This window comes from Pleurodeles waltl, chromosome 1_2 (assembly GCF_031143425.1).
Source record: "Pleurodeles waltl isolate 20211129_DDA chromosome 1_2, aPleWal1.hap1.20221129, whole genome shotgun sequence".
Taxonomy (NCBI): Eukaryota; Metazoa; Chordata; class Amphibia; order Caudata; family Salamandridae; genus Pleurodeles; species Pleurodeles waltl.
The window spans coordinates 276927041-277071219 of NC_090437.1; the positions used below are offsets into that span (position 1 = coordinate 276927041).

The window sequence follows — 144179 nt, forward strand, 5'->3', positions numbered from 1 at the left end:
GAAGTGAGTGAACAGATAGAAAATGGCAGTCAAGTCCGTGGCGGTTCGTACCGTCACCGCCGGCGTACATCGCCATTGGATCCGGGAACCCATAGGGTTCAATGATAACCAATGTGAAGTTGCACAGCGGTCATCGATAGCCTACCGCAACAATGCACAACGCCAGTGGAATTACCTAATTTCCAATTGTCCCTCCTCACAGGTCAGGAAGCCGCCATTTCAGGGGGGCACAGGCCATGGCACCTAACTGCGTCACAGCAGACATTGGCACAGCAACTGACTCTTGGAATCACATACTGGTTCTGTAAATGTCGAAATACATCATTATTGAAATAGCTGTGTGATTAAGACCCTCTGCTCACTGTTTTCCTCCATAGGCTTTAACCGCTGAGGATGAATATGAGATGGAGACATCCTCCAGTGTACAGACCCCTGGTGGACCTTGCGACAATGGAGGACAGACACATTTTACTAACATAGAGACTTGATCGGGCCACAATTCAAGAACTGTGTGCCCAATTGGAGCCAGACCTGATGTCAGCTATCCGCCAGCCCACAGGTATCCCCCCTCTGGTGCAGGTCCTGTCAGTGCTCCATTTCCTGGCAAGTGGTTCCTTCCAAACAACAGTGGCCATGGCATCAGGGATGTCTCAGCCAATGTTCTCCAATGTGTTCACCAGAGTGTTGTCAGCCCTGCAGAAACACATGCGCAGCTACATTGTATTCCCCCAGGTGGAGGATTTGGCCACAGTGAAAGCTGACTTTTATGCCCTGGGACATATCCCCAACATCATTTGTGCCATTGATGGTACACATGTAGCATTTGTCCCCCCCCCCCCGGATAAATGATCAAGTGTTCAGGAATAGAAAAAGCTATCACTCTATGAATGTGCCGATGGTGTGTTTGGCGGACCAGTACATCCCCCATGTCAATGCCAAGAATCCTGGCTCTGTGCATGACGCCTTTATCTTGAAGAATAGCAGCATCCCATATGTGATGGGCCAACTCCAGAGGCACCCGGTGTGGCTAATAGGTGAGCCCAAGGTCCCCAGTATATGTTGGTGTCTAGGTATGGGGTTGTCCCTAAGGGTTAGTGTGTGTCTAACAGTTGTCCCTCAAGGTTTTCAGGTGACTCTGGCTACCCCAACCTCTCATGGTTACTGACCCCAGTGAGGAATCCCAGGACAAGGGCAGAGGAACGTTACAATGAGGCACAGGGGCGAACAAGGAGGATTATTGAACGGACCTTCAGCCTCCTGAAGGCCAGGTTCTGGTGCCTCCATCTGACAGGTGGATCCCTGTACTACTCATCCAAAAAGGTGTGCCAGATCATCATTGCATGTTGCACAATCTAGCCTTGAGACGCCAGGTGCCTTTTCTGCAGGAGGGTGAGCATGGAGATGGTCTTGTGGCAGCGGTGGAGCCTGTGGACAGTGAGGAAGAGGAGGCAGCGGAAGAAGAAGTGGACAACAGAAGTAATATCATTCAGCAGTACTTCCAGTGACACACAGGTAAGACACTGTAACTTCACTTTACTTTTCAGTTTTCTGTTAGACATTGTACATGGCAGCCTGATTTCCCTATGCCTATGGCCACTTACTGTACCCTTTGGCATCTCTATTTTCAGATCTCTGTGGCCCATTCTGGCTTCTAGTATGTTTACAGCTGCCCCTAATGGTCATACCAATGTATATAGCTGAACATATGACTTGCAATGTTTTCGGAATGTTGTACTAATACATATTTCAATCATTTGACAGACTCCAGATTTGTATTTGTTCCAAGGGTGTTTATTTAAGTCCTAATATGTGCAGTGGGTTGGGGTAATGGTGGAGGAATGTCCAGTTAGAGTCCACTCTCTTGGTATCACAGGTGCATTGTGCAATGGGGCATAGGAAGTGGAGCAATGGCAGTTCAAGGTGGACAGGGTAACAGAGTGGGACTGAAGGGTGACAATCAGGAGAGTCTTATTTCCTGACGGGGTCTTGGCAATGTTCTCTGGCTTCTGTCTGGATCGCAGGGACCGTTTGCTTGGTGGTTCTCCTTCTACAGGGGGTGGGATGCTGGTGGCCTGTTGTTCCTGTGGTGGGACCTCATGTCCACTAGCGCCGGCGGAGGTGGAGGGCTGTTCTTCAGTGTGGCTAGTGTCAGGGGCCCATTGGTGTGCCACTGTCTCCCTCATGGTGTTGGCCATGTCAGCCAGCACCCCTTCAATGGTGACCAGGATGGCGTAGATGTGTTTGAGGTCCTCCCTGATCCCCAGGTACTGTCCCTCCTGCAGCCACCTGTTCTCCTGCATGTTGGCCAGGATCTGGCCCAGCATATCCTGGGAATGTTGGTATGTTCCCAGGATCTCGGAGAGTGCCTCCTGGAGAGTTGGTTCCCTGGGCCTGTCCCCCCTCGGTGCACAGCACTCCTCCCAGTTTCTCTGTTGTCCTGTGCCTCTGCCCCCTGAACCGTGTGCCAACTGCCCCTGACCCCAGGTCCCTGTTCGTCCTTTGTTTGTGGGGTTGCCTGGGGTCCCTATAGTGGTGGACACACTGCTGATTGACGTGTCCTGGGGACAGTTGCATGGGCACTTTGGGTGGGTGCTGTGGTGGTGTTTCCTGAGGGAGGAGGCTCTGTGGTGGTATGGGACTGTGGTAGGGTAACCGACTGTCCAGAGGTCCCTGATGGGCCAGGTTGGTCATCATGATCCAGGGGTGCAGAGCTGCTATCATCACTGTGGGGCTCCTCTGGGTGGGGACTGGATGTTGCTGACACCTCCTCTCCGGTGACATTGAGTAGGGGTCCTGTGGGGATGCAAATGCAGTGGTATTGTATCTTCGTGTGCCATCTGGTGCATGGTGTGTGTTTCCCTGTATGGTTGTGATTGCCCTGTCAGTTTTGCCTTGTGTGCATGTTGATTTTGTGGGCTAGGTGATTCTCTCTAATGGGCATGCTGTGGTGATAGGTGGCCATGCAGGTCTGTTATGGGGGTCCATGGATTGGTGTGGCATGCAGAGCTTGGTATTGGGATAGGTGGGTTGTGACAGTGGGGTATATGTGAGGTGGTAGAGTGATGGGGGTGAGGGTAGGGGTAGGAGTTGCTGATGACATGCAGGTAGGGTGGGGGATATAGTAGTGAAGAGCAACTTACCAGTGTCCAGTCCTCTTGCTACTCCTGCGAGGCCCTCACGATGCACGATCGCCAAGACTTGCTCCTCCCATGTAATTAGTTGTGGGGGAGGAGATGAGGGTCCACCACCAGTCCTCTGTACAGCGAGTTGGTGTCTTGCTGCAATGGAATGTACCTTCCCCCGTAGGTCATTCCACCTCTTCGTGAGGTCATCCCTGGTTCTTGGGTGCTGTCCCACAGCGTTGACTCTGACCACGATTCTCCCCCATTGATAGAGCTGTCGCTCTACCCTGGTGATTTCCTCCACCATGACCCTTAGCTCCTCCTCTGAGAATCGGGGTGTCTTTGTGGTGCAATGGGTGTTGTGTAAGTAGTGTGGGTGAGGGTGTGTAGGGTGATGTGTTGGGGTGTGTGATGTGGGGTGCGTGGGTGATGTAAAGGTGATGGTGGTGTGTGGCTCTGGTTTTGTCTATGGTTGTGGTGTCTGTCTCGTGCTAATGGTTTGTAGTCGTAAACAGTTGTGGGTAATGTGGGTGTGTGTTTTATAGTGGTGTGGGTGTGGTGTGTGTATGGGTGTCAGGTGTGTGTAGTTTGAATTGTCCAATGTGGTATTGTTTTGTATGTGTGTGTGTATTTTGAGCATGGCGGTGTGTACCACCAATGGTTTTACCGTCATTGAATGACCGCCGTGGTGATTCGTGGGTCATAATGTGGTGGGCGTAGTTCTGTTGGCATAACGGTGTGGGTTTTGCTACCGCCAGTTTGTCACTGACCTTTGGTGTGGCAGACTTGTGTCTGTGGCTGAATAGTGACAGATTGGTGTTTATGTGTCATAATATGGTGAGCGGATGTCTGCTGCGGTAAATTGGCGGCAGTCAGCTTGGCGGTAAGCTGGATTTTCCGCCAATGTCATAATGAGGGCCCTAATCTTGCTTCATGTTCTGTACAAGAAACGTGACCCAGAGATGCCCAGTGTTTTATTATGGCACATATTCTTACAAGTGATGACACTATGAGCAACATTGGAACAAAGCTTGCAGCTTCAATGCTGAACCTGTGAAGTTTCTAAATGGATTTGCTGAGACAGAAGAAGAATGTGACTTTAAAGACGTAGAAATATACCTTGTGAGTGTATGGAAAGCAAGTTCTGACTGTCACACATTTGATGATCTTCGGTACAGTGAGTTCAAGAGATCAGTCCTGCTATGTGACCTTCTACTGACGTCATATTCTGTGTGTGGACACATTAAAAAAGCGTTCTACTTGATCAATAGATGTGTAAATGTTTTGGATCATGCATATGTAGAGAAAGGTCCATGTGAGTATGGTTGGGAAGATATTGATGAGGTCCAAAAACCTCCAAAATTTCTAAACCATCTACCCACAGAATTTACACGTACATGTACTTGCAAAACCTGTGCTACAAAGAGATGTCCCTGTCAATATGCTCTTCTCAAATGCTCAACATTCTGCAAATGTACCACAAGCGATTGAGGAAACAAATAAAGAAAGTAAACTATGAAAAAGTGGCTCAAATAGGCGTGATAGACATAACTTTTTTCATATTCAGATCATAAACATTGTTTGGTGTATACATAAAGGACTAAACACCCTTATTCTTTGTTTCATTTCTATATATGTCTCTTCTTCCTCTATTATAGCTGCCATTTTGGAAAATGGCAGATGGGTTGCTCTAAGGAGATATTTTCTGTCTCTATTAGACTGCATCACATCCAAAACCTATGTTTTGACATCAAAATGAAGTATATTATAAGTTTCATGGTTCCTGAAATATTACATCATCACTGCAACACATTTGCCATTTTTAGAAATGTTGTCCAGGAAAAGTTGGCCCAGATCAGCAATGTCTACCCAAGATATATTCCTTCTCTAATGATCCAAAGATACAAATCAAAAATTAAAATCTCTAGACAACATTTTTTTTTTATGGAGGTATATTAGAGGGCTGGGATTAGTAGATGACAGTACCACTCATTGGAGATAATGGATGTTGACGGCCCTGACAGCTGTGAAAATCTCCACATTAAGGCATTGGTGCTTGTGTAATGCACCTACACACCAAGAATGGTTGACTGAACTATTTAGACTGGCCATGATTGAGAGGAGATGTTATATACTTCAGGACAAACTATTTCAGCCCATTTCTAAGATTGGTTGATGCCCGAGAGACTTATCATTGATGCCAATCTATCTTCTAGTGCCTTTATTCCTCTACTCATATGGCTAAATCTCCCTCTCCCAGCGTCCGAGTTTCCTTAGCCATGTGTTCATTTCTCTGTATAGCATTATCCTTGTGCGTAAGCCTTCTTGTTTAAACTTGTGTCTCTTTGTCCCCATGCCACTGACCCAACTTACATGTGCATTTGTCCCAGTGCCCAGGTATCCTTATACCAGTATCCATGTTGCCCTGTTCCAATCTCTGTGGTTCTATATCCAAATTTACTTATAGAGCACTAGACACTGCAAAATTGCTCCACAGAGCATACCTGCAAAAGTAAAAAGATAAAAGCCATATTAGAGGAACATCTCTTATGTATGACTGTTCGACTTTTCATCTTTGGTGTGGTTTCCCCTAACTTTTTGCCTCTGTTTCCCAGGTTGCTGATGTGTGCTCGACTGTTTTTGCTGTTTGTGTTACTCTGGGCACTTTACCACTGCTATCCAGTGCTACAGTGTAATTGCTCCAATACAAAATGTGTATGTAATTGGTTCCTCCATGATTGGCAGATTTGATTTACTGGAAAGTCCCTAGGACAGTGCACTAGAGGTGCCCAGGGCCTGTAAATCAAATACTACTAGTGGGGCTGCAGCACTGATTGTGCCACCCACCTTAGTAGCTCTGTAAACATGGCTCAGACCTGCCACTGCAGTGTCTGTGTGTGCAGTTTAAAACTGCCAATTCGACTTGGCAAGTGTACCCACTTAACAGGCCTAAACCTTCCCTTTTCTTACATGTAAGACACCCCTAAGGCAGGCCCTAGGTAGCCCCATGGGCAGGGTGCAGTGTATGTTTAAGGTAGGACATATACTAATGTGTTTTCTATGTCCTGACAGTGAAATACTGTCAAATTCAGTTTTCACTGTTGCAAGGCTTAACTCTCTCATAGGTTAACATGAGGGCTACCTTTAAAAATGATTAAAGTGTAGATTCCCTTTGGGGGCAGATAGACATGTGGAGTTTGGGGTCACTGAGCTCACAATTTTAAAATACATCTTTTAGTAAAGTTGGTTTTAAGATTTTGTGTTTGAAAATGCCACTTTTAGAAAGTGAACATTTTCTTGCTTTACCCATTTCTGTGACTCTGCCTGTTTGTGGATTCCCTGTCTGGGTCAGTTTGACAGTTGGGCTGTTTGCACCTCTCTCTAGACAGTGACACAAAGGGTGCTGGGGTGTAGTCTGCATTTCCTGATGAGCCATCTGTGCTAGGAGGGGGGAGGAGTGGGCACTTACATCTGAAAGGGATGTGCCTGCCCTCACACAATGCAGTCTCTAACCCCCTGGTGTGTGTCTGGGGCCTGGCCTGGGCAAGGCAGGACTTCACAAACAAGAGAGACTTTCCTTTGAGGTAAATCTACTCCAAAGGGCAAAATGGGTATAAGAAGGGCACCCAAAACCACAGAATTTAGTTAATTTCTGGACATCAAGAGGAACCTCTGCCTGGAGAAGAGCTGAAGAGCTGAGGAGAAGTGCTGCCCTGCCTGAGACTGTGCTTTGTGGAACTATCCTGCAGTTGCTGCTTCTGCCTGTGCAAGAGGACAAAAACTGGACTTTGTGTGCCTTCCTGCTTGGGAAGAAATCTCCAAGGGCTTGTCCTGAGTTTGCCTCCTGTTGTTGAAGTCTCAGGGCTATCAATGACTTCTCCTGCCAGCACCTGGACTCTCTGCTGAGACTGCTGTCCTGCCAAGTGGTGCCCTCTCCAGTTCCTGAGGCCTTGGAAGGTGAAGCTGGCAGACCAAGACAGAAAGTCCACGCACAGACCGCATGCAGGGAAAAATTTGACGCACCTTTAAGGACGCGGCTGAAAAATTAAGCTCCGCCGGCTTTGCAGCAGAAATCGATGCTCCACAAGTATTGCGGCTGGAAAATTGACACAGAGCTGGAAGAACAATGTTCACAACCACTGACGGAGGCTGTTAATGTCGCAACCTATATTTTGCGGTTTTGCTGAGACCGTGCGGCAGGATTTTCAACGCAAACCTTGCTGGGCAGAGAAAAATGACGCAATACCTGCCCGGACCCGAGTGCTGGCCATATTGATGCACCGCTCCCCTGCACAAGCTTGCTTGGGGGTGAGAAATCGATGCTCCACTTACCATTTTCTACTCACACTTGCCCGTGCGTGTTATTTTGATGCGACACAGGTACATTTTCACGCCAACAGCGTTAGTGTTGTGTTTAATAGAACATGAAGACTCTTTTTGCATTTTAAATAATAACTTGACTTGTGTATTGTGGATTTTTGTCGTTTTGTTCTTGTTTAGATAAATATTTTCTATTTTTCTAAACCTTTGTTGTGTCATTTTGTAGTGTTTTCATTGAGTTACCGTGTGTGTTGGTACAAATACTTTACACCTAGCACTCTGAAGTTAAGCCTGTCTGCTCGTGCTAAGCTACTAAGTGGGTGAGAGGGGGTTAGTTGAGGGTGATTCTCCTTTACTCTGACTAGAATGAGGGTCCTTGCTTGGTCTACTGCAAGTGGATTGCTTCATTAAAATGAAAAGTTGGGTGACTAAACCTTTAGATTTACCCCAACGACCAGACAGTGTATGGCAACTGACCGAATAAGGGAATAAGAGGTTTTGATGACTAGTTCAGATTTGTTTGACTGAAAGTTGTGTGGAAAGGATGGGGTATTCTGATTTTTGCAGAATCTTAACAAAAACACTTCATGTCTTGAGATGTAGGTAAGGAGTCCCATAAACTTACACTTTGTACATGGAGGGTTCTCTTACTAAACTGTTTGGTTTTATGTGGGTAAACAGATGAACGGTTTGTGGAGGCACTGGTGAAGTTTGTACGGATGGCAGACGTTCTTTCGGTATAAGTCTGAGACAAACAGCATAATTTGTCTGAAAGGCTATTTTGCATGCTCTGTCAGTTATTCAATTTATATCAAGTATTTCGAGGACAGGTTCTAGAGGGAGTATTGCACAAGGAAGACAATGTGATGGAACACCTTCTTGGGGACACTACTCACTTGGGTTAAAGAGAGATCAGTTTTGAACACCACTCCTAGATTATGGACACTGGCGGAAATATGATCATGTGAGCCCAGTGCTATCTCTAACAGTGTACATTTTGTTTGCACAACACTTTGGAGGGTAGAGGTATGGGTGAGGTGACGTGCTAGTGTTAGCTACTTGCAAATCTGAATATGTTCTACGGAGAGGTTTTTCAGCGTCTATGATTAAAGAATGCATGTTGACTTTCCTAGCTCTCTTGATCACACCCATTTAACATGGAAATGAATGCTCCTGGAGTAGTGACTTAGGGCCAAATGTACAAACACTTTTTCCCATAGACACTGAATGGGTAAAAACCTTTGCTACATCTGGCTCTTAATTTGGTAGCATTCAGAAACTCTTTCAGCCATTTTAAGGCACAAACATCCTCACTGAACCTTTTTGGAGGTTTTGAATGTGATTTTTTTATTCAAAAATATCGAAGTTAGAATAAACATATTTGTGTATTGAATATAATTTTTTAAGAATTATTGTTCTGTATAATATGGTTTAAGTTAACAGAGTTGTATTTAACATTGTTTTGTAGCTAATTTAATGCAGATTAATTGTTATATTAATTTAAGCTGTCAGTATTAATAATATAAATGTTTTACATTAGTTATTGCAACGTGAAATGAATTGTTTGTTACATTTAATTGGTAATTTATTATTTAGTATACGTGTGTTGGGTTTGTAGGGAATTGGATGTGAATTTTTATGTTAATCAAAAATGTAATTGGTGATTAATTATGTCAATTGTTTAAATGAGTCATTGCTATTTTAATTATTTAAGTGTATTTTGTGTTGGTTAATGTTTTTGTAATTACTAATATATATTCAAGTTGTGAGTTGTTGGGTTTATACAGGAATATGGTAATTAGTCTTTTAATTTATGATATTTCTATTTTAACAAATTCAATTTTATCTTAGTTACAAGTCTACTTGGAAAATTACTTATGAGTGTTCTGATTGAAGAATTGGTATGTAAATTATTGGTCATGTAAATTATTTGGTGCATTTTTATTTGTTAATTTTTTGATAAATCTATTTAATATTTAACACCAGAAAGAAGCAGGTGTTTATTTCAACTGTCCTCTTCAGCCAGAATCTGTGGAACAGCACTGCCGTGATCCATCTCCTTCCAGTAGCACCACAACATCTAGTTAAAGTAGTCTCATTCCTCTCTCGAACGGGGACAATTTTAACATAGATTACCTCAGATCTGCACCATCAACAACACTTTTCAATACCTACATAGCCCCACTGACAGACATTGTAGATTCCTATAAAATAGGATAGTACCTGAACATGGATGAAAGGCATTTCCATCTCAAGCTCAAAGACAATCCTGGTAACTTTAAGAATTTAGCTCAGCGTCTTTCTCAGTTTAATTTGTGAATGAACAATAATTGTTTCTCCGTAAATGGCCATAAAGCTGAAAGCATGCCCTCGGTCCTGTTAGTCTTACCTCCACCTTGGTTTTGGGAACTATGTATCCTCTCAGTGCTGGTAGATAAGGCAAGCAATTTTCGAGTGGTGAGCTTTCATTACTCACTAAACGTGGCCACTTAAACTACATTCCACATTCTATGCCTGCCGAAGGGGGTCTGCTGTTGCTCTCCTGCTCTGAAAAAAACTCCATAATCCTCAGTGTGATCGTGTCACACCTGAATTATGATAAGAGTTCATACAATGGTCTCCACAACACATTCCATTTAAACAGCTGAGAATTCAAATCTCTTCGGCCCATCCGCATTTCAGTTGTATCAGCATGACCACATCACATTAGCCCTTTAACCCTTTCATTTATTGCGGCTTTCTGCATTGTCATCCGAGCCTGGGCAATGGGATTGCAACTTTCAGGTCATTACTGCTATGCTACTTCCCTGTTTGTCGACTCTACAAGAAGCCAATCATGCTTGTTTGGAAGTCGGGGTATTTTAAACCCTTTCTTCCTTCACAGACTTAAAGCTGTGCCGGCGGTAGTTACAGTGAGAGGTCCAGAAATCCTTGCACGTGAGGAAAGGAATCACGTGTGAAGAGATACATTGTTCGGTGGGTTCAGGTAAGGCCGCCTGCTATTCAGTTTTTGGGGATCAGCACTTATTTTTCCTCTTCAGACTGTGATCTAGATTAAGCGAGAGAAAAAAGCCCACAAGGAGGAAAGAAAGAGGAAATGAAAGATTGAAAACAGTGACAAGGGGAGAAATCAGGGATGAAAAAGAATCTGGAAGAGTGAAATAAAGGCACAGGGACTGGCTTCGTCAGAACGTCCTTGTATAGCGCTCGCAATGGGTGTCTGAGCAAAACATTAGTCCCCTGAACTCATTTTTTTTCCACAAATTGAGCACTGCATTGCGCTCTGTAAATTGTCACGTTATTAAATCAAAATCAACATAGCCCCGCCTGTGTTTGTACCAAGGCCTGGGCTACTTCAACAGTGTTCTACTCTAGCCCTCCAGAGCCATGCTACTGTTTAATGTAAACACTTGAGGCCAGTCTGTGAGGGATGGAATCACAGGGCGAATTATTATGTTTAAGACCGCCTGGCACAAAGCCATATAAGCGCCTCCTGGGTAAGTGCATCTGAAGAGCAAGTACATGGCGGGGAGCATGTGTGAAATACAGTTTATTCATCCGCTTCCACGCATTCAAACCTTATTCAACCTGTCAACATGTAAAAATAAGCACATAATGTGATTCTGAGCTCTGGAAATGGAAAGAAAGCAAGTGGCCTTTGATAAAAGTAATACCTACTTTCAATGCACTTTTTTTTATAATTTCCTTAAAGCTCTTTTCGTTGTATTAGGTAGTTTTACGCCCTCTCTAATGATAAACATCTACCATAAGGCCTTTAGACAAAAGGTGAACAGCTGTTTATTGAATTCTTAACTTAATGTTTTTCATGGAGCACTAGCATTGCTTGCTGCTAGTGCTGTGTCAGAGGTCCTACATGAAACTGTAGTGGTTTTAGTTTACATTGCAATCGCTTTACTGGCTAATAGAATTTTATATATTTTCAGTCTTTTTAATCCGAATAATGGAGATTAGTTATACCTCATAGCTTCGTTTATTACCTTTGCAGTAGAATGCCTACTCCTGGCTGACTGCCCGATTTGCAAATGTTTCCTGGAATTAGCTGCAAACACTTTCCTTATTCATAAGAGAATTACAGAACTTCAGAAGTTTTCATATTGCTACATCATTTAATGTGCGCAATTTCTATATATAAAAGATTCTTGATAAAACATTTGAGCATTTTTGAGCTGAATATATATTCATTTATTTATTGGTTTGCTTTCTTGAGTGCTGCTTTGTCACATTACAGCCAGTTTACAGGGCTCCAAAGTGTTTGAGTTAAAAAGGCCAATCGCTGCCATCAAGAAGACGTAGGTACTGGAACTTCAGGTAATGTACAAAGCAGACCATGGGTTGCCTTAGTTTTATGGGCAGCATTCCTGTGTACAGCTGGGTGGTGGTAGTCCCCGAAGAGAATGACTTGCTTTAGATGCTCTTTTTAAAAAGCTTTGTTAAAATCGGAATAGGCCGGGTGGGCTGGAGCCTCAGAAGTGACTTCAAAGGCTGAGATCCCTCACCTGTGACAGTGTTTATTCTGTGCGGCTTTTAGCTAAAACTGGCTTGGGGGCCTTAGCGTTTCTCTGCCCAGAAGTGTGGATGCATTATTTGTTGGTTTCCCGTTTCTGCAAGTTTTTATTTTCTGATTTTGATCCTCGCTCAGCAGGGAACCAGTGAAGCTTTTTAAGACCCTGGCTGATGCAACCTGATACCATAGTTTCTACCAGATCCTTGCTGCTTTCTTTGACAACCTCTTCAACTTCGAGATTATTTTGCACATTACCACAGACAAGGTTGCACAAACATAGTCGAGTGGCGAGCACTGCCCTTGGATTTTTTATGCAGTGCCTTATCTGAACGAGTAGGAGTACCCTTTGAGGCATAATTCGCTGATAGTTTGCATTTTTCGTCACAGCTTTGATTTGAAGACTGAAAGGTGATTCTGTGTTAAAGCAGTGCTCAATGTTTGGGGCTTTTGTGGTGGCCATGGGCTTGCATCCAGTTGCTCTGGTCATGGTAAAGGGATCGTATGGAGTAACAGATATTTGATTACCAAATAACAAAAAGGAAACAAGTTAGGACCTCTACCCACGTTATTTGCAACAAGCCCATTCTATTTTCTGCTAACAAGACTTATTTCGTGTGTGACTTTTTGCATTATACATACGCATTATACAGCATATGTGGATATGCTTATTGCCAAACGATGGTGAAATAATTTAACTTTATGGAATTTTGTATATTTTTGGAGCATGGTTTAACCTTCCGTTGATTGTTGCAGTTTGCATATTTTTGAACAAGTAAATTCTTCTACATCAGTCAAACGTTTTCGTTGCTAAATAAGTATTGTGTAACCAACCACTCAAGCTGGCACAATAGTCTCTTGCGCCTTTTTCCACTGGTTTTTAAGCCACTGGGGCACATTTGTGTCACAGAGCGTGCCAGAAGGCTGTTCTTTAATACTGATTGTGCAGGGACACTTGGGGCACCAGTGCGCTGTTCCTCGAGCAGAACTTATTTGAATGAGAATGTGCTACGAAAATTCGAATTATATGGCAAATATCAGTGGGCCTGCACCACCCTAGGAAAGACAGTGTATATGCCACCATGGTACTATTATTAAACCGTGAGTCTGTAAGGCTGGATGAAAGTGCCTTAAAAGAAGGTCTAGAACAGTCATACTGTTAAATAACACCATCCACTTACCCAGTGCTTAATTTGAGCCAATGGTTGCCAGAGAGGGCCACCAGCACTAATTTTTGGGGACAGGCACTTATTTTTCTGCAGCAGATATTCACTAAAGCAAAGAGGGAAAAAAAGAATGCAGAAAGTCAGAGGAAGAGCAAGACTGAAAAGTCGTCATAAACGAGCATTCTGCAGCACACATAGAAAGAGCAAATCACCATTTAATATTGTTTTTGTGCAGGAAGGTGTCCTTCCTGCACAAAAAACAATCTCCCCCTCAACGTAGCCATCCTTGCAATATGGTGCAAGGGTTGCTACGTTGGCACACAGAGAAAATTTAGCACCGGTGCAAGGGGAAACGCAGGGGTGTGCTGTATTCTAGAAAATAAGGCGCATCCCTGAGTTTTGAAAATTTGGCGTAACAACACGCACCCTCATTTTCTGTTAATTCTGGCCCTTTCTCTTTTATAAATTAAGCACTGCACCTATCCACCCAGTGAAGGTGTGCACAGGGCTGTAGCTCCTGCTGACACTGTTAAACTGCATCATCTACCCAAAACAAACAGTGATTTCCCTTTACATACTGCACAGACGAAGCATAGTTTATGAAATTCCTCTTGCACACCAGTTTGGCCATACATGCCCCTGACTCGAGCAGTGCCTTGCAAAAATAAAGCACTAAGGCCCTCAATGTAACTTGAACACTAATGAAAATCAAGAGTATGAGCGATGCACAACTTGTACACTAAGGGCAGAATTATCAAACTTTCATGCAGCGCAGCAAGCCACCTTGCTGCATGAAAGAGAAAAGGGCAGGAATGTGCCATATTTAACATTATGTGGTGCATTCTTGTCCTTTCCTTGCACTGGCACCCTTTTGGCAGCCTAGCGCATATGCAGGTACTCTTGCGCTATTGCGCAAGGGTGCTTGTGTTGCAGCAGGATTGTTTTTGTGCAGGACTGGCGCACACATAAAGGACATAGGGGGTCATTCTAAGTCTGGCGGGCGGCGGAGGCCGCCCGCCAGACTTCCCCCTCCAAAATACCGCTCCGCGGTCGAAAGACCGCAGAGGGTATTTTGGGATTTGCCCTGGGCTGGCGGGCGACCGCCAAAAGGCCGCCCGCCAGCCCAGGGCAAATCATCCTTCCCACGAGGACGCCGGCTCAGAATTGAGCCGGCGGAGTGGGAAGGTGCGACGGGTGCAGTGGCACCCGTCACGTATTTCAGTGTCTGCATAGCAGACACTGAAATACAAATTGGGGCCCTCTTACGGGGGCCCCTGCAGTGCCCATGCCATTGGCATGGGCACTGCAGGGGCCCCCAGGGGCCCCGCGGCACCCCCTACCGCCATCCTGTTCCTGGCGGGAGACCCGCCAGGAACAGGATGGCGGTAGGGGGTGTCAGAATCCCCATGGCGGCGGAGCGCGCTCCGCCGCCAGGGAGGATTCACAAGGGCAGCGGAAAACCGGCGGGAGACCGCCGGTTTTCTGCATCTGACCGCGGCCGAACCGCCGCGGTCAGAATGCCCTGCGGGGCACCGCCTGCCTGTCGGCGGTGCTGCCGCCGACCCTGGCCCCGGCGGTTTCTGACCGCCGGGGTCAGAATGACCCCCATAATGAGGGAAAAAGATATTTCTCCTCACTAAGCCTCAACTGGGGAGGCACACCATTTTGACATATTCCCAGGTCTACCAGTAATGGTAAACCTGGGAATGCGCCTAAATTCATGGGTGGATACATGGGAACACCCACGCTCCACCCATTGAATGCCTCCCTGGGCTGAGTACTGCAACACAGCATTTTGTGACCATGTTGGATTGTGTCCTAAAATATGACCCTCAACGGCCAGTGAAAGATTTGAAAATCAGATGACATTTCATTTTTATTGCCTCCCAGATCTGGTGACTAGGTATGCCAGGACCTTACTCTCTGCTTCTTCCTTCAGAGAAGGTTGTGCTTCCTTCTTAGAAAGTCTAGTACTGCTCTATTAAATTCATAACTCTACTGTTGCAGAGTGAGTAGTCTTGCTTAGGCAGTGTCAGTACTAGATTATTAGCACCACGTAATAAAAGTATTTCTTGAGAGCAGGACCTATACACTTTCTTGAACTTCTTTTTAGAAGGTTCTGAGGTGTTTCAAATAATCGTTTTGTCACTAATCTATGAGTTCTGTTTTAAGTTGTATTTTTTGCACTCTACATGATTTTTAACGTTTACTTGTTCCCGAAACAACATTGACATTATTTAATGTTTTTTCCTTAATTTGTCTCAGCTGAAAAATATTCTTATTTTTGGGTCCGACGCAGTGTGAAATGGGCAAATTGTATGGTTTCTCCCAATCAATGTTTTAGATTTTAATGTAGAGAAATAGGTGTACCACCAGTCAGAGATCGGGGATCGCGTAACCTGAAAAAGTACAGTGCAATATTTTTTTATTTTATTATGCATTATATTTCAGGAGATTCTTCCACACTCCCATGTTATCTGATACTATTTATTAATGTACCTAATCCTTCACGTTTGTTTTCTTGTTAAACCAATTTAAAATCGTGCAGTAGTTCACAGGTATAACACTTAGCTCAGGACATATTTAAAAATATAAATTTTTGATTGGCCGCCTAATATGTCACACAGCATTTGTGTGCAAAGCACAAAATTTCACTCCATGCCAGGTAAATAGCAACCTGATTAGAAGTGCACTTCAGGCACTCATTAGTAAATTTGGAGTATTTTCTATTGATCGTACAAAATTAAGCAATCCGTTTTTTATTACTTAATTAATTAACAAGAGTCCATGTTGTGCCTAGCATGTGTTTGGGAGCAGGACTGTGAGGCCCTTTCTTTTAGATATAATGCAAAGCTTTCCAAAATGTGAATAAATTAATTATAAAATTATAAATACACATATAATTATACATGCATATTTACTGAAAAACAGTGCTTCCGTAAATATCAGGGTTTCAAAAACTGCTGCAGAAAAAAATATCAGTTACCAAAGTAGTGAAATGCAACAGTGTATGTGGGTATTCAAATCAGAAACTCATACTAACCAATGCATCTTGGCTGTTCTGGTGAAAGTTTTCAAGGAAGGTAATGAATGGAAGTGTATCGTTCAAGAAAACCCAGCAGCGAGTAGCTGGATATATCACAAGGGCTACTTTGGCAAAGGTGTGGTCCATGTTGCCTGTTGCTATACGCAAGCCATGCTAGTGCAGATCCAGGCTTTATCAGAAGTAGCCTGGTAGCTATTTCATAGAAGGCGTTTAATCTACAAGAGTCTCATATTTGGGTGAATACCTGGGCAGTGACATGAGCAGAGGAATGTTGATTATTTACTGGATGAGTGCGTCTAAATTTCAAAAGACCCAAAATAATGCATATCATGGGATCCCTGTTGTGAGTTATCACTTCCCTGAGGTGGATTCAGTCTGGCAGCACTCCACAGTGCAGCCACATCACTGGTGTGATCAGACACGTACAGTCACCTAGTATACACTGGTGTCACAAGTATGGGCATGTTCCTTCACTTCAAATCACAGCTTCTCTGCTCTGTACCTCCCTACTTCATTTTCAGCATTTGTTCCGGAGTTCCTCTTGTAAAGTGTGGGATCAAGTTTAACTGTAGATACCAGTGTAAATTATTTATCCTTCTGAAATTGTCAACTGGTTTGTGCACCCTGAATATCAACCCCACAATATCGATCAGACACAATATTGCGAGCAAAGTACTGAAAAAAATATCAACATGTTAGTAAATCTGGATTTTCTATACCTAAATCCATATATGTGTACCTACACGGTACATGTATCTTCAAGTTACGTAGATGGGAAGTTAGGAATGGTACACTTGTACTTCCCTATATGAATTTACCTTTCAATATTTTGCCCCTTGATGTTCTGTCCTTGATGTTCTTGTATTACAGTATTCTGGGGGGGTGATATTCTGTAGTACAATCCCACCTGTATCTTTCCTAGCTCCCTGAGTCTGTTATGTATGTGACAAATGTAGCTTACAAGCCCCACCTGCCAAAGAAGTTTACTCTCTGCTAACTTTGCATGAACTGTTTTATGTATGTGAGTGGCCTAGCACTGATGATGCCTGTACTGTACCAATTCTATATACCCGTTTGTGTGTTCAAGTAGTGGGGATCTTGCACTGCTGCTATCTTTGTTACTCCCATTGTGTGTCTGTGCTAGTGAAGCTTGCACTTCTCCCTTCCATGCTGTGACTATTTTAAAGGTGAGAGGGAAAGTTTAAATGCTGTTGCCCTTGCAGAACCCGTTCTTTGTGTCATGGAGAAACTTCAGAAATAATTTTTACTCTACAAAAGCCATAATGATTTCCATACTTATTGCTTGTTTTAAAAATTACTTTAACTAGGACATTTTCTTGTGCAAATAAGGATGTTTGATCTGTTTACTTCAAATTATTTTATGCAAATGGACTTTTTTTGCTTGTTTCTTTCTTATTTTTTATAGATGTGCATTAGTTGTTGAGAATGTCCTAATTGGGGGGGGGGGAGAACAATAAGGCCAGAGTTCAGGGATGTGGAGAAGGCCTCAGAAGAATTGCAGTACCAGACACCAGATTGACATATTTAAAGACAAACCTCTTTCACAATAGTTTTTTTTTCTGGGGGGCATATTGAAACCTGCAATTTCTACAGCTTAGTACACTACTAGACACAGATCCACATTGTAGAATATGTATCCTCCACCTAAAGCACCCTTTTAACCAACACTTGTGAAATCCTGCTGAAATGGAAAATAGTCCCAGAAACGGCTGACCAAAAGATTGGAACTACAACATTCAAAGCACATATTATAAGTGCACAAGGGGACTGTGAAATCTCCCTGATTCTACTGCATGTTCCAGATAAACATAACAACCAGGGCACAGTTTTCTTCTTTTGCTGAGAATACATTACTCCCTTCCTCAATATGAGGGCATCAATAATGTCTTCCGTTAGGCTCCCTGCATCTCTTTCTACTTGGCAGGACTCTATACCAGGAGGACCTCACCGTTGTAAGTTCTCAACTTCTTCTACATTTATGTCAGCCTCCCCCTCCCAGTACCTGATTTATATCATCTGTAATGTCTTGATGCAGGCTGGAGGCCCCCGGTGCTTGAGACAGACGAAAAGAGTCCTCACCTCTTCTATGGAGTTGCGGCTTGTGCTGCCTCTGCCTACCTCGCTCCCGGCCGCGCCTCTCAAAGCGACCCTGGAAGTGAGGGCGCAAACTCTCCTGACCTCGAGAACGGCATGCTCCCAGTTGCCGCCACTCTACCTCACCGCCATTCCTGCCGTTGGTGTCCCGGCTCGAGCATGGATGCAGTCCCACTGCCTACGAGTCGGCATACCAGGTAAGAAACTTTCCCCCTGTCCGGGCATACAGGGGTTTCCAGTTCCAATTCTTGTCCCCCATCTTCTATGTCGGTAGGATCCAAAAACAGTGCCGCGGCTGTTCTAGCAGCGTAAGAGCTGCTGACCTTCAGCCGCCATGTTCCCCCCTCGCATACGGAGAATAACCCCTTCATTAAAGGCATATTTTAAGGGTAAGAATTCTGAAACTACTATGGCCTCTTCCAACACATCTCTATCCCTCGCTCCTTCAGGTATAACCTCAAGCGAGGCTATACGAAATGAGTATGTGGTGGGAGAGCAAGTAGATTTGTCAAGGTTGAGTCTTTCGCTTTCATCTACATCTCCACTAAGTGGAAAAGAGGGTGGAACATCAGGTTCAGCTAACTTAGCCCAGGAGCAGGACCCTCCTGACATGAGAGAAGACACTCCTTTACAACAACAAAGGGATAGTGCCGTAGAAAAGGCAGCAATAGACTTTCAGGAACCTCAGCAGGAGTCCTCAATGGTGGTGAACTTAGCGTCTGTTCAGCCACCTCTAGAATCTTTGTTCCACTCCCTATCTAATGAAGTCAGGCAGGGCTTTCTAGTATCGCAGACAAATCAGAAGGGGATTCAAGAGGTATGTGAAGCTCTGGCGAACAAGATGGATATATTAACACAACGAACCCAGGTTTTGGAAAAGCAAGTGGTTCAACTTAATGAAGTGGTGGAGAAGCATACCAGTGAAATTGAAATGTTAAAAAGTACAGAGAATCGGAAAGCTGAACGGTTGGAAGTCCGGGAAAACAATGCTATGAGGAATAACATTAAAATAAAGAAAGTTCCGGAAGGGGTTGAAGGAGATAACATTAAACAAGTGGGGCTTGGGAGGAATCAGAGGACCTAATACTCCAAGATATACAGAGGGTTCATAGGGAGCCCTTTCAAAAATCACCAAATGCGGCTAATCCAAGGAGGATTCTGGTGAACTTTCTTACTTATGTAATCAAGGAAAAATCCTCTCCAGAGCTCTGAAAACTGGAACATTAGAAGCAAGGGGCTACTCCTTCGTAATAAGGTCCGAAGTATTTTGAGCGACCTCCGATCGACAATGGGAGCTTGGTAGAAGAATGGAGGAGGTTAGGAAGTTAAGGGCCATGGTCCAACTAAAGTTCCCAGCAACTTTGAGAGTAATGAGAGAAAACCAGATATACAACCTGCGGGAAACCTTCTCAAGAAATTTAAGGGTAGTTAGCTGAACTATTAGTTCAGTCTCTTTTGTCTTGTCCTCCTATACTGGGTTTTTGCTGAATAAAGGTGGTAAGGCTCAATAGCTAAAAAAGATGGGGGGTTCCCCAGGGAAGAGAGAAGAAGATTGGTGGGGTTGGGGTGGAGAGGGTGGGGGGAAGGGCTCGAGTTGGGGGAGATGGGTAGAGGGGGGGTGGAAAGTGTGTTTCTCATTACAAAATGGTTCGACCTGCAATAATGTTTATTAGGAAACCCGTAACTTTTGGAAAATTATATAAAAAAGATGGTTTGAGTTAATTTCCAGATTCTTTCATGGAATATGAACGGGTTGAGAGTAAGATCCAGGAGAAATCTTATTTTCCAATATATCAAGGATTCCCCAGCGCAGATTGTAATGATACAAGAGTCTCATTTGACATACGTGGAAGCACAGAGAATTTTAAACCTTTGACCTGGGGTAACCAAATGATCTGCTCCAATAACACATCACACTCAAAGGGGGTGATAATTTTAGTAAAAAGTGCCATCAATGCATTTATTATGTGTACTAAGTTGGATACAAAAGGTAGATGGGTTATGACAGATGTTAAGATTAATCAGGCTATTATACATTTGTCTCCTATTATGGCCCTCATATAGATGAAATAACCTCCTTACAAGAAATATGCAATGCACACTTGGAGGCTCAGCACCCAATCATCCTAGCGGGAGACTTTAATGTGGTATTAAATTACGTTCTGGACAAATCCACTTGTAGTAAGGCATGTGGATGTCAAAAATCCCTGGCATATATTAAAGTAATAAAGGAGCAGTATGCCTTGGTTGATATCTGGAGAGATTTACATGGTCGTTCTCGCAGTTTTACTTTTCATAATAAAAAATGTAGACATCACTCCAGGATAGATTATTTTTTATTGACTAAGACTCTTAAGGCATGTGTGGTGGATGTCCAGCACATTCCAGCTCATTTATCAGATCACGCAGCACTGATGCTGACTTTGAAGGAAGAAGGGTTATGGCCAAGAGGTGGACATTAGATCGCTCCCTTCTAAGCAATATTGAAGTGGTAGAACGTCTGTATAGGGAAACTAAGTGGTTCTTTAAAGATAACCTGAACTCTGCTTCCCTTCATGTGGTGTGGGATTCTTATAAAGCTTTTATTAGAGGGATCTTAATCACTATTTTAGCTCAGAGTAACAGGGAATACAGGTCGGAGATTCAGAATATTGAGAAAGATCTAGAGGGTTTGGAGAAAAAGCTGGTTGAGGCACAGTTTAGAGGGAGAGATGAAGATATAATCAGGCTAGAATTGGTGTCTAAGCGGGCAGCCCTCTCAGCAGTAATAGAAGCGCGGGTAAGGGAAAAATGGGAAGCAAGCAAATTTGCAAACTTTGAATATGGGGAAAGTGCGGGGAAGTTACTGGCATGGAAAACAAAATCTGATCTTACCAGAAATCAGAATTCAGAGATAATAGACCCTGTTACAGGTGTGATAGTATCAAGCCCTTTAGAGATTCAAAGAGTATTACAGGTTTTTTTTGAAGTTCTGTATAAAGAAGAGTCATCAGTAGTAGTGGAAGATAAGATTTCAAATGTAGAAGAATTAATGCCAGGAAAACTGGAGGATGAAGAGCAGCTTCTTTTGGAGGAGGAGTTTTCAGAGGGGGAAGTAGCACGGGCCATCCCAAGAGCTAAAAAAGGTAAAGCAGCGGGTCCTGATGGCTTACCAGCGGAGTTTTATGTAAAATTATGCAGTACCTTAACCCCATTCTTTAAAGTTCTTTGTAAGTCAATCTGGAAGGGAGAATCCCGATTGTCAAGGTCTTGGGATGAAGCAATAATAACTGTCATATTAAAACCTGGGAAAGATTCCTCGCTTTGTGAATCATACAGGCCAATCTCCTTACTGAATAATGACTATAAAGTACTTACTAGTATTCTTGCTTGTAAATTAGGAAAGGGTATTGCTGATTCACGAAGTTCAGAAGGGATTTTAAAAAAATAGGTCTATGTATCAATTATCTCATGAACTAATGGGGTCAATTGATATGGCAATGGTATCTGGTCTCCCCTTGGCAGTTATTACCCTGGACGCCACTTAGGCATTTGACCGAGTAAATTGGAACTATTTAAATTACATCCTAGTACATCAGAATTTTGGACCAAGGTTTGTGGGGGTTTTAAAAAGTATTTACGCTAATCCATCTGCGAGAGTCCTGATAAATGGGAATTTAACTCTTCCTTTCCCTATCACTAGAGGGACAAGACAGGGATGCCCTCTCTCTACATTGCTCTTCGACCTGTACATAGAACTGCTTGCTAGCATGATTAGAAGTGACATTTTGATAAAATCTTTTGTTTAGATGGGGTGGGCGAAAAAAGTATTTTTGTATGCTGATGACATCATGATTTGTACCGCAGACCTTCCCTCGACATTAGACAGACTTGAGGTGATAACATGAAACTTTGGCCATGTATCGGGATATCTGCTTAATATGTCAAAGATGGAAATCATGACATGGAATATGGACATACATCATAAACTAATAAAAGAGGAGATAAAATACCTCGAAGTTAAGATACTGCACAATTTAGAGAAAACGCCTTCTGTAAATTTGAAGTTTTTGATACACCAGATAGATAAGCTTTTATTAAGTTGGGTACATCTTCCTTTAACTTTATATGGAAGGGCAAATTTGGTAAAGATGTTTATTCTCCCGAAACTCACCTTTCTTTTTAATAGGATTCCGCTGGAATTTGAGGAAAAAAAAATACAAGGTTTACAATCAAAAATAGATAGCTTCATATGGCCCTATAAGGGAATTAGGATTGCCAGGAAGAAACTCCGCAGAAACTATGTTAAGTGAGGGATTGCCCTCCCGGATATTCAGTTATATGTATGGGCATTCCAGTTAAAGAATGTTAAAGAGTTATTAGTAGGAAAAGAGATCTCTGCCCAGAAGAAGGCTATGTTAAATGGTGAAGGGGAAGGGGAACGGAATTTCCTGTACAAGTTTGGTCACCCGAGGTTTTTCAAAAGAGTAAGGCTGAAGTCACTACAAGCGGCGGCTTATTTGTGGGCCAGAATAAGGAAAGTTACGAGTTCATCATATTATAGTTCTCCGGCCCCCATTTGGGATTCCCCCGGAACTCCGGAATGTCTGAAAGACGCTTTAGCTTGCCCTTTGAAGGAAGCAGGTGTTACGGAATGGGGACAAGTATTACAGGATGGAGTACTGAAACCTTGGGGAACACTTGCCTCTGTGGGACAGTGCTCGATGTCCAGATTTAAATATTATCAAATACAAGCATGGGTAAGATCTCTACGAATAACGGACAAGGAGACTAATGAGTTAGAGGAATTATTACACAAGAACCAACCCTGTAAGAAGGAAGTCGCTGCCTATTACTGAATTTTCATGGATAGTTTAGATTGCAAACAGTTTTCCTGGTTCCTTATGGGATGGAGTGGCAAGAAAGGACAAGATTAATACATTGTGGGCAGGCTCTTGGCAACGTCTTTACAGGGTGGTCAAGTCTGCCCCTCTCAGGAATAACCATCTATTTGTTTTACATAGAGCATATTATACCCCAAAAGTATTAAATACATTTAATCAAAATGCGCAGGTAGCTTGTAAAAACTGTGGATTAGAGGGGGCGGATGACATTCACATGTTGATGCTATGTCCCCGGGTTTCAAATTATTAGAAGGAAGTCTTTGAGACCCTATCCTCTGTGTTACAGGTCCCGTTGATGGTTTCCCCTGTTTTAGTCTTATTCGGTTATACGTTAGAACCGCAAAACCTCTCGAGGCCTTATAGGAATTGGTTATGTTACTTAATACATTTGGCCAGGTGGGAGATTTGTAGGTATTGGACTGCTTCTAATCCCCCAACCTGGTGGGAATGGGTGAATGTCACAATGAGAATATGTAAACTAGATCTTTGTAGAACTGGCACTAAAAATGTTAAAGATTTATGGCAACCTTGGGTGAATTGGTTCTCTTTGAACATTAAGGGGGTCATTACAACATTGGCGGGATAAGGTGCTTACCGCCGTGCAAAAGACCGCCAAAACACCGCCGCGGCCGCGGTAGACCGCCACAGCAATTATGACACACATCTTGGAATCCGCCGAAATTCAGACACCCACACAATACCGCCACACCAGAGGTCAGCGATAAACATGTGGAAACAAATCCTCCACCTCCATGCCAACAGAAACACGCCCATGCTATTACGACCCATGAATACACGCAGCGGTCTTTCAACCGCGGTATTCCATTGGCGGTACACACCGCCGCGCTCAAAATACACACACAGCTCCAAAACACCTCCACATTGGACAATTCAAAATACACACACCTGATACACATACAAACAACACTCCCACACACCCAACACAATATAAAACACACACCCACATCACCCAAAAACCCCTACGAACAAAAATTCTGAAAGAAGGCCAGAGAGACAGCACTGATTAGACAATCCCACCACACAGAGGCACACAACACCATCACCCACACAACATCCACGCACAAAACACCACATACCACTACACTCACCACACTCATCAACACATACACCACCCCACACATCACACACAACACCCCATGGCACGCCAAAGACACCCCCGCTTCTCCGAGGAGGAGCTCAGGCTCATGGTGGAGGAAATCATCCGGGTAGAGCCACAGCTATTTGGCTCACAGGTACAGCACACATCAATAGCCAGGAAGATGGAGCTATGGCAAAGAATAGTCAACAGGGTCAACGCTGTGGGACAGCACCCAAGAAATAGGGAGGACATCAGGAAGAGGTGGAACGACCTACGGGGGAAGGTGTGTTCAACGGTATCCAGGCACCACATCGCGGTACAGCGGACTGGCGGCGGACCACCACCTCCTCCCCCTCAACTAACAACATGGGAGGAGCAAGTCTTGTCCATCTTGCATCCTGAGGGCCTCGGAGGAGTTGTTGGGGGAACGGACACTGGTAAGTCAAATCTTAACTATCATAACCCCCACCCTACCTGCATGATATCACACACCCCCACCATCACACCCTCCCCTATCACCCCAAATCCTCACCTATCTACCCATTACACCAACCACCCATCCCAAACCCAAGCCCTGCATGACATAACTAAGCATCGACACCCATCACCAAAGCATGCCCACTGCACAGACCCAGAACACCCCCCAACCATCAGCACACAAGCCCCCACACAGGAATGCCTGCACTGGTGTTCACGCACACCCAACCATTGCACACCATGAAACACACACATGCAATAATCATGTACTTATACCCCCGCAGGAACCTGAAGGAACGTCACCACACCAGAGGGTCCAGACAACACCACTCCACCCCCAGAAGAGGCACACAGTGACGACAGCAGCTCTGCCCCACTGGATCTTGATGACCAGCCCGGACCATCGTGGGCCTCAGGACAGTCGGTTCCCCTTGCCCAGCCGCAGCCCAACACAGAGCTTCCACCCTCTGGTAACACCAGCACAGCACCCACCCAGCGGGCCCAAACCTCCCTACCCAGGACAGGTCAATCAGCGGTGTGTCCACCACTACAGGGCACCCAGGCTAACCCACCACCCCAACAACAACAGGGACCTGGGGGCAGTGGTAGTGGGCACACGGTCCAGGGGACGGAGGCACAGGAACATAGGGGAACTGGGAGGGCTGCTGTGCGACAGAGGGAGGACAGGCCAAGGGAACCCACTCTCCACGAGGCCCTCTCCTCCATCATGGGAGCATACCACCACTCCCAGGAGACGATGGCCACGGTCCTGGACAAGTTGCAGGAGACCCTGCGTCTGCAGGAGGAACAATATTTGGGGTTCAGGGAGGAGCTCAGGACCATCGCCTCCGCCCTGGGCACCATCGTAGGTGTGCTGACGGACATTCAAAAGACCTTGAGGGACACCGTGGCACTCCAAGGGGCCCCTGACACTAGCATGGACGATGAACTGCCCACCACCTCCGCCGGCGCTAGTGGACAGGACGCCCCGCCACAGGACCACCACACCAGCACCCCACCCCCTGCAGACGGACAACCACCATGCAAGCGGGCCCTGAGATCCAGGAACAGGACAGAGCAAGATGGCAAGATCCCCGCCAGGAAATAAGACCACCCTGATAGTCCTCCCACTGTCCCACTTTGTTACCCTGCCCAAATCGGAACTGCCCCAGCACCACTTCCAATGCCCAGATCTGCAATGTACCTGTGAGACTAATAGACAGGACTCTGCCATGGACATTCCTCCACCATCACCCATCACCATTTTACAACCCCCCTTCATTTTTGTGCACTTAAATAAACACCCTTCAAACACAAAAAGATATTGAGTCAGTCAATGATTTGTAAATCTGTATGATCAATTACAGTTGCATAATGGGTTACCCATTGGAAGGCTAACATACCTATGTCACACATCACAAGCCCTTCAAGGATGCAAACAGTTGACACGTAGGTAACCACATTTGTAGAACTGAAATGGAAGGGGACAACTCAGTTAACAAATAGTGAGTGAATTTGAGGTACAGGATAGAGGTAGATGTGTGAAAGTGAATGTAATGGTAAAATAGAAAATGTGCTCACCTGTGTGTCACTGGAAATATTGCTGTATGACTGACTCCCTGTTGTCGTTTTCGTCTTCCTCAGCTTCATCCTCATCACTGTCCACAGGCTCCACGGGCTCCACAGCTGCTACAACACCGTCATCTGGATCATCCTCCTGTAGAAAAGGCACCTGGCGTTGCAAAGCCAAGTTATGGAGCATGGAGCAGGCGATGATGATGTCGCACACCTTCGGTGAGTAGAATAGGGATCCACCTGTCATATGGAGGCACCTGAACTTGGCCTTAAGAAGGCCGAAGGTGCGTTCGATAACCCTCCTAGTCCGCCCATGGGCCTCATTGTACCGTTCCTCTGCCCTGGTCCTGGGATTCCTCACTGGGGTCAATAGCCAGGAAAGGTTGGGGTAACCAGAGTCCCCCAATAGCCATACACGGTGCCTCTGGAGTCCACCCATCATATCAGGGATGCTCCTATTGCGCAGGATGTATGCGTCATGCACTGAGCCAGGGAACATAGCATTTACCTGGGAGATGTACTGGTCTGCCAAACACACCATCTGGACATTCATCGAATGATAACTCTTCCGGTTCCTGTACACCTGTTCACTCCTGCGGGGGGGGACCAGAGCTACATGGGTCCCATCAATAGCACCTATGACGTTGGGGATATGTCCAAGGGCATAGAAGACACCTTTCACTGTAGGCAAATCCTCCACCTCAGGGAAAATGATGTATCTCCTTACGTGTTTCAGCAGGGCAGACAACACTCTGGACAAGACGTTGGAAAACATAGCCTGGGACATCCCTGATGCCATGGCCACTGTTGTTTGAAATGACCCACTTGCAAGGAAATGGAGCACTGACAGCACCTGCACGTCATTGGGGATTCCAGTCGGATGGCGGATTGGTGACATCAGCTCTAGCTCCAACTGGCTACACAGTTCCTGGATTGTGGCACGGTCAAACCGGTAGGTCACGATTAAATGTCGCTCCTCCATTGTCAACAGGTCCACCAGCGGTCGGTACACCAGCGGATTCCGCCATCTTCTCATATGTCCCAGCTGACTGTGCCTACGAAGGACAACAGCGAGGAAAAAGTCACTATTCTTCCAGGTATTTACCCACAGTCACACACAAGACTACCCCAGACAATAAACCATTCCTGTATGTGTGTTGAGTGTAGGCCTCAGTATGTGTGACGCAGTTGCAAATGAATCAATGTGGGCCCCTGAAATGGTGGCTGCCTGACCTCTAAACTGGGACAATGGGATTGTGGGGTAACAGCGCTGGCGTTGCTAACCGTGGCGGTAGTCGGTCGTAGAGCGCGGCACAATGCTGCATTGGTTAACAATGGACCCATGGGTCCCAGGAGCCAATGAACAGGTGCGCCGGCAGTGATGATGCGGCCCGCCGCGGACGTCACCGCCGTGGACGTCACCGCCATTTTCTATCTCTTAATTCACTAGATACCTGACCTTCGACAGGAGAGGACCTACACTGCTAGTGCTGCTGTGACCTCGGTCTGGAAGCGACGATGGCTGCTGCATCTGGGAAAAGGGCCCCTGCCTTCACATCGGAGGAGTTGGAGAAACTTGTGGATGGGGTCCTCCCCCAGTACACGCTACTCTACGGTCCTCCAGACCAACAGGTTAGTAAACAGGGAGCACGTTGTAGGGGCTAGGCCTGGGTGGAGAGGGCTGGGTGGAAGAGGGAAGGGGACAGAAGTCATACTACAGTAAAGCATGGGAATAAATGGGCCACATGGTCAGAGTATGGAGGGGGACATACACATTGATGGTGCAATTGGTAATGACTGTTCCTCTTCCCTTGTGCATGTCATGTAGGTCAGCGCCCACCAGAAGAGGGACATTTGGCATGCCATCGTCAAGGACGTCCGGACCCTGGGGGCCCACCAGAGACGGGGCACCCACTGCCGGAAGAGATGGGAGGACATTCGCCGCTGCAGCAAGAAGACGGCGGAGGCTCAGCTGGGGATGGCCTCCCAACGTGGGAGGGGTGCCTGTCGTAACATGACCCCCCTGATGTTCCAGATCCTGGCGGTGGCCTATCCGGAGTTGGATGGGCGCTTAAGGACATCACAGCAGACACAAGGGGGTGAGTACAAACTCATTCTGTGGACTTTGCGTGCAGTGGAGGGATCTGGGTGGGGGAGGTGGGCTGTGGGTGTCCGTAGGCCAGGGCGAGTTAGTTAGGCCAGGCCCCTCCGTTATGTAGGCCATGTGGCACTCTACCCCACCTCAGCAAACTAGCAAGTTGAGGTATAGTTGCCCCTGTGGCATCCATGTGCGCTGCTTTCCAGCATTGCCATGTAGCCCATATCCATGAAATTGCATGTGCAGAGGGCAGGAGCGCGGCGTTGTGCATGGGGCAGCTGCGTCTGTCTTGTCCACCAACGGTAGCGGTATGCCATGTACTAAAACTCTCTTTCTTCTGTCTCCCCCCCTTTTCCTGCTCTCCCTGTCCGTTTGTACATCAGCATCAATAGGCGGAGGTACAGTGGCACCGGAGCACGAGGGAGCTGCATCCCACATGGCCATGGAGGGCCACACCACAGACTCTGAATGCACCAGTGGGACGGAGGGCGAGGGGAGCTTCACGTCGGCCACAGGATCACCAACCAGCGACACAGACTCGTCTGCCGATGTGAGGTCCCCTGTGGTGGCGGCACCATCTGTGCGCACCACTTCTACAGGTACAGCCGCCACCCCCCTACCAGCACCGCCCTCCAGCAGTCCCTCAGCGTTCGCCCCATGCCAGCTTGCCCAGCAGGGTGGGCATCACCTTCACCTCTGGCACCTCAGGCACTGCCCCAGTCACCCCTGCTGCCCTCAGTGAGGAGGCCATTGACCTCCTCAGGTCACTCACTGTTGGGCAGTCTACCATTGTGAATGCCATCCAGGGTGTAGAAAGGGAGTTCCAACACGGTAATGCATTCCTGGAGGGCATTCATTCTGGTCAGGCTGCCCTTCAGCGAACCCTGCAATCTCTGGCCTCAGCACTGATGGCAGCAATTGTCCCTGTGTCCAGCCTCCCCCCTCCAACTTCCTCCACCCAGACCCAATGCCCTGTATCCCAGCCCATCCCAAGCACACCTACAGACCAGCATGCAGACAGGTCAACACACCCAAGTAGCTCAGGCAAACATAGGCACCACACACACCACAAGCACTCACACAAGCATCACACCCATACAGACACAGCAACATCCACTGTCTCCACTGTGTCCCCCTCCTCCTCTTCTCCCTCCTCCCTCCCAGTCTCGTCTACACACACACCTGCATGCACCACATCTACAGGCACTAGGACTCGCACCAGGACACCCAGCACCACACGCCGCTCACCTGCACTCACCACCCCCATTGCCATTTACACGTCCCCTGTGTCCTCTCCCAGTGTGTCTGTGACGCCCCCTCCCAAAGTACCCAAACGCCGGCAATCACTCACCCAACATCCATCCACCTCACGACAGCCTCTAGTACCTGCACCTGCACCCAAAACAGCTAAAGTGGCACCTCCTACAACCACCTCCTCTTCCTCCACTCCCAGACCCCCTCCAGCTACCCATCCCAGTGTTCGTCAAAAACTGTCCCTCTGTCAAATTGACCTTTTTGCCCCCCCTCCAATTCATCAGTCCCGTCGTAGAGCCTCAGTCAAAAAGCCTCCAGGACCAGTGGTGCCTGTTAAAGGTTTTTGGAGTGCACCGTCCACCAGGGCAGGCAGTAGGACCCGGAGCCAAGGCACAGGCAGCCTACCCCCTGTAAAGGCTCCGAAATTGCAGAGTGGACGACGGGACCCTGTCAAGACTCCTGGTGGGACAACAAGTGAAATGGGATCGAAGGCGATTGGTGAGTCAGCTGTAACTCCTAAAAAGGTTGGGAAGGTCCAGAGGAAGTCTGCCAAGCCTGTTGTGAGTGTCACGGCGGAGAAGTGCGCCATCATTTCCGGCGGTCCAGACACAACCGCCAGCACCGTCGTCACTGGTCCAGAGACCACCGCCAGAGTCACAGCCCAGGAGGGCTCAAGTATCGTCACTGGTCCAGAGATCACCGCCACAGGAGGGCTCAAGTATCGTCACTGGTCCAGAGACCACCGCCAGAGTCACAGCCCAGGAGGGCTCAAGTATCGTCACTGGTCCAGAGACCACCGCCAGAGTCACAGCCCAGGAGGGCTCAAGTATTGTCACTGGTCCAGAGACCACCGCCAGAGTCACAGCCCAGGAGGGCTCAAGTATCGTCACTGGTCCAGAGACCACCGCCGGAGTCACAGCCCAGGCGGGGCCAGGATGCCACAGCACTGCTGGTCAATGATGGAACGTGATGCCACACACCAATGTCCAGTGTGGAAAGCGTCATGCCACACACCAATGTCCAGTGTGGAAATCGTCATGCCACACACCAATGTCCGTATCAGAACCGCCATGTCAAAGCACCGCTGAACAGTCCTGAAACGCCATGTCATGGCACCGCTGAAGAGGGCAAAGACCGCCATGTCATGGCACCGCTGAAGAGGGCAAAGACCGCCATGTCATGGCACCGCTGAAGAGATCAAAGACCTCCATGTCAAAGCACCGCAGAACAGTCCTGAAACGCCATGTCATGGCACCTCTGAAGAGGGCAAAGACCTCCATGTCAAAGCACCGCTGAAGAGGGCAAAGACCGCCATGTCAAAGCACTGCTGAAGAGGGCAAAGACCGCCATGTCATGGCACCGCTGAAGAGGTCAAAGACCGCCATATCATGGCACCGCTGAAGAGGTCAAAGACCGCCATGTCAAAGCACCGCAGAACAGTCCTGAAACGCCATGTCATGGCACCGCTGAAGAGGGCAAAGACCACCATGTCAAAGCACCGCTGAGGAGGGCAAAGACCGCCATGTCATGGCACCGCTGAAGAGGTCAAAGACCGCCATGTAATGGCACCGCTGAAGAGGTCAAAGACCGCCATGTCAAAGCACCGCAGAACAGTCCTGAAACGCCATGTCATGGCACCGCTGAAGAGGGCAAAGACGGCCATGTCAAAGCACCGCTGAAGAGGGCAAATACCGCCATGTCATGGCACCGCTGAAGAGGTCAAAGACCGCCATGTCATGGCACCGCTGAAGAGGTCAAAGACCGCCATGTCAAAGCACCGCAGAACAGTCCTGAAACGCCATGTCATGGCACTGCTGAAGAGGGCAAAGACTGCCATGTCAAAGCACCGCTGAAGAGGGCAAAGACCGCCATGTCATGGCACCGCTGAAGAGGTCAAAGACCACCATGTCATGGCACCGCTGAAGAGGTCAAAGACCGCCATGTCAAAGCACCGCAGAACAGTCCTGAAACGCCATGTCATGGCACCGCTGAAGAGGGCAAAGACGGCCATGTCAAAGCACCGCTGAAGAGGGCAAAGACCGCCATGTCAAAGCACCGCTGAAGAGGGCAAAGACCGCCATGTCATGGCACCGCTGAAGAGGTCAAAGACCGCCATGTCAAAGCACCGCAGAACAGTCCTGAAACGCCATGTCATGGCACCGCTGAAGAGGGCAAAGACCGCTATGTCAAAGCACCGCTGAAGAGGGCAAAGACCGCCATGTCATGGCACCGCTGAAGAGGACAAAGACCACCATGTCATGGCACCGCTGAAGAGGTCAAAGACCGCCATGTCAAAGCACCGCAGAACAGTCCTGAAACGCCGTGTCATGGCACCGCTGAAGAGGGCAAAGACCGCCATGTCAAAGCACCGCTGAAGAGGGCAAAGACCACCATGTCATGGCACCGCTGAAGAGGTCAAAGACCGCCATGTCAAAGCACCGCAGAACAGTCCTGAAACGCCATGTCATGGCACCGCTGAAGAGGGCAAAGACCGCCATGTCAAAGCACCGCTGAAGAGGGCAAAGACCGCCATGTCAAAGCACCGCTGAAGAGGGCAATGCACCGGGTAGGAATGAATGGCACACCACATCAGGCATCCTTATCCCATGTGCAGCTGGGACAGTCACAGGACACTACCATTCACGGGGAGACTCATCCAATCTGGGCACCAGTCACCCCCCAGTATCAGTATGGACCTGTATCAACTTGAGAGACTGTGGCTTTGCACTCTCCAGGATGTAACAGTGGGCAAACCACCCACTGTAGAGACTTGAGAGACTATGGCTTTGCACTCCCCAGGATGTGACAGTGGGCAATCCACCCACTGTATGGACTAGAGAGACTGTGGCTTTGCACTCCCCAGGATGTGACAGTGGGCAATCCACCCACTGTATGGACTAGAGAGACTGTGGCTTTGCATTTCCCAGGATGGTACAGTGGGCAAACCACCCACTGGAGAGACTTGAGAGACTGTGGCTTTGCACTCCCCAGGATGTAACAGTGGGCAAACCACCAACTGTAGAGACTTGAGAGACTGTGGCTTTGCACTCCCCAGGATGTGACAGTGGGCAATCCACCCACTGTATGGACTAGAGAGACTGTGGCTTTGCACTCCCCAGGATGTGACAGTGGGCAATCCACCCACTGTATGGACTAGAGAGACTGTGGCTTTGCATTCCCCAGGATACATCAATGGGCATAGAGCCCCGTCGTGGATCTGGCTTTGCGTTTATGTGGCTGAGTTGCCCCCCCTTCCCTTCCCCCTGAGGTGCATGTAGTGTTTCTATCTGATGCCCCGGCAGTGGTCTCTCCGATTTTGGTCAGGTATCTATTGTGGGCCTTGCCCATGCATTTTTGGACAGTTTGTGCACAGACATTGTTGTGTACATATCTGCACTACTTCTCGGATTGTATATATGTAAATAAGAGTGATTTTAGTATACATATATTTGTTTATTTTTGTATGACATGTATATTGGCACATTACAAAGTTTGACTGAATTTTGCGTTGTCTTTGCATTCTTCCGGGGGAATTGTGGGTTGTTACTGTGATGTTTGTGACTGCATCGGTGTGTATGTTGTAATATGCGAGGGTGGGGGTGTTTGGTGGGTGTCCCCCTAACTTTTGCCTCCCCGTGTCGTAGGTGCTGTACTCACCGGTATCTTCTGCGCCTACGTCGCTGTTGGTCGTGAAGGAGCAGAAAGACAAGGGCAGGTAGTATATGGAGTTCGGGGTCCATGGAGTCGTCGTTCCTCGTGGGATGTGTAGAAGGTGAGCGTTTTCCAATAGAAAAAGCTGTTTCCGCCGTGTTTTTATCCACGGTGAATCCGCCCCGGAAAAGGTGGCGGATTGGCCTGTTGTGATACTGTGGGCGGTACATTGTCTCCCGCCTGTCTGTTGGCGGTGACCGCCGCGCTGCTTGTCTGTACCGCCGTGGCGGGCGAAGTGTTAAAGTGGCTGTCTTTGTTGGCGGTTTCCGCCAGGGTCATAATTCCCTTTTTTTGTCCATCTGGCTGTTTGCGGTATTACCGCATCTTTAACATCGTCCACCAGGGTTGTAATGACCCCCTAACTCTTAAAATTGGTTGTCCAATGGTTACTCTAAACGAAGGATGGTACACAGTAATTTCTACCCTTACGATATGGGTCTTCTGGATGTGGCGTGCCTCGGCCTTGTTCAGCAGGGGGCGGAACATAGACCAGGACGGGGCATAATGGAGGTACTCTAAGAATATGAGGACAAAAAAAAGAAAACAACCAGGGCACAAGTCATAAAAAAAGGAGTGGGGCGATAACCAAGTTAGGCCGTATGCAAGTAACATCAGGGTGAATGACATCATGTGTGACATCACAGGGAGTGGCATTATAGCCCATAAACTCACAGGATGTGACATCACAAGAAGTAACATAAGATCTTAAGAACTGCAATCTATGATTAGCGTGTCTATCGTGAACATATTTGAGCGCATTGAGAAATTTAGCCAATTAAAGGTGATCAGTACTTAAATCTATGACTTGAGTTCCCTGCCTGAAGGAATTACCAGCTTAAATGTGGATGGTGTTTGGGACAAATTAACTACAGTAGTCAAGCCACTAAGGGCCCGATTTAAGAAAAGTGATGTTGCACCTAGTGCAGTGCCACTTTTCTTGCACCCTTTAGTGCCCCCCTAAAGCCACCATGTGTGCCCTGTATCTAAGATACGGCACAGCATGGCGGTAGTTAGGGAACTAGCGTCAACATTTTTGATGTTAGTTCAGTGCTCTGCAGGATTGGAGTCAAAATGTTTGATGCTAATCCTGCAAAGCCCATTGAGGCCCATTGTAAACAATGGAGTGTCTCCTTTTAATTCTTGCTCTGAGCAGGTATTAAAAGTGCCGAAAAAAAATGACACAAATAAATCTCTTAGTTTAATGTAGCACAAAGGGTTACAAAGTGGTGCACTGCATGCATTGCACCACTTTGTAAATTTAGCGCAGGATTTTGGCCTTGTTGGGCCACATTAGAGTATTATAAAAATGACACTAATGTGGTGCAAGGAGGTGCTAGGGGCTTTTAAATCAGCCCCAAAGTGCTACAACCTAAGCATACTAATCTTGGCACTAAGAACAAATCACAGTTGTGCATTGCACTAAAATGCTACAAACTATAGTTGTGCATATAAAAAATATAACATTTATAAACCAACCTAGCATGCCACCATTGTGTACACTGACAATTTTAGCCCACTTTGACCATTAACAAAAAAATGCAAGTTGAACACTGCATTAGCAATTTCAGCCCATTCCACCAGGTATAATATTCCATCAATCAAACCATATATAGGGTGCACACAGCAATTGGAATGCATGTGGCTTCTGCTTGACACCCATGCTCCACTTTCATGCACCAAGAATTCATGATAAAGCATTAACCTTTAAAGTAAAGCAGGAGAAATAAATAGATCCCCACTGTTAAACTTGGCCCTCTTTGTAGGGTCACCCCAAATGTTTTATACTCACACCTCCTGTTTTCTGAAAACGTTTTTGATGGCATGTAAGTCCCTAGCTAAAATGGTACTACATGAACCCTGGGCTTGTAAATTAAATGTTACTGGTAGGCCTGCAGCCCTTATTGTGCCATCATTCACTGAAGTAATCTTTTTAAACATGTCTTAGGCATGCCATAATGGCCTGTGTGCAGTATTAAACTATAATTTCAACCTGGCAAAATAAACATTTCTCCAGACCTAAACCTTCCTTTTTAATACATTTAAGTCACCCCTATGGTAGGCCCTAAACAGCCTATGTCACTATTAGGATAACATTCTGTGACAGTATTGTATTTAAGTGATAACATTTGTTGGAGGACAAGTCGAAATATCATGTTTGGTCTCAAAAGAATTGTAATTTAAAACACTTTTTATTGGTAAAGTCAGAGTTTAAGTCACAATTCTGAAAATGTCACTTCTAGAAAGTTGGCATTTTCTTGACATAAACATTTGGTGCCTGCTGATTTTATCCTGGGTCACATTATTAGGAATAGTTGGCAGTTAGCCTTTCTATATTCCTACCAGACATTATCACAAAAGCGGACTGGGTGTTGGCAAGATGGGCCCCCATGACAGATGGGAGGGTGGAGATATCAACAATTTAGAGTGACCTCTTATATAAAGGCACAGAGGATAGGGTTGAGCCAAACCAATGCAAAAGCCTTTTGCCTGTACTTATTGTTAAAACACAAGATTTTGCTATATGAATACTTAATTATCAAATTAAGAACAACCAATGTAAATTTGATCTCAAACAATAACCAAGTATGCCCCACCCACAATATTTAAAATATCATAAATATTTAACAAAAGGCACACAAAATAGTAGTGATATTTGTTAATATAGATCATCATCCATTGGACCAGACACATCATCAAAACAATTTGGTCTGAAAATAACATGGGAAACAACTATGTACAATCAAAATATTAAAATTTGTATTGCGTTGATGCAGTGTTTCTGTGGCTCCTTGACCTTTATCCCACCTTCTTCAGGACCAATAACTGAATTAAAACTAGGAGAAAACATAAAATATTTATCTCCATAAAGACGTTTGTTAAACAAATAACCAGTCATACGGTTAGGCATACAATGTTGTTCTCACTACAATTCTTTTATACCTATACCTAGAGCATTTACTTCATTTCAAGAAATTCCTGGTGATTCTTTCACAATGGATCATAACATTGCACAAGAGAAAAATGCTTCTGGGAGAGATTCCAGACCAAGAACTTACTGTAGAGGCCCATATCAATTTACAGATTTGTTGCAGCAACCCATATAAAAACATCTGCACTGGTTACCTTTGAGAGAGAGGAACATTTAGGGGGTCATTCCAACTTTGGCGGGCGGCGGAGGCCGCCCGCCAAAGTTCCCCCGTCGAAAGACCGCGGGGGTCATTTCGACTTTCCCGCTGGGCCGGCGGGCGACCGCCAAAAGGGTGCCCGCCGGCCCAGCGGGAAAGACCCTGCAACAATGAAGCCGGCTCCGAATGTAGCCGGCGGAGTTGCAGGGGTGCGACGGGTGCAGTGGCACCCGTCGCGATTTTCACTGTCTGCAAAGCAGACAGTGAAAATCTTCATGGGGCCCTGTTAGGGGGCCCCTGCACTGCCCATGCCAGGACACCCGTTCCCGCCATACTGGTTCTGGCTGTGTAAACCGCCAGAAACAGGCTGGCGGGAAGGGGGTCGGAATCCCCATGGCGGCGCTGCAAGCAGCGCCGCCATGGAGGATTCCCTGGGCCAGGGGAAAACCGCCGGGAAACCACTGGTTCCCCTTTTCTGACCGCGGCTTTACCGCCGCGGTCATAATAGCCCAGTAAGCACCGCCAGCCTGTTGGCGGTGCTTCCGCTGCCCTCCGCCCTGGCGGTCAGAGACCGCCAGGGTTGGAATGAGGGCCTTAATGTTGTCACACCCTCTTGCAAGGAAATACCTAAAAAGACCCTAAAAAAATTTGCAAAATTAATGTCTTCATAAATCACCTAGCGACCTCTCCAGGCCATCTCTAAAAGGATGATGTAGAGACCACCCTTTAAGCCATTTAGTTTCAGAAAATGTATGTCCACTGTGCAATAATTCTGTGAAATATATTTCCTCTGTATCAGTGTGAGATTCACTTATGACCATTCTACAAGAAGATAACAGCTTGGGTCCTCAAAAACGCTTTTGAAAACCATCCTTTCACCATATCTGGTACTCATATTATCACTGGTAATGCCCTGTCACGATCATTGATTTGTGCTTAATTAAGTGTTAACCTGTAACACGCATAACCATTACTTATATGTGTGGAAACATTAGTTTACATTTAGATTTACTGAAATAAGTGTTTTGTATGCTTTCTATTAAGAGTATTACAGTGTGTGCATTGTAAAATTGACATGAGTCTAGATAGGACTTGGTGCCCTAGTGCATGCTGAAAATAAAATGTTGCATTTCTGTATGCTGTGCAGAAATTTCTTTTTGTTTCAGGCACGAGAGTCACCTAATTTTCAATTAAATGCATTATTGTCTGTTAGCTTACTGTGTGAAGGTCATGTTGTTTGCACTTAATGTGTTGGCAACAACAGAAAGGGATAGGAGGCAGAGGAGGTGAATACTCCTTTACAAGATATTAAGACAGTGATGATTGAGGAATCTGACATTGTAATAACTGTAAGAAGGAGGCAAACACCAAGTACAGCGGGAACACTGTTTTTTATTGTCTCTTACTGGTGGGTAACTATGAAGTGCATCACTTTTACTTAATTTCATGTTTAAATTGGGTGCAGATGAGTTACTTGTTCAGAAGACTAGCCCCTGTTGACCTTTGCAACCAGAGGTCCCTTTCCCTCTCTCAAGACCCGATGCTCCTTTTGTTTGAGCTCATAAACTTAGTTCTAGAGCAAGCACCTCCCTTCTTATTCTAATCAGAACCTTCTTGGGTCCTACTTGCAATTTTATATTTGCAGTCACCTGCTGCTTCCAAAGTCCCCTACTTGCCCACAACTGTATCTTAGCATTAAGAAGTTTCAATAGAAAAGCATCTCACTTTGTATATGATGTCTTTAATAACATGTACTTTCATTTGCTGATTTGAATTGCATAAATTATTTTCATACATGGTCTATTCAGATGCCTATTGATTTATGCTTAATTGATTCAATTTGAGATTGTAACTTTACTAATGGTTTGCAAAATTACCCTTCTATGTCATTGCTGTTGGGCAAATTCTGCTTGACTGTCTCTGATATGTTGCAGAACTTATGATTTTGGCCTCAGTTTGAGAGAAAGGTCTATCCCAGTGGACTCAGTGGAGATTTGAGTTTGTGCCAGGTTTGTGTGGTACAAACACCAACCTTTTCGCGCATACCATCATCACTGACTTGCAGTTGTATGCAAAATGAGCACCTTAGAAATGTGCCGGAAATACTTACCATTGTGTACATATGCTGGGCCGAATTTCAACTAGCTAGGGCACATGTACAATAATTATGATTCTTATACGTCAACCAGGGAGTTAACATTGACTGGATATACAAATATTTTTGTACCCCGAAATGCAACTTAGAAACAAAGAAATTTCTCTTTGAACATGGAAATATCAAGAACTGAATCACTGAATGTGGATTGGTACAGTTTCCCATGCTGAACTTGTGAATTCAGAAAGTCTGGTACGATGATGGACTTGAACTTCTAAACTGAGTGGTATGAAGCACACCTGGATGGTTTAAAGTGAAAAAACTGGTGAATATTCATAAAACTTGAATCTGTGTGGCTATTTACTAACCATGTGTAGGTAGTTTAGAGGCATTCACAAATTTACTAGTATCAAGGGCATTAGAAAGGGTGTTCCCAGGATGGGAAAGACCCCAATATTTATTGCAGTTGTATTGAGATTGGTTTTCCCATAGGAAAATACATTAAAGAGAGAAAACATAGGAGATACATTAGGGAAAAAAGTTGAATGTGCTAGTAGGGAGAGAGCAGAACAGCGCCACATTTTAGTAGATATGGCGTTGTCCTGTTCTCCCCCTTTCGCCCCATGTAGCCTCACAACTTTACTTGCAGCACTGTGTTGCATTATTTATTTGTAAATATTGGTCCCATATTCTAAAATATACCCGATACTGAGATTTTTACATTGATTCTTTTCCGAGTCTTTGTTTCTGTGAATTAAAAAGTAATAGGAGTCAATTAACTGAATTTTTTCACCATGAATGAAAAACGATTAAGCAAATATCTCGTGAAATTGATTTTTGGAGATAAAGCACACCATAGAGAAGCACAACCCGAATAGTCAGGTGTGAAAAGTTCTGTATTTTCATTTATGGCTTGATACCAGGTGTGGACTAATGTATCAAGCACGTGTCGTGATAGTTGCGATCTAGGTTTGAATCAGACAAACCCAATTAAAGCACTTGCATAATTGTAAAATAGATTTAATTGAATAAACTATTCAACTATGATTTTATCTTTCAGTTCTTTCTTAAGTGTCCTTGGTAGGTGACCTATTACACTACTAAGAAGATGATGTGTTCTCTGTTACACCAAAACATTATAGCACACTATGGGCATTCTATTTCACTGTCTACTTGCATGCACAAGCGAGGGCCATTTTGCTTGCCATGATTTGTGCTGTATTTTGAAAAACATTCCTGAAAATGTTGACTGCTCTTTGCATATTGTTCCTGGGCATGTTGAGGTAATTTCTTAACTTATTTCACTACGTTTACCACAGGGGGAGAAATTCACATAGGTCTCTTAGGGCCAGATGTAGGAAACTGTTTGCGACTCGCAAACGGCAAAATTTGCCGTTTGCGAGTCGCAAAACGCAGTTTCCTATGCAGAAATGCATTTTGCGAGTCGGAACCGACTCGCAAAATGCATTTCCGACTCGCAAATAGGAAGGGGTGTTCCCTTCCCATTTGCGACTCGCAGTGGGATGCAATACCAAATGGCATCGCAGTTACCATCCACTTCAAGTGGATGGTAACCCACTCGCAAATTGGAAGGGGTCCCCATGGGACCCCTTCCAGTTTGTGACTGGACCCACAAATATTTTTTCAGGGCAGGGAGTGGTCCAAGGGACCACTCCCCGCCCTGAAAAAATACCGAAACTAAAGGTTTCGGTATTTTTTAAGTGCAGCTCGTTTTCCTGTAAGGAAAACGGGCTACACTTTAAAAAAAAAAAAAAACTGCTTTATTTATAAGCAGTCACGAACATGGAGGTCTGCTGACGACAGCAGGCCTCCATGTTTGCGAGTGCCTATACTCGCTATGGGGCCGCAATTTGCGACCCACCTCATGAATATTCATGAGGTGGGTCATTGCGACCCCATAGCGAGTCGCAGTCGGTGTCTGAGACACCGTACTGCATACCAAATTTTGAGTTGCAATTTGCGAGTCGGATGGACTCGCAAATTGCAGCTCGCAATTTGGTTTGTTGCTACATCTGGCCCCAAAAACGATATTGTAGCCAACTAGATAATCTTCATGATGAAAGGCAACGCAATATGTATATTAACCTGTTCTATTTTTTACAGTCTAATTATCACATAATTGTTCACCTCTATTAGGAACATCATGTAGCTACTTCATGATCGCAGTTCAGTTGTGACATCATAATGCTGGGCGACAATGTCAGCCGACAACATGCAATCCTCACCAGCAGAATTACAACTGTTGTTCAAGCAAAGGAATGAACAATGAGCTTCAAACTATGGCACTCTTGAAATTAATTATCTTAGAAGAGAGGATACATATGTGCCAGAAAAAAACATTATTTGTGTTGCGAGAATATGTTACAAGAAACAGGCATTTAACTGCATGATTCCACACATTTCGAAGTACAGACATTGAAAAAATGGACTTGAATGAACTTTCTTACAATATGTTTTGCAATAAATTGCAAAGTGTTTATAATTGCACTACATATTCATTATTTAATATGCATATCAGCAAACACACCATCTTTATAATATGGAAGAGCAACAGACAAAGGCCCATATTTATGGATGGTTAGCATCACCTTAGAGCCATTTATTTTGGCGCTAAAACAGCATTAACCTAACTCCATATTTATATTTTGACTCTAGACCCATCTAGTGTCAAAATATTGGAGTTAGCGCTATGTTTAGGATGTGGGAAACAACCTTGCGTCTCTGAGATGCAAGGTAGGCATTCCTGTCATAAACACAAAGCTAACCCCCTAACGCTACATTTATCTTCAGGTGCAGAAATGACACGTAAGGAGAAGGCAGACCTTAATAATGGTGCTAAGCACGCTTAGCACGATATGTTTAACACCTTCGTCAGACCAGGCGTTAGGGGGCAGGTGTGCCCATTTCCATGGTGGAACACCATGGAATGGGCACAAAGATGACCACCTCAAGACCCAGGAACTCCACCACCCACACAACAAGGACACTACAGGAGGGGGACGCCATCCTAGGTAAGTTTAGGTAAGTATTACATTTTGTTTTTGAGGTACCATTCAGGGCCTCTTACATGGGGCCCCCTGCCTGGCACTGGTCATGTTGGGCTTTCCCAGGGAACACTAGTGCCCTGTAGCAGGTATTGGGGTGGTGGTAATGATTCCTGTCTACAGAAGCATTTTTCTGGCTGTTTGGGCTTCAAAAAATTACGCTAGGCATGTTAGCAGCATATTTTTAGCCGTTAACCAGCCTAACATCATTTCAGACCCACTTGGCCATTTTCTCTAACGCCATCCCTGACTGGCTAGCATCTTTTTTTTAGTCGCTGGCCATTCCTTAGCGCCTTCTTGAGCCATTAAATAAATATGGCGCTAAGATGGCTCTAAGGAATAGCGTTAGCCGGCGTTAAGAAAAATGACGCAAAACTGCATTAGCGCAGTTTTTCCTAATTTTTCATAAATATGGGTCAAAATATTCAAGCTTTTTGGGCGAAGGATAACAAAGAAAGCATTTAATCTCAGGAAGAAAATACTCTACAAGTTATGGCACATACTTTCTAAATTATATGAATACATAGGATATTGCACAGTTTATGACATGCTGCTATTTCATTTGCGTTATAATTTGAAAATCAAAGCAGACTCTACGCATAATCTCATTGCATAGGTCCAAAAAGTGAAGCAGTGATGTTTTAGATGACCTGCAGTATAATCTGTGTCCAGCACAGCCAAAAGATGCAGCTGTACTGTAGCAAAAACATAGAGTTTGACCTTTCATTGTAGTTATAAATGAATGAATCTACATGGTCCAAGTTTCTACAGAAATGACATTTTTTACTTTGCTGATTACTTTGCGCTGTTCTATGAATCTGAACATTACTTGCCAAAAATGTAAATGTGACTTAGTTGAGGTATGTCTAGTATCATAGAGAATCAGATGTGTGGGTAGCAGTACTTGAACATGGATCAAAAAAGATTGTTTTTCATTTAATCTCCCTTAAGAAATGTTGCTATTCGCTGCAGACCAAAAGTGAATTACAACAAACATGCTATGAAACTCTAACTCTGCTCAGAAAGAGTGCAGTCACTTGGCTTGGTGTAAACATTTTCAGTAGTTTTTGAGAAATTGGCCTTCCAAAGTGGTATCATGCAGGCTTCAAAGAGTTACAGTAAAGAGATAGTTTGCCTGTTAATTCTCAGCTCCTCTATGGATTCACATATCCACAGAGGGTCCTCAAATCGATTAAAAAACATAAATGAACACCATTGGCTGAATGAGCTTTTGTTGCAGTAGACAATTGCTGATTTGCGAATGTGTCTGCCTAAGGCTGTGTCAAACAAGAATTAATTGGGCACTGAGCAAGACTGTAAGCCAGGGAGATGGCTGAGCAGTAATTAGACTGCCAATAGTTTATCATCATAGCAATTCACTAACCAAATAGCTGTCAACTGCTCCAACGTGATGGATTTTCATGAAATTGAAAACAAAAGGGTAAGCTAAACATTCTGCGTGTCTGTCAAGTGTTGTACAGAGCCAAGGAACTGCACCAAAGGTATCAGCACATCAATGATATTTTGACCCTCTTTTACAACGTGTTGGGTCTGCATAAAACCTTAAATTCCTACACTGGGCTAACTTGCTAAAAGCCTTCTAATTTGAAGCAAATTCAATAAAAAATCAATAAACCATATGAACATTCTAGCGCACCACCTTTAACATAGGCCCCACTTGATTGAATTGTTCAAAACTTTGGGGCATATTTATACTCCGTTTGCGCCGAATGTGCGTCAAAATTTTTGAAGCACAATCAGCGCAAACGTTGCCCCATATTTAAACCCTGACGCCCGAGCCCGCGGACGATAAAAATCCACAATGTGCACATTTTCTGGATGCGGCAACCCGCCCTGCGTTAATGATATGCAGGGTAGGCGTTCCCGTCCAAAAAACGACGCACACAGCCGTGCGTCGTATTTATGCTTCCGGGCAAAAATGACTCTCGGCCGGGAGGCGGAGCAAAAAAATGACGCAAAGCCCGATGTGCGTCAAAATTTAACGCCTGGGTCAGGGCAGGCGTTAAAATGGGCAAACACACCTGTATTTAATCAGAACACACAGAACAAACAACAGAGCAGCAGAGCAGCAACAGGGAGACATGGAGGTGATTTTTATCCAGCTTGCACGTAGACGCAGAGCCCTGCAGCAACAACAGCAGCTACAACAGCAACAGCAGGGACCCCAAAGGCAGCGCAGAAGGCAGGAGAGGATATTCTGCCCAAGAACAACCCTGCATGGCCTCAGGGAACACGACATCATACAGAGGTACCGGTTGAACTGGCAGGCCATTCAGCAGCTCCTGAGAAATATTGAACAGCAGTTGGCCCCCACTTTGGTGACACCCCACACCATCCCAACAGAAACAAAGCTGCTTGCCGTACTTCACCTGCTGGCAAGTGGCTTGTTTCAAACAACTGGTGCCCTGGTTGGTGGAATATCACAACCATCATTCTCCGCATTTCTGCCAAAAGTACTGGATGCCATCATTCGCCTGACACCCCTCCACATCTGCTTCCCTAACACACTGCAGAAGCAGCAGGAAACAAAACAGGGGTTCTACGCCATCAGTGGCTTCCCACACGTCCTTGGTGCAATCGACTGCACACACGTACGCCTTGTGCCACCTGCTGCAACAGAACACCTCTACCGCAACAGGAAGCACACACCTTCAATCAACGTGCAGGCCATAGTCGATCACCAAGGACTGATCAGCAACATTGTGGCTAAATATCCTGTACATGACGCATTCATCGTCCGTCACTCTACCATCAACCAACACTTCCAGGATGGACGGTATGGCAATGGACTACTTGTTGGTAAGTACAAAAATCCAACTTATATACACACTGCACAGCAACCCTCTAGGACACACAACACATACACCACAATAGCAACACCTAGCCAGGAACACACTGAGGTCCTCACATAACTAGCCATGTTTCTGAAGTCACCATTGAACCTGTCACACATTGGAATTTACTGTACAGCTTAATGTGAAGACATTAATGAGTGTGGTTGCCTAAATGTCACCTTGCAAATTGTAAGTGTCACAATAACCTGTACATTAATACATTGCATAAGTCTTAAGGTATGGGATGTCCAGGGTACTTTCATATGAACGTGTTAACTACACTTTCATTTTTAACTCTGCATGGAACTATCATCTCACCCCCAGTGAAGACACACGGACACCTGTATCACAAGTCACAATGCTAGGTAGGGCACACTGTAGTGAAAATCCCAAAACATACTGCTGACAAACGGTTAGCTAACAAACACTTGCTCAGCCAAGGAAAAAACTCAATGCAAATGTTTTAGCCTACAAGTATAGGTTGTCACATTAGTACACAAAAGAGTCACAGACAACACAAGACAACTACTGCCATCAAAGGTCTGTACAAGAGTGCCTCCAACATCTACATGATCCCATTCTGTGTTTTTATTTCAGCTGATCAGGGGTATGGGATCCAGCCTTGGCTAATGACACCATTTGGGAACCCGACTACTGCTGCAGAGCGGGCACACAACGATGCCCAGAAGAGGACACGCAGCATTGTTGAGCGGACCTTTGGGATCCTCAAGTCAAGGTTCCGCTGCCTTGACAACACTGGCGGTAGCCTACTATATTCCCCAGAGATGGTCTGTAGGATCATACTCACTTGTGCCATATTGCACAATATTTGTGTAAAAAGGAACATTCCCCTCCTCGAACCAGACCCAGACATGCCTGAAGACGACGAACAGGAGGATGCTGGCCTGCAACAGGAGGGGGAACAACCAAACACGGCTGCTGGAGTACGTAGGCGCCAACAGATTGTAAATAATTTCTTTTCATAATTTCTTATATCACCACTTATTGCACAATTGTAAATAAACACAGATAACAAACACCACATCATGGTTTGGCCTATTCATTTCTGCCCACCTTTAGTTTGAAATTGCTGAAGAAGAATGTTGTCTCATTGAGCAATAATAACATAACACTCATCACACAAAAAATATACACCACATATGTCTGCACAGAGGCTATGATGTTTCATGATACATTACCATCCACAGAGGCCAACAGGAGTACAAATGTGGCAATGACACATGCCTGATCCAGACACCTGAGACATTCTCTCACTCAGCACAAAAATGTAGCTCATTTGAATCTCTCATTACATGTTTTCAGTGACAGGGTGGGACCATCCATGTGTACGTGACCATGTCCTCAATGGCTTCTCTCAATTTTTGCTACAAACAATGCCCAATTGGAACAAGATTAGCTGCCACTAACTCATGAGGAGACCTTGAAGTTACAGTGACAACATACACCCAGACAGTTGATAGTGGATCTACATTGGACCACACATATAAACATATGCCATCCAATCAACCAAATATTTGCAAGCAGCCGATCACAGTAGTGTCCCAGTTCGAACCTAGCAGGAAGAATGAAACATGTCACTAAACCAGGTAATACATAAAGGGCCAAATACATCAACAACCTATTTGTCATCAGCACATGAGGAACGCCGAGATTTAGCAAAAAATTTCAGTGCAAAATGGTATGTCAGATTGCTCCAAATAATAAATAGGGCAAACGTCAAATGGGCAAATGGGATTATTGAATGGCTAACAGTGAATCATACCCTATGGCCTTCCATGAGCCTGCTGCTGCAGGTTTAGCATAACAGAATAAATGAAAGCCGTGGATAAATTAGCAAATCTGGAAGGGCAAACCCTAGGGTGCTGGGGGCCTAAGTCCACCTCTACCGCATTATGTACATGTGAAGTAAACACATGCATAAGGCGCATGTGTGGCCTACATGTGAAATGTAAAACACATATAAGATACACAAAATCATTATTAGGACATGGTTAGCCCCATAAAAAGTGTAAGTGACAATTGCACTACCTGTTTGGACTATAGATAAATGGATTACCGTGATAAATGTGGACACATTGTTGCTAAGGAATCATCCTGGTATCCCATTCATCATTTGAAATTAGCCATCAGCAATTACCCAAAATATGTGTACAAATATGGGTAATAACCATTTTGAGCAATCATTAATATTACACTGTGAATGCCTTCTATACATCCAATAAGGGACATGTGTCATAGCTAACCACAAATGTGTATCACTTAGCACCGTTTGGTTATGACAAAATTCCTTTCACAATTCAACAAAATTAAGACATTTTCATCAAAATGCTCATATTTCCACGCATACAGCATGGGCGTCATAATTTTTTGACGTACAGGAGTGCACAGAATGCAGAGTCAAAAAATATCATATTAAAAATAATAGATTAATAAACTGCATTACATGGCCACCATATTTTCTATGATGCGTCATATTTCCACGCATACAGCATGGGCGTCATAATTTTTTGACGTACAGGAGTGCACAGAATGCAGAGTCAAAAAATATCATATTAAAAATAATAGATTAATAAGCTGCATTACATGGCCACCATATTTTCTATGATGCGTCATATTTCCACGCATACAGCATGGGCGTCATAATTTTTTGACGTACAGGAGTGCACAGAATGCAGAGTCAAAAAATATCATATTAAAAATAATAGGTTAATAAGCTGCATTACATGGCCACCATATTTTCTATGATGCGTCATATTTCCACGCATACAGCATGGGCGTCATAATTTTTTGACGTACAGGAGTGCACAGAATGCAGAGTCAAAAAATATCATATTAAAAATAATAGATTAATAAGCTGCATTACATTGCCACCACATTTTCTATGATGCGTCATATTTCCACGCATACAGCATGGGCGTCATAATTATTTGACGTACAGGAGTACACAGAATGCAGAGTCAAAAATAATTTTCATATTTGGTTCTCATATTTGCCAGCGAATTACATTTCAACTCTAGAACTGTAAACTCAGCCTCACACAAATGTAAGGGAACAATGTAGAAATTATTTTTGACTCTGCATTATGTGCACTGTTATGCGTCAAAAAATATGACGCACAATCTGTATGCGTGAAAATATGACGCATAACGGAAAAATAAAAACGGCGGCCATTTTATGCAGGATGTGATGTAATAGGATATCCTGTTTACAGAATCTGTACTGTGAGTGTACTTTCACTTTCACTTTGCAGTCTCAGATTATTCTAGACTGTGTGGCTATGTGAAAAGTGTTGTCCTGTGTTTTAGTGCTTTTGTGTCCAGTGTACCTTCTCTATTGTACTTTTGTGATCATTGTCTTGTTGTCTAATATTGTCTGAGTCTGTTTTGTATACTTTTGTCAAATCCAGTGTTTCTTTTTTTTGTCTGTGGGAGTCTGTTCTGGGTAGTTTAAATTTGGGGTTAGTTGGGCTATTTTTCTTAAGTTTTCTTTTTCCTTCACTACTCTACCTTTCCCCATTTCCCCCTTTTCCTTTTTGTTCAACATTTTTCACCTTTGTAATTGTAAAGATGTCAGGTAGGCCACGGCTTTCCAGGATGGGTGAGGAGGAATTGGGGGGATTTATTTGGCTTGTTTGCCATTTCCTCCCACTCATGTAGGAGGCTGGGGGCCGTGTGATACAGGGGTATCACACGGAGGCACGTAAAGTCCGGTGGGGGAAGGTGCGCCATCACTTGGTCCGGGTCTACGGTAGCATGAGGAATGACCATCAACTCAAGCACCGCTGGGCTGATCTGATATCCAGGGAGCAGGATCTGCTGGACCACCTGGGAATCAGGATTGGTGGCCATGTTGGTGAGTACAAATCAATTACATGTGAATAATTGAAAGCTGTGTGGGGACATGTGATGATTGTTACCCAATCTGCTATATAAGTAGCTGACTGTGTGTAATGCTAGGGAAACCTACTGGGTAATTGTTTCACAATGTGTAGGAAGCCAAATGCTAGCAGTCAGATAGCTCATGTTTTCAACACATGCCGGATGCCTGTAGCTGTATGTAATGTAGTGTTGCCTTTGTGTCAGACAAGCGACACGTTAATGCCTCTATTTGAACTCTACAGGTCATAATTGCAAGTGAAAAAGGGATGTTGAAACATCATACCTACATATGTAGACGCCATAGCTAGACAGAAATTTGTAAACCATTATGATGCTGTAAATGAGTGGTGCCTTCACGTCAATTGAAGTTAGCTATGTTGTCCACACATATGTCACATGTGTGTCTGGTTGGTGTGTGTTGAAAATGACCACATAGCCTGTTTGAGTTTGAGGGGTCATGCAGTCCTCAAGTAACCAGCTTTTGGATGTCTCTCTGGGATGCACATGATGAGATGAATGCACCCCGATATTGTTGGGGCATACTAATGGAGGTGTATCTTTGACACCACATGACTGTCCTGGCCACTGCATGTGTGTAGTATGGTGTGTAACTGTAGCAGGAGACTCCTCCAATGTAAATGTTGATTAAGAAATCTTCCATGCAGTATGAGCATGTGTCAAAGTGTTTCATTACGCATGTCATATTCTCACATTGTCATTGTAACTGCAATTGTTTGTCAGTGCACGGAGTCTGAGTATATTCTTCCTTCCATGCTTTACAGGTGGACCTGCACCGTACACCGTGGGAGAGGTGGCTCATTTTGAGGACCCCGACACCTACAGTGAGTGTGGCATGAGTGCTATTTTTATTGTTTGCTAGTGATGCATGATGGACTACTGTGTGTTCAACAGAATTCAAGGTTTGATGCGCTGCCCGTTCATTGGTATTGTTGCATTAGTGGGATTTCAAATATCACTTCAGTTTCTGTAGACCAACGCTTATCCATCTCTCAGATTTAGGGGCTGTAGGTCATTCCAGTCGGCCCCGCTATGGGGAGTGGGATGAGTCATGTGGAATACACTGGTTAATGTAAGAGTTGCTCTGGGACTTGGCTTGGACTGAGTCTGCATTTCAGACTGACATTCTCCCAGATAGCTTCTGCAAAAGGCTTGTCTTAAATATGCAGCTTCCTAGTTGAGGATGGACTGAGTACACTGTAGGTTGGATCTTCTGGGGGCATGTACTTCCACAAGTTGAACTAGAAGTGTGTGGGACTAGAGTGCAATGGCCTAGGTGTTCATTCTACTCATGATCATGGGTGTTCTTGCTCCTCTGTGTGTGTGTTTAAATATACCTCACTGGTAGTATGTGATGTTGGCCTAAGTCAGTGCATTTTGACATGTGTGGACCTTGGATAGGACAATGTTTGGCTGACTCCAAATTGTTGCTAGCCCTTCATTGGTGTTGTGTGTGGAGGCAAATACTTGTTGACCTTTCTATACACTCCTGGGTGTGCATTGAATCTGGGATTGTTGGTTGTTCTTCCCACCCCACCCTCAAAGACTGCCATGTGATTGGGAATAGGGTACCTAGGACTATAGCAACCAGTATGTTACACATACTTGTGACCTTTTGCAACTTTGTTTAGAACCTAGTGTACACATTTGGTTATGGCACATGAGTTCAATATTTGCAAACAACAATTTACAAATGGCATTGAGTGAGGGTTGTGATAGTTATCACATAGAGTGACATATGTAGTGAAGTGAGTATGCGGAAGAGGCATGGTGGGCCTCACCACAGGGTGGCCCTACATTGCCCACAACAGCCACCACCACCACATCCACCAGGTCTCCCCAAGTGGCCCCAGCAACGGCGGGGACAGTTGACCCTGCCTCGTCAGCACGACCTGGACCCAGCCATTTCCAACACGCAGGACAGTCCAGTGGGCATACAACTACTGCCACACCGTCCACCTCGGCCAGCACACAGACTGCAGCAGCCCCTCCTGTAGACCCAGCGGCATTCCTGGCATTAAGCGGTAAAATGGACAAAGTTATTTCAAAGGTGGACAAGCTAAGCCAGGATGTGGCATATATTAAGAAAAGGGTTCGGTCCATCAGGCGGACCCTACGGAGGGCCAACCTCTAGGGCTTTTTGCATGTTTTACATTTACCCCTCCCCTCTCTCCTCTTTCCTTTTTGTACTGATAGTTGGGTTTTGGGGATTAGTGTTAGGTCAGTGTAGGTTGTTAGCTTAGTTAGTGTTAGGGAGGAGGATGGGGGGTCGTTATTCTTTCTATTTTTCTTTTTTGGGTGGGTGGGGGTCAATGTTGGGATTCCTGTTTGTTATAAAAAAGAAAAAAGAAAATTAAAACAAAATATATATATATATATATGATTGTTTAGGATAGTATAGTATGTGTGTAGGTTAGTATGTGTTGTCCTGCATGTGTCCTGTCTCATAATGGTGGGTGGGGGGTTGATGTTTAGATCGATTCGTTATATGTGTAGAGTAGGTTTAGCTTAGGTTAGTTAGGGACAGTTGTGGGTTAGGAGTAGTCAGGTTAGATTAGTGTAGGTATGACTTTTCCCTTAGTTGCCTCTGGTGTGAATACATAGGAATAAACATATAGTTAACCCTTTGCATTATGCGTTAACTGCTACTTTATCATGGCCTTGACATCAGTGTAGGTGAATGTTTTTCTATGACATTTGTGTCCTAAGCCACCCACCACAGAAAATGGAGGTTTAACATGGCAGCTACCCCTGTGCTAACTTGGTAAGTATCCACCATTTGGGAGACCCACCATTGGTAGTTTACATCGATCACCAAGGATTTGTGTTGATGAGTAGGTATTCTACATCACAAAGTGTGCTTCCAGACTTGGTATTGTGGGTAATTTATTAGGTCGGACTGCAGTGTGATGTTCAGGGAGATCTTTGTAGATGAGGTGTTGTTAACACTCTTGTCTTGTTGCCTTCATTGCTGACATAGATCATGTGTGTAATAATTCAGCATGACTTCCCTTCATGGAAGTATACTCAGAAAAGGTGATTGATGCAGTGTTTATTTGTGTTTGCTTAGATTATGCTGCATAATTTCATGTTTTAGTATTGCATGGTGCCTACATTTATCAGCCACCATTAGCTGACTTGAATTGCTATAGATGGAGCATTATTCTGTCCAACACAGCATGATTGTGTGTGGTTTGTCCCTTCATCAGTTATTCTCCTCAGGATGGTAAGGCTATGATGCAATCCTGGCCAATGCACAGATGTATCAGACTACATGATGTCAGGACAGTTGTATTGACAAGCTACATGGTTGTCACACAGGCACTTTAGAGTTATCTACTGCACAGTTGATGTGTCACATAACACAGAGACATATTAGGTGTGCAAGTGCTATTTATTGATAGGTGCTGTAGTGCAAAATGTCCATTGTCCATGTTTGCTGAGTCCGTTCTGGTGCATTCTTACATGGTGATCCTACAGAAGGGGTGTGGATGATGCCCCAGACATGCTGGGGTGATGTCACAGACAGTGCAGAGGGACAGGATTTGCCGAATAGTAGGAGAGAGACATTCACTGGCAATGGTGACAAGTCATACAGTGGTTAGCAGAACAGTCATTGAGTGTAGTTGTAGTGAGACTGGCATTTGACAAAACGTAGGACCTTGGTCAAAGTAGGCCATGGTGCAGGGACTAGTGCTTCCGGGTACTCTTCCGTGAGAATGTGATCTGTTCCATGTCTTCTTCTTCTGATGTCTGTGTTGCCTGGTTTGTCCTTGTTGTTGTTGGTTGTGAAGGGGCAACACACACCTCAGTGTTAGAAGACGTGGAGTCAGACATCCCGGGGGCTGCTCCCAGTGAAGTTCTTAAGGGCAGTACTGCTGCAAGGAGGGCCTGCTGGTTTTTGAGAATAGCAGCCTCATCACAATGGTAGGCAGCCAGGTCGGCCCTGAGGGGTTCAATGTTGCATTTGTGCACGCGTTGACTGGATTGCAGTTGTAGGTGTTGTGTCAACTGTATTACAGCTGTGCTGATTTCCTTCTGTGTTTTCGCAAGTTCCTGCAAGAGAGATGTTAGGGCTTGCATAGCAGCTGCCAGATCTGCAAATTACGTCATGCACGAACGCACCCCCTCAAGGCTGGCTGCCATATTTTGCATCCCCACCCGCACCTCCTTGGCCAGCTCCCGCTGTACACCAACTACAGTTCTTTCAAAGCTGGTGCCAGTGTCGTCAGAGTCCTCAGCTGTGTTGGAGCTGGCAGGTCTTACAATTGGGGTGGTGGGTGGGTCTTCTGTGATGGCTGCTTGTTCTGTGCTCCTCCTTGTGACTGAAGGTGGGGTTTGGAGGTTTTCAAGGACCTTTTGGATGGTCTCCTGGGACATGTTTATGGGCTCGTCATCCATGTCTTCAGGGAAATCAGGGACAGGCATATCAGCAGGAGATCCATGTTCCTCTGCAATGAAACAGGGTACAATTAGTGTGTCTGTGTTGTGACAATTTTGCAGTAAAATGCAAGCCTTTTGATGACTTTACTTTGTGCTCTGGTTTGGTATTGGTATCTGCTGTCCTTCATATGGGCATTGTTATAGGCCTATGGCCCACCTGTGTGTCACATGTATGATATAGAGTTATCAGACTTGTCTGCCTAATCGCCTCTAGGTGTTGCTTTGTACCAATTAGGGAATAGCCATCTTTTTGTCCTACTCGTCCCTCCGTGTATATCTATTCTTATAGTGAGACCTTTTGTCGCGTGGGCTCTCATTATCCTAAATGAGACTACTGGATTTCTAGGCAGCAGGATCGATAACGGTGTGGGGGACTGAGTCTGACCCACTTGTAAAGAACTCGGTCACCCTAAATCCGGTTTTTGCTCCGGCTAACTAGCAGTGCCTCATTTCTCCCACGGGGAAGAAATGATTAGGCAGCCGAGCGCATGACATCTTTGGAACTTCTCAGGGAAGTCGTGGTCACTCAGATCCAAACCAACTCTCTCATTTACAATATGATCTCATATACAAATGACAAAGACAGTATAAGTTTTATATAATGTTTTCATAAAACGACTGTATTTTAGATAATAAGGCGTGAGCCGCAATAACCAGAACAATACAACATAGTAGGATTGAAATAGTCACCAGGAGAGTGAAACATAAGAAAAAAGCTATCATAGTGCCTAACAGTTTCTACTCTCCCTCTGCTTGTTCTATTTAGAGCACAGCATGTTAAGCTTCTAGCTTGCCTTTCCGAATCACTGGGGAGACATCAGCCCTCATACCTGAGCAAAGGCCTGTGATCTGGTTCAGCATCTGCAACGAGGCAGTCAGCGTCTAGTTGTGGTTCTCTGGTCGGAATCTCCCTCTTGCGTGTATTGGGACAAGGAAGTGATTTTTTAACTAACATGTCATCGTGATCACAAAATGTCCCTACGCAGGAATGCCAAATCTAAACTCCTACCACGTCTATCGGCAATGTACCAGACTGTATCCTTGACTGAAGCACAGAGTGAATATGTTATGGAGAACTCCAGCGCTGAAGTAGGCAAAACAGTGTGATATGAATAAAAAACAACACTGTAGAACTGGCTATTTGAAAAATAACAGTACGAAGCCTAATAAAAAGCATTTAGAGCAAAATGCACAGAGGCTCTAAGCTGTCAGCAAATGAATTAAATACATTCAGGGCAAAGTGCACAAAGGCCTAAAGCCTGAAGCTAATGCGCAAAGGATACGTAAAACTAACCACACTACACTTTCACTGGCTGTGGGTGTTGTGATTGCCCTGGCAGCACACTTGCCTCTCAGGACCTGCCACAAAATCTTTTTATTCACATTGACCTAATTGTAATTGTTCTGTGGCATATCCTATGCATGGCAATGTTACGATGTGATATGGATGTAGACATTGTTGATGTTTCCAGCTGATGTTGGGTAATGTGTGTTTAATTGGATTGCCCTGTTTATCGTATCAATGTCCTATTTGGTTCTCAGACTGTGCAGGTGTGTTTCAGTGACCAGTTTCATGTGTTCCCTCCTCAATGTTGTTGTCTGAGCAGTATGACATTAGTGATGTTGCCTTGTCAGCCAGGCACGTGAGGGACCCTGACGTATGCAGCATGTGTGTGTCCTTAGTGCTGTGTGGCTCCTATTGCTCTTTACTTTGGCTGATGTATGTGTCAACTATGGGCATTGGCATTTGAGTGTACTGGTGCCTTTGTCTTATTTCTAGAAATAGTTGCAGATGTCATCCTCACCCCCTAATTTAGGTATGTATGTTTCATGGGGAGGTTCCTGCCATTAGCTACTATAGCTGCACAGAGATCAGAGGTGTTAGTGTCAACTGTTGTTGCAGTTACATTGCAGTTGTTGTTTTGGCTACTGGATTACTGATAGGGACCTAGTTGATGTAGGATCTATTTTGACTGACGAGTGCCTGGATGTAAGTTTGACGTAGTGGCCTTCCCACCTGTCGCGGCTTTCCCTTAGCTCCATTGTTGTCATGACAGGATGGCCCCATGGCACTGTTGTTGGTGCTGTGTTTTGTCGTGCCCCAGCTTCTGTCTATGCTGGCATGCCCCCCTGCCATGCTCCTTTACCCATGCCACTTCATATATATGCTGACTTACATGCATTGTGTAGTAGGTATTCCCCACCTCGGTTGCAGTCATCATTATTGCATTATAATTCCCCATGCGACTTACCCTGCATGTGCGTTGTCTCGTGGTAGTCTGCGCTGTCCTGTCCTTGAATCCCTGTGACGATCTCCTCAGGGATGACGGCTGCGACCATCACCTCCATGTGGTCCAGGGCCTCCTGGTGTGCTGGACTCCCACCTCCAGTCTGCAGTGCTGCCTTCCTGTTCCTGGCCATTTTTTCCTTTATCCTACGTTTGCAGTCATGCCAGCGTTTCTTACACTCGGTGACTGTTCTGCGTTCTTCAGCCACACTGTTGATCTTGTCCACAATTTGTTGCCCTATGGCCTCTCTCCTGCTGATTGGCAACTTAGAGGTGATGAACAGTTGGTGCTGGTGTTCCGTCACCTCTTTAACCAGGATTTCCTGCTCCCCTGCACTGAAGCGACACTTTCTTTTTTTTCTATATGTCTTGGTTCCTGTATGGATCATCCTGGCTGGTTCCTGGTCTGCTGTCATCTTCCTGGGGTCTGTTGTGGCATCTCGGATCCCTTTTGGCTCTCCTCTGCTGAAAGGGCAGTGTTTGCGGGTAAATTTGACGCTATTGCGTCAAAACAAACAGCGCTTTCCGGGTTGCGCTGTCGTAAATCGACCCACAGTCATTTGCGTCACGTTAACGTTGGTTTCCTTTACGACTTGACGCCGCTGTGTGCGTCACGAAATATTGACTCCCACCTGTTGGTTGCGCCGCCGTGCGTCAAAGTATAAATTTGACGCCCGCACGGCGCATCGAAATGGCGTTAGCCGGCGGTAATTTTTTTGACGCAAATCTGCGCCGGCGCAGCTTTGCGTCAAAAAGTATAAATATGGCCCTTTGTATTTCTATAAAAGACTAAACATGGTAATTGTTTGTGAATTTTCATGTGAGTTCATCAAACTGTACCAAAGTTATTTAGCAAGTTAACACTTTTTTGATCCCTTTCAACTATGCTCCTTCTTGAGAGACCTGCACAAATATGAACATACCAAGGCCAGAATTTACAAAGGGTTTGCCTCAGGTTTGCACTACTTTTTTAATATAAACCTTACGCAAAACCTTTCTGTGAGTTTGCAAACCAACACAAATTGGCATTAACATGCAATCACCCATGCTTTTTAATGAAAACCCCTATCTACTAGCATTAGTAGACAGGGTTTGCGCTAAAAAATACCACTGCTTGAAAGCAGGAATTAAAAAGAGAAATGTTTTGATTTCTTTTTTCTTTTACAGCTTTATATGTGTGCTGCAGTGTACATCACACATACACAGTAGGACACATTTTAAAACATTTCTAGTCATAGTATTTTGTACTGAAACAAAACCTCGGCTAGACTCAAGAACACACCATTGCACTATGGTGGAAGGGTGTGTGTGTGTGGCGCTTGTCAGCAAAATTCTGTGCCAGTGCGAGAGGAGAGAGGAGGAGAGTGCCATATCTCTGTAGACATTACACTCTTTTGCTTTCCCTCGTTTTTGTAATGCAGTGGCGCAATGTTTGGGGCTGTTCTGCATTGCATGACACCGTTGTAAATCTGGGCCTAGGAGTAGGCTTAACCAAATAAGGGGAAATCCAGATTCCATGCAGAGTCAGCAAATCGCACTAAAGTCATAAAATACATAGGACCAGATGTACAAGGCCCTTGCGCCCCTTTGCGCCACATTTGCAGCAACATTTTTGCCGCAAATGTGATGCTAATGGGCCACTACCACATTGCCATATTTACAAGGTGGCACGAAATAGGTTTTGGCGCAAACTAGATTTGTGCCACCTTGTAAACCCTTTGCGCCACGTCATGCATAATATATACATGATGTATGCAAAGGGGGCATTCTCTCGTTAGAGGGTTGCTAAGCATGGCACAATGGAATCTAAATGATTCCATTGTGCCATTTCTAGCTTCATTTTTAATGCCTGCATGAAGCAGGCATTAAAATGAGTCTCTCACTGATTTCAATGGGTCTCTTAACACTATTCTGGATTAGCATAATTTTTTTTATGGTAATCAAGCATAGGGTTACAAAAGCGTAAAAAAATGACGCTATTGCTCTTAATATGAACCTTGGTGTGCCGTATTGTAAATACAGTGCTACCATGATGGCGGTAGTAGGCGCAAAGGGGTTGCAAGAAAAGTTGTGCATCACTAGTGATGCACCACTGTCTTGTAAATATGGCCCTCATTTTCAACTGTCATAACAATCCCAGTAATATCCTCCTATGAAGCCCTTCCTTGTTTTCCAAAATAGTATACCACCTATCAAGTTTTCTTCAAAATATGTTGTTGCAAACTTGAGAATTTGGTCTTTTGTTTAGAGCCTGCTAGTATACAAGGAATACCAATGTGTGAGCTATTTGTAAATACATTTTCAAACAACGCTAAGATAAACACTATTTTTAGGAACTCCTGAAACCCACTCTCTGCTTACCAAATCAACACCAAAGCCTGTGTACAAGAACTGACAATCAAAAACCGCCTGCTTGTCAAAATTGAATTGGTTAATTCTCAGAAAAGCTACTGGCATATGGAAAACAGCATTTAACATACAAAAAGCATTCTAGCATAACTGCTATTATTAAGAAAATATTTATTCTGTGAGCATGTGTTTTTTTTTGTTATACAGCCTTTGTGTACACAAAACATGTAAGACAAACATTATGTTGTGCTGTGTTAATATGTCTGTCTCCTTTTCCTATTAGTGTTTTACTAGATTTCTTGGAGCTATGTGGGTGACTATAGTATGTCTATAATTTGTAAAATAGAAGTGCAGGTGTAGGTAAAGTGCTCATCCTTAGTGCTTGTTGATGGCCTTCTGGTTCACTTTGGCTGGATAGAGAAGCAGGGATGGGGTCGGAAGCTTCTCAGTTGATTTGGAATATCTGTGAGCTTCTTGAGGCAGAAGTTGATTTCTGCAAGTTTCCATTCTTCGAGGAAAGTGACAGACATTATTATGGTGGAGTTGATATTGTTGGTCAAGGTGTTGCTGATTGTTGATGTTCCCAGATTGTAGATGTGGTGGGGGTATGGGTCTTTTGGAGAGCCTGAGTGGATGGTCCGCATGATTGCTACTGTGTCGTTTCTGTTGAGGGTTGTCCATTCAGTCACTCACACTCTTATACCTTATACCCCCTTCCACTTGATCCTATTCATTCTCTCTGACTTGCATTCACTGTTAATCTCAGTCATACTTACTGACACTCAGGCCCCGGTATACTAACGCTTTGCACCGTGTTTGTGTGGGTGGAATTTACTAATCAACACACATCCTGGTTTGCATTGGTTAGTATTCCAAAGTAGAACAAAACTATGCTGTGCACTGCTTTGCTTTATGTTAGATCAATTGGGTGTTCCATCTGTGGTGCATGTGTTCTCACATGCAACCACCTATTGGTTTTGATGCACACCCCTACTTACAAATGGTGGTAAAGAGGAACTTGTGGCAAAATCTTATGACTCCTCGAGGCAGGCTTAATGAAGAGAAATGCCTTAATTTATGCTTGTTTTCCATCTTTGAACATGTGCTGCATTGTACAGCAGACATACAAAGAGGGAAAATCCTTAAAGCAGGGTTTTTATACTTGAGGAAACTCATACCAGGACCAAATCTATGCTTCATAAAATGCACACACCCTTGCCAAAAGTGCACCAGCTCAATGTGAGAGAAACAATGCACCATATGTTAGTAGATATACTGCATTTTTTCTCTTTCCCTTTGATGCAAGATAGCACAGCATCTTTGGTTCAGCAATGCCTTGCATCAAAGAGTAGTAGTGGTTGGCCTCAGTCGCACACACTCTCACTCACTACTTGTCTCTGACACTTACGTTCACTCAAACGGACACGCTTACACATACAGACACATGCTTACTCATACGCATGCCCTCTTTCGCATGAACACACTCTAGCCTGCAAGCACGCTCACAACAAACATTAAAAAACATTTGTACTTGCCACAACTGCCCTTAAAGGTCCCGTGCCAGTGAAGTGTGCTTCTATTTATTGCACTAATAGTGAAGAAAAGAATATTATTCACTATTAGTTTAAAGAAAACAGGTTGTAAAAGAAGGAACCGGGATCCGCCCCATGTCCTTGGGACTGGTTTTGGCATTACTGAGGCCGAGGTTACTTTCTAACAATTCCCAATATTGTCTTTCAATCAGACTAGGTATGTTAAATTGTCTGTGTCTTCCTTCAGTGTGTTTGTTGTCCTGGAGTGGTATATTCTATGAAGAGTGGAGTACGATTGTGAGCTTGGTCAGGTCCATATATATAGTGCCTGTAAGCTATGTTTTGTAAAGAAGATAGAAAGAAGGATACCTCAGAGCATTGCACATCAATATTGTACTATTCAATGAGAAAGTGCCTCCTTTTGCATGGTGTCCGCATGCTTTTGGTGACTCGCTTTGCTGGTTTTTGAGCTTTTCACACTGGTGCACTGTTGTCCACTTATGTGCTCTGACCTCTAATACATGGTAAAATTGCCCGATCCCCAACTGACCTAAGGCCGTAGTAAATGGTACAGGTAGATACACTAATCACAATGAAAGTTAAATGTCACCTGTGCACTGAAGCACATATTGTGCCATCCACTATTGTGAAAGAAATCATGGCTCCAAACCCACATTATGTAGTTTGGCTACTGCAGCTTTTCATACCTACAGGCAAAACCATCAAAATACCCTTCTAAACAGGAAGGGACCCTATTTTTAGATATAAAATAAGTCACCCCAAGTAGTATTTATATGCCATGAGTATTTAAAAGTGATAGTTGCAAGAATTTAATGGTGACATGTACAAACAGAGACTACCCCCAAAATATATTTTACTATTAAGGCTCTGTGAGGAACACTAAAGGCCAGATAAAATAGTAAGTTTGCTAATTTTGGATTGTGGTTAACTACAGAGGGGATTAAATCACTGTTGTAACATTTATTAAAGTATTAAAAATTGAAGGTCAGATTTACTAAGATTTTGCATTGGGATTGCGTCACTTTTATGGGGCAGCCCTAACCCCAAATTCTTTTTTGCATTTACAAAGCCACACAAAGCACTTTGCTTGGTTTAGTAAATAGAAAGCAAGGCAAGGCAGCTCAGAGTGCTGTCTTGCAATTCTTTGCTTCTGGGAGACATTTAATGGGTGGAGGATGGGTTTTCCCATGTATCCATGTATCTACCCATGGAATTTTGTGCATTCCCAGATTTACTAAAGCTAGCAAACCTGGGCATGTGTCCAAATGCTATGCTTTCTCAAGTGTGGCATACCAAAAAGAAATATTTTTTCCTCATTATTTCCTCTTACCATGTCTTTTGCATTCTGCAGCAGACATAGAAAAAGAAAAATGCCACTTTGGATTTTTTTTGTTTGGTAAGATATCCCTTCCTGCACAAAAACAATCCTGCCAGGTCCTGCCAGTAATGCGGGAACCCTTGTACCATGGAGGTACCTGCATTAGCGCTAAAAAACTAAGTAGCATCTAGTGTACCAACTCAGGCAGATAGCTGAAGAGCATCATATCTTAGTAGTTTAGGAACTTTTCAGCCCTCGCCCATTCGTACACCACAGTGTAGCAACTTGCCATGCTTAACTGTGGTCAGAATTTAGTACACTTTTAGGAAAAGTGACTTTTAAAAAGTTACACTTTCCTACATGAACCTCAAGAAGGCTAATTAGTGTTAACCATAAACTGGACCCTGTCAGTGTTTCTTCTTAATGAGGTGTGAAAACTGCTCCCAGAACAGAGACAAAGGCTAGTTCCATTTGACAAGAAGACCTGCAAGTGAGAATTGTGACTACTCTAAGCCCAGGTAGGACAGCTGAGGCGGGCCCTGGGACCTCATTACCTTTAAAGGGAACAGTGTGAAGCCTGCCTCTTTATAGTTAATGTAGAGGGAGACCTGAAAAAAATAAAGGCTTCTGTTCTATAGGCCATTGGTCTCCAGGTTGGAACCAGGCTTGTGGGAGGTGGAGCTGATAAAAAACAGTTTGTTGTAGCTGAAGAGGAGGGTACTGCATATTACCATAAACACACCCCTGAGTAGCACACAAGCTCCATCCAGGGGCAGAACAATTCTGGTATGTTGGATTTCCCTCAGAGAGTGCACTTTTCAATAGTTTGCAGGAGGGAAATAAGGATGTGCTGCTCAAGTTTGAAGGATTTGCTTTTAGGGACTTTTCCCTCATTGGTTAGGGAGTGTGCAGGAGTTACCCACACCCATCTGATAATAAATTATATGAAAATGGCACCTTAGCCAAAGCTCACCAGAACACTCTTTGGACCACTGGAAGAACAGAAGAGGACTGAACCTGTTGTTAGAGACCTGCGCAGAGACCTAAAGGGCTGTACCGGCTCCCACCTGTACCCTGGACTAAGCAGTGGACTCCAAGGGTTAGTTAGCTGACCTCACGTTTGTCTACAAGGATACAATAAGTTGCAAAAGAGCTTTTCCTGAAATACCATTTTGACCAGTAGCACCTTGACCTGAAATGAACCCTCTGGTGGCATCTGTGGGAGTAGGTCCTTCCCCTCAGTGTTGTCTCTGTGGTCCTGGGTGCATTAGGATGGCCAAGAAGTGCTTCTTCAGAACTCTGAAAAGGTAGGACTTAGAAAATTGTTGGACATTCAAGATTCCCAGAGCAACAGCAGGACCTCACAGCAAACGTATTGACGTACCTTTGTCAGATGAAGTTTCAGGATTGCCCCAATATAGGATTTTGAGTAAGTGACTAATTCAGAAGGTAGAAATCGTGACTGGGTGAAGGAGCAAAATATTAACGCCTGATGTGAGCACTGTAGCTGCTACAAAATTAAAACTTTTCCCGCGCTGAGCTTTTCCTATAAAAACAATAGTTTCAACAGGACCTCATCCAGTGGCTGTCCTGCTTCAAGAGGACTTTAGCATATACCACCTTTACCCTTGCCCTGCTGGAGAATTTGAACTTCCATTTCAGAGACTAAATGAGAAAGACCTAGAAAAACTTGCTTTGTGTATCTGACCTGCATTCCATTGAGACTGGCCTGAAATCATGAATAAGCCCTAGTGAGCTGCAAACAGTGACTATTGATCGATGCTTTACCTCTTGGAGCCTTTTCCCTCAAACCTTTCAAATGTATATCTCTGATTCCCTTTATTGGATTGCTGTATTTCTGGTTTTAGTTTGCGCCATAAACCTTTCTCTATGTTTGGAAACTGTGAGATTTTATTGTGCTGTGTTTTGACATTTTAACTGTTTTGTTACTGCTAAATAATTCACATAGTCTCCTAAGTTAAGCCTGCCTGCTCTACGTTTGCTGTCTTATTGATTGTGGTGGACTCACATCCACCTCAATAAATAACCTGATTTCTTACCTAGTCACAATACTTACTAGCCTGACAAGAATGTGCTCAGATAGATTTCAGACACGGTTGTATTAGGGAACCCAACTAGGAGTGCAGTGAACATGAGGGGCTGACACATGAAGCATTCTGCGTACCAACTGAATGTAGAATTATAGCCAAATACAATCCTAATGAATTGAAACAAAAAGTCATAACAGAAACCTTTAAACTCCTCATCATCTACCATCCCAGGAAATAACTTATTTTTGTTGAACAATTCATTGTATTTTTCACTGAAAGAGAAATCTTTATCAATAATAAATAGCTACCTGGTGGCTTTAACTTGCATTATAAAGATATGAAAGACTCTGCTGTCGCACAGGTTTCCTCTTTTCAAATCAATAATGACTGCATACATTTCAGATTTTGCTTATAGCACCAGATAATGTTGGTAAGGTAGAAACTCTCATCTGCCTTTCATCTGGTAGCTCGTAAACCCTCTGGCCTGTGGACAACCCATCTCTGTCTGCCTAGATTAGAATTAGACACACCACCAAATACAAGAACCCTGCTTGCTTGATGGGGATTTTTTTTTCTCAAGTACTTCTGCTGATGCAATGGAAGCACATTTGTCAAAAATGTAATGCTGGTCATCTAAAATGTGATGTCAGAGAGTCAACATAGTTTTCACATTTCAGAAATAGACCCGCAAAATGGGGCGTTATTTCTGAAACACAAAGAATCAATGTCCTTGGCACAGAGAGACATTCATTCTTGTTTGGAGGGGCCACTGATTATTTCTCTTGCATGGGAATTCCAGGCATTCTAGCATTGAAAAAACAAAAAAGACTCAAAGCTAATAGGGCATTCCTATGGTACTTGAAATAACTCAATCAGGAAAGGATAGTCCTTAGAGCAGTAGAAGGTTTCTTGCTCAATATACTTCACCATAGGATCTTTAAAATCTAGGGAATGGGTGAACAAAATGCAAAAAAATTATTTCCAACCCACATTCACATGTCAGAAACAAAAAACCACACCCAATAAGATTATGATTAATAATCCAAATGAAAGCTGTGAAAAGTTCCAAACGTATTCAAATAAAGATGAAAAGGATTCAACTTACTCTCACTCAGACCTCTGAGTATCAAACTAATCATGTAAGGCTGTGAACCGAACTTGATTTGAACAGCTTTCCAAGAATCTGACTACTCTGAAGTACTGAATACCATTGCCAAAACCAGACCGTCACATTTGTTAGAACACATTGATGCTTCTATACTTGAGGGAATGAAACTCCTGTTGACATTGACACCGTGATGGGACAACTTGATCAAAGCCTCTCCAGCTCAAGGACTGCTCTCAGATAGCCTGCAATCTGAAAAGTAACACACTGCTAAAAAAACAGATACCAATTCCGAAGACATGAATAACTCTTGCCCAGTGTCCAAACTTCCCTTATTGCCAAAAGTATACCAAAGGTTCATGGCAGAAGAGATAACACAATTTTTTGTTGACATCAACCTTTCTGATGAGTGTCAACCAGGATTCTGGTCAGATGGCAGGATAGTCTGCCATATTACATATAGTCAATGATGTTCATATATACTAGACAAAAACTGCCTCTGTCTTCCACTTTAACTGGTTACAGCAGCCACTGACATTAGATAGAGTAAATCACTCCACCCTCTAAAACTAAATGGAAAGAAATGGTATTAATGGCTTTCTTTCTATTTTTAAAAAAAGACCGGTATCAAAAATGGCAAATTCGAAAAAACACTCAACTTCAAAAAGGATTTACCCAAGGTTTAATCCTCTCTTATGCTTTTGACTACCTAAACAATAAACCTATTTCCCTCTTTCTGAATATTTTCATACTATCTAGTCACAAATGATACTCATTTTAGGCTGAAAATTTCTTGTCTCAATGGTGTATTTTTCCTTGCTCGGAATCTCAGACACATCTGGTTACGAATTGCATCCTACAATTTCAAAGCAATCCCCACCTAAAAAAAAAAGATTCTCCTTCATGCCCATTTTAGTGGCTCCATTCCATTTTAGACGGGCTCAAATCTCTAACACTGTCTGACTGCTACCACAAAGGTGTTGAATATGGCAAATAGTTTGGCTTCATCCTGGATAAGAACTTGAATCTCCAAGTATATATTAGGCAAAAGCTAATGCTACTCGATACTTGATGAAACTACTGCGAAAAATAACACCCTTCATCTCTGGAGAAGATTTCAAGCTAGCTGTTCCATTCCTCGTGTTAAGGAAATTGAACTACGGTAGCTTTCTGCTCATATGAATATCAGCCAGTTTATTATTTCACAAACTCATGGCTGCTCTGTATACTGTGTTTAGACTGAACACTGGTGTAAAAAAACAGTTATATAACTGTATAACACCCCTCATGGTCACACTTAAATGGCTCTCTAGTGGTGGTGCAATACGCATCATTGACAAAGCTCTTCATCCTGGAACTTCAATATAACTTTGCAATTTGAACATCTTGTGAGGCAACACTTTTTGTAAGGTTTAGACAGCTACCGCTGGAAGCTTTAGCCCTTGAGAAGTAAAAGAATTACAACAGTCTTTCTCTGGAAATGCACTCAAGATCTGAATCTCTATTCCTTGCAACATTGGACAATCACATCCTGTGAAATATTTAACTAAATACTAAACAGTAGACTGTTCCAGTGGAACGTCATTTCAGAGATTGACTTGCTCCTTTTTATTGGGCCTCTCCTCATTTGTGCCTATCTAATTTTGCTGGCTTTGGGAATCTTTGTGTTTTACTGTTGCTGAACATTAGCAAAGAGCCTGTGTTTTGCCCCTTAATCATTTGCTGTACATTAGATGTCATTGTAGACCTATGCAACTTCCATATAAATCCATTGTAAATGGAGCCTAAAATGCATCCATTGCCCAAATGGTTAATGGCATATGAGTGTTATAGTATGTATTTACACCACCTACATTGACAAAAAATATATGTCTGCCAGGAGCACCACTGTGCTATAGTTTAAATGCACACATGCCAGGGAAAAATATTGTTGCCAGGTAGAAAGAAACAGTTTTATATATTCAGAAGTCACTTTGCCTGTTATACATTAGCAGGCCATAATGCTTATGTATAAAAAGAGGGCATACTACATATTGGCGTTAGTGTGTTCTTATAGTGAAATAAAACCCACAAACTATTTCACTGTGCTGGGCTTTGCTAGATATTGGCCTGAAAAGTCCAACATCTTTATTTTTTATCTCCATTCAGTAAAATGCTAGAAAAATGCTTGAACATTTTCTTGCTTAATTTTCAAAGACTGATTTAATGGTTAAATCACATTTTTCATACATAAGTGGAAAAGTAACTATAACTTGTGCTGTCTACTAATTATTCCTAGAACAATCCTAGATAGCTCATCATGGACTGAGTAATCTACATATCATGCTTAACTCCAAGATTTGTATGCCTACCTAGCTTGATGTTGCTCTGGTAACCCCAAATGACAGTATTGATGCCATGAATGACACCTTACAAAATGTGTACATCAAGTAGATGTAAAGCATTAAGCTAATTCAGTTGACTGGAAGTGGCAGGTAACCCATGGACTCTGCACTGCTCACATGATGTCTACTGCTACAAATACAACCAAGTTGTGTGTTCGCTTGTATCTTATACAACTAGGCCTTGGAATGGTCAAATATACATGTAACATCTCCACTGTGTTGCCTTAACTGTTTGTTAGATGTCATGTTCATTCCTTAATCCAAAATGCAAGTTATCAGCAGATCTAATGAGTTGCTCAGTCCTAACCTCCACAAATGTCTTGTCAACAACTTCAATACCATGAAAATATATCACAAGAGGAAACCCTACCTATTAACATTTTCCTTGGTGTTTAATTACTGTGAGAATAAACAGTTGGATGTAGATTTCACACTTCTACCAATAACAATATACTCTATTTCTTAATAGGTCAATCTGGCAATGCACCTGGGCAGACATTGCCTACCGAACAGCTTCCCAACCCACCCCTGGATGAAGCCCTCAGGGATGACTCCTGGACATGTGGACAGGTATGACGGACTGGTCACATCTAGTCAGACTGGTCAGACAACAACAGTGAGTCTCACTGTGCCAACATCAACTACTCCCACCCCAGCTGATAAAACAACTCAGCTAGCAACATACCACCCATGTACATAGCACAGTCAATACAATCCTGTGCCCTCTGGTCCTGGATCCTGAAGTACAAATCCCCACCCCTGGCACAGAGGGACCAGGGCCCATTTGGAGAGGGCACCCTGGGTCAAGGGCAAAGGCGTGAGGGGGCAGGGCCAGCAGAGTCAAGCCACTAGGGCCACTCATGACCAGGACACCATCAGTCAAATCTTGGGGGTCTGTCAGGAGTCCTAAGGTGTGATAGGCCAGGTAGTAACTAAACACCCGGAAAATCAAGCAGCTGCAGAGGGACATGTACCAACAGATGGAGACCCATAATTCCAACATGGGCACACTAATAGGGATGCTGACAGACATCCATACATCTCTGAGCAGGGTTTTTTCCTATCACCATCTACCCCTTCCTGTGTTGCAAGAACATCAAGGCAATCTACATCTGTGGCAGACATAGGAAGGGAGGTTATGGCAGAGGAAAAAACACTGTCAGATACCACTTCTCTGCAGCAGCTGAACTGCCCTCCTCCCATCCTCCCATGTGGGGACGTCCATGCAAATATCCAAGAGGTACAGATGGCACGACACCCACCACTGCCACCAAACAACATCAACCTTAATGTTCTCCTTTGTGTGTCACACATTCACTCTGTGGATGAATTCTGGAAACTTTTCCATTCCTGATGGGGGGAGTAATTTGGACTTTAGAATTTGGAAGATTTGGCATCTACAACTACGGTTTCATTCACCATGACTGACTCCTACACTTTTCAAGTATGTCTTCACCTTTAACACTCTGATAAATGCACAAGTCACAAACTCAATGTTTGCTGTAGTAAATTTCACATTTAGCAATGAAGATATGAAAGGCCATGTGAACTGTTCAATGACAAAACAAGCTACTTGTGTAAGCATGGATATGTTGCATTGGCACAATGTTTAGCTCAGGATCACAATCATGTGACACCTACACATACAAACAAGAGTCTTATCCAAGAAGATTTTTATTACAGTGGTCAAATCATAGACTGGCAAGATGCCAGATTCATAGAAAATCAAACATGATTGAATCATACTGTGTAAGTGATTAAATTACAGGTGCAGACCTCCAGAGCATGGAAGGAAGTGATATATAAGACATCGTCCTATAAAATAAACATAACTTAAATGGGTTGATGCCATCAGCTAGAGTCATATCCCCTACCTCACAAAAAAATCCAACATCACACAATGGAAGTTTCAGACAGATGGTAGTACAACAGTTCCTGATCACAAGATCATTACAATCTAGTGCTTCTCCATCTGGTGGTATGACACAAACAAATGTCAGTGATGTGCCACTGGCACTTTGGTCTAAAATGATGAAACACATCAACCCCTACATACAGTTCAAACAAACAAACTGTTTAAACAATGTGAAGTAAAACTAACATGGATTTGGTCTACAACTATATAAGTTCTGACCACATGATAACACACAATGCATCCTGGCTACCTCACAACAAGGAACTTCCATCCTCTCACTGTATAAGTTGTCTTAGCATAGCTCTTATACACCCAAAGTCTGTGACATACATTGAGAGGAACACTCCATGTCCAGTTCTTATGTCCCAACAGCATCAAATATCTGCCAATGTCACAACTCTGAAAAGTCTAAATGATGATGCCATGGTGAAGGTACCTAAACAAACAGAAAAACAAAGAGCATAGTTATGAAACTATACATATGACACACTTCACATAGCAAATGTCTGGCGAATGCAGTCCATGACCAAACTCTGACATAAACAAAGCAACATTTACTAAATGTGAATGTGTCTAAAGCTTCATCATCAAACACACTTTGCCATATTTTTACCGAGCTTAAGCCTCGTAACATTTTTCAAAAAATATATTCCTCACATCATCACAACAAGAGTTCATTGTACAGTCCAAGTTATCTCATGACATACTTACACTCATGAGAAGAAGCTGTCGATGAGGTCCTGTTGCAAGTCTGCTCCTTCCTCTTCACCACTATCATCATCATTTAACATTCCAGAACCCTCACCCAGTGGCACTTCAGGCTGCGATCTAAGGTATATTCCTATGCAAAGTCATGTTATGGAGCATGCAGCAGGCCACAGTGATGTGACACACCTTTCCTGGTGAGGAGAAGAGGGCTCCCCAAGTCTTGTCCAGACAGAAAAATCTGGCCTTCAGGAGCCCAAAAGCCCACTTAACTTGCTGCCGTGTTTTTCCATGGTCTCATTGAAGCAGACTTAACCTGGAATAATTGGATTCCTCTGCATTTTCAACAACCAAGGGCGGTTGGGATATGCTGAGTCTCCTAGTTTATAATGAAACATAAATCATGCACTTCCTGATCATAGCACCTGACATTGCACACACAAAGTTAGGACAGGTGTTACTTACCAGCAAACCAGTCTCTCTCTGGTTGCAATTGTGACATCAGCTCGGGGATGGTGCTGTTCCACATTACAAAGGAATCATGGACTGAACCTGTGAACTGGGCACAGATCTATAGATCTGGCAAGCAGACAACTTGCATGTTGATTGAGTAGAAGTGTTTCCTGATTCAATAGACTTGTTTACTTGCATGTAGTGACACCAATGCAATACGAGTGCCATCAATGGCTATCACCACATGTGGGAGGCGACCAAATCCATAGAAGCCAACTTTCACATTGGCTAAATCCTCACCTCTGAGAAACCTGATGAATTTGTCAATGTGTTTCATCATTGCTGATAGTAAGTCATTTAAAACACCACTGAACATACGTTTGTGACAGACCACCAGCTATGGCCACTGTATACTGAAAGGATCCTGTGGCCAGAAAGTGTAATATTGCGATGAGCCTCACAATGGGTGGTATTCATGTTGGATGAGATCTGGTTCCAACTGATGACGTAGATCGTGTATGGTTTGCCTATTCAGATGAAACTGTTTTATTACATCCCTTTCTTCCATGGCTGAAGGTCTGGAAATGGATGGTACAATGGAGGTTGTCATTTCCTCCCTCTCCGAGGGTACCTTTGTGTGGAATCAAATAAATAGGTGCATCAGTCACAGTGTCCAGAGATGCATATATGTTGAGTAAGACAAAAGTAATGTGACAAAACATTACTGGCTGAAAAAACATTACACACATTCCACATTTCAATTGCCTACTTCCCAAGATCCAGCTATACTTCACATTGTTGTCTTCACATGTGTCTACAACATACATGTGCCCATAATAGACCTATATGGTGTTCATGTGCACCCTGTCATAGAAAAATATGTTTTCTCCTCCCAAAACACTGTCATAGGCAGTGTACATTGCATTGCAGTTATTAGCATTTATGACCAATAATGCACTACACTGATGATTGTGTACTAGAAATTACACATCATTGAAGTACCCCATGTCTGTGCATGTTGCAACACATTTGTAGTGGTAGTGAGGTATTTACCTGTCAACAATGCTGTAGTTTCAATCGCTTAAGTGGCAGATGTCTGACCTCGTATTTTGGAATTTTGGAAGCTGCTGCCGCCTTTCGAAGTCCACCACGAGGTGCACAGCTTCATTCATAGCTGTCCCAGCCCTAGGCTGACGTTGTTGACTGTGATGTGGTTGACTGTGCCTGCCTACTGTGATGACTGTGTATGTGGTGTACATGTAAGCCGTGGTTTTAAAAATTATTCACTTGCCTCCTGACACTGCTACCATCAACACCTCTGCCAATTCAGCTGCTGTGTGCCACATCTGGGAGCAATTATGCCAGGCCAAGCAGCTGAAAGGGCCCCTTTAATCTCTCCAGAGGAGCTGGAGAAAGGTGTTGATGAGGCCCTTCCCCTCTATGGCAAGCTCTATGGCTCACCAGCGGAACAGGTAACTGTCTCACATACACATTTGACTATGTTCAACCCCATCCTTTCCTTTCCCACAGCCTACAATGTGCCTCTGCGTCACAGATATTCTTTTGGAAGACTGTAGTTACATTTTGTGGCCCATACATAGGATGTACATGTTAAGGATTGTGGAGCCCTGTACTTTGTGTATTTCAAATGCCCATTGTGTAGTGTGATGTGTGATGAGCCCTAGATCCTTCTTCTGTTGCATTCACATGTTTATGCAAGTGAACCTTTCAGGGTAACAATGATATATAGGATAATCAGATGATGGTAAATGAGAAAATAAATGTATTTGCATTATATCATGATCTGTGTATCTATGCTGTTATAAGCAGTTGCACAGGATGTTAGCAATGTGTGCAGTCCAATATATCACTCAGCCCAGATCAGGCCTTGGCAAACTGTTGTCTGAGAGCTAGCTAACCCTCAATGACCCCTTCGGAGTACCACACAACTTTAAGTTCACATATAGGATGACCACAAAATGTACTGTAATGCATTGAAGTAATGGAGATGTGATTTTCAAGTTGGTTCAGCATGCTAAGCCTGCAGACAGCAAGACCTGAGAAAGATTTTCTCATAAGGGGAAACTGCCCAGGCTGGGGCAGTGTTACTGTGGCCATGCAACTGATGCTGAGGGTACACTCCCTGTAGACCTGCAGATCCACAGGTGTTCCCAAAATGTGTCTTCACAACTAATAGCAGGCTTGGTGACTGATGTAAGCCCCTGACCTGCCACATCTTTCCAATGACCCACATTGTCAATGTGTTACATTTAACACTGACAGGCCCATTACTCCCACAGGTCTGTTGTCACTTTTCCATAAGTCGTGTTTGCACAGTACTGGCCTATTTCACAAGTGACAAACATACAGTGCAGATAGTTGGTTAATTCTGAAAAGATCTTTGCATGTGAATCACTAGCTTTTTTACATTGAACTAATCAGGCACAACATATCTCGGTATGTTGAATGTCATCTCTGTAAGAATGTCACATATGGTAAAATGTGTGTCCTGTGATACCAGTACATACCACACAAACTCTATCAGATGTTGAATTAGATTCAGTTATATAGTCCACATGCCCAATTGTCCACATGCCCACACATCCACAGAGAGGAAGCTCTCAGTGACACCCTTGCCAGCAATGTCATTGTGACCTCAGACTTAGGATGTAGTCTTGACTATTGTAGTAGCTTGTATGGACAATATTCAACAAATCAATGTTCATGGATGTTAAGTTGTCTGTACAGTCATACCAAGTAGTTTACCCTTTAGAAGGTCACAATGGTGTGTTGTGTTTCATAGTGGCTCACATCACAGTACATGTTGGTTGGCCCTGGACTACATGATGTTAGTGGGCTTGGTTAGTCAGTGTAGATCACGAACACGGTTGTGGATAGTCAGCAGATGTCTACAAATATGTGTATGTATATCCCAGTACGTATCAGCATGTGCAGTTTTGCAATTTCTATATGTAGTGTGTTAACAGATCAGAAATGCATGTGCTAGGTGTCTAGAAAATGTGTGTTAACCAAACAGATATCATAAATTATGCAATTATGATTTCTTCATTCATCTTTTGTATCCATACAGGTCAACACCTATCAGATGCAAGCAATTTTGAGATCCATCGCCCGGAAGATGCGACCCTAGGGGGAGGTCTATCACCAACCCAGTGTCCATTGTCAGAACAGCTGGGAGGACCTGAGCTGCTGGGAGCAGAAGATCACGGAGGTCCAGCTGAGGCTGTCCTTCCAACGTGGATGTGACGAACACTGGACCCTGACTCTACTAATGGCCTACCTGTAACTTGATGGGTGTTTGAGGGAATCACAGCAGCTACAAGGGGGTGAGTCATGGACAGATTCATACATGTTACATTGCCACCATTATGTGTTAGAAGCAGCCATCTCCCCCTGAATATTGGAGGTGGCCCATCTGTAACGCAGAAGAAGAGTTGATGATGTGTAGGTCTGGTTGTAGGTGCATGCTGATGGGCTGTGCCAATTGTCCAAACGATCAGGTATACCGCAGAGTCCAAACCACTACCAATACGCTCCATTATGCAGAAACATGGATAAGTACAATGATCAGTCAGCTCATGTTGTTTGATGTTATGGGTGATATTTATACCCAACAGACCCTTTGTCGGTAGTGTGTCATGAGTGTTGGTACCTCACTACTGTGTCTCATGTGATGGTGGCCCTCATTCATGTGGCATGGCATATAGTGCACTTTGAGTGCAGTCAATGAGCAATAATTTCCTTCGGTAAGTGGAGGATGTATAGTTACATGTGTTGGCTAACTGCAGCCAACAGTAGTTACCTCACCATGTTGGCATGTGTACATTTATCTTTAGTATTTTCATATACATTAAGGGGCATATTTATAATCTGTTTGCGCCGAATTTGCGTCATTTTTTTAACGCAAATCTGGTGCAAACTTAACTCCATCATTATTCTTTGGTGCTAGACCCGTCTAATGCCATATTTATGGAGTTTGAGTCATTTTTTTACTGTGGAAACCTACCTTGCGTTAATGAGATGCAAGGTAGGCGTTCCAGGGCAAAAAATTACTCTAAGGCCTTTGCGCCTTATTTATACTCCCGTGCTAAAATGACGCACGGGAGGGGGAGGGCCTTAAAAAAATTCTCTAAACCACTTTAGAGTCATTTTTTAATGCCTGGGTCAGGGCCGGCGTTAAAGGACCTGTGGGCTCATTTGCAGTCCACAGGTGCCCTTCCCTGCCCCAGGGACACCCCCTGCCACCCTCGCATACCCCTGGAGGAGACACCCATGGATAGGAGGACCCATCTACGGTAAGTAGAGGTAAGTATTTTTATTTTTATTTTTAAAGTGGCATAGGGGGGCCTAACTTGGTCTCCCCTACATGCCATTGTGCCCAATGGCCATGCCCAGGGGACAGAAGTCTCCTTAGGGCTGTGAGTGGGTCGTACATCAAGTACAATGCCGAATAGGGGCACACAAAATATGTGTGGTCCACAGACTACATACCACATGCCAGGTCCATGACAGGGCATCAATTTGCTGCAGAGTTGTTTGTGACAGTTAAGTGTTTGTCTTACTGTCAATTGCATCGAAGACAGTGTCAGTTTTGGGTGGCATCTAGCAGCACAAGCAGCGGAAGTGAGTGTATTATCAGCTTCATTGTGGCACCGGATGTGTGAAGCTGAGTACAGATAAGTTTTGGCCTCATATACCTCCTTTTCCGTCCTGCTCAGATGTGGTGGTTGGACTGCCACAGTCAAGAGTGGGACACCACATCCTAATTGGACCAGCAGTTGCACTCGAGGTCTGCCCTCCGACAGCTGCATTGGCCTCCCTCACCACCTCTGCGTCCAGATGTGCTGCCTTGTCGACAGGACTACGGCAGCCTTTCGCTTCTGTAACTGCATACAACGTGATTCGACTGTCTGACCAACAACACTGTGGCAGGACCCCCAAAGTCGCAATGAGGCCCCTGGTTTGGAATAAACCAAAAGGCAGAAAGAAAGAAAGTAAAAGGCCTTCTCAAAAGTCCCATCACAACAGCTTGTAACCCTTGCAGATTCCATCAGTGTGCAAGGAAACTGAGCCTGAACCAAAATGTAAAGGCCTCCTGGTTGAAATTGAGTGGCACTTTCGAGAATCACATTAAATCGAAATGAGGGGCCTCAATTTGCCATTTAATACAGCATAACAAACTGAAACCACAACCTAGTACAAAACAATGGATACAGAGCAGGATTGATACAATAACACAGAGTGAATGTTAGGGACGGATGTGACATCATAATTGCTGCAAACTACTGCTAAAGAGGAGAGAAAGGGCCTTCTTTAGAGATTGGCAGGTAGGTACTTCATCACAAATATGATGGACATCCCCTCGCCTTATTTCAATTGTATTAAGATATAACGGTTGATAACGCGTCCCTCTATGTCAATTTATACACATTAGGACTCGTTTTAGGCTGATGAATCTTTTGACCCAGTGGTGAGACACTGTAGAACGAGATAGCTGATCAATATGTCAAGCAATATATCAATGATATTATCAACATATATCACCACAATATACTTCACTTTAGACATTGATTAAACTGTTGGCGCAACCATGACCTTTCAGTCATGAATAACCACACCTTTATTGGAGTTTTGTGAATTTTATTCCCTATTGATTACAATCTAATAATAAGAGTATTAATCTCAAAACCAAGAAGCAAAAGAGCATAGTCACAATATGGCAACTGTGATAAGATTTTGACAATGCAAAGATCACAAACATAAAAGCACCAATGTAAGATATACACAGATCAGAGTGCATAGAACATCATATACGTCTTAGTTCAGCATAGCACAAAGTCGGTCGCGTCTGTTGCGTCAGTCAAGGTGAATGCCTAATCTAACCACTAATTAGCATCAGCATGTTGGACTTCATGCAAAACAATTTAGAACACTAATTTAGAAAACATCTGACTAGGGTCTCTATCCAAAAATACAGCAGTTGGTACCTAGAAAGGAAAAGCAGATAGACGAATTACAATAGCAATTGTCATAATTACCCTCCTCGGAATGAGTCAGCATACAGGATCAGTCTTCGTCTTCGTCTATGGATAAGGATGGTTTATTCAAGTCTCAAATCACCAAACAGAGTGACAGAGTTTCTGGATGCAATCGATATCATTCCCTACCTCCTTCTCCTAAGTCTTCTGTGTCATGGGTTTTTATCCCCTTTTCGCAATACCTTCCCCCAAAATTCTATTGGATAGTCGCTACACCCCACTATCTCTAACCTATCAAATTATACATTAGGTAATGCAATTGTCACCCCATGATAATTTATAACACTTTGATTGGTCTTCATAATTGACGTCTTCGTAGGTGGCACATCCGGGGTTACTTCATTCTCTGGCACGTTCTTCGGGTCAAAAGTTCTTTTTTCCATGGTCGATTGTCCTTGGATGTTTAAAATTTTGTTGCAAAAACACATAAAACTTATACTAAAACAGCTAGCATGCGGGTGAGAAGAATCCTAACTTGCAACATAAAACAAAGAAAGAACACATGCTGGGTCATGGCCTTTTGCGAATCAGCACACTGGAGAAACAGAAAAATATGCTTTAATATGCGAGCTATACAGCTAAGTTTTCAGCTCACGCTAACTTAAGACTTATGGATTCTAATAAACGCAATCTTCGTAGGTGTTAACATATTCAATTAATCATAATGCAAGCAATTCTTTCTTATAGTCGACATTAGTATATGTGTACAATAATTTATTCACTTTAAGAATACATTCAGAGGAATAATACTTTATGTTTTGTTATTGCAGCATTGGTAAGTATAAGCATTTCACATCTAAGGTATGTAATATTTAAACTACGCTCTCTCAGTCCCTCCTCCGATGATGCTCGTCATCACACAAATCTTTCTTTGACTTAATTTTTCACCTTGCGCATAATACGCATTTCAACATCTTGCCCTTTGTGTGAGCTTTCCCATATCGCATTGAACATTTTCTCTCTTTCACTTTCTTCATTTCTTCTAGTTCTTTTAGTCCAATTTCTTGTTATTTTGTCATTAATTTTACATGCCCCCCATAATCCTAATAGACAAACCAAAACAATTAGTAAACCCATCAGAATTTTTGCAAGTACCCCATTCCAAATGTTGGTAAACCAGCTTCCAACTCGGGCAATTCCCTTTCCAAATATCTCCCAAACACCAAGTTCTTTCAAATCCTTCAAATCTGTACTATCTCTAGTAAGGTTAGTAATCATGCTTCTAATTTTCTTACTGTTATCCGGAATAAATGAGCAACAATGACGCTCATTGAGCATTCTGCAGACCCCTCCACTCTTTGCTAAAAGAATGTCTAAAGCAAGCCCATTTTGAAGAGTCATTGCCCTTTCTGCGGCAAGTTCAGTATCCATCAGGAGTATAGCCCCTGTAAAATTAGTCAGCATGTTATCCACTATGGTAGACAACTTTTGAATTTTCATGGAATTTAAGATAACCCCTACTGATGGGATTATGGCTCCAAATATATCACCAATGACAGCCGCCACTGATTCTCGTTTTTGTCTAGGATGTTGTAATTCAGATGTTTTAGGTATTTGTTTTAAGTCATCAATTTGGTATATCTTTGGGAATACTATCCCCAAATAACATGTCCCATACCATCCCTTAGGGAGACGGTAATAAGCATTTAGCCCACAGATGTAATAGATTCCAGGGATTGCTGGATCTTGTCCATTCAACATAAAGGTCCATTTACTCTGAAACAAAAACACATGCCTACATTCACTCGTACCCATAAACAGATTGTCTTGATCAGATTTTGGCCTATATACACAGAGCCTACCTACATGTAATGCATCTATAGCTAATTTGCCTTGCGTCTTGATTGCAGTATAAGCATAATCATTTGCATAGGTACGTTTCTCTAATCCTTTTTCTAATCTTTCTTTCAGTGCTTTGCGTCTATCATCTGTGTGATCTAAAAAGCTTTTCTCTACAGGCGACAGTAAGCAAGTCAAATTGTTGCGATGTGCATAAGCAGTTCCAAATGTGAGTGTTGGCTCAAAGAATCCTCTAACTATTTTTGTATCGTGCTCTTTAGCTAATTTATTTAAGAATTCAATCACAGGCACAAAAGAAAACGCAACATCCAAATTTGAATAAAAATACTGCACATGCTCTTGATTATAGAATCTTGTTAGTAGCAAGCTGCAACTAATTCCATGAGTAAGAGGGAGACTATGATAGGTAACTCCCTCCTGCACAGATGAAGGAATTTTAGTACATACATAACAATCTTTCGCATCCATGGATTCCACATACTCATTTAGTAAGCAATAAAAGACATTAGTAGAAAGTTCTCCTTTTGCATTAGTCCCTTCATGCATATGTCTTGCATCCTGCTCAAATCTCTCCCAAGGTGTTAGTGTAGTAGTTTCAGGTTTTGAAGTTGCGTTAATAGTTTCTTTCTCTCTCCATGGCATTCCCACAATCACTCCCACAATTATCACTGCACACACAGCACCTATTATAAGACCTAACCAACCACACACCTTACTTCCCTTATTACTATTTCTATTATAAGCCATGTTTGTATAGAATCAGTATAGCAGATCAACAATCAACTTGAGGATAGACTTTGTTTCTTTTTCTTCACTCCTGCGTATATTACAGCGTCTTCACTCACTCCAGGACCTCTTTTGTCAAATCAGGTTAGCAGCTTGTCGTAATAAGGTTTCTTCAAAAGTCATATCCGGTTTTAGTGTCACTTCCAGTAGTTTCTAGAGTCTCTCTCTTTTCAGTTTTAAAAAAAAAAATCAAATTTAGCCAAGTTTTTCCTTTGAACTCTTTCAGGTACCGTAGTATTGGCCTGGTACTTCTCGATCAAAACAGAATGCTAGGAATTCTTGTTGCCATTCAGAGGTTGTAGCGTATGCCCATTCAGGACCTGTATATCTTCTATTTGCGATTCTTTTTCTTTTTAACCTTCGTTCACCTTGTTGTTCTCCTTCACTCAGATCATCTGCTTGAGAAGTATCACTCTCTTCTATTATTGTGTCATTTGATATCTCCCTTATTTTAAGGTGTTGCTTGTCTGGCCAATTGTCGCCTCTATGTGTCTTTTCTCGACGTTTTCCTTCAGGACGTTGGACAGCACCCTCCTCTTGTGATATGGTGTTTTCTCTTGAAGGACATGCAACTGGTTCTGGAGATTCTGACACGTTTTGACTTCTCTCTACAATTTCTCCTTCTCTTTCTTCTTCCGGTTCTATGTTGGGTTCGGGCTCTAACCCGTATCCGTCTACTTCTGGGAGAACCTCTCCTTGACTTAGTTCTCCTGCTGCCTCTACTGAGATAGGCACTCTGTCACCCCTCTCGAACTCATTGATTGTTTGAGGGACAAGGCTGTTCTCAGTGGGCCCTCCGGTAGTCTCAGTTCCTTCTTGACTGTTCTCTGACCCTGAGACCTCTCCCTCTAAAGTTGCTGTGCCGGAAACTTCAAATTCCTCTTCAACAGGATACGTTACCTTTTCCGTGTGACTGGCATGTATCCAGTTGGGAACCCCGGCACACTTTACAGCGGTAGTAGTCATCAATATTACTTGACATGGCCCTTTCCAACGTGGTTCTAGACACGATTTTCGCACGTGCTTCTTAACAACCACCCAATCACCGGCTTGTAGAGAGTGGCATGGATCGCCAATCGGCGGCAACGTGTTAGCTTCCACCTGGTGAGAAAAAGAGCGAATCACGTCAGCCAAACCTTTGCAGTAATCCAACACCATATCATCTGTAATATTCACTAGTGCATTTGCAGGTACTGCTGGTAACTCTGCCCATGAGGATTTCATGGGGGGACAGTCCCGTTTTCTTGTCTGGGGTGTTTCTCATTGACATCAGCACTAGAGGTAAGGCATCTGGCCACTTCATATTAGTTGCTGCGCACATTTTTGCCATCCTTGATTTCAAAGTACCATTCATCTGCTCTACTAATCCTGATGCTTCAGGACGATAGCTACAATGCAGCTTTTGTTCAATTTTGAGTGCGGCACACAGAAGTTTAAGCATCTCATTGTCGAAGTGTCTACCCCTATCTGATTCTATAGAAACCAGAAACCCGAATCTTGGTATCAGTTCCCTGAGTAGTAGTTTTGCAACTGTAAGACTGTAATTCCTACGTGTGGGATATCCCTCAATCCAATGACTGAAAACACACACAATCACCAACACGTACTTCAATCCTCCCCAAACAGGCATTTCTATAAAATCCATTTGCATTTTGTTGAATGGACCTCCAGCTCTCCCAATGTGGCTCAAAGTTACAACAGTTCCTTTCCCAGCATTCATCTGTTGACAGATGACGCACCTGTGGCAAGTGATTTCCGCGGCATGTCTGAATTTTGGATTGAACCAATCAATCTTAAAGGATCTGATCATGGCATCTCTTCCCAGATGTGCCTGCCCATGATAGAGCCGGGCTAACTGTGACAAAAGGCTATTTGGCAAGACTAATTTTGCCTCCTCTGAAACCCATAGATCATCAGCTCTTTGTACACATTGCATTCTTTGCCAAGAGCGTTTTTCTTCCTTGCTCGCGCGACCTTGTAATGTTTTTAGTTCATCTAAGGTGTCAACCACCCGTAATGCTAGATTTAAACACGTATCATTTTCAGTTTGTGGTAACAATTCCCATTGCTCCTTAAACGATATACAGTTCAATGCACAAAATCTTGCGAATTGATCTGCATAGCTGTTTCCCATAGACACAAAATCTTGTGATCTGATGTGAGCACTGCACTTCACCATGGCAATTGTGAGAGGTAACTGAATCGCGTGTAACAAATCTCTTATTTGTTCACCGTTTTTCACAGGAGAACCAGAGGAGGTCATAAAACCTCTCTGTGACCAAAGTTGGCCAAAATCATGCACAATTCCGAATCCGTATCTGCTGTCAGTATAGATAGTGACTTTCAAATTTACAGCTGCGTGGCATGCCTTAGTAAGGGCGATTAATTCTGCCACTTGTGCTGAAAACACTTTCTCGAGCCAGGAGGCTTCGACGATGCCAGTTATGGTACATACCGCATAACCAGCTGTCAGGGTTCCTGCAGAATCTCTTAGACAGGACCCATCGACAAACATGATGCAATCATTTTCTTTCAATTGAGTGTCCTGAATATCTGGACGAGGCTTGGTGCACAACTCAGTCGCCTCAAGACAATCATTTTCAAATTCTTCCCCATCTTTAATTTCAGTATTTTCATTTGGAAGCAAAGTTGCCGGGTTCAGTACAGTGCATCTTATAAGAGTGACATTAGGCGACCCCAGTATGATTGTCTCATACTTAGTGAGACGTGCATTTGTCATGTGCTGAGTCTTAGTTCGTGTCAGCAGAATTTCAACTGAATGTGGGACCATTACTGTCAGAGGGTATCCCATGACTATGCCTTCACATTGTAAAAGGCTTTGACCAACTGCTGCAACTGCATGCAAACAACCCGGTAAGGCTGCTGCGACAGGGTCCAAGGTAGCTGAAAAATATGCTACAGGGCGATTTGCATCTCCGTGGACCTGTGTTAAGACAGACAAAGAACAAGCATCACGTTCATGACAAAACAACAGAAAAGGTTTCTCGTAGTCTGGCATTCCCAATGCTGGTGCTCTGCACATGCATTCTTTTAATTCTACGAATAATTCAAGCTCCTCTTTTGACAAAGTTATAGTATATGGCTCATCCTTGACTTCCTTTCCTGTCAGTTTTATTAACGGTTTTGAAATGATTGAGAAGTTGGGTATCCACTGGCGACAGTAGCCCACCATTCCCAAAAACATCCTGACATCTCTTTTTGTTGTTGGAGGATTCATTTGCAAAACTGCTGTTATCCTCTCTTTTGATATTCTTCTGGATCCTTTCTCAATCAAATGTCCCAAGTATTTTACTTCTTTCTGACAATATTGTAACTTTCTGGGTGAGACCTTGTGTCCATTCTTTCCCATATGATTTAGTAAGGCAATGGTATCATATTTACAACTGTCTCTTGCGAATCATCGATGTACTGCACAAGAGTTGAATTGAAAGGCAGCACAAGAGGTTCCAAATCCTTTTTCAATATCTGATTGAAGATGGATGGTGACTCTGAGAACCCTTGAGGAATTCTGCACCAACTGTACACCTTCTCCAGGAATTTGAAACTGAACAAAAATTGGCTGTCCTCATGAAGAGGTATCGAAAAGAAGGCTTGTGATAGGTCTACTACGGTAAACCATTCAGCGTCACAGGGAACCTGGAACATTATTACTGCTGGGTTAGGTACCACGGGGCAACATTTTGTCACAATTTCATTTATTTTTCTCAAGTCTTGCACAATTCAAACTTTTCCACAGGGCTTCTTTAAACCCATTATGGGAGAGTTACATGGACTGCTCAAGACCTCTTTCAGGACTCCCCGTCTGAGAAAGTCTGCAATTATTTGTGACACTTCAATAAAGACGTCTTGGGTCATGTGATATTGTGGCACCTGTGGGAACACTGCATTCGGTTTTATCTGAACTTTGACTGGTTCAACTCCCTTTATTAATCCTACTTCTTTCCCGGTCAAATCCCACACTTTCTCTGTTACTGTTCCTTGCAGTTCGACAGGTAGATCAATCAAACTATGCATTGGGAATAGAGTAATCAAAGGGTAGTCTTCATTTGTCCCTGTTTCTTCCTCTATAAATTGACTTTCATGTCCCTCATCGTCACTATTTGTCTGTACTTCAATTCCATCGTTGGAACAGGTAATTGAACATTTTGTTTTACAGAGTAAGGGGGTGATTCTAACCCTGACGGGCGGCGGAGGCCGCCCGCCAGAGTTCCCCCCTCCAGAACACCGCTCCGCGGTCATAAGACCGCTGCGGTGATTCTGGCTTTTGCACTGGGCTGGCGGGCGGCCTCCAAAAGGCCGCCCGCCAGCCCAGTGCAAAAGAGCCTTCCCACGAGGACGCCGGCTCAGAATTGAGCCGGCGGAGTGGGAAGGTGCGACGGGTGCAGTGGCACCCGTCGAGTATTTCAGTGTCTGCAAAGCAGACACTGAAATACAAAGTGGGGCCCTCTTACGGGGGCCCCTGCAGTGCCCATGCCATTGGCATGGGCACCGCAGGGGCCCCACGACAACCCATACCGCCATCCTTCTCTCGCCAGGAACAGGATGGCGGTATGGGCTGTCAGAATCCCCATGGCGGCGCAGCGAGCTGCGCCGCCATGGAGGATTCTAAAGGGCAGCGGAAAACCGGCGGGAGACCGCCGGTTTTCCGCATCTGACCGCGGCCAAACCGCTGCGGTCAGAATGCCCAGCGGGGCACCGCCAGCCTGTTGGCGGTGCTCCCGCCAACCCTGGCCCCGGCGGTCCATGACCGCCGGGGTCAGAATGACCCCCTAAGTCCCTTCCCAGTAGAGATACTGGACTTGAATCACATACAACAAATCTATGTAGCCCTTGGAAGTTGCCAATTTCAACTTGTACCGGATCGGTAATCGGGTTAGTCAAATACCGATTTGCTACTCCGACCACTCGTATAGTACGCCCCGAGAGAGGCAATCTTGGGACTTCTGCACTTCGAACTGTGGAGCGTGTAGCTCCTGTGTCAACCAAGAATGAAACCTTATAGACCATCACCTTTCCCTCTACATATGGGCCTCTCTGATCCACCTCTAGGGAAGCTGCAAGGCGGCACTCTTCACTGTCTGAACTATCATCTGACCAGTCCTCATTCATGCCATTTTCTCCTCGTAATGGAAACTGTTGTACAGTGTTGTTTTGATTTGTTACCTGACATGTGACCTGCTGAGGAAGCATCACCTGTTGCTGTCCCATCGGAGCCATTGGTAATTGCTGTCTATGAACCATAGGAGTCTGCTGTTGCACTGGTTCCATTTGTATTGACTGAATACGCGGCATTTGCATCTGCTACATAGGCTGTACCCCTTGCATTTGTACCAAATTATTCTGAAAATTTGGATTTTGATGTCTTATTTACGGACCTTGTGAGTTTTGTAATGTACCAACATTAGTGCTTTGCTGAACTGCACCATCCTGCACCATATTTGGACATTCCCGTTTCCAGTGCCCCACGCCCCCACACGCGTGACATGGTGACATCTTTTTCGCTCCGTGAACATCATTTTGGATAACAACATTATTCATGTCCGAACCACGGTTCACAAACCCTCGACCTCGGCCCCTCAGTTGGGACTGAAACACACCATTCATTTGCGGTTGGAGCTGTATCATCTGTTGAACTCCATTTCCCCGTATTCCAGCGTGTGCAGCCCTTATCTACATCACAATCACCTTTTCCTTCAACTTTTTCTGCTTCAACTCAATCTCATCACTACAGTACTTTGCATACTGCAATACCTCATCAATCGGTTTAGCTTGCCAACAAATCAAATGATTCTTAATCATTTGGCTAACCTCCGGTCTCAATCCTTCGACGAATCTAAACACAAGGTGGTTCATATCCTTCGGTTCGATAGTCTCAGTACCACTGTAATGCTTGAACGCTTTTAACAATCTCTCATAATAAGCATGTATTGACTCCTTAACCTTTTGAGAAGTCCGGTCGATTTTCTGCCAGTCAGTCACCTTCGGCGACACCTTTTGTTTCAAAAACTCAGTCACTTTATGATAATATTTCATCACCTCTTCTGAAGGTGCTCCGGTCACCTTATCTCTCGCCGGCTCCTTCGTCGGCCAATCTACCCCTCTCTTGCACTCGAGCCACAAATCAGGCGGAACAATGATCTCAAACAAGGTATTCAAGTCTTCCCAAAGACATTTTGCAAGTTTCACAAACCTGTCCGTTTGTTGATACCACTCGATCGGCTTCTCCCTCAATCTAGGATAATCATTAGTAAAGGATAGAATATCTCCTCTAGTCCATGGCACATGTACTAAAACACCACCAGCTGTCTCTCTCATAGGTAATATTTTTACTGATTCCAAATCAGGTGACGTCCTAGCTTGATTAGACCCTGGGCTATCACCCTTTCCCTTATCTCTTTTCTTTGCCCATCGGCCTTCCCATTTCTCCAATGCACCCCATATCTTTACACTTTGCAACAGTTCTCTCAAATGTGCCTTCATGCCTGCAGATTTCATATGTTCAAAATCTTTTGAGTCAAAATCTAATCTGTAACTTCTTTTCAAATGCTTAGTGTTTCCGATATCGATATTGTATTTGTCTTCTAGGTTCGCTAATCTCTGATGTACTTTGCCTACTTCCTTGGTAATCTTGGGACACAAGTATCTTAGTTCTGCCTCTGTGTATGATTCCAATCTATTTACTCCCATTGTTCCTTCCACTAACTCGGCAGCTTCCGCCCCTAGTCGTCCAAAGTTCAGGTATTCATCTTGTTTTTCTTTCTCAGGTTCAACTGTAGTCACTGCAGTCTTCTGTGAAGCATACGTTTTTTCTAACCATTCATTTAACTGTTGAACTGTAAAACCCTGCAGTGAAAGGTTCCCTGCATGTATCATTGGAGAATGTGAGGTATTCGTACTCATGGTTTGCGGAGTTAAAACTCCCAACCCTGCTTGACGCATTGCTTCAAGAGGTGCTCCTATTGGACTAAGGTCCATTAAGGGTCTTGGTGGTTCATTTACTTGTTCTCCAGGGGCCATTATCTGTGAAGTTCCCATAAGCCCTCCTCTTATCCTCTCCTGAGTCATCACTCCCTGGTCACACACCCCTGCTTTACCTTGTGCATATAATGGCACTGGGGGACCGACAGTAATGGGTAACGATATGGCGGCAGGTGTCTGACCCGGACCCAGACTTCTTGGAGCAGCAACTCCATAGGTCTGTTCCAATGTACCCGGAACAGGTACTAACGGTAGTCCCGCTACAGGGTTATACCCTGGTATTAACTGTGGTTGTGGTTGAGACATTAATTTCGGAGTGGATTCAATCTGTATTAGCTTTGGCTTTGTGTATATCGGATCCGGCGGCACTATCAAATTCGTAGTAGTCTCAAGCACTGGGACATCAGGGTAGATTCTCTTTATCTGTGGTTGAGGCTGCAACTGTATCGGCATGTCCGATGCAGGGGGTACACTGTCACCATTCTGTGTCAAAGCTGTATCACTAGACTGTACCATATCAGTAACTCCCTTTTCCTGTGTCTGGTTCCCAGGATCCAGACTAGTACTTGGAGCGCTGTCGCTCACCGCATATGGTGGCGGGCGATCATGTAACAATCTATCCATAAATTCCTCATCATCTGAATCATCTTCCTCTTCCCAGGATCTTTTATTTTCTTTAGATTTGCCTGAATCTTTGTCGGTTTTACAGGAGGCTTTCTTTCCCTGCGTTTCTTCTCCCTGAGTTATCGCTGGGAATAACTTCAACCCGTCTACAATACCCCGTCTCCACATTTTGCTCTCATTGTCCCACCTAGCCTCTGCATATGATTTTTCTGTCCTTCTCAGTCTTCTCTGAAACCTTTCTTGTCTATGTTTAAGAGCCATCAAATCCCAAATCGCCAAAGCCTCATATTGTGCCGGTCTTGGAGGTGGTTTCTGCGTACTTAACATCCACCTTAGATTTTCTAGTACCTTTGGGTTAAACGTCCCATGTTCTGGGAACGCTAGACATTCTTCTTTCTCTGTTAATTTGCGCCACTGTTTCATCCATAAACAAGGCGCAACACCTTTTTCTTCCATAACCGTATAAGCTGGTGTGCCCTCAGGTGGTGTAGGTTCCCCACCAGTTGCAACAATATATACATCTCCCTTTAAAGCGCTCTTGAATGCTTTGACAAAATTCATTTTTGCGATTCTCCTATTTTGTTTTTAATCAGAAATGGCTTAGTTCCCAAGATACTCTTCACCTGCCTTTCTCAACCTATTGCCTCTCACGGACGGCAGCCAATCCGTGCGCGACCCCTCTCGACATCTGACCTATCTCAGCGCGGCACCACTGATGTCACACTCAGTGAAGTCTTGCGGCTTGTCCGCTCCTCACTGAAACCCTACAACTCACCCAAACTAATGCAAATTATTGCGAGCACCTTAAAATGACAACACAAATCTGTCGGTTTACTACAGGAAGGGTAACACATTCGCTTCAGAACTTTACAGAGATTTCACTTGAAGCCTCAGCCGCTACTCTCACCTTATCAGTTCCCGCATACGCAAGCAGAATTCGACCCACAAATTCTACTCTCGACTTGTCAATGACTCCTTCTAGTGCACTTTAGAATTTGTCAAATCTCCAACACTAAATTTGGCCTAAATACACACAAATTCTTTGCAGTCACCTGCAAAATGCATAAGCTTAGGCAAGCGCAGAGACCCTAACCACACACTCTATGGCACCGAGAACATTCCCAACTCATTTAGGCAGGCTCCGAGATCCCGGGAAAGCCATTGTGAACTTAGAAACCCATCATACTTCCAAATTGCATTATCACAGAAAAACAAATCAAATAATGAATCTTCGTCCTAAGGCCCCCAAGGGCCAAACCGTCGCTCTGCTACCAGAACTGATAACGCGTCCCTCTATGTCAATTTATACACTTTAGGACTCGTTTTAGGCTGATGAATCTTTTGACCCAGTGGTGAGACCCTGTAGAACGAGATAGCTGATCAATATGTCAAGCAATATATCAATGATATTATCAACATAACAAAACCACAGCTGTCAGGGCACCCATGAATATATAATTCCAAGTAAGTAATATATCAGTATGTAATGTATAATGGCATTAATACCATGGAGAGTTTCAAGCTCAATTTATTGTTCAACAAAAAAGTTCATCATAGTAACCACAGAATTGTCCTTTGACATCCATGTTCATGTAGTAAACACAGTATTGAAGTCAGTATCCATGTAGCACATACAGCCACAGCCAACACATGTTTCGTCCTATGAGAACAGTACTCTCACGGACTTCATCAGGGCTGAAAATAAATGAGAACAGTCACTAATTCATAACATGTGTACAGAACCGTCAAGAGCAGACCATAAAGTATATCTTATTGTGACAATTTGTGAGAAAACATGTAATTTGTGACTTCTTGTGATCATTCATCTGGTGGGAACTAACATATAGTCCCATCACCACAATAAAATTATTAAAATTATCACAAAATATGATAACATTGCCTATAAAGTTAAAGCACAAAATGGGAATATATATGTGAATAACCCATGTGTACAAAGTTTGATCACAATATGAGTGTGCATGTTTCCAAAGTCCAAAGAAAAGTCACCCCAGACACCCAGTCAACACCAAAGTGCGCAATGTAATAATAGCTTGCCCAGTGTAAGATAACAGAAACACCACCAGAGCCCTTCATAATAAACAGTGAAAAACCCATAAATCGAAACATACCTTAACTCAAATTATATCTACATGTATAACCAGTATCATTAAGAACCGTCCAGAGTCTGTGGAAAATAATCATAGATCCACTATATTATCCACTAAGTCTCCTGCATGTCTAAATAGAAAAACGTCCCCAAATAAGGGTACAAGCAAATGTGACCAAAAGGTCCCAGACTGACCTGAGTAAAATATATATAATATCCAACATTAGGATGCAAATGAAGTATTCAAGAACCGTTTCCTAAGTATGCAGAGTGAAGAAAGAAATCGGAAAGAAAAATTATTATATGCTGCAATTGAGGCATGCTAAATATAAATCAACACGATTAGGAAATATCCCCAAAAGTAATAATGAGACATCAAGTCACCAGGTCCCCAATAACCAAATTCAGTATCTCACCTATCGTATACGTAAGTAGCCATCATCAAGAAAGGCAACGACCGCGGTCGAAATCCCCCCGCGGCGTCCTCTGTATCGGTACTTAATCTCGAACGTCGAACTAACGGAGGAGGATAGAAATTTAAAACCTCCGCGCGTTGGTAGTGAAGTAATAGAAAATGGACTAACCCATGAGTATGGGCGCCATCTTAGAAAAGGAGAGAAGGACCAGCCTTCAACAGGACACGAGAGGAAAAGAAGGACTATCTCCCGTAATGGGCGCCATTTTGGAACTGCATATACCCCGAGCTTGATGTATGTTAATAATCGATATATACAACAAAAACATAACGAATAAATAAGTATCCTCCCAAATTCTTATTAGCCTAAGTCATGCAATACAGCAATAATTGTAAGGAATTCCTTAAATTGCATACCGCCACCATCCGTGTCAAGATAATGGCCTATGGGGAGAACTCCTTCCCCCAAGATATCTGGTTGTAACCATAATTGTTTATTGCCGCATCTAACAAGATATATGTAGGTGAAGTAGTAGTATCCCTCGCACAGCACAACTGAATAGATTAATACGAAAAACCCAGTGGTCTATACGTAAGTGTTTGGTGTGAAAGGAGAAAGGGGAAGAGTACACGTGACCGTCTCATGCCCCACTCATATTATGTATAGACAACACACTGTCAAGTATACCTAAAACATATAAATTACACCATGGTTTGGATTACAAACAAGCAAACCTGAGACAGTTAATGATGATCTACCATTGCATTACTATGTATTCCTGTTCTAACACAATATATGTATCTGATCTCTCCAAATGAGTATTTATGCATGCCGCAAAAACAGAGTATATGTCCCTCTGAGTTGGGCACCAGTCAGTATAATCAATTCACATAGCATTTGACCCAGTGACTTGTATGTAGATGAGACACAATATAATCAAAAGACTACACTTGCAGTAGATTCATGAATAACATATGCTTAATGAACTTAGTAAGTCAGAATGAGAGGAGAGTAGATTGTAAAGATGATGCATAAATATCAGTAATTATTCTTATGTTCCCAAATAGTATTCCATTTCAAAGTTGGTATTGAGACCCTCCTCCACCGCTCTGAGTTTCAAAATCCAATAACATTCTTTTCTCCTGAGGGCTAGTTCCCTATTGCCACCTCTGGGGTCTCTATTTACCTGATCAAATCCAAAGAATTCAAAACCAACAATGTTTTTTTGTTTTGGACAGTGTCGCATATGGTTTACTATAGGGTATCTCTCGTCACCTTGTCTCAAAGCTCTGAAATGTTCACTCGCCCTAACTCTGAGTGGTCTGATAGTACTGCCTACAAAGTATAGGCCACAATTGCACATAATCATGTAGATGACAAAATTACTATCACATGTAATATTGTGATTAATGTTGTATGGCGTCCCAGTACAGCTGGTGAATGTGGAGATGCCTGACTTGGTCCATCTACACATTCCACAATGTCCACACTTAAAGAAACCCTTTCCACGGCTGGTAAGCCAGTTAGTCTGAGTTGGTTTACAGCGAAAATTAGAACATAGCAAATTTTTAAGGGTTCTGCCTCTTCTATACGTAAACAGTGGGGTAGCCGGGATCACTTTTTTCAGAGTAGGATCTGCTGTTAGAATAGACCAATGTCTGTTCATACATTTACGTAATAAAGTAGCCGTTTTTGTGAAATTCACAATACAGCGGATACCCTTATCCTTAGTTCTCAATTTTTGACCCAGTGTGTCTGATCTGGACAGACGTAAAGCCCTAATCCGAGCTTTGTCTATCACCTTAGTGGAGTATCCCCGTGCTTTGAATCTCATGCTCATATCTTGTATACATAGGCCAAAATCTTCCTCAAGACTACAATTGCGCCTCGCCCTAACCATCTCACCATACGGTATCGCATTAATTTGATGAACTGGATGTGCGCTCTTTGCATGTAGGATAGAGTTACAGGAAGTACTCTTTCTGTAAAGACGACTTTCTATTTTGTTGTTGCAAATCAGAAGTTCCACGTCAAGAAAGGCAATGTTAGTCACACTTCGTTCAGAAGTAAAGTGAATATTATACTCATTATTATTTAAATAGTTAATGAAGTTGTCAAGTTCTTGTGAGTCGCCAGTCCAGATCATCAAACAATCATCGATATATCTGCCCCAATAGAGTATATCAGAGATCCATTTACTACCCTCTTTACTCCAGATCATATTTTGCTCAAACATTCCCATAAAGAGATTCGCATAGGCCGGTGAGAATTTGGATCCCATAGCTACACCTTGCTTTTGGCGATAACAATCACTTTTAAATAAAAATACATTATTGTTTAAGATCAGATCTACCATTTTTATTAGCATTTGGGTATGGCCATATAGGTTCGCCGGTCTTTTATAGAGGAAGAGACGTAGTGCCTCCTTTCCTTGTTCATGGTTAATGCTGGTATAAAGGGAGGTGACATCTAGTGTAACTAAAATCATCCCTGGTTCCCATGTTATATCCATGAGTATGCTGAGAATATGTTTCGTATCCTTAATATAGGAAGGTAAGTTTCCTACATAAGGCTGTAAAAAAATATCAACATATTCCGACAGTCTCTCAGATGGACCATCGATGCCTGAAACAATAGGCCTGCCAGGAGGGGAAGTGAGACTCTTATGTACTTTAGGTAGTATATATATACAAGGGTTCCTGGGTCTGTGAATACGAAGGTACATATACTCATCTTCTTTTAAAAGTGATTGAGTAAAACAGTCATGTAGAAATTTATTGATTTTATTCGTAAGTGCGGGGATAGGGTCTGATATCATCTTTTCATAACAAGTCACATCCCCTAGTTGCCTATAAATCTCCTGAACATAATCTGAGGTGTTCATTACTACAATATTTCCCCCCTTGTCTGCCTCTCTTATGGTAATCTCCCCATTGGTACGCAATAGTCTTAAGTTTGTCATTTCCTTTTGGGTGAGGTTCTGATGCCAAATATAATGGCGACTGTCATTCTTTGATTCTAGTTTATTAAAATCACGCCAGACCATTCTGAAAAAGGTTTCTATACAGTTATCCCTATTCAGGGTTGGTGTCCACATTGATTTGCTTTTTAAACCACTAGGCAGTGAGTCAGATGGGATATCTAGATCCGATAAAATTCGAGTTATAGTGGTAGGATCCTGTTCGCAGTCCGCTATAGACAATAGAGTGGCCGTGTCTTGAATATCCTTAATGGACAACTGTTGGTCTTCATTGAGACCATCCAGGGAGATGATGTTGTCCCTGTTATCAGAATGATTCGCAAAATATTTTTTCAGTTTTAGACGTCTAATAAATTTGAAAAAATCAATTTTCGTATTCTGAAAGTCTCCAAATTCTCCTGGACAGAACCCTAGTCCCTTGCCAAGAAGTGTAAGGTCATGAGAAGTAAGCTCCAAGTTGGAGAGGTTAATTACATTGATAGAACCAATATCAAAATTGGCTATTTCCCCCTGTTCCATGATCTTGTCTGCATTCCTTGTCTTGTATTTGCGTGTTCCTCCTCTGCCACCCCGCCTGATTTTCCTGGGTCTATCTTGCGTCGGCCTAGTTCCCATTGTCCCTGCCTTATCCTCTGGACCTCTGCTAAAAAAGAGGGTTGTGCTGACCTGTCCTGTCTAGAAGTGTTGGAAATAGCACTTAAATCACTGTTGCTGGTAGAAGCACTATTTAGTGAGGATGAGGAGCCTAAATCAGAACCTAATGGGGACGCACTTCTTTTGGATAAATGATCATATTTATGGGAGAATGTAAAGATCCTACCATTTTTGTAATCCAACTCATCTCGCCTAAGTTTGCGTGCCTTCCTTTGTGTAATCTCATTTTGATGCAGTTCCATAATTTCATTAAGAATTTTATAGTTCTTAGCCGTTGGTTCCTCCATGTTCATTTTGTTAATATCTGTTTCTAATTCAGCAATTTCTGTTTGTAATTTAGTGATTTTCCTCTCCGAGTTTTCTATCAGAATATTCATTAGTCTAAAAGAACTTGACACTATTTCTTGTTCCCAATTGTCCAATAAGTCTGGATCAAGATCATCAAAGGTAGGAAAAATATGTGATCTTAGACCTCTAGGTATCCTGTGAAGTTTTACATATTGTTTTAAGGTTGCTCCATCCCACCATTTAGACATCTCCTGTTTCTTCAATTTTTCTAATTTGAAAAATTTGTCACGAAGCCCCATTTTGGTGTGCTGGGCACCCGCTGTATAAGGTTTAGGTATAGTCCCTGTCTGCTCTAAACTACCAAAGATGTCTGCTGCTAGTTTATCACGGTCCATATTTACAATATAAAGTACAAACGAAGCAAAGCACTCCAATCAAAGAATAATCAAAACATACAATGCAAAAGGCTGGAGCAGCACCCCTATGTTTAACATCAAAGAAAATTGAGAGCACATAGGAAGCAAGTCATAGGATATAGGCGCTCACAGTGAGTCAATATAATAGCATTAACATTCCAATTTTAACATGGTGCTCCTGGCAAGAGGATCTTCCTAACTCCTCTAATGTTTCCAGGGAAACTCACAATGACAAAACCACAGCTGTCAGGGCACCCATGAATATATAATTCCAAGTAAGTAATATATCAGTATGTAATGTATAATGGCATTAATACCATGGAGAGTTTCAAGCTCAATTTATTGTTCAACAAAAAAGTTCATCATAGTAACCACAGAATTGTCCTTTGACATCCATGTTCATGTAGTAAACACAGTATTGAAGTCAGTATCCATGTAGCACATACAGCCACAGCCAACACGTGTTTCGTCCTATGAGAACAGTACTCTCACGGACTTCATCAGGGCTGAAAATAAATGAGAACAGTCACTAATTCATAACATGTGTACAGAACCGTCAAGAGCAGACCATAAAGTATATCTTATCGTGACAATTTGTGAGATCCTAAAACGAAAACATGTAATTTGTGACTTCTTGTGATCATTCATCTGGTGGGAACTAACATATAGTCCCATCACCACAATAAAATTATTAAAATTATCACAAAATATGATAACATTGCCTATAAAGTTAAAGCACAAAATGGGAATATATATGTGAATAACCCATGTGTACAAAGTTTGATCACAATATGAGTGTGCATGTTTCCAAAGTCCAAAGAAAAGTCACCCCAGACACCCAGTCAACACCAAAGTGCGCAATGTAATAATAGCTTGCCCAGTGTAAGATAACAGAAACACCACCAGAGCCCTTCATAATAAACAGTGAAAAACCCATAAATCGAAACATACCTTAACTCAAATTATATCTACATGTATAACCAGTATCATTAAGAACCGTCCAGAGTCTGTGGAAAATAATCATAGATCCACTATATAATCCACTAAGTCTCCTGCATGTCTAAATAGAAAAACGTCCCCAAATAAGGGTACAAGCAAATGTGACCAAAAGGTACCAGACTGACCTGAGTAAAATATATATAATATCCAACATTAGGATGCAAATGAAGTATTCAAGAACCGTTTCCTAAGTATGCAGAGTGAAGAAAGAAATCGGAAAGAAAAATTATTATATGCTGCAATTGAGGCATGCTAAATATAAATCAACACGATTAGGAAATATCCCCAAAAGTAATAATGAGACATCAAGTCACCAGGTCCCCAATAACCAAATTCAGTATCTCACCTATCGTATACGTAAGTAGCCATCATCAAGAAAGGCAACGACCGCGGTCGAAATCCCCCCGCGGCGTCCTCTGTATCGGTACTTAATCTCGAACGTCGAACTAACGGAGGAGGATAGAAATTTAAAACCTCCGCGCGTTGGTAGTGAAGTAATAGAAAATGGACTAACCCATGAGTATGGGCGCCATCTTAGAAAAGGAGAGAAGGACCAGCCTTCAACAGGACACGAGAGGAAAAGAAGGACTATCTCCCGTAATGGGCGCCATTTTGGAACTGCATATACCCCGAGCTTGATGTATGTTAATAATCGATATATACAACAAAAACATAACGAATAAATAAGTATCCTCCCAAATTCTTATTAGCCTAAGTCATGCAATACAGCAATAATTGTAAGGAATTCCTTAAATTGCATACCGCCACCATCCGTGTCAAGATAATGGCCTATGGGGAGAACTCCTTCCCCCAAGATATCTGGTTGTAACCATAATTGTTTATTGCCGCATCTAACAAGATATATGTAGGTGAAGTAGTAGTATCCCTCGGACAGCACAACTGAATAGATTAATACGAAAAACCCAGTGGTCTATACGTAAGTGTTTGGTGTGAAAGGAGAAAGGGGAAGAGTACACGTGACCGTCTCATGCCCCACTCATATTATGTATAGACAACACACTGTCAAGTATACCTAAAACATATAAATTACACCATGGTTTGGATTACAAACAAGCAAACCTGAGACAGTTAATGATGATCTACCATTGCATTACTATGTATTCCTGTTCTAACACAATATATGTATCTGATCTCTCCAAATGAGTATTTATGCATGCCGCAAAAACAGAGTATATGTCCCTCTGAGTTGGGCACCAGTCAGTATAATCAATTCACATAGCATTTGACCCAGTGACTTGTATGTAGATGAGACACAATATAATCAAAAGACTACACTTGCAGTAGATTCATGAATAACATATGCTTAATGAACTTAGTAAGTCAGAATGAGAGGAAAGTAGATTGTAAAGATGATGCATAAATATCAGTAATTATTCTTATGTTCCCAAATAGTATTCCATTTCAAAGTTGGTATTGAGACCCTCCTCCACCGCTCTGAGTTTCAAAATCCAATAACATTCTTTTCTCCTGAGGGCTAGTTCCCTATTGCCACCTCTGGGGTCTCTATTTACCTGATCAAATCCAAAGAATTCAAAACCAACAATGTTTTTTTGTTTTGGACAGTGTCGCATATGGTTTACTATAGGGTATCTCTCGTCACCTTGTCTCAAAGCTATGAAATGTTCACTCGCCCTAACTCTGAGTGGTCTGATAGTACTGCCTACATAGTATAGGCCACAATTGCACATAATCATGTAGATGACAAAATTACTATCACATGTAATATTGTGATTAATGTTGTATGGCGTCCCAGTACAGCTGGTGAATGTGGAGATGCCTGACTTGGTCCATCTACACATTCCACAATGTCCACACTTAAAGAAACCCTTTCCACGGCTGGTAAGCCAGTTAGTCTGAGTTGGTTTACAGCGAAAATTAGAACATAGCAAATTTTTAAGGGTTCTGCCTCTTCTATACGTAAACAGTGGGGTAGCCGGGATCACTTTTTTCAGAGTAGGATCTGCTGTTAGAATAGACCAATGTCTGTTCATACATTTACGTAATAAAGTAGCCGTTTTTGTGAAATTCACAATACAGCGGATACCCTTATCCTTAGTTCTCAATTTTTGACCCAGTGTGTCTGATCTGGACAGACGTAAAGCCCTAATCCGAGCTTTGTCTATCACCTTAGTGGAGTATCCCCGTGCTTTGAATCTCATGCTCATATCTTGTATACATAGGCCAAAATCTTCCTCAAGACTACAATTGCGCCTCGCCCTAACCATCTCACCATACGGTATCGCATTAATTTGATGAACTGGATGTGCGCTCTTTGCGTGTAGGATAGAGTTACAGGAAGTACTCTTTCTGTAAAGACGACTTTCTATTTTGTTGTTGCAAATCAGAAGTTCCACGTCAAGAAAGGCAATGTTAGTCACACTTCGTTCAGAAGTAAAGTGAATATTATACTCATTATTATTTAAATAGTTAATGAAGTTGTCAAGTTCTTGTGAGTCGCCAGTCCAGATCATCAAACAATCATCGATATATCTGCCCCAATAGAGTATATCAGAGATCCATTTACTACCCTCTTTACTCCAGATCATATTTTGCTCAAACATTCCCATAAAGAGATTCGCATAGGCCGGTGAGAATTTGGATCCCATAGCTACACCTTGCTTTTGGCGATACCAATCACTTTTAAATAAAAATACATTATTGTTTAAGATCAGATCTACCATTTTTATTAGCATTTGGGTATGGCCATATAGGTTCGCCGGTCTTTTATAGAGGAAGAGACGTAGTGCCTCCTTTCCTTGTTCATGGTTAATGCTGGTATAAAGGGAGGTGACATCTAGTGTAACTAAAATCATCCCTGGTTCCCATGTTATATCCATGAGTATGCTGAGAATATGTTTCGTATCCTTAATATAGGAAGGTAAGTTTCCTACATAAGGCTGTAAAAAAATATCAACATATTCCGACAGTCTCTCAGATGGACCATCGATGCCTGAAACAATAGGCCTGCCAGGAGGGGAAGTGAGACTCTTATGTACTTTAGGTAGTATATATATACAAGGGTTCCTGGGTCTGTGAATACGAAGGTACATATACTCATCTTCTTTTAAAAGTGATTGAGTAAAACAGTCATGTAGAAATTTATTGATTTTATTCGTAAGTGCGGGGATAGGGTCTGATATCATCTTTTCATAACAAGTCACATCCCCTAGTTGCCTATAAATCTCCTGATCATAATCTGAGGTGTTCATTACTACAATATTTCCCCCCTTGTCTGCCTCTCTTATGGTAATCTCCCCATTGGTACGCAATAGTCTTAAGTTTGTCATTTCCTTTTGGGTGAGGTTCTGATGCCAAATATAATGGCGACTGTCATTCTTTGATTCTAGTTTATTAAAATCACGCCAGACCATTCTGAAAAAGGTTTCTATACAGTTATCCCTATTCAGGGTTGGTGTCCACATTGATTTGCTTTTTAAACCACTAGGCAGTGAGTCAGATGGGATATCTAGATCCGATAAAATTCGAGTTATAGTGGTAGGATCCTGTTCGCAGTCCGCTATAGACAATAGAGTGGCCGTGTCTTGAATATCCTTAATGGACAACTGTTGGTCTTCATTGAGACCATCCAGGGAGATGATGTTGTCCCTGTTATCAGAATGATTCGCAAAATATTTTTTCAGTTTTAGACGTCTAATAAATTTGAAAAAATCAATTTTCGTATTCTGAAAGTCTCCAAATTCTCCTGGACAGAACCCTAGTCCCTTGCCAAGAAGTGTAAGGTCATGAGAAGTAAGCTCCAAGTTGGAGAGGTTAATTACATTGATAGAACCAATATCAAAATTGGCTATTTCCCCCTGTTCCATGATCTTGTCTGCATTCCTTGTCTTGTATTTGCGTGTTCCTCCTCTGCCACCCCGCCTGATTTTCCTGGGTCTATCTTGCGTCGGCCTAGTTCCCATTGTCCCTGCCTTATCCTCTGGACCTCTGCTAAAAAAGAGGGTTGTGCTGACCTGTCCTGTCTAGAAGTGTTGGAAATAGCACTTAAATCACTGTTGCTGGTAGAAGCACTATTTAGTGAGGATGAGGAGCCTAAATCAGAACCTAATGGGGACGCACTTCTTTTGGATAAATGATCATATTTATGGGAGAATGTAAAGATCCTACCATTTTTGTAATCCAACTCATCTCGCCTAAGTTTGCGTGCCTTCCTTTGTGTAATCTCATTTTGATGCAGTTCCATAATTTCATTAAGAATTTTATAGTTCTTAGCCGTTGGTTCCTCCATGTTCATTTTGTTAATATCTGTTTCTAATTCAGCAATTTCTGTTTGTAATTTAGTGATTTTCCTCTCCGAGTTTTCTATCAGAATATTCATTAGTCTAAAAGAACTTGACACTATTTCTTGTTCCCAATTGTCCAATAAGTCTGGATCAAGATCATCAAAGGTAGGAAAAATATGTGATCTTAGACCTCTAGGTATCCTGTGAAGTTTTACATATTGTTTTAAGGTTGCTCCATCCCACCATTTAGACATCTCCTGTTTCTTCAATTTTTCTAATTTGAAAAATTTGTCACGAAGCCCCATTTTGGTGTGCTGGGCACCCGCTGTATAAGGTTTAGGTATAGTCCCTGTCTGCTCTAAACTACCAAAGATGTCTGCTGCTAGTTTATCACGGTCCATATTTACAATATAAAGTACAAACGAAGCAAAGCACTCCAATCAAAGAATAATCAAAACATACAATGCAAAAGGCTGGAGCAGCACCCCTATGTTTAACATCAAAGAAAATTGAGAGCACATAGGAAGCAAGTCATAGGATATGGGCGCTCACAGTGAGTCAATATAATAGCATTAACATTCCAATTTTAACATGGTGCTCCTGGCAAGAGGATCTTCCTAACTCCTCTAATGTTTCCAGGGAAACTCACAATGACAAAACCACAGCTGTCAGGGCACCCATGAATATATAATTCCAAGTAAGTAATATATCAGTATGTAATGTATAATGGCATTAATACCATGGAGAGTTTCAAGCTCAATTTATTGTTCAACAAAAAAGTTCATCATAGTAACCACAGAATTGTCCTTTGACATCCATGTTCATGTAGTAAACACAGTATTGAAGTCAGTATCCATGTAGCACATACAGCCACAGCCAACACGTGTTTCGTCCTATGAGAACAGTACTCTCACGGACTTCATCAGGGCTGAAAATAAATGAGAACAGTCACTAATTCATAACATGTGTACAGAACCGTCAAGAGCAGACCATAAAGTATATCTTATCGTGACAATTTGTGAGATCCTAAAACGAAAACATGTAATTTGTGACTTCTTGTGATCATTCATCTGGTGGGAACTAACATATAGTCCCATCACCACAATAAAATTATTAAAATTATCACAAAATATGATAACATTGCCTATAAAGTTAAAGCACAAAATGGGAATATATATGTGAATAACCCATGTGTACAAAGTTTGATCACAATATGAGTGTGCATGTTTCCAAAGTCCAAAGAAAAGTCACCCCAGACACCCAGTCAACACCAAAGTGCGCAATGTAATAATAGCTTGCCCAGTGTAAGATAACAGAAACACCACCAGAGCCCTTCATAATAAACAGTGAAAAACCCATAAATCGAAACATACCTTAACTCAAATTATATCTACATGTATAACCAGTATCATTAAGAACCGTCCAGAGTCTGTGGAAAATAATCATAGATCCACTATATAATCCACTAAGTCTCCTGCATGTCTAAATAGAAAAACGTCCCCAAATAAGGGTACAAGCAAATGTGACCAAAAGGTCCCAGACTGACCTGAGTAAAATATATATAATATCCAACATTAGGATGCAAATGAAGTATTCAAGAACCGTTTCCTAAGTATGCAGAGTGAAGAAAGAAATCGGAAAGAAAAATTATTATATGCTGCAATTGAGGCATGCTAAATATAAATCAACACGATTAGGAAATATCCCCAAAAGTAATAATGAGACATCAAGTCACCAGGTCCCCAATAACCAAATTCAGTATCTCACCTATCGTATACGTAAGTAGCCATCATCAAGAAAGGCAACGACCGCGGTCGAAATCCCCCCGCGGCGTCCTCTGTATCGGTACTTAATCTCGAACGTCGAACTAACGGAGGAGGATAGAAATTTAAAACCTCCGCGCGTTGGTAGTGAAGTAATAGAAAATGGACTAACCCATGAGTATGGGCGCCATCTTAGAAAAGGAGAGAAGGACCAGCCTTCAACAGGACACGAGAGGAAAAGAAGGACTATCTCCCGTAATGGGCGCCATTTTGGAACTGCATATACCCCGAGCTTGATGTATGTTAATAATCGATATATACAACAAAAACATAACGAATAAATAAGTATCCTCCCAAATTCTTATTAGCCTAAGTCATGCAATACAGCAATAATTGTAAGGAATTCCTTAAATTGCATACCGCCACCATCCGTGTCAAGATAATGGCCTATGGGGAGAACTCCTTCCCCCAAGATATCTGGTTGTAACCATAATTGTTTATTGCCGCATCTAACAAGATATATGTAGGTGAAGTAGTAGTATCCCTCGGACAGCACAACTGAATAGATTAATACGAAAAACCCAGTGGTCTATACGTAAGTGTTTGGTGTGAAAGGAGAAAGGGGAAGAGTACACGTGACCGTCTCATGCCCCACTCATATTATGTATAGACAACACACTGTCAAGTATACCTAAAACATATAAATTACACCATGGTTTGGATTACAAACAAGCAAACCTGAGACAGTTAATGATGATCTACCATTGCATTACTATGTATTCCTGTTCTAACACAATATATGTATCTGATCTCTCCAAATGAGTATTTATGCATGCCGCAAAAACAGAGTATATGTCCCTCTGAGTTGGGCACCAGTCAGTATAATCAATTCACATAGCATTTGACCCAGTGACTTGTATGTAGATGAGACACAATATAATCAAAAGACTACACTTGCAGTAGATTCATGAATAACATATGCTTAATGAACTTAGTAAGTCAGAATGAGAGGAGAGTAGATTGTAAAGATGATGCATAAATATCAGTAATTATTCTTATGTTCCCAAATAGTATTCCATTTCAAAGTTGGTATTGAGACCCTCCTCCACCGCTCTGAGTTTCAAAATCCAATAACATTCTTTTCTCCTGAGGGCTAGTTCCCTATTGCCACCTCTGGGGTCTCTATTTACCTGATCAAATCCAAAGAATTCAAAACCAACAATGTTTTTTTGTTTTGGACAGTGTCGCATATGGTTTACTATAGGGTATCTCTCGTCACCTTGTCTCAAAGCTATGAAATGTTCACTCGCCCTAACTCTGAGTGGTCTGATAGTACTGCCTACATAGTATAGGCCACAATTGCACATAATCATGTAGATGACAAAATTACTATCACATGTAATATTGTGATTAATGTTGTATGGCGTCCCAGTACAGCTGGTGAATGTGGAGATGCCTGACTTGGTCCATCTACACATTCCACAATGTCCACACTTAAAGAAACCCTTTCCACGGCTGGTAAGCCAGTTAGTCTGAGTTGGTTTACAGCGAAAATTAGAACATAGCAAATTTTTAAGGGTTCTGCCTCTTCTATACGTAAACAGTGGGGTAGCCGGGATCACTTTTTTCAGAGTAGGATCTGCTGTTAGAATAGACCAATGTCTGTTCATACATTTACGTAATAAAGTAGCCGTTTTTGTGAAATTCACAATACAGCGGATACCCTTATCCTTAGTTCTCAATTTTTGACCCAGTGTGTCTGATCTGGACAGACGTAAAGCCCTAATCCGAGCTTTGTCTATCACCTTAGTGGAGTATCCCCGTGCTTTGAATCTCATGCTCATATCTTGTATACATAGGCCAAAATCTTCCTCAAGACTACAATTGCGCCTCGCCCTAACCATCTCACCATACGGTATCGCATTAATTTGATGAACTGGATGTGCGCTCTTTGCGTGTAGGATAGAGTTACAGGAAGTACTCTTTCTGTAAAGACGACTTTCTATTTTGTTGTTGCAAATCAGAAGTTCCACGTCAAGAAAGGCAATGTTAGTCACACTTCGTTCAGAAGTAAAGTGAATATTATACTCATTATTATTTAAATAGTTAATGAAGTTGTCAAGTTCTTGTGAGTCGCCAGTCCAGATCATCAAACAATCATCGATATATCTGCCCCAATAGAGTATATCAGAGATCCATTTACTACCCTCTTTACTCCAGATCATATTTTGCTCAAACATTCCCATAAAGAGATTCGCATAGGCCGGTGAGAATTTGGATCCCATAGCTACACCTTGCTTTTGGCGATACCAATCACTTTTAAATAAAAATACATTATTGTTTAAGATCAGATCTACCATTTTTATTAGCATTTGGGTATGGCCATATAGGTTCGCCGGTCTTTTATAGAGGAAGAGACGTAGTGCCTCCTTTCCTTGTTCATGGTTAATGCTGGTATAAAGGGAGGTGACATCTAGTGTAACTAAAATCATCCCTGGTTCCCATGTTATATCCATGAGTATGCTGAGAATATGTTTCGTATCCTTAATATAGGAAGGTAAGTTTCCTACATAAGGCTGTAAAAAAATATCAACATATTCCGACAGTCTCTCAGATGGACCATCGATGCCTGAAACAATAGGCCTGCCAGGAGGGGAAGTGAGACTCTTATGTACTTTAGGTAGTATATATATACAAGGGTTCCTGGGTCTGTGAATACGAAGGTACATATACTCATCTTCTTTTAAAAGTGATTGAGTAAAACAGTCATGTAGAAATTTATTGATTTTATTCGTAAGTGCGGGGATAGGGTCTGATATCATCTTTTCATAACAAGTCACATCCCCTAGTTGCCTATAAATCTCCTGAACATAATCTGAGGTGTTCATTACTACAATATTTCCCCCCTTGTCTGCCTCTCTTATGGTAATCTCCCCATTGGTACGCAATAGTCTTAAGTTTGTCATTTCCTTTTGGGTGAGGTTCTGATGCCAAATATAATGGCGACTGTCATTCTTTGATTCTAGTTTATTAAAATCACGCCAGACCATTCTGAAAAAGGTTTCTATACAGTTATCCCTATTCAGGGTTGGTGTCCACATTGATTTGCTTTTTAAACCACTAGGCAGTGAGTCAGATGGGATATCTAGATCCGATAAAATTCGAGTTATAGTGGTAGGATCCTGTTCGCAGTCCGCTATAGACAATAGAGTGGCCGTGTCTTGAATATCCTTAATGGACAACTGTTGGTCTTCATTGAGACCATCCAGGGAGATGATGTTGTCCCTGTTATCAGAATGATTCGCAAAATATTTTTTCAGTTTTAGACGTCTAATAAATTTGAAAAAATCAATTTTCGTATTCTGAAAGTCTCCAAATTCTCCTGGACAGAACCCTAGTCCCTTGCCAAGAAGTGTAAGGTCATGAGAAGTAAGCTCCAAGTTGGAGAGGTTAATTACATTGATAGAACCAATATCAAAATTGGCTATTTCCCCCTGTTCCATGATCTTGTCTGCATTCCTTGTCTTGTATTTGCGTGTTCCTCCTCTGCCACCCCGCCTGATTTTCCTGGGTCTATCTTGCGTCGGCCTAGTTCCCATTGTCCCTGCCTTATCCTCTGGACCTCTGCTAAAAAAGAGGGTTGTGCTGACATGTCCTGTCTAGAAGTGTTGGAAATAGCACTTAAATCACTGTTGCTGGTAGAAGCACTATTTAGTGAGGATGAGGAGCCTAAATCAGAACCTAATGGGGACGCACTTCTTTTGGATAAATGATCATATTTATGGGAGAATGTAAAGATCCTACCATTTTTGTAATCCAACTCATCTCGCCTAAGTTTGCGTGCCTTCCTTTGTGTAATCTCATTTTGATGCAGTTCCATAATTTCATTAAGAATTTTATAGTTCTTAGCCGTTGGTTCCTCCATGTTCATTTTGTTAATATCTGTTTCTAATTCAGCAATTTCTGTTTGTAATTTAGTGATTTTCCTCTCCGAGTTTTCTATCAGAATATTCATTAGTCTAAAAGAACTTGACACTATTTCTTGTTCCCAATTGTCCAATAAGTCTGGATCAAGATCATCAAAGGTAGGAAAAATATGTGATCTTAGACCTCTAGGTATCCTGTGAAGTTTTACATATTGTTTTAAGGTTGCTCCATCCCACCATTTAGACATCTCCTGTTTCTTCAATTTTTCTAATTTGAAAAATTTGTCACGAAGCCCCATTTTGGTGTGCTGGGCACCCGCTGTATAAGGTTTAGGTATAGTCCCTGTCTGCTCTAAACTACCAAAGATGTCTGCTGCTAGTTTATCACGGTCCATATTTACAATATAAAGTACAAATGAAGCAAAGCACTCCAATCAAAGAATAATCAAAACATACAATGCAAAAGGCTGGAGCAGCACCCCTATGTTTAACATCAAAGAAAATTGAGAGCACATAGGAAGCAAGTCATAGGATATAGGCGCTCACAGTGAGTCAATATAATAGCATTAACATTCCAATTTTAACATGGTGCTCCTGGCAAGAGGATCTTCCTAACTCCTCTAATGTTTCCAGGGAAACTCACAATGACAAAACCACAGCTGTCAGGGCACCCATGAATATATAATTCCAAGTAAGTAATATATCAGTATGTAATGTATAATGGCATTAATACCATGGAGAGTTTCAAGCTCAATTTATTGTTCAACAAAAAAGTTCATCATAGTAACCACAGAATTGTCCTTTGACATCCATGTTCATGTAGTAAACACAGTATTGAAGTCAGTATCCATGTAGCACATACAGCCACAGCCAACACGTGTTTCGTCCTATGAGAACAGTACTCTCACGGACTTCATCAGGGCTGAAAATAAATGAGAACAGTCACTAATTCATAACATGTGTACAGAACCGTCAAGAGCAGACCATAAAGTATATCTTATCGTGACAATTTGTGAGATCCTAAAACGAAAACATGTAATTTGTGACTTCTTGTGATCATTCATCTGGTGGGAACTAACATATAGTCCCATCACCACAATAAAATTATTAAAATTATCACAAAATATGATAACATTGCCTATAAAGTTAAAGCACAAAATGGGAATATATATGTGAATAACCCATGTGTACAAAGTTTGATCACAATATGAGTGTGCATGTTTCCAAAGTCCAAAGAAAAGTCACCCCAGACACCCAGTCAACACCAAAGTGCGCAATGTAATAATAGCTTGCCCAGTGTAAGATAACAGAAACACCACCAGAGCCCTTCATAATAAACAGTGAAAAACCCATAAATCGAAACATACCTTAACTCAAATTATATCTACATGTATAACCAGTATCATTAAGAACCGTCCAGAGTCTGTGGAAAATAATCATAGATCCACTATATAATCCACTAAGGCCCTCATTCTGACCTTGGCGGTCTTTTCGCAAGACCGCTGAGTTACCGCCGCGGTGAAGACCGCCGACCGCGGCGGTGTGCCGCTGTGCGCATTCTGACCGCTGGGAGCGTTCCGCTGGAAAACCGCCAGCAGCCACACTGGCGGTCGGCGGGAAAGTGGAGACTGGTCAACCTCCACCGCCACGCCAGCAGAACACCGCCCACAGAATTACGACCCACATTTCTGTGTGGCGGTCTTCTGTTGGCGGTCTTCTGTTGGCGGTCACGTCCCTATGGCTCCCGTCGCCTCCCGGAGGACCAACGCACAAGGTAAGTTGATCGTCCGTGAGGGGAGGGGGTGGGGGGGTGTTGTGTGATGTGGGCGTGCATGGGGGTGTGCGTGTGAGTGTGTAGAGGGGGTGTCTGAGTGCGTGTATGCGGGCGGGGGGTGCTGCTGTGTCTATGGGTAATGTGTGCTGTTCGGCAGGTGCGCATGTCGGCATGTATGTGTGCGGGTATGTGTCCCCGTTGTGTATGTGTGTGTAGGGGGTGTGTATATGTGCATGTTGGGGGTGTGTGCATGTCGGGGTACATGTATGTGCATGTCGGGGTGGGGGTGGGGAGGGGGTTCGTACCACCTCTGGGGGGTGGCAGGGGGGTGGAGGGTGTGGGGGGAGGACTCGGGTGGGTAGTGGGGGGTGGGGGAGACCCCTATCAGTGCCAGGGAAGGAATTCCCTGGCCCCGATAGTGCTTACCGCCATGGTTCGCACGGCGGTTCCCGCCCGCAAGAAACCGCGGCGGTAGGCAGGGTCATAATACCCTTGGCGGTCTTGGGACGACCGCCGGGCCGGAGTGCGCAAACTCCAGCCCCGCGGTCATGACCGCCGCGGCGGTCGGAGTGGAGAAGTAGCGGTCGGTCGCGGCGGGGACCGCCGCGGTCAGAATGCCATTTTTAATACCGCCGGTCTGTTCGCGGTCCGACCGCCGTCTCTCCGCCGACCGCCAGGGTCAGAATGAGGGCCTAAGTCTCCTGCATGTCTAAATAGAAAAACGTCCCCAAATAAGGGTACAAGCAAATGTGACCAAAAGGTCCCAGACTGACCTGAGTAAAATATATATAATATCCAACATTAGGATGCAAATGAAGTATTCAAGAACCGTTTCCTAAGTATGCAGAGTGAAGAAAGAAATCGGAAAGAAAAATTATTATATGCTGCAATTGAGGCATGCTAAATATAAATCAACACGATTAGGAAATATCCCCAAAAGTAATAATGAGACATCAAGTCACCAGGTCCCCAATAACCAAATTCAGTATCTCACCTATCGTATACGTAAGTAGCCATCATCAAGAAAGGCAACGACCGCGGTCGAAATCCCCCCGCGGCGTCCTCTGTATCGGTACTTAATCTCGAACGTCGAACTAACGGAGGAGGATAGAAATTTAAAACCTCCGCGCGTTGGTAGTGAAGTAATAGAAAATGGACTAACCCATGAGTATGGGCGCCATCTTAGAAAAGGAGAGAAGGACCAGCCTTCAACAGGACACGAGAGGAAAAGAAGGACTATCTCCCGTAATGGGCGCCATTTTGGAACTGCATATACCCCGAGCTTGATGTATGTTAATAATCGATATATACAACAAAAACATAACGAATAAATAAGTATCCTCCCAAATTCTTATTAGCCTAAGTCATGCAATACAGCAATAATTGTAAGGAATTCCTTAAATTGCATACCGCCACCATCCGTGTCAAGATAATGGCCTATGGGGAGAACTCCTTCCCCCAAGATATCTGGTTGTAACCATAATTGTTTATTGCCGCATCTAACAAGATATATGTAGGTGAAGTAGTAGTATCCCTCGCACAGCACAACTGAATAGATTAATACGAAAAACCCAGTGGTCTATACGTAAGTGTTTGGTGTGAAAGGAGAAAGGGGAAGAGTACACGTGACCGTCTCATGCCCCACTCATATTATGTATAGACAACACACTGTCAAGTATACCTAAAACATATAAATTACACCATGGTTTGGATTACAAACAAGCAAACCTGAGACAGTTAATGATGATCTACCATTGCATTACTATGTATTCCTGTTCTAACACAATATATGTATCTGATCTCTCCAAATGAGTATTTATGCATGCCGCAAAAACAGAGTATATGTCCCTCTGAGTTGGGCACCAGTCAGTATAATCAATTCACATAGCATTTGACCCAGTGACTTGTATGTAGATGAGACACAATATAATCAAAAGACTACACTTGCAGTAGATTCATGAATAACATATGCTTAATGAACTTAGTAAGTCAGAATGAGAGGAGAGTAGATTGTAAAGATGATGCATAAATATCAGTAATTATTCTTATGTTCCCAAATAGTATTCCATTTCAAAGTTGGTATTGAGACCCTCCTCCACCGCTCTGAGTTTCAAAATCCAATAACATTCTTTTCTCCTGAGGGCTAGTTCCCTATTGCCACCTCTGGGGTCTCTATTTACCTGATCAAATCCAAAGAATTCAAAACCAACAATGTTTTTTTGTTTTGGACAGTGTCGCATATGGTTTACTATAGGGTATCTCTCGTCACCTTGTCTCAAAGCTCTGAAATGTTCACTCGCCCTAACTCTGAGTGGTCTGATAGTACTGCCTACATAGTATAGGCCACAATTGCACATAATCATGTAGATGACAAAATTACTATCACATGTAATATTGTGATTAATGTTGTATGGCGTCCCAGTACAGCTGGTGAATGTGGAGATGCCTGACTTGGTCCATCTACACATTCCACAATGTCCACACTTAAAGAAACCCTTTCCACGGCTGGTAAGCCAGTTAGTCTGAGTTGGTTTACAGCGAAAATTAGAACATAGCAAATTTTTAAGGGTTCTGCCTCTTCTATACGTAAACAGTGGGGTAGCCGGGATCACTTTTTTCAGAGTAGGATCTGCTGTTAGAATAGACCAATGTCTGTTCATACATTTACGTAATAAAGTAGCCGTTTTTGTGAAATTCACAATACAGCGGATACCCTTATCCTTAGTTCTCAATTTTTGACCCAGTGTGTCTGATCTGGACAGACGTAAAGCCCTAATCCGAGCTTTGTCTATCACCTTAGTGGAGTATCCCCGTGCTTTGAATCTCATGCTCATATCTTGTATACATAGGCCAAAATCTTCCTCAAGACTACAATTGCGCCTCGCCCTAACCATCTCACCATACGGTATCGCATTAATTTGATGAACTGGATGTGCGCTCTTTGCGTGTAGGATAGAGTTACAGGAAGTACTCTTTCTGTAAAGACGACTTTCTATTTTGTTGTTGCAAATCAGAAGTTCCACGTCAAGAAAGGCAATGTTAGTCACACTTCGTTCAGAAGTAAAGTGAATATTATACTCATTATTATTTAAATAGTTAATGAAGTTGTCAAGTTCTTGTGAGTCGCCAGTCCAGATCATCAAACAATCATCGATATATCTGCCCCAATAGAGTATATCAGAGATCCATTTACTACCCTCTTTACTCCAGATCATATTTTGCTCAAACATTCCCATAAAGAGATTCGCATAGGCCGGTGAGAATTTGGATCCCATAGCTACACCTTGCTTTTGGCGATACCAATCACTTTTAAATAAAAATACATTATTGTTTAAGATCAGATCTACCATTTTTATTAGCATTTGGGTATGGCCATATAGGTTCGCCGGTCTTTTATAGAGGAAGAGACGTAGTGCCTCCTTTCCTTGTTCATGGTTAATGCTGGTATAAAGGGAGGTGACATCTAGTGTAACTAAAATCATCCCTGGTTCCCATGTTATATCCATGAGTATGCTGAGAATATGTTTCGTATCCTTAATATAGGAAGGTAAGTTTCCTACATAAGGCTGTAAAAAAATATCAACATATTCCGACAGTCTCTCAGATGGACCATCGATGCCTGAAACAATAGGCCTGCCAGGAGGGGAAGTGAGACTCTTATGTACTTTAGGTAGTATATATATACAAGGGTTCCTGGGTCTGTGAATACGAAGGTACATATACTCATCTTCTTTTAAAAGTGGATAGAGAGATAGTCCTTCTTTTCCTCTCGTGTCCTGTTGAAGGCTGGTCCTTCTCTCCTTTTCTAAGATGGCGCCCATACTCATGGGTTAGTCCATTTTCTATTACTTCACTACCAACGCGCGGAGGTTTTAAATTTCTATCCTCCTCCGTTAGTTCGACGTTCGAGATTAAGTACCGATACAGAGGACGCCGCGGGGGGATTTCGACCGCGGTCGTTGCCTTTCTTGATGATGGCTACTTACGTATACGATAGGTGAGATACTGAATTTGGTTATTGGGGACCTGGTGACTTGATGTCTCATTATTACTTTTGGGGATATTTCCTAATCGTGTTGATTTATATTTAGCATGCCTCAATTGCAGCATATAATAATTTTTCTTTCCGATTTCTTTCTTCACTCTGCATACTTAGGAAACGGTTCTTGAATACTTAATTTGCATCCTAATGTTGGATATTATATATATTTTACTCAGGTCAGTCTGGGACCTTTTGGTCACATTTGCTTGTACCCTTATTTGGGGACGTTTTTCTATTTAGACATGCAGGAGACTTAGTGGATTATATAGTGGATCTATGATTATTTTCCACAGACTCTGGACGGTTCTTAATGATACTGGTTATACATGTAGATATAATTTGAGTTAAGGTATGTTTCGATTTATGGGTTTTTCACTGTTTATTATGAAGGGCTCTGGTGGTGTTTCTGTTATCTTACACTGGGCAAGCTATTATTACATTGCACACTTTGGTGTTGACTGGGTGTCTGGGGGGACTTTTCTTTGGACTTTGGAAACATGCACACTCATATTGTGATCAAACTTTGTACACATGGGTTATTCACATATATATTCCCATTTTGTGCTTTAACTTTATAGGCAATGTTATCATATTTTGTGATAATTTTAATAATTTTATTGTGGTGATGGGACTATATGTTAGTTCCCACCAGATGAATGATCACAAGAAGTCACAAATTACATGTTTTCGTTTTAGGATCTCACAAATTGTCACAATAAGATATACTTTATGGTCTGCTCTTGACGGTTCTGTACACATGTTATGAATTAGTGACTGTTCTCATTTATTTTCAGCCCTGATGAAGTCCGTGAGAGTACTGTTCTCATAGGACGAAACACGTGTTGGCTGTGGCTGTATGTGCTACATGGATACTGACTTCAATACTGTGTTTACTACATGAACATGGATGTCAAAGGACAATTCTGTGGTTACTATGATGAACTTTTTTGTTGAACAATAAATTGAGCTTGAAACTCTCCATGGTATTAATGCCATTATACATTACATACTGATATATTACTTACTTGGAATTATATATTCATGGGTGCCCTGACAGCTGTGGTTTTGTCATTGTGAGTTTCCCTGGAAACATTAGAGGAGTTAGGAAGATCCTCTTGCCAGGAGCACCATGTTAAAATTGGAATGTTAATGCTATTATATTGACTCACTGTGAGCGCCCATATCCTATGACTTGCTTCCTATGTGCTCTCAATTTTCTTTGATGTTAAACATAGGGGTGCTGCTCCAGCCTTTTGCATTGTATGTTTTGATTATTCTTTGATTGGAGTGCTTTGCTTCGTTTGTACTTTATATTGTAAATATGGACCGTGATAAACTAGCAGCAGACATCTTTGGTAGTTTAGAGCAGACAGGGACTATACCTAAACCTTATACAGCGGGTGCCCAGCACACCAAAATGGGGCTTCGTGACAAATTTTTCAAATTAGAAAAATTGAAGAAACAGGAGATGTCTAAATGGTGGGATGGAGCAACCTTAAAACAATATGTAAAACTTCACAGGATACCTAGAGGTCTAAGATCACATATTTTTCCTACCTTTGATGATCTTGATCCAGACTTATTGGACAATTGGGAACAAGAAATAGTGTCAAGTTCTTTTAGACTAATGAATATTCTGATAGAAAACTCGGAGAGGAAAATCACTAAATTACAAACAGAAATTGCTGAATTAGAAACAGATATTAACAAAATGAACATGGAGGAACCAACGGCTAAGAACTATAAAATTCTTAATGAAATTATGGAACTGCATCAAAATGAGATTACACAAAGGAAGGCACGCAAACTTAGGCGAGATGAGTTGGATTACAAAAATGGTAGGATCTTTACATTCTCCCATAAATATGATCATTTATCCAAAAGAAGTGCGTCCCCATTAGGTTCTGATTTAGGCTCCTCATCCTCACTAAATAGTGCTTCTACCAGCAACAGTGATTTAAGTGCTATTTCCAACACTTCTAGACAGGACAGGTCAGCACAACCCTCTTTTTTAGCAGAGGTCCAGAGGATAAGGCAGGGACAATGGGAACTAGGCCGACGCAAGATAGACCCAGGAAAATCAGGCGGGGTGGCAGAGGAGGAACACGCAAATACAAGACAAGGAATGCAGACAAGATCATGGAACAGGGGGAAATAGCCAATTTTGATATTGGTTCTATCAATGTAATTAACCTCTCCAACTTGGAGCTTACTTCTCATGACCTTACACTTCTTGGCAAGGGACTAGGGTTCTGTCCAGGAGAATTTGGAGACTTTCAGAATACGAAAATTGATTTTTTCAAATTTATTAGACGTCTAAAACTGAAAAAATATTTTGCGAATCATTCTGATAACAGGGACAACATCATCTCCCTGGATGGTCTCAATGAAGACCAACAGTTGTCCATTAAGGATATTCAAGACACGGCCACTCTATTGTCTATAGCGGACTGCGAACAGGATCCTACCACTATAACTCGAATTTTATCGGATCTAGATATCCCATCTGACTCACTGCCTAGTGGTTTAAAAAGCAAATCAATGTGGACACCAACCCTGAATAGGGATAACTGTATAGAAACCTTTTTCAGAATGGTCTGGCGTGATTTTAATAAACTAGAATCAAAGAATGACAGTCGCCATTATATTTGGCATCAGAACCTCACCCAAAAGGAAATGACAAACTTAAGACTATTGCGTACCAATGGGGAGATTACCATAAGAGAGGCAGACAAGGGGGGAAATATTGTAGTAATGAACACCTCAGATTATGATCAGGAGATTTATAGGCAACTAGGGGATGTGACTTGTTATGAAAAGATGATATCAGACCCTATCCCCGCACTTACGAATAAAATCAATAAATTTCTACATGACTGTTTTACTCAATCACTTTTAAAAGAAGATGAGTATATGTACCTTCGTATTCACAGACCCAGGAACCCTTGTATATATATACTACCTAAAGTACATAAGAGTCTCACTTCCCCTCCTGGCAGGCCTATTGTTTCAGGCATCGATGGTCCATCTGAGAGACTGTCGGAATATGTTGATATTTTTTTACAGCCTTATGTAGGAAACTTACCTTCCTATATTAAGGATACGAAACATATTCTCAGCATACTCATGGATATAACATGGGAACCAGGGATGATTTTAGTTACACTAGATGTCACCTCCCTTTATACCAGCATTAACCATGAACAAGGAAAGGAGGCACTACGTCTCTTCCTCTATAAAAGACCGGCGAACCTATATGGCCATACCCAAATGCTAATAAAAATGGTAGATCTGATCTTAAACAATAATGTATTTTTATTTAAAAGTGATTGGTATCGCCAAAAGCAAGGTGTAGCTATGGGATCCAAATTCTCACCGGCCTATGCGAATCTCTTTATGGGAATGTTTGAGCAAAATATGATCTGGAGTAAAGAGGGTAGTAAATGGATCTCTGATATACTCTATTGGGGCAGATATATCGATGATTGTTTGATGATCTGGACTGGCGACTCACAAGAACTTGACAACTTCATTAACTATTTAAATAATAATGAGTATAATATTCACTTTACTTCTGAACGAAGTGTGACTAACATTGCCTTTCTTGACGTGGAACTTCTGATTTGCAACAACAAAATAGAAAGTCGTCTTTACAGAAAGAGTACTTCCTGTAACTCTATCCTACACGCAAAGAGCGCACATCCAGTTCATCAAATTAATGCGATACCGTATGGTGAGATGGTTAGGGCGAGGCGCAATTGTAGTCTTGAGGAAGATTTTGGCCTATGTATACAAGATATGAGCATGAGATTCAAAGCACGGGGATACTCCACTAAGGTGATAGACAAAGCTCGGATTAGGGCTTTACGTCTGTCCAGATCAGACACACTGGGTCAAAAATTGAGAACTAAGGATAAGGGTATCCGCTGTATTGTGAATTTCACAAAAACGGCTACTTTATTACGTAAATGTATGAACAGACATTGGTCTATTCTAACAGCAGATCCTACTCTGAAAAAAGTGATCCCGGCTACCCCACTGTTTACGTATAGAAGAGGCAGAACCCTTAAAAATTTGCTATGTTCTAATTTTCGCTGTAAACCAACTCAGACTAACTGGCTTACCAGCCGTGGAAAGGGTTTCTTTAAGTGTGGACATTGTGGAATGTGTAGATGGACCAAGTCAGGCATCTCCACATTCACCAGCTGTACTGGGACGCCATACAACATTAATCACAATATTACATGTGATAGTAATTTTGTCATCTACATGATTATGTGCAATTGTGGCCTATACTATGTAGGCAGTACTATCAGACCACTCAGAGTTAGGGCGAGTGAACATTTCATAGCTTTGAGACAAGGTGACGAGAGATACCCTATAGTAAACCATATGCGACACTGTCCAAAACAAAAAAACATTGTTGGTTTTGAATTCTTTGGATTTGATCAGGTAAATAGAGACCCCAGAGGTGGCAATAGGGAACTAGCCCTCAGGAGAAAAGAATGTTATTGGATTTTGAAACTCAGAGCGGTGGAGGAGGGTCTCAATACCAACTTTGAAATGGAATACTATTTGGGAACATAAGAATAATTACTGATATTTATGCATCATCTTTACAATCTACTCTCCTCTCATTCTGACTTACTAAGTTCATTAAGCATATGTTATTCATGAATCTACTGCAAGTGTAGTCTTTTGATTATATTGTGTCTCATCTACATACAAGTCACTGGGTCAAATGCTATGTGAATTGATTATACTGACTGGTGCCCAACTCAGAGGGACATATACTCTGTTTTTGCGGCATGCATAAATACTCATTTGGAGAGATCAGATACATATATTGTGTTAGAACAGGAATACATAGTAATGCAATGGTAGATCATCATTAACTGTCTCAGGTTTGCTTGTTTGTAATCCAAACCATGGTGTAATTTATATGTTTTAGGTATACTTGACAGTGTGTTGTCTATACATAATATGAGTGGGGCATGAGACGGTCACGTGTACTCTTCCCCTTTCTCCTTTCACACCAAACACTTACGTATAGACCACTGGGTTTTTCGTATTAATCTATTCAGTTGTGCTGTCCGAGGGATACTACTACTTCACCTACATATATCTTGTTAGATGCGGCAATAAACAATTATGGTTACAACCAGATATCTTGGGGGAAGGAGTTCTCCCCATAGGCCATTATCTTGACACGGATGGTGGCGGTATGCAATTTAAGGAATTCCTTACAATTATTGCTGTATTGCATGACTTAGGCTAATAAGAATTTGGGAGGATACTTATTTATTCGTTATGTTTTTGTTGTATATATCGATTATTAACATACATCAAGCTCGGGGTATATGCAGTTCCAAAATGGCGCCCATTACGGGAGATAGTCCTTCTTTTCCTCTCGTGTCCTGTTGAAGGCTGGTCCTTCTCTCCTTTTCTAAGATGGCGCCCATACTCATGGGTTAGTCCATTTTCTATTACTTCACTACCAACGCGCGGAGGTTTTAAATTTCTATCCTCCTCCGTTAGTTCGACGTTCGAGATTAAGTACCGATACAGAGGACGCCGCGGGGGGATTTCGACCGCGGTCGTTGCCTTTCTTGATGATGGCTACTTACGTATACGATAGGTGAGATACTGAATTTGGTTATTGGGGACCTGGTGACTTGATGTCTCATTATTACTTTTGGGGATATTTCCTAATCGTGTTGATTTATATTTAGCATGCCTCAATTGCAGCATATAATAATTTTTCTTTCCGATTTCTTTCTTCACTCTGCATACTTAGGAAACGGTTCTTGAATACTTCATTTGCATCCTAATGTTGGATATTATATATATTTTACTCAGGTCAGTCTGGGACCTTTTGGTCACATTTGCTTGTACCCTTATTTGGGGACGTTTTTCTATTTAGACATGCAGGAGACTTAGTGGATTATATAGTGGATCTATGATTATTTTCCACAGACTCTGGACGGTTCTTAATGATACTGGTTATACATGTAGATATAATTTGAGTTAAGGTATGTTTCGATTTATGGGTTTTTCACTGTTTATTATGAAGGGCTCTGGTGGTGTTTCTGTTATCTTACACTGGGCAAGCTATTATTACATTGCGCACTTTGGTGTTGACTGGGTGTCTGGGGTGACTTTTCTTTGGACTTTGGAAACATGCACACTCATATTGTGATCAAACTTTGTACACATGGGTTATTCACATATATATTCCCATTTTGTGCTTTAACTTTATAGGCAATGTTATCATATTTTGTGATAATTTTAATAATTTTATTGTGGTGATGGGACTATATGTTAGTTCCCACCAGATGAATGATCACAAGAAGTCACAAATTACATGTTTTCGTTTTAGGATCTCACAAATTGTCACGATAAGATATACTTTATGGTCTGCTCTTGACGGTTCTGTACACATGTTATGAATTAGTGACTGTTCTCATTTATTTTCAGCCCTGATGAAGTCCGTGAGAGTACTGTTCTCATAGGACGAAACACGTGTTGGCTGTGGCTGTATGTGCTACATGGATACTGACTTCAATACTGTGTTTACTACATGAACATGGATGTCAAAGGACAATTCTGTGGTTACTATGATGAACTTTTTTGTTGAACAATAAATTGAGCTTGAAACTCTCCATGGTATTAATGCCATTATACATTACATACTGATATATTACTTACTTGGAATTATATATTCATGGGTGCCCTGACAGCTGTGGTTTTGTCATTGTGAGTTTCCCTGGAAACATTAGAGGAGTTAGGAAGATCCTCTTGCCAGGAGCACCATGTTAAAATTGGAATGTTAATGCTATTATATTGACTCACTGTGAGCGCCCATATCCTATGACTTGCTTCCTATGTGCTCTCAATTTTCTTTGATATCATCAACATATATCACCACAATATACTTCACTTTAGACATTGATTAAACTGTCGGCGCAACCATGACCTTTCAGTCATGAATAACCACACCTTTATTGGAGTTTTGTGAGTTTTATTCCCTATTGATTACAATCTAATAATAAGAGTATTAATCTCAAAATCAAGAAGCGAAAGAGTATAGTCACAATATGGCAACTGTGATAACATTTTGACAATGCAAAGATCACAAACATAAAAGCACCAATGTAAGATATGCACAGATCAGAGTGCATAGAACATCATATACGTCTTAGTTCAGCATAGCACAAAGTCGGTCGCTTCTGTTGCATCAGTCAAGGTGAATGCCTATTCTAACCACTAATTAGCATCAGCATGTTGGACTTCATGCAAAACAATTTAGAACACTAATTTAGAAAACATCTGACTAGGGTCTCTATCCAAACATACAGCAGTTGGTACCTAGAAAGGAAAAGCAGATTGACGAATTACAATAGCAATTGTCATAATTACCCTCCTCGGAATGAGTCAGCATACAGGATCAGACTTCGTCTTCAGGACATCAGTTAGATCGCCGTCAATCTATCTCATCTAAGGGACAGGGGACACTTCCCTCATAAGGAGGAAAAGTGTAATGGGGCAGTCTATGGATAAGGATGGTTTATTCAAGTCTCAAATCACCAAACAGAGTGACAGAGTTTCTGGATGCAATCGATATCATTCCCTACCTCCTTCTCCTAAGTCTTCTGTGTCATGGGTTTTTATCCCCTTTTCGCAATACCTTCCCCCAAAATTCTATTGGATAGTCGCTACACCCCACTATCTCTAACCTATCAAATTATACATTAGGTAATGCAATTGTCACCCCACGATAATTTATAACACCTTGATTGGTCTTCATAATTGACATCTTCGTAGGTGGCACATCCGGGGTTACTTCATTCTCTGGCACTTTCTTCGGGTCAAAAGTTCTTTTTTCCATGGTCGATTGTCCTTGGATGTTTCAAATTTTGTTGCAAAAACGCATAAAACTTATACTAAAACAGCTAACATGCGGGTGAGAAGAATCCTAACTTGCAACATAAAACAAAGAAAGAACACATGCTGGGTCATGGCCTTTTGCGAATTAGCACACTGGAGAAACAGAAAAATATGCTTTAATATGCGAGCTATGCAGCTAAGTTTTCAGCTCACGCTAACTTAAGACTTATGGATTCTAATAAACGCAATCTTCGTAGGTGTTAACATATTCATTTAATCATAATGCAAGCAATTATTTCTTATAGTCGACATTAGTATATGTGTACAATGATTTCTTCAGTTTTAGAATACATTCAGCCGAATAATACTTTATGTTTTGTTATTGCAGCATTGGTAAGTATAAGCATTTCACATCTAAGGTATGTAATATTGAAACTACGCTCTCTCACGGTAATAAGAGAATAGCATATGCTTGCTGTTAAAATGCCATATTGTAATATACAGTTCGAACAAAATGTTATACCCGTTAACATCCCGTCCCAAAACATGTCAATCGGCCTTCGGTGTTTTATATCAGAAACATTTCTGAGCACCTATGCAAAAATCACACAGTTGATGATTTATTTTGCTGACTTTTTTTCATTAGATGAAAACAAGTAATTTGTAAGCTTTTGTTTTTCTAAAGCTAAAATTTAAAAATGAGGGATTCCAGAATAACACTTTAGGCTCAGCTGCTAATAGACAAATGATATGCATTAAAATCATTATTTGTTTTAATCTGCAGTTCACTTTTACTAGCCTAATGAACTGCTGCGCACATTTTTCATGTTTGAATTGTGCTGCTGGCTACGGTGCCGCAAGGATAATACTTTCCTTCCACTTATTTTTCCACTTCTTTCAGGAGAAGCCAAACCACCTCTGGGAATTTCGTTTCTGATATGAAAAGCTTTTCATAGCTGATTTGTTCTTTTCATAAGACACCAACGCCTCACGACTATTTAGCAAAGAAGCCCATTCACGAACTGGACCTGATTCGCAAGGACTAGCGTGCTGAGAGATGTTAATGACGCACAATTTGGCTTTTTAGTCCAGGGTTTTTTGTTATACTTCTTGCTGTGTAATGGGCAGCTTGGCAGCTCATCGCACATTTATGAAAGAATCATTATTCTTGTATTCTATTTTCCATGCAATATGCCCTGCTTACTTTTTCTGCATTGAACACGTGTGCATTTGGAGAATACGGGAATAGTAGTTTGCATGAACTTTATCATCAAAGTCATATGAAACAAATGTGTGTGTATATATATATATATATATATATATATATATATATATATTATATATATATGCATACACACACGCACATATATAAATGTTCACTAAAAAAGTTAAAGTGATGTAAAACCACCGGTGGTGACATCACATATCACCTAAACCTCAAAACTAACAATGGCATCTCCGTGAAAGGCCCAGAAGTGTAACTATGCAAACAAAAGCAAAATTTGATACCAAACACATCAACTTTAGGCACAATTATGTAGATAAAGCAGGCTCCACAGTGAAAGTGAAAAGGTTATGAAACTGGAAATTATAATTACTGCATTAAATCGACTAAGAATGCAGAGACTGGCTTTCATCCTGCTGCTGAACAGGGTGGAAATTGATGCATTTGTAAGAGCCTATTTAGGCCACTGGAAACGTGACCATCTTTGTCCATACACAAGCTGGGTGCAGTGGTTGGACACCTCTGCCCTCAAGATCACTGTGGCCAAACCTGCACTAGCCCCAGTTTCACAAAAACCGCTGCTCATGGCTCAAGGCTGCAGTGGTCTTCGGGCTTTGGGTGGCCAGGCCATCTATTTTCCCACTTAGCCCACTGTCCACAGCTTTTATCAGCGTACAGAGGTCTCTGGGTGCAGCTTCTGGCTTGCTTCCAAGCCCTGCAACTGTGCCATGCCTCTGCGCCTGCTGAGCATAGGCCTTGTCTGTTAACAGTGGGATCTAAATGCATTATTGGAGTCCCGTGCTTTGAGTGCAGAGTCTAGCTGTAAGACCGGTTTGTCCTAACCCCTATGCCATGGGTCGACTGGGCACATCCTTTTTGTTGCTCGAAGTCGGACTGCTCTTATTGCTACCTTGTTTAGCATGCAGTGTCTTGACCATGCAGTCATACTATCGTTTCTTTTTACTTTTCTTTTTCAGAATTCATCACAGAATATATATATATATATATATATATATATATATATATATATATATATATATATATATATATATTTTAAATGTGATGACCCGATTTTGGGCCAGAAATCTTGTACTCAAACCCAACGACAAAACGGAAGCTTTTCGTTTCTTGTGTGAAGTGTCTGACTCTCTGGGACAATCCCACATCCTCCCTTAGATAAGGTGTTGCTCGCCCTTGCACCCTAAATCTGCTCCCCCATTTATTTTCATGATGCATAATTCATTCCTGGCATTCTCTAATGTAGCTTTAAAAACTCTTCAGTTGCTGCCAGCTAATCTAATTGTTCAGGTCCCAATCAGGCTCGTTAGACCCAACCAAAAAGGATTTTAAAATAGTTATACCTTCCAAGCCCACTAACTCCTTTTTGTAAGACTAATTTCTACTAAACTACTGAAAACAAATGTAAGCAAACCACAAAAAAGATGCTTTCTAGAATGGCCAGCTCGCTCTGCATCCTCAAATACGCTAAGCATTTTGAGTAATACACTAGTGTGTTTTGGGTGTTTTTATGTTGGTTTACTGTAATTGAACTATTATGCTAACTCACTTGATACCAATGATGTGACTATAGTGATTGGCTTATGTAGATTAACAAACTAGATAACAATGGTTTGTAGGTAGTTCGGATTTGCCAACAGTGCCTGTGTTGGCATGGTGTGTGGTAATCGGCCTTAGACTTTCTGAGTAAAGTTATTTTTTCTTGTTACGTTAGGTGCAATTCCGTTCAGCTGTTTTAGCTTTATTGACACGCAAAATGTCCTATGAGAGAGAAAATTGATAACACTTGAGTGGTTGACCTCTCCACTTTTAACAAACAGATCAAAAGTTGTATTCATTTATCCATGTTTTTCATATGCATTTACATTAGTCTGTACACCATTTGTAATCTACCGTTTAAGATGTATTTGCCATTTTTAAACATATCATGCAATGGTCAAATTAATGTATTCTATTTGTACCAATGTAAAGGAAATTATTTTTTCAATTTCAAATTTGACGTCATTTTTTACAGGTTGCACTATTTTGTAGTCTGTCTACACCTTTTTGCTTCAGTGAAGGGTCTACAGTATCCAGCTAATCACTGAGGTTCTCTGGTGCACATAAACATACTTACAATATGGTTAGGGATCTAGAAGGAGACCTAATTGTGTTGTGTACATGAAGTATAGGCGTGTATGCTCTATTTGAGGGTGCATTTCTGGTCTTTTTTTATTGTGGTTGAAATCTTATTTTTAGATGGTGGTCAAATGTTTATGATTTTGTATATGAAAAATGAGCTGTGCTGTGACTTTTTGCCAATTATTTATTTTAATTTTCTTGCAGGTTTCCTAGAGAGTTTATTGTAATTGAAAATATTTTTCGAGTTTTGCATGTTATTGATCAATATGATATGATCTCATTGGATGAATTTTCCTAGATTTCCTAATGTATTTTCTCATTTTTTGGAGGCATCAGTGAAATGTAAATTATGCCTGCATAATTAGTGTAATTTCAAGAATTTCATGTTGCACAAAATTTCTGACACTCCGCCGTTATTCCAGTTCTCATAATAACATGTAATTTACGGTAACATTTTACTATGCCACTCCTTGTAAAATGAAAGCAAAGGGTCCCCGCTCCAAAAAATGATGTAAGGGTGCATTTCTTGCTAAAATATATACCAAAATGACAGTTTTGCATTTCATGTAACTAAGTGTAATTTTGTGTAATTGTGCAGAATTACACAAAGCAAATTACAGGAATTTCACACCTATATTGTTCTATTTTTTGGGGTGAATTATTATTTTGACAGGATATTCGACTATGGAACGAGGATTTCTGCTACAAATTATACGTTTTTACTATTTAAATTTTGGGTGTAATTATTATTTTCTAATGAGTTTTTATATTATGTGTTTACATTAGTACAATATTGAGGTTGTGATTTGATATGTCTGGTGTATATCTGAGTGTTTATTACTTTTCTTTTTGTTACATTTTTTCTAAATATTGAGTCAATGCATTTTATAATACTAACTCCATGTTTTAAAAATGTTAATGACTGTTTTCAGTGTGATAACAATAAATGTATATATTTTCTATTATTTATAAAACTGTCTTGGGGGCTAACTTAATATGGTGGATTCATGTTAATTGTCATGTTGAAGTTCATTGGGTTTTATTTTAAGTAGTGTAGTGTTCTAGCTTTTGTTTTGAGGTAGGGTAGGCCTTGGTTATAAAGAAATAAATTCACTTAAATTGATGGTATTTTGTGCATTTGTTTCGCCCGTTTGGATATTTTGTTTTACGTTTCTATCCATAGCTCTTGCTAGCTTTGTTCTTTATAAATATTTTGAGAAATTGGAAGCGGGTGATGTGGGTTTGTCCAAGTTTAGCTTGAAAGAAATTGTCATTCTTGCACTATGCTGCTGGTTACTGTTTTTTGTGAGATATTGTCATCTACATTCCCCAGCGAAATTTGAAATGTCAATTGGCAACTACATCTTGGTGAACAATCAAAGCGCATTCATTTTTTGATAGAATAGGAATTCTATGCGCATCTTATAGCTTTTGCAACCTCTGCGAAATACACATAGGCTATAAAGATTAACTTTTTACTACATGAGCATATTCAAGGTTTGGGACATAATCTAAGTTTGCTATCACTGCCTTACTTTACGCTGCCCTGGAAAGGCGTTTCATGGGTGGAGCATGGATGTGCCCACATATCCACCCATCGATTTTGTCACATACTGAGGTATACTACCAGCAGTAAATGAGGGAATGCGTCAAAAAGGCACTCCATGCCAGGCACTGCACAACAAGAGGAAGTAACTTTATTTCTCCTTGTTGTTTTATGTTTTATGTGTGCTGCACTTTGCAGCACACATAGAAAGAGGAAAGTATCTAAGATATCTCTTTCTGCACCAAAAACAATCCTTTCTGCAGTGCAGGTACCCTTACACCATGATGCATGGGTGCCTGTGTCAGTACCAGGTTTCACAAAGTGCCACCACAGGGAGAGAGCAGGAATGCTTCATATCTCAGTAGATTTGAAGCATTCCGGTCCTCTCCATTTGATGCAGAGGAGAGCAGCACAGCTAGTTGTCTTGCTGCATTGTGCTGCATCACATCTTTGTAAATCTGACCCTAAGTGGCTGTAACCCAATGGAAGAGGTACAATCCCCATAGAAGTTCCCTGTTTTTTCAATTAAGCAATCTCTCATAGTCAGGGCTAGGCACACACTCCTCCTCAGCCTCAGGATACCCTTGCAGGTGATAGTGTTTATTAGAAATTGGATCTCTAGTTGGCAGAGGTATACACACTTGTCCAAGCAGGGACCACAATCCTATTCATGGTACGTCACAATAAAGCCCAAATTATCATGTGCTCACCCTCTGGTAGCTTGGCACAGAGGAAGCAGGCTTAACTTAGAAAGCAATGTGCAACGTATTTGTGCAATACCTCATATAGTAATACAGTGAAAACACTACAAAAATACACCACACAAGTTTAGAAAGATAGATAATGTTTATCTGAATAAAATAAGGTCAAAACAACATAAATCCAATGAACACAAGTTGAAACATCACTTTTTAAAGGTTCCAAACAGTCTCAGTTTTTAAGAAACAGTGGTTGTATCCATGTAACACACAGTGCCAGGGATGCGTCAAAAATAATGTGCACGGGGCTGCAGAGTAGGATATGCATTGAAAAATAAGGTGCTGCGTTGGATTTTCCAGCACTGCCCAGACGATGCACTGTTTCTTGCCACGCCGCAAGGTAATGTGTCGATTTCCAGGAGTGCAGCCTTGGTTCCTCACTACGATGCAGGGATATTTTGACACCAAGGGACGATGCATTGAAAATCCTGGACATGCTGGTAGAAAGAAGTAGGTCCTGTGTCGATTCGGTAGGTGCTGTGGTTATTTTTCACCCTTGAGATAGAAGATGCATAAGATTTCCAGTGTGAGTCCGGCGCTGCGTAGTTCCGGTCATCAGTGCTGCGATTTTCCAGCCATGATGCAGGTGCTGAGTTGATTTCTGCAGGCGTTGCATTGATTTTCTGACGCATGAGGATTTCCTGAAAGGGGTGAAGTCTTTGTTGGCCTTGATACTTTAGAAATAGGAGGCAAGCTCTATCCAAGCCCTCAGAGAGCACTTTAGAAGGAAGGCAGTGTCCTTCCAGCAGAGTCAGGAGCACCGGGCAGTAGGGCAACAAGCAGGAAAGCAGTCCTTCAGCAAAGCAGTCCAGATGAGTCCTGTGAGCAGCCAGACAGCCTCTCTGACAGAGTCCAGGTGTAGGTCCAGAAGAGTCTGATTTGGTGGGGTCAGAGACCCAGTTTATATACCTAAAAATGCCTTTGATGTGGGCGGATCTTCAAAGAGTGGTTTTGAAGTGCACAAATACCCCTTTCAGCTCCTTCCTGTCTGCCAGGATCCCTGTGGGGGGAGTGTTATCAGTCCTTTATGTGAGGGCAGGCCACTGGCCTTTCAAATGTGTCCGGCCCTCCACCTTTCCAGCCCTGGAAGACCCTTCAGTATGCAGATGTGTGGAGGTGTGACTGAGTGTTCTGTGTTTGTGGTTGTCTGGGTGGAATGTACAAGGAGAGCTGTCAACTAGCGCAGACTAGATTTGGATTGGAAACATGCTGTAATGCACAGATGGCAGTAAGTGCAAAGAAATGCCCACTTTCTAAAAGTGGCATTTCTAAAATAGTAATATTAAATCCAACTTCACCAGTAAGCAGAGTTTTCTATTACCATTCTGGCCATACTAAACATGACAGGGCAACTCCTTCCAGATCAGAATCTACAACTCAAAAGGATAAGAGGGCAGTTCTAATGCTAGTGTATGAGAGAGGCAGGCCTCAAAGTAGTGGAAAACGAATTGGTGAGTTTTTCACACCCAGGACATGTAAAACACAATAGTACATGTCTTGCCTTTTACCTATGTAGCACACTGCCCTATAGGTTACCCAGGGCCTACCTTGCAGGTGGCCTATATGTGGAAAAAGGGAAGTTTTAAGGCTTCGCAAGTAGTTTTAAATGCCAAGTTGAAGTGGCTGGAAACTACACACTAGCAATGGCAGGCCTGAGACATGGTTAAGGGGCTACTTATGTATGTGGCATAATCAGTGCTGCAGGCCCAGTAGTAGCATTTTATTTACAAGAGCTGGACACATGTAGTGCACTTTGCTAGGGAGTCTTAGGTACATTAAATATGCTAGTTGGGTAGGAACCAATGTTACTATGTTTAGGGAAGAGAGCATATGCACTTTAGCACTGGTCAGCAGTAGTAAAGTGTGCAGAGTCCTAAAACAAGCAAAAACATTAAAAACATGTCTTTTTATGTGACAAATGCCTTATTATGTGACAGAGATTATTAATCATTGCTATGTATATACATGGATGTACAATGGTTTATAGTTATTGATAAAAATGGTGTCTTAATTTATTGACAAAGCCAATACGTCCGCTAAATATATGTTAATGTGCTGACCACTCGAGAAAGCCAATAGGCTTGCTTTTTATATTTTGGATTCCTAACCCTTTGACAAAATCATAGGTTTGTTGTACTTAAAATGACTACATAATATTCGGCTGAGTAGGGCATGGATTGGCCTTCTACGGCGGTTGGGTTTAGGGCACGGCTTCAAGCCAAAGCCTCCGTACAACCCCATGCTGAGTATGGTACATTATAAAACATAGAAATTCAATAAAAGATGCAGGTTAAAGTGATGTTATGGTTAGAATTTGTAATAATAGCATACTTCACGTTAACAAACCATTTGCTTAAAAATCCAAAGGTTTAGAGGGACAGGGAAAAACAGACATTTGAGGTGGACAAATTTAGATGTTGCTGGAGTTGTAGGATGCTCTATCCTGGAGCTGCTATCCATTTAAACTTGTGAACTGCCCAGAGATCTCTTTTCTTTTTTGCATAATTTATGCATCACTCTAAGCCTGAAAGGTTATTGTTTTGACTTAAAGTGGGTGCTCCCTTGTGTCTGAGCAAAGCTCATCCTCTCTGAAAAGCTATCATGGTGATGAAACATATGTAAGAGGTTGATGTTGCTCATTCCACATTTGCTTGGATGGTATTTTACCAATCCACAGCTGTAATACTGTGCCTGAAGTGGTGAAAAGCTTCTGTCATTTTGCAGCTCAGTGTGCATGGCACTGTGTTAACCCTATGCTTAAAGACTTCGCTGTATGAATGGCATAATACTTTGTCCCTGTCTAGCTAGGCATGGATGGCACTATAGTAATCCTATGCTTAAAAATGTTTCAAGAAAAACAGATATTTGAAATAAATATAGAGTGTTGCTGGTGTTGTAGGGTGCTCTATACTGGGAATGCTCTCCGCCTACTCATAGTTCTGTCTTCTTTTTTACATATATGTATATATATATATATATATATATATATATATATATATATATATATATATATAGATAGATAGATAGATAGATAGATAGATAGATAGATAGATAGATAGATAGATAGTGATAGTTGCAACACTTTTCTTTAAGCTTCATGTCTAATATCTACATATATACTACTGGTAGTCGCCAGTAGGTAGTTATAGTTAGGACCTAGTTTGCATTGAAAACCAGACTTCCCTCTATAAAACCATGGAGACTTCCCTATATCTTTGGCACTGTGTATATATATATATATATATATATATATATATAAAATAATTATATTGTGCTGGTATATAGATGATCTGATTATCATATGTAAAGCTACAATTGAATCAGCAAGAGAATTTGTAATTGCTCTCAAAAACAATGAGGTGAATTTGCATTTGTCAGGAGGGATTAGTAAGGTACACGTGAACGTCTTAGTCTTGAAGGTGTTTTTAGATGGAGGAAAGTTCACAACAACCGCACATAGAAACTCTACAGCAGGGAGCTTTACTTTACTTGCTAAGAGCAATCATCTCACTAATTACAAATGGAGCATCCGATACGGAAAACTGCTACGAATTAAGAGAAATTGTTCAAGGGAGGAGGACATTCAGGTAGCTGCAAGGGAATCAGTGAACATATTTGAAGTGCTAGGATACCCTAAGAAAGTTCTAATAGAAGCAGTAGAAACAGTGAGAAAACTAACTAGAGAGGAGATAAGATACAGAATTTAGATATGTAACAGTTTTTTCAAGTGACGCAGCAAAAATTAGAATCATTCTTAAAAAGAGCTAGCATATTTTAGAAGAAAACAAGATTATTGGGCCAGAATTACCAGAGAATCCTCAAGATACTTTCAGAAGAGAGCCATCTCTCACACAAGAGATGATCAACAACCCTTAAGGAAGTAGTAGGATTTCGTCCTTACGTTAGATGCAAGACATGTAAAAACAGTGAGAACGTTTGTCGTATGAAATGCCAGGATGTAAATCATTTTAAAAGATTAGGAAATGTCTGAAATGTACCACAACTTTTACTGTATACCATTTGATCTGTCTGTGTCAAAACAAGTCCGTGACCACATGAGGGAAATTACCAATCTCAACTATAAATATCCAGTTGCGAGACACTATGAGCTGCATCACAATAGTGATAAGAATCAGTTGCGCTTCTTCTGTATAGACCATGTACCACTGAGCGAAAAAGGTGGTGAGAGAACTTTAAAAATACGAAGCTAGAGTCATGTTACATAAAAGATCTGCAGACAAAGGCACAGAAGGGACTTAATAAGGATGGCAAACTGGTAGTGCATTTGGGATAAGAGCATGTAACCCAGGTGCAGACAACTGAAATTGATAGTCAAGACAACATAGAGATGCGCAAATGTCCATACAGGGCAAAATATTTAATGGTAAATGTAACACAAGTCCATCATTGGCTTTATTTTGCAGATTGATTGATAAATAAATGATACTAGGATGTACAGGTTGAGCAGAAGCCCAGGTGAAGATGGTGACTAGACAGTATGTGGAAATGTAGCCCTACCTTATTATATATGTGGATAGGGTGGATAGAGTATGCAACCAAAACCATGTATTAATAGTGTTTTATTTTATTTTCATTGTTTATGTTGTTGAATATAATATAACGAAGAAAGGGCAAAATCTGAAAACAAAATGTTCTAAGTTGTAACTGTCAGCAATTTTGCTAGTCAAGGATGGCGACTGAGAGTAAGAAAATTGAGTCCTTTTATTCTGCAAGTGAATGTGCCATGGCACCCGGAAATGTTTATATATCGAATTAGGCCGGCTCTGAGTGCTGTAACACACTGAGGAAGGCGTCAGTCAAAACATGCTTGTTTCCATCCATAACAAAGGAACAAAGGATTTGAGACCCTCCTAAATGAGTGCCGACAGATTTTGTTCGAGGAGCAGAAATATGTATATATATCAACACACATGTATATATACATATATATATACATATATAATCCATGTATAAACATATATATATATATATATATATTCACTGAAAAAAACTAAGGTGGCAGATTTGTTATAATTAGGAACTAGAATTTAAAGTAACATTGAAATTCGCTTGAAAACTAACAAAGGTTAATGTGATGTTATAGTTAGGCTCCCATTTTAAATGCACAAAACTATAGAAATTCTCCTGTTAGAGTTATTTAAAGTAACTATAACTCGCTCCCTCGCAATGCATAGTTTTTTATCATTATCTTTACAGCAAATGTTACAGTGATGTCAATGATGTTATGAAAAATGTCATGAGCTCTGTAATATCTGTGTAATTAGCAGTGTATTGTGAGGGCACCAGTTATAGTTACTTGAAAAACCTCTAACTATACAGGTGAATTTGTATGGTTTTGTATGTTTAAAAAGTGACCTCCCCGATAACCACCTAGCTGTCAGCTCCCACCAAGCAAAAGCAAACAGCTAACTTCCGAGGGTGGGCGGCCCCTCGAGTGGTAGCAGGAGCTGGCCCGGGGGGGGGGGAAGGGGGCAGGGACAACAGCCATACATGGCTCCACAAGTGGGCCCTCTCCATCTTTCGATTTGGCCTTGGGGAGGTAGTGATCCCCGGGGCTGGGTGTTCACAATGGACCCCCTGCTTTAATTTTATTTTAGTCCTGGGGAGTTGGGGGTCCCTGGGGATCTACGGGAACCCCCTACTATTTTAATAGTATTTTGCCCTGGAGAGGTGGTGGCACCTGGGGCTCGAGGTGGAGCAAATGGCTCCCCACATGATATGAAAAGTTATCGACAGGGAGCTGGTGGTCCCCTGGGCTATTAAAAGCCCTAGGATTGGGCCCATGCACCCCCTCTCCTTTTATCAGCCTTCAGTGCCCCCGGGACCTCGCCCACCTGGAGGCACAATAAATGAATACAAAAGGATGATGGACGGAGTGCTGAACAGTGCAAACACTCACCCCCAGTTACAGATCTGGGTTTAATCCATCATTCTTTTGCTTACCATGCCACCCCAGTTTGGACCCAGCCATATACAAATCAGTCTTGACCCTGTTCCTCATGGGAACAGTCCAGCCCAAACTGCCAAACCAGGTTCTCACTGGACCTGAAACAAGAAACCTGGGACCAGTTTCAGGGTTTTACCCTTCATCAGCCAGGCTAACTTGAATCCAGTGGCACAGTGAGCAAGAGACCCACATCTGGGCATACCCTTGCCACTTAGGGCAACTTTAGCAACACAAAAGGATGATGGACAGAGTGCTGAACAATGCAAACACTCAACCCCAGTCACAGATCTGGTTTTAATCCATCGTTCTTCTGCTCACCATGCCACCCCAGTTTGGACCCAGCCATATGCAAATCAGTCTTGACCCTGTTCCTCATGGGAGCAGTCCAGCCCGAACTGCCAAGCCAGGGCCTCACTGGACCAGAAACAAGCATCCTTGGACCGGTTTCAAGGTTTCACCCTTCATCATCTAGGCTAGCTTGAATACAGTGGCACAGTGAGCAAGGGACCCACGTCTGGGCATATCCTTCCCACTTAGGGCAACTTTAGCAACACAAAAGGATGATGGACGGAGCGCCGACAATGCAAACACTCACCCCCAGTCACAGATCTGGGTTTAATCCATCTTTCTTTTGCTCACCATGCCACCCCAGTTTTGACCCAGCCATATGCAAATCAGTCTTGACCCTGTTCCTCATGGGAACAGTCCAGCCCGAACTGCCAAGCCAGGTCCTTAATGGACTGGGAACAAGCATCCTGGGACTGGTTTCAGGGTTTCATCCTTCATCAGCCAGGTTAACTTGAATCCAGTGGCACAGTGAGCCACTGGATTCAAGCCTGGGAGACTATGCTTATTTAAAAAAAATCTCAGAACAATAATGAAGATTTTTCAAGGATTTAAAAAAAATGTTTTTTAGCCATGGCCCTTGAGCCCTTGGAGCAAGACTAAGGGCTCAGGGTATCCCTACTTTTGCCTCTTTATTTATGTTTTGTTGCATCTGAGTCTCAAAATGGGCAAACACTCCCTTGTTGGCACCCAATGAGATATCACCACAGGTAAAGTTGGATCCATGGATCCCACATGTCCTTAGATGTCTATATTTGTTACCCTTTATGATATCAAAACCTCTAAAGAAATTTACTCCAAATCACAAAAAGCATAATCTGTGCACCAAGATCTAGCTTCCTGCCAAATTTGGTGTAATTAAATTCAGCAGTTCGGCTTGTGGGCGTGTCTGAAGACCCTATGAGAATTAACATAGGAAACACACTTTTTTTACCACCTCCCTTTTTTTCAGTCCCCGCTTGACGGCTCACCCCCAAACTTTCCATGCACAAAAAAATCCTAAATGACACTTCTTTTAGAAAATGTTGTCAAGATTTGTCAAATGGTGGCAAAGATATAGGCAAGTCCAAAAACTTTTTTTTCTATGGAAACATGGTCCTAACTATAACTATCTTCTGGTGATATATATATATATATATATATATTTGTATACTGAGGTTTATCATTTTATTATTATTATTTTGATCTACAGATATAATTGCATATCATCATTAGGTGTCAATCAGTAGCATGCTTGTTCCCTGGCTACCATACTGATGCTGCATGACTGATAACAAGAAGAAAAATTGCGGGGATGAAGTAGTAATGTGTTGAATAGAAATCAAGAGGCTGGCAGACAGGGCCATTTTGATGCTGCTGCTTTGCATTCTTCAAAAAGAAAAGACACTGAATAAGCAGTACATTAGTGACAAGATGGCTCATTGAGAATAGTGTCTAACATCCTTTAGTGGTTAATGAACTTAGAACCACTGAGTTGGGTAACAAAAAGCACAAGTGTTATGTTATCTCAGCTATAAGGAGTCACCTTGTGGTGCAGGAGCACTATATAAAGGAGGATGGTATGTAAAAAGATAAGTTACCTAGTGAAGATACTTCAATTGACCTCATATGAACACCCCCCTACGTAACTGTGGAAGTCCTCATCAATTGTAATATCCTGATTATGGGCAATTACAGTTTAAACAGGCAATGACTCATTGTATCCCCGTGAAGATTTACCATTTTACAATTTTACCACAGATATTAGTCTTTAACAAATTCCAACACATATCCAGCATGCTGGCACCACAATATAATAAACAGATATCACAGTAATATGGGGAGAGGTTGTGAGGAAAAATACAAACTATCAGAATTAAAGAAGGGCCTCCATGTATGAACATAATCAGGACCAGATGGGTTATCAACCATATACTGATGCATTTATTGTTGATATCTGGGTGTTATCTTATATTGGCACGTTTGAATACTTGTGGCTCCACTCATCTTCAAAAGTATTTTTTTTTGGTTATAAACATCAAATAGCTGTACATAAATAAAACATACAATATCACACAATTCATTGTCTTAGTATTAATAAAGTGCATCATAACACAGGGACATCAAGAAAAGAGAGAAAAACTCATTGGAGAATTTGTGCCATAGCACAGTCCAGTGACAAACACCTACAAATCAGTCCGCCAAGAGGTCTGAATATGCTTACTGATAAAACTTGTAGATCTAATGCCATAGAGGGTACCCCCCATGCCCAAACAAATATTTGTGATAATCATTGTTTTTTGTCTGTATACAACACAAATAACATACAATAAATTATATCAGAAAGCGGATTCACAACATTAATTGATATGTACAGAACAAGAAATAATAAACAGGCTTTAAATAAAGCATCAGTTCAATTACCCTAGCATCTGCTAAAATAATTAAAACTCTACATTTCATCTTTCTTGCTAAGCATACAATGTGCAAAAATCTTCTCAGGGCAAAGACAATAAAAGGTGAAGTATAAGTTTACAATATTCTAAGCGCTGGTTAAATAGTGCAGAAACTCATGGTAACACACACTGATCCAGTCCATTACTGTCTAGGTTTTGTAGGCATTGGACAGAAAAATAGAACATATTTCATATTTTCAGCAGCACAATTAGAGCACAATTCACATAAGGACCCAATATTGGAGGCCTTTTTCTACTCTGCTGTATGAGTATTTATTTTAAGGACTCCAAAATGGAGCTTCTTAAATAAGGACCTCGCCAATGGTGGCTGAATAGTATCTATGTATGCTTTATACATAGGAAAAGCTCCACCACAAACTGCTGAGTGTCTGACCCCTCGGCCCCTTCTGTGACACATAACACACGAAGATTGTTGTGTCCCAGTCTGTTCCATTATGTACCATCTACTTGCACTCTTAATGAGTTAGAGACTGGCTTCTGGGGTTTTAGGTCATTTTCTGTATCAGAAATGCAGGTTTCTGTGTACCCAATCCACTCAGTAAATTCAGAGCAAGATTTGGCAACCCGCCAAATGGCTTATTGGGTTTTTTCAACAAGCAGTTTGGGTCTTCCTGCTCTCAGCTCTGGTTTCATCCCTATGTGCCATGATTCTTTGATAAATCACACCTAAAGAGATGCCCTCCAGGGCATCACCATCCATCACACTCTCTGGTTTACTGTCTGAGTCTATGGGCCCCAAAACTGAGCTTATAGAGTAATCCCAGAGCAGGTCCTTGCCCCCAGAAGCACCCACATCAGCGGAATCACACTCCCGCCTTTTCTTCTCCGTGACTGTGCTTTAGCCTCAGGGTTGGGCCATTCGACCTTGGGGTTTTCTGACCCTTCTCATTACCGGATTGGACCGAGTGCGACACTACCTCTCCTTCCCAACCAACTTGATATATCCAAAAGGGAAAACAACTTCTCCCCAAGCTCTATCTCCGTCCCCCATCTTGTACTAAGATCAGTCAGTTTTGTTCTGGGGGGGTTGCTTGTCATGATTATCACAGTCCAGGTAGTTAAGTTGTCTGCTCATTATGACATTTGATGGGTGCTGAGGGGTACTCCCATCCCCTTCTTATAAACATCGTTATCTCGTGGGCTTGGGAGGCATCACGAATAGCCGGGGAGTAGTGCGCTGACCTTGGATCCTGATTAGCCAGCGGGTGGCCTTCAGACTTCAGACACAGTGCAAAGAGGGAGGCACCGGGAGCCGTGATAAGTTTCTGAAGTGATCCTACTGAATACTGCCAATTCAACTCAAAGGAGTACCAAAATAACTCTACTCAGTCTAGTATGCTACCGGATTCACTGTCGGGGAAGGGGGTGATCCATGCCACTGCAGTGTTCGAGCCTGGTCAGGAAGCCGCCAACAGCCAAGTTCATGTGGCTGCCATCTTGCCTCATGCAGCTGCCATCTTGTGGTTTGCGTCCGCTGATTTCAGCCTTTCAGAAGAAGAGCGCTGAAGCATTTCTCTTCAATCCAGCCAAGCTTAAAGTCGTAGCAAAAGACTGGTCTTACTTTTCCACCTCTGAAAACAAGGCTAAAGGATTTTTGGAGAGTCTAGAGATGAACTGAGTGTTTCTGAAATGTGTTAAAATCTATTAAATCTCCAGCTGAGGGAGGCAGCTGGGGGGGTGAGAGTTAAGGAACCCATCAAGTTCTCTGAGGGGGTTTGGGGGGGTTATGGACTTAATGATGAAATGAAAGCAAAGAGAGCTATCTCTCTTGACTGTGTCAGGGGGCCCACATTCCATCTGGAATGGATCATTGCGATTCATATGCCCTCAGGTTTGAGTTAGGGAATAGGGGTGGGAGATTAGGACTAGAGGTTTGGGGAGGGCCCGGGCACATGTGTGGAGCAGGTACACTTGGGTGCCTTGGTTGAGGAGAGGCAAAATAAGTCAGTTTGGAAACCTATTTAGACAGGACAAGGTCTCTCAGAATTTTAGTTATGCGCAAAAAAAGAGGAGGTAGAAATAATCGTGGTAGTTGGAAGCTGATATTTCATCTTGATAAGTATATGATAATAAACCTACATAATTTAAATTATGATGTGGGATAAGCTCTGCATTTGCTCTATTAATTTTTGCAGGCTCAACAACAGGGAGAAGAGGCAGAGTACCAGACTATGGCTTAAGGCTATGTGCCCAGAATTATTATGTGTTCAGGAAACTCATATCCCTTGGGGGAAGTGCCAGGTGCTTAAGGATTTGGGCTTCTCGCTATTAGCTTACTTTGAGCAGGGGACTCCCTCCAGAGGCGTTGTGATCCTTGACAAAAGCTCTCTGTGTCTGGGTGCTCATTTTCAGACAAGCTAGGTCGGTGATCTATTGTGGAATACAGAATGGGGTCTGCTCGGTTCATGGTTTGTACAGTCTATGGGTCTAATACTAATGAACCATCAGTTTTGGATACCCTTAATGGCTTGGTGTCCCAATGGCCCCTGCCATGGGTTTTGTGTGGAAAGTTTAATATCCATTTGGGAGTCAATGTCCAGATCAAGCCTGCGTGTAGCAAAAGCCAGGAACATTCAGAGCTCTGGACCGACTGGTGGCAGACTAGGGGCTAGTGGATATTTGGGCTAGACAAAAGGCCCTGGATCTGAGGTTCATGTTTTATTCCACACCACACAACAAGCTGGTTCGGCTTCACTTTTTTTTCGTTTCCCTCTCTGGATATGTGAGAATCAGTACAGAAAAAAGTCCCCAAATTCTAACAGATCAAAACCCTTTGGAACATGGAATTGATCACATGGTAGAACTTAACCTGGCCCCTACACTGGGTAAAGTGAGACAGTGATGTGATTAAGATGGTTGCATTGCCAAAGGTACTCTATTTCAGACTATCCCCTTAGAGACTGGGAAGGGCTCACTTAGGAAACTGGAGTCACTATGCCTTAACTTTGTGTGGAGCTATAAAAAAACAAGGAGTGCCAGGACTTATATGATGCTGCCCAGGAGCCAAGGGGGTTAGGCAGCCCCAAACCTTACTCTGTACTACTGAGCTTGCCTGCTGCAACATATGACTATACTGTTAACTGGGGATATTGTTGGGTTAACCATGGCAGAAACCCCAACTATATATGAAATGATGATAGAAGAAGAAATAAAATGTGCTTTAAGGTTCTGAAGGCTGCCTATAAAGTATGGAGCCAGGTTAAGCAGAGACTAGCTCTCAGGAAGGTCAATTACTACACACCTACCTCCCCTTCGAATGTACTATCTGATATTTTTCAAGGTATTGTAATGAATAGCTGCAGACAGCAAGGGCTTACTATGGCAGGGGATCTATTTTATGATGCTCAGGTCATTTCCTTTTCAGATCTGCAAGAGCTTTATGATCTACTTAAAGGGGATTTTTTTTTTTAATAGTCACAAATTAGAGATTTTTTTATTTAAGAATATGAATGTGTTGAAGGATATGGTTAAGAGCCCGCTCATCAAGTCGGGCAGGCTTACACAGAAGATTGGAAGTATCTATGATGTGCTAGTACAGATGCAGGAGGATGACCTAGAAGCACAGAATACCAAATGGCTCTCTGTGATAGGGTTTTACTCACTGTCAGTTTGAGAAGCCAACACTTTAAGACTATCTTTGATTTAGACTATACGACTGTAGAGCTGGCCAAGTGGAGAGGGGATGCAGAGGGCAGATGTAAGTCCTGCTGTGATAAATTGGCCTGTATTGTACATATCTTTTTTGTCTGTCATAAACTGGAACCCCTCCTGCAATCCATTGCAGGATTCCTGAGCGTTATTCTTGGTCAGTCATTGCAGATAGATTCCCAGATTCTGCTGCTGGGCCTGGCAGACAACATGAACGCCCAATTCATAGCAAAGGAAAATGCACAGTTGATATTTATGTTAATGGCGGCCACACATCTGTGCATTGCTACCGATTGCTTAAAACCGGAGCTCCCAACCTTTTTTATGTGGCGGTCTAGATTCCTGGCAATATACAGAATGGAGTAAAGCCTATATAGACTTAAGAGCACTAGAAGCCCCCGCCAGGTGAATCAGTCTGGGATTCACTTGCCAGGTGGTTAGCAGAAGAATAGCGGTCTGGGGTGGGAGCATAGCCCGTTTTCTAAAGTTAAAGTTTTTAGGAAGGGCACATGGTAGGCAAGGCCACCCATAAGGTCTCTGAACTGTTGACACTTCATTAAAGAATTTATTAACTTAGTTTCCCAGGGGATATCTTATGATCTCCTTCTCCAGCATCTGGGTATGGGTATGCGCTGCATGAAATTTTGAAGCTATTAAATTTGTTTTGATCCTGTCCTGATCTAAATCTCTGTTTTCACTTATTTTCTTCTGTAATTTGCTAGGATTTGTTTTGTGATCAACTTAGTTGTACTGGTAAATGAACTGGCAAAAATCCATTCAAATGTAAAAGAAAAGACTTGTGAAGAATGAATCTATTGGAGAAGGATCCCAGAGAAGTGCCTCTATGCAGGACAACTCAGACTTTCCTTCTTCTGAGGTTGATATACTGAGTAATATTAAGTTGAGCAATAATGATAAACATGTGGCATCCACGGTGAGAAGCCAGACAACTGGTAGGCCACAATCATTATTTAATTGTAGTAATCAGTGTTTAGCAAGTTAATTCAGAGTTCTGTTCTGTGCCTACATAAGGAGACAGAAAGGAAACAGGAAGGGATGAGAAACAGTATGGAGCTCCATGCTGTGAGAAAGTGTGTGAGGGAGAAGGGACCAGAGTGATTCGAGCAACAGAAAGAAACCCAAGAGAGGAAGGAGAAAGAAAAGTTGGAGAGAATAAAGAGAGGGGCCAATAACCTTGGACAGAGAAGCTGGGAGTGAAAGAGGAAAAGGAAAGAGAGGATGAGACAAAGATAGTAAGCTTTAACGTCACACAGCTCAGGATCCTCACATCTAAAAGTGTTACACACCTGCGTCCATTTTCTTAAAGGAAGCAACAAGACACTGGTACTTTTTTTAAAAGGGTGAGATGGAGTATTCTCTCTGACATGAACCGGGCTGCTCGAGAGGTGGATCTGAAAAGACGGATGGCATTCCTTTTTATCTGAAGCAGATACACTTATTTTCTCAATCGCCTGCCAAGGTATCAGCTTACACATTTGCAACACCAGTATTTCAGAAAGAAAAAGAGGGGTGCAGTGCCACTGCCACATTCTTGAACTGTCAAAACGTTCAATTGGGAGAATCAGAATTCTCCTTTTCAATCAGATAGATACCTTTGATAAGGCCAGTAAGCTGGATTAGTTAGTCAGAGTGCTTACTTCCTGAGAGGCCTTTTTGACCTTGTGGTGACAACTCCCATAGACAGCCAATGCACCACACCAACTGCCAGGGCGGAAACAACACTCACTGCGACGGTAGCCGCCAACTGCCAGGCGGGAGACAAAGTACCGCCCACCATATTAAGACACTGCAAATCGCCACTTTTTCCAGGGCGGTACCAATGCCATTAAAAGCCTGGTGGAAATGCATCACAGAAGAGAAAGGATCCACCACCAGAGACACAGGGAAGAAGTACGCCACCATGGAACCAGAACTGCAAGTTTTCCTGATGATCTTCTACGTTATGATCCACCTGGAACACCAACACCAACGAAGATGACGATGGTGAGTACAGCCGCCTAGCACACAAGGGAGGGAAGGAGGAAAACAGAAGTGACACACACACACGCACAACACACACCCGACACACACACGCCATACCCACAACCAGCTACACACGAAAAGCAATTTGCCCCCGATACACGGCAGAATAATGCAAGGACAACAGGAATGGACAAAAGTGATTTTTTTCAAATCAACATCTAAAAAATGTATCAATTTGTCAATGAAACAGATATGTACACATGTACCCACAGGGACACTGCCCATTCCAATGTTCAAAGGGCCCACACGGCCACAGGGCACAGTCTAGGGCCCAACTCAAATCCTGACTTCATCCGGATAGAACTCTGCAGGGGCATCAGTTTGCAAGTGGCCAGGCACCTCGGGGCGGGGGAACCTCAGCCAGATGCGGGAACAAGCCCACTGGTTCTGGATGGGGCAACATGCCCATTGATCTGTCCTGGGGGGTGCAAGGCCACAGTCTTTCAGGTGGGTGTCTTGCCCACTGGTTCTGGATGGGGCAATATGCCCATTGCTCTGTCCTGGGGAGTGCAAGCCATAGTCTCTCAGGTGGGTGACTTCCCCACTGGTTTGGAGGGGGCCCCTCATACAGCAGCCCCTAGAGGGTGGCCTACATGGCGTCCACTGACGGTGATGGCTGCAGTGCTTTGGTGGATGGAGGAGCCTCCTGGGCAGCCTCTGCAGGTGGTGATGGTGCAGTGTGGTGGTGGATGGAGGTGCCTCCTGGGCAGCCTCTGCAGTTGATGATGGCTGCACTTCCTCAGCTGGTGGTGGCGGCCCCGTGACAGCTGGAGTAGAGGGCTTCGTATCCTCCATTCCATGGGGCGTGAATTCTCTACCCTTTCTGGCAGGGGTGGATGGCTTCTTCCCCTTCTTGGGTGGAGGTGCAGGCTCCTTCCTCTTCTTCAATGGAGGTACAGGCTCCTTCCCCTTCTTCAATGGAGGTGCAGGCTCCTTCACCTTTTTCAATGGCAGTGCAGGCTCCTTCCCCTTCTTCGATGGAGGTGCAGGCTCCTTCCCCTTCTTTGATGGAGGTGCAGGCTCCTTCCCCTTCTTCAATGGAGATGTGGTATCCTTACCACCATGAGTAGGTGGTGCCCCCACTGCCTTTGTGGACTGTTTGGCTGAGGTGCTGGGCTGGGTCTTTGGTACCCTGCTCAGATGGGCAGGACGGCGGGGGAAGGGGGAGGGAAGAGGTTAAGTTAGACCAGGAAAAGCTTTTTAGGGATGATGGGGTGGGAGGAGGTAGGAGTGATGGGAGTGGAGGTAGAGGGAGTGGTTGTAGGAGGTGTATGTCTGCTGGATTTGGGTGCAGGTGCATGGGCTGTATGCTGATATGAGGTGGATGGTTGTTGGGTGTGTGAGTGTTTGCGTTTATGTCCTTTAGGAGGAGGGGGCAGACAGGGTAGGAGAGGACAGGTGGGATGCGTGCATGGCTGTTGTGGAGGTGTCTGCTAGTGAGGTGTGTGTGCTGCTTGGTGTGGTGATGCTGGTGGTGGATGTTAATGGATTGCATGCAGGTGTGAGTGTGGACATGATTGGGATGGAGGTGAAGGAGGAGGAGGAAGGAAGACAGTGAATGCAGTGGATGTTGTCGTGTCTGCAACTGTATGGTGTTTGCGTGAGCGCTTGTGATATGAAGTGTGGTGGTTGTGTTTGCCTGTGGCACTCTTGGGTGTTGTCTTGTGCATGCTCATCTCTATGTGTGCCTGGGATGGGTTGGGGTTGAGGAGAATGGGACTGGGAAGTGGTAGTTGGAGGGGGGACGGTAGAAACAGGGAGAATGGCTGCCATCAGAGAGGAGGCCAGAGCCTGAATCGATCTCTGTTGAGCCACCAATCCACCGTGAATGCCCTCCAGGAATGCTATGCATTGCTGCATCTGGGATGACAGCCCCTGGATGGCATTCACAATGGTTGACTGCCCTACAGAGATGGATCTCAGGAGGTCAATAGCCTCTTCACTGAGGGCAGCAGGGCTCACTGGGGCAGGGCCTGAGGCGCCTGGGGTGAAGGAGATACCCACCCTCCTGGGTGAGCGGGGACGGGCAACTCACTGAGGGTCTGCTGGGAGGGCGGTGCTGGTACGGGGATGGCGGCTCTACCTGCAGCTGGTGTGGTCACAGAGGTGTCCGCCACCACCAGGGAGCCCCCATCAGAGGAGGTATCTGAGTCTGTATTGTCTCCTCCAGGTTCCGCACATCCTTGGGGATGGCACACCATATTCCCTTCTTTTGATGGGAACTGACCTGCAGAGGCAATACAGACAGAAGAACACCATTAAACAAACAGTCCAGCCTGTCACACAAATGGCCCACCATATCTGTTTCCATCACCATTGGCACACACATAGCCCAGCGCACACCATGTACACCGCCACAAGACATTCCCTCATCCCCTTACATGATGCTTGCACACACATCTCCATTAATCCTTCCCACATGCATTGTGCCCAAAGTGTACTCACCTGTTGGTCTGGAGGCTCAAACATCTCTCTGTACTGGGGTAGGACCCCATCCACCATTCGCTCCAACTCCTCCGAAGTGAAGGCTGGGGCTCTTTCCCCAGTCACAAGGGCCATGGAAGGTTCCAGACACAAGTCACAGCAGCACATGCAGTGTAGGTCTTCTCTCATTGAAGGTCAGGAAACAAGTGAGAAGTCAGATAGAAAATGGTGGTCACGTCCGCAGCGGTGTACACCGTCACTGCCGGTGTAGATCCCCATTGGCCACTGTACTCTATAGAGCCCCATATTATCCAATGAGGAATGGCACGGCGGTGCAAGACCGTCTTCCGCCACGACGCCCAGCATTGGCAGAATTACCTCACTTCCACCTGTCCCTACATACAGGGCAGGCGGTCACCATTTCAGGGGGGAAACAGTAATATCGATAATAACTGCATCACAGATTACATTGACACATACCTCACCATTAACACTGTCCCAATACATAAGTGCACCATGTGGACTGCAGTTGTGGTTTCGCTGTTCCAGTTGTGACATCCTACTCACTCTTCTGTCCCTTAGATACCTACCGCTGTGGATGAATAGGAGGTGAAGACATACCCCTGTGTACAGACCCCTGGTGAAGTTAGCTACACTGGAGGACAGACAAATTATCCTCACCTATACACTGGACAGGGCCACAATCATAGAGCTGTGTGCCCAAATGGAGCCTGACCTTATCTCATCTATCCATCATCCAACTGGGATCCCCCCTCTCGTGCAAGTGCTATCAGTGCTCCATTTCCTGGCAACAGGTTCTTTCCAAGTGATAGTGGGCTTGGCAGCAGGAATGTCACAGCCAATGTTCTCAGTCATGCTGGCAAGAGTGTTGTCTGCCCTGGTAAAACACATGTGCAGCTACAGTGCTTTCCCCCAGGTGGAAGATTTGATCACTGCGAAGGCAGGATTCTATGCAATGGAACATATCCCCAATATTACTGGGGTGATTGACGGGACACATATTGCGTTTGTCCCCCCCGCAGAATAAACAAGTGTTCAGGAATCGTAAGAGTTTCCACTCACTGAATGTGCAGATGGTGTGCCTGGCAGACCAGTACATCTCCCACGTCAATGCTAAGTATCCTGGGTCGGTGCAGGATGCCTTTGTTCTGAGGAATAGCAGCATTCCAAATGTGACAGCCCAACTACGGAGGCACAGGGCGTGGCTAATAGGTGAGCCTTGATCCCGATCGACTGTATGATAGTGTATGCCTCTGGTGTTAGCCCCATAGAATTGTGTGAGGCTAAATGTGCTCACTCAATACTTGCAGGTGACTATGGCTACCCAAACCTATTGTGGCTGCTAACCCCTGTGAGGAATACCAGGACAGGGGCAGAGGAACATTATAATGAGGCACATGGGTGAACCAGACGGATCATCAAGAGGACCTTCGGCCTCCTGAAGGCCAGGTTCAGGTGCCTCCATCTGACAGGTGGATCCCTGTGCTACTCACCAGAGGAGGTCTGCCAGATAGTAGTGGCATGCTGCATGTTGCACAACCTAGCCCTCAGACGGCATGTACCCTTTCTGCAGGAGAAGGAGGAGACAGAAGATGCCCCTGTGGCAGCAGTAGACCCTGATGACAGTGAGGATGAAGAGGCTAAGGAGGAGGATGACGACAACAGAACATCAGTTATCTGTCAGTACTTCCAATGACACACAGGTGAGACAGTGCAGCTGCACATTTCTGTGACTATTGGTGTGTTCTGTGTGGCTGTAGTATGATGGCATTAACTTCCTTTTACTTACTGTCACCTATGGTTTGTCATGTTACAGATGTTGGTGATATAGCAAATGTGTACTGATGTGTTGACTGCAGCCAGCTACAGGTCATTATTTCTATGCTCTCACAGTGTACAGTTCATTTGCAATGGATGTGACTGTTTCCATAAATACACACTTTCAACACATAAAATACTAGTAGTCGAGTTGTGTTCAAGGGTGTTTATTGTAGTGCTAAGAAATTGAGGTTAAAGTGGAATGGAATGGGGTGATGATGGAGGAAAGTCCAGGGTATTGTTACAGTCTGTTTGCAGCACAAGTGCAGTGTCCATGGGGACATTGGAAGGGGAGCAATGACTGTTCAAAGTGGACAAGGTGACTGAGTGGGACACAAGGGAGACAATCAGGAGAGTCTCATTTCCTGATGGGGATCTTGACAAGTGTCTCTGGCTTCTGTCTGGGTTGCAGGGAAGGTTTGCGGGGTGGTTCACCTTCTGCAGGGGGAGGGATGCTAGTGGCCTGTGGGTCCTGTGGTGGGGCCATCTGCCCACTAGCTGCAGCAGAAGTGGAGGGCTGGTCAATGGACTGGCTAGTGGAAGGGGCCCGCTGGTGTGTTGTTGCCTCCCTCATGATGTTGGCCATGTCTGCCAGCACCCCTGCTATGGAGATTAGGGTAGTGTTGATGGCCTGCAAGTCCTCCATGATCCCCTGATAATGTTCCTCCTGCAGCCGCCTGTTATCCTCACGTTGTCAAGGATCTGGCCCATTATGTCCTGGGAATGTTGGTATGCTCCCAGGATCTTGGTGAGTGCCTCTTGGAGAGTCGGTTCCCTGGCCCTGTCCTTCCCCTGGCGCACAACAGTATTCCCAGTGTCCCTGTTCCCCTGTGCCTCTGTCCCCTGAATGGTGTGCCCACTGCCACTGACCCCAGGTCCCTGGTTGTCTTGTGAGCGAGGTGTGTCCTGGAGTCCCTGTACAGGTGGGTACACTGCTGATTGACGTGTCCTGGGGACAGAGATTTGGGTACACTGGGCGGGTGCTATGGTGTGGGGTACTGAAGGGGGAGGCTGTCCAGTGGTCTCTGATGGGCCAGGTAGGTCATCTAGATCCAGAATTCCAGAGTTGTTGTCATCACTGGGGGCATCTTCTGTTGGGGGACTGGATAGTCGTGGCACTTCCTCTCCACTGACATAGGCTGGGGTACCTTTGGGTATGTAATTGATGTATTATGGTTCATGTGTATGACATATTGTACATCCCTGGCTTCCCCTCTATTGTTGGTGTTGCCCTGTCACCTTTTGCTTGTGTATGGTGATGTATTGTGTGATTGTTAGTTTCCCTATGCTGTGCATGCTTTTGTGATGGGTGTCCATGCAGGGCTGGGAGGGATGTCCATGCATTGGTATTGCATGCAGGGCCTGGCATTGGGGTTAGTCATATGTGTAGGTGCATTATGTGGGATGGAGTGCAGTGATGGGAGTGAAGGTGAGGGGATGTGATGGCATGCAGGTATGGGGGGGTGATATGTAGTAAATGTAGACTTACCAGTGTCCAGTCCTCCAGCTACTTCAGTGAGTCCCTGATGATGCAGCAGTGCCAAGACTTGGTACTCCCATGCTGTGAGCTGTAGGAGAGGAGGTGGAGGTCCACCGCCAGTCCTCTGTATGGCAAGCTGGTGCCTTGCTGCTGTGGAACCTACCTTCCCCCGTAGGTCATTCCATCTCTTTCTGATGTTGTCCATTGTTCTTGGATGCTGTCCCACGGCGTTCACCCGGTACGTGATTCTCCGCCATAGCTTCATCTTCCTTGCAATGGATATCTGCTGTACCTGTGCTCCAAACATCTGTGGCTCTACCCTGACAAGTTCCTCCACCATGACCCTTAACTCCTCATCAGTGAAACGGGGGTGCCTTTGTGGGGACATGGGTGTTGTGTGGTGTGTGTTGGTGAAAGTGTGCTGAGTAATGTGGTGGGGTGTGTGATGTAGTGTAAGTGAGGGATGTATGGGTGTAAGTGGTTGGTATCTAGTTGTTGCAGTGGTCCTGGTGTCCGTCTGGTGGCAATGATTTGTATTCATAAAGGGTTGTGGGTAATGTGGGTGGGTGTTTTATAGTGGTGTGGGTGTGTGTATGAGTGTAAGGTGGGTGTCTTTAGTATTGGCCAATGTGGTGTTGTTTTGTATGTGGGTGTCCATCCTGACCGCTGCTGTATGAACCACCAATGGTTTACCACTGTTGAATGTCCGCTGTGGTGATTCGTGGGTCATAATGTGATGGGTGTTGTTTTGTGGGCGTAACAGTATGCGTGTTGGGACCGCCACTATTGCACTCACCTTTGGGCTGGCAGATTTGTCTATGTGGCTGTATTCTGTTGGATGTGTGTGTGTGTGTTTCATAATATAGTGAACGGATATTCGCCACCGCGGCTGTATGCTGGCAGCTGTCAGCGTGGCGGTAAGCGGCATTTACCGCCAATGTTATAATGAGGGGCTATATGGTTATGAAAGTCTTTAAGCACTTACTGATGATTAAGGCAGGCAAGAAACAATTGTATTTTGGTGTGTGACCTTGACCTGCAACAGTTCGACATTTCATAACTTTATTACAGCAGGACAGGTACTGTGTTCTCTTGCAGATGTTCAGTGAATTACGAGGTGAGAAGGGAGAGAGAGGTACAAGAAGGACCCTCTTGCACAAAAATCCCTATGGTTCGACTTCTGCACTGGAAACCACATGAGTGCTGCAACGTCTTTTTAAAATAAAACAATGCATTCTTCAGCAGCTCTGTAGGTCAAACACATTGCTTTCAAGTTGGAGGCCCAGTACCCCCTGCAATGTGCTCTGCACAAAGTCTCTGGAGATGAGACTGAACAGAGTGGATTTGTGAGCCGTACCGCTTTGTTCTGGTACACATAAAGAAATTAGCCTGTGCATAATAGGGGTCCAAACCGGCATGATTCAACAAAGTAGGCAGACTTGAGGTGCCTTTGGAGGCAAATATTTTGAGTTGGGCTGCATTACCATGGCCCTGCTTGTGACTATCTGCCCCACTCTC

General features: G+C 42.9%; 1 long non-coding RNA gene across 2 annotated transcripts; it reads left to right on the forward strand.

Moving 5' to 3' along the window:
* The first annotated feature begins 10346 nt into the window (after positions 1-10346).
* On the forward strand, positions 10347-120094 carry LOC138295504 (uncharacterized). 2 transcript variants are annotated; one of them, XR_011203611.1, is made up of 4 exons: positions 10347-10428; positions 66405-66505; positions 72100-72355; positions 120048-120094. It is a non-coding gene; the product is annotated as an uncharacterized lncRNA (long non-coding RNA). The 2 variants fall into 2 exon arrangements; XR_011203610.1 differs by lacking the exon at positions 120048-120094 and adding an exon at positions 117692-117791.
* The last annotated feature ends 24085 nt before the right edge of the window (positions 120095-144179 follow it).